The sequence below is a fragment of the Somniosus microcephalus genome, chromosome 3 (genome assembly GCF_052327205.1).
Source record: "Somniosus microcephalus isolate GS21.2 chromosome 3, FLI_Smic_1.0, whole genome shotgun sequence".
NCBI lineage: Eukaryota > Metazoa > Chordata > Chondrichthyes > Squaliformes > Somniosidae > Somniosus > Somniosus microcephalus.
The window spans coordinates 254,310,227-254,454,405 of NC_140989.1; the positions used below are offsets into that span (position 1 = coordinate 254,310,227).

At 46.7% G+C, this 144,179-nt stretch overlaps 1 protein-coding gene and 1 long non-coding RNA gene across 5 annotated transcripts; one reads left to right on the forward strand and one right to left on the reverse strand.

Annotated features, from left to right (window-relative positions):
* Positions 1-15,918: 15,918 nt before the first annotated feature.
* On the reverse strand, positions 15,919-119,411 carry LOC147121844 (tRNA-splicing endonuclease subunit Sen15-like). 4 transcript variants are annotated; one of them, XM_085982349.1, is made up of 4 exons: positions 119,316-119,411; positions 112,482-112,563; positions 81,893-82,028; positions 15,919-16,340 (listed from the first exon to the last, which is right to left on the reverse strand). In XM_085982349.1, exons 2-4 carry the CDS (start codon positions 112,552-112,554, stop codon positions 16,151-16,153), a joined length of 399 nt encoding a protein of 132 aa, XP_085838475.1. In that variant the 5' UTR covers positions 112,555-112,563; positions 119,316-119,411; the 3' UTR covers positions 15,919-16,150. The 4 variants fall into 4 exon arrangements, with proteins under 4 accessions (XP_085838475.1, XP_085838472.1, XP_085838473.1 ...); XM_085982346.1 differs by lacking the exon at positions 119,316-119,411 and adding an exon at positions 118,715-118,911; XM_085982347.1 differs by lacking the exons at positions 81,893-82,028; positions 119,316-119,411 and adding an exon at positions 118,715-119,173 and having other exon boundaries at positions 16,049-16,340.
* LOC147121845 (uncharacterized) lies at positions 118,934-119,563 on the forward strand. Its single transcript, XR_015077630.1, has 2 exons — positions 118,934-119,021; positions 119,324-119,563. It is a non-coding gene; the product is annotated as an uncharacterized LOC147121845 (long non-coding RNA).
* The last annotated feature ends 24,616 nt before the right edge of the window (positions 119,564-144,179 follow it).

The window sequence follows — 144,179 nt, forward strand, 5'->3', positions numbered from 1 at the left end:
TGCAAGTTCAGAGGGAGGTAGGTTGGAGTGAGTGAAGGGAGCAGAGATGCCAATGCCACGCCGACAGTTCGCAATGAAAGGAGAGGGCAAAAGGCCAGAGGAAGGAGTCCAGGTAGAGCGAGATTTCTGAAAATGGGAGAAAGGGTCAGCTGTGCGGTTGGGAGGAGGGGAAAGACACCTGGCCAAAGAAGTGGGCACGGAGTTCCCTGGAGTTGAGCCATCTGGAAATAGTGCCTGAAATTGGGAAGTTTGAACCCACCTTCATGTTTGGGGACCTTTGTGGAGGTTTGCGGCGGTGGTAACCACTAGCGCCACGAGTTCCTGCGCTCAGGTAGCGCCCTGGATCCAAACTTCGGTTCCAGCCCCTGCAGCATCGCCGGGCGACAACACTAACAGCTGCAGGAGGCGTTGTTAGGGAGGCCGGCCGCCTGCAGCGCTGGCCCTTCCCTTTAAGGGAGGGACGGAGCCTCCGTTCCCGACAACTCTGCTCTTGACACGGGGCAGTGCTGCACCACCACTGCCCCTCTTGCTGAACTTTAGCGCTCCAGGGGATGTGGTAGCGCTTGATTTAGCTCCACTTCCCGGAGCACTAAACGCGAAGTTCGCGTCGGATTCACTGGCGTAGCATCCGGCGCTTCTTTTTCGTTACCGCTAAAATTATCGACTCAATTCCTCCCCCTCAAGGTTTCACATAAATAAATCTTTAAAAGTGAGAGGTCAAGTTGATAAAGCTGCAAAAACAAAAGTAATTAGGTTTTACAAATAGGGCATCGAGTACAAAAGCAGGGGTCGTAATGCTGAAACTACACACATCATGAGTTGGGACACAGAATATGTATATGTCCAGGTTTAGTCACCCTACTGTTTTGATTTCTTTTTGGGTTCAATAAAGACTCATTTCTGAAAGAGAATGTTGTTTAATCTAAAGTCTTGTTCAAGGCTTTCTACAGCTTTTTACAGAACACACTATGCTGTGATGCAGCTAGAATCAAACTGAAAGTAAAACTTCTCTGGACTCTTTGTCTCTCACATGACCTCTGCTGGTCAGGCACAAGTAATCAAACACAGACAAATATCATCACTATTTGCTGATATCCTTACATCTCCCTTTCTTAAAACCAAAGTATTTTACTTTTAACTACCAACATTTAATGAACTTACATCATCATTATCATGATCAAGGTTTTTTACCCTTGCTTTGTGTGTTCACATGAAATATGTCAATACACTAGAACTTGAAGAAAGAATAAGATAACATTACTTCCTTCTTTAACAATAGTTCTTAAATTTGCTTAATGGGTCTCTCAGGAGGCTTCACGTGTCTTGAGGATTTTCTGATTGATTGTCCTTGAATCTGAGTTGTTGCCTCAGATGATTGGTTCTCAGCTGTGTGATCAGGTTGTTCACCAGTATCAGTCTCTTGACCTGCTGTGGCTGGTCCCATGAGAAGATCTCGACGATTTCTTCTCAGAACAGCACACTCATCTGTCTGAATGGTGTATGATCTTGGTTGAACTTCACTCAGGACAGTTCCCTTCTGAGTCCATGTGTTTGTTTTGTCTTTCAACCTTACTTGGTCACCAGTGTGGAGTTCAGGTAGGTTTTGTGTTCCTCTGTCATAGTAGTACTTTTGCTTTTCTTTCTGTTGTTCTTTGAACTTCCTCACTTTCTCCCCCTCTTTTGTTTTCAGGAGGTTCTCCGGGATGGGTAGGTTTGACCTTAGCCGACGTCCCATCAGGAGTTGGGCTGGTGACATACCACACTCGAGCGACGTTGTGCGGTATACAAGCATGCTTTGGTAGAAGTCAGTTCCACTGTCTTTTGCCTTGTACATCAGTCTTTTCACTGTCTGGACCGATTTTTCCACTAGTCCATTGGACTGTGGATAGTGAGGACTTGACGTTGTGTGGACAAAGTCCCACTCTTTGGCAAAGTGTCGGAAATTTGCATTGTTAAACTGGGGTCCGTTGTCTGTGAAGACCTCGCTTGCCACGCCATGTCTGGAGAATATGGCTTTCATACATCTTATCACAGCTTCTGCAGTGGTGGTGTACAGTCTACAAACCTCTGGATACAGGGAGTAATAGTCTGTGACGACAAGATAGTCCTTCCCTTGACATACGAATAGGTCAGCGCCTACCTTCTGGTAAGGTCTGTCTGGTGCTGGGTGTGGCTTTAGTGGTTCTACCGGATTGCTTGCTCGATATTTCAGGCATATTGTGCAGTTTGACACCTCATTTGTCACATCTTGGTTGATTCGTGGCCAGTACATCACCTCTCGTGCTCTTTTCTTACACTTTTCGATTCCCAGATGTCCTCCATGGATCTTTTTTAGCATCTCTCTTCTCAGACTCTTTGGGATAACTATTTTACTTCCTTTGTAGATGATGTCTTCGACCACTGATAGTTCCGCCCTGCAGTTCCAGTACTCTGCTATATCAGGTGAGCAGTCTTGCTTCATGTTGGGCCATCCATCCAAGATGCTTTTTCTCAGTCGTCTCATTGTTTCATCTTTGTTTGTCTCAGTCTTTATGAGCTCCATTTTTGCATCTGCTATGGGCAGTGCACTTGTGATCATGTCCACGTAGGTGTTCACTTTTTCATCCATTGTGGTGTTTGCGGGCTCACTTGGGTCAACAGCTCTGGACAATGTGTCTGCTGTATACATCAGCTTACCCGGTGTGTATGCAACATTCAGTGTATAGCGTTGCAGCCTGATCATCATCCTTTGTATTCTAAGCGGACAGCTATTTAGTGGCTTTTGGAACAATGCAATCAAGGGCTTATGGTCAGTCTCTACACTGATTGCTTGTCCTGCCACAAACTGGTGAAATCTTTCAGGCGTATGTGATGCTCAGCAGCTCCTTTTCTATTTGAGCATATCGCGTCTCCACGTCTGTCATTGAGCGCGATGCATATGCAATAGGTTGCCAGTAGTCATATTGTTGCAGAAGAACGGCACCGAGCCCAGTCTGTGATGCATCTGATGATATCTTGATGGGTCTCGCTGGGTCATAAAACCTCAGAACTGGTTCCTCTGTGAGCAGTTTCTTTAGATCGCTCCATGACTTCTCATGCTCATGATTCCATTCCCATTCTATGTTCTTTTCAGTTAGTCTTCTCAGTGGCGCTATTTTTTCTCAGAGGTTGGATATGAATTTACCCATGTAGTTGATCATTCCATTAAACCTCTGCACATCCTTTTTGCATTGTGGCCTTGGCATATTCTCAATGGCGGACACCTTTCTGGGATCTGGTCTGATGCCCTCACTGCTAAGGATACCTCCCACGAATGTCAGTTCTGTCACCCCGAGCTGGCATTTCTCTCTATTCAGCTTCAGGTTTGTTTTCCTTGTTGCTTCCAGCACTTTTTTCAGTCTCTCGTCATGCTCAGTTCTCGTGGTTCCCCATACTATGATGTCATCCATTGATGTATCAACTCCCTCCAGGTGCTCATAGATCATATGGATAGTCTTGTGATACACTTCAGGAGCTGAGGCAATGCCAAATTGTAACCTTAGGAATCTGTATCTGCCAAATGGAGTGTTGAACGTGCACAGTCTTGAACTTGCTTCGTCCAGCTTCATCTGCCAAAATCCTGAGGACGCATCTAACTTGCTGAAATATTTTGCATTTGCAAACTGTGCCATGATTTCCTCACGTGTAGGAAGCTTGAAGTGCTCTCTCTTTATTGCTCTGTTTAGATCTCTTGGATCCAGGCAAATTCTGAGCTTTCCATTCTTTTTGTCCACTACGACGAGGGAACTCACCCACTCAGTTGGCTCATCTATCTTCTGAATCACGTTCAGGCTTTCCATCCTGTCCAACTCTGCCTTCAGTTGCTTTTGAAGAGCAAACGGAACTTTTCTGCATGGATGTATGACCGGTGTCATACTTTTATCTACTCTGATCGTGTGTTCTCCTGGAATGCAGCCTAGACCCTTAAATAGGTCTTTGTACTCTTTCATGAGTTCATCATAGACTGTCTCTCCTTCGCTTTCCACAACGAGGACTCTCTTTACCAGGTTCAGTCTCTCACAGGCTTTTAACCCTAGTATGGCTTGCACATCCTTTGGCACCACGATTAATGCTAGCGTGTGCTCTCTGTCCTTGTGTGTTACTTTGACAATGCATTTTCCTTTCACTGGTATGTCAGTACCTGAGTATCCGGTCATTTTCACTTGTATTCCATGTAACTTTGGTCTGGGTCTAATTCTCTTAAAATCGGCCTCTGATATCACATTAACTTGTGCTCCAGTATCCAATTTAAATGGAATGTGTATGTCGTTCACTTTTAGTGTCAACATCCAGTCTCTTTCTTCTCTTTTGTTTTCAGACACAACATCTACACAGAATTCCTCTATGTCGCTTGCATCTACAGCATGGACCTTGCTTTGTTGCACTTGGTTCTTGCAGCAACGGGCATAATGGTTGTTCTTGTTGCAACTATAGCAAGTTTTACCATATGCTGGACACTTTCTTGGTGGATGCTGAGTACCGCATCGACTACATGACTTCCGATTGTCCCTTTCATTTTCGTTTGCTGGCCACGTCTCTTTGGTAAACGGTTTGTATCCGTGCTTTCTCACTGCATCCATGTTGCAGCTACTGTCACTGAACAGCTCCTTTGCCTGCAACTTCACAGTCTCTGTAACCCTACACAGTGCTATGGCTTTTCCCAGGTCTAGATCTTGCTCTCTTAGCAGCCTTTCCCTTAGATCATTATCTGGAATACCACACACCAGTCTCTTTTATCAGCGAGTCTGTGAGTCCCCCAAATTCACACGATTTGCTCTGGTTTCTCAGTTCAGTCACATACTGATCAATAGTCTCACCGATTTTCTGTGCACATGTGAAAAATTTGTGCCTCTCAAAGGTCACGTTGCGTTTAGGTATGCAGTAGGCCTCAAACTGTTCCATTATTTTATCTAGCTTCATTTTGTCTCCATCAACAGCAAATATGAAATTATTATATACCTCCAGCGCTGCATCACCCACTACATGTAAAAACACGGACGATTTCTGTTTATTACTTTTATCGTCAGCTCCGATTGCTGATAAATACAACCCTACACGTTGTTTGAATCTCCTCCAATTTTCAGCCACATTACCGGTCAATTGAAGCGTCGCCGGTGGGTGTAAACCTTCCATTTTTTCACTTCGTTAGCTATTCTCTGATGGTAAGCAACGATGTTCTCTTCTGGCTTGCTAATATGTGGAGAGCTGATTTCGCTTACTTGCCACAACTGCTTTCACTGTCCCATCAAGTTGCTAACTTCAGATTTTTTCTCTTTCAGCCACTTCTGACATCATGTTTTGATTTCTTTTTGGGTTCAATAAAGACTCATTTCTGAAAGAGAATGTTGTTTAATCTTCAAGACTTTCTACAGCTTTTTACAGAACACACTATGCTGTGATGCAGCTAGAATCAAACTGAAAGTAAAACTTCTCTGGACTCTTTGTCTCTCACATGACCTCTGCTGGTCAGGCACAAGTAATCAAACACAGACAAATATCATCACTATTTGCTGATATCCTTACACCTACTTTAGGAAAGGTGGTAAGGCCGTGGTGAAAAGACTGACGACGATGGTACCAGGAGTGAGAGGCCTTAGTGCAGAGGTCAGACTAGAGAAACTGGAGCTCTTTTCACGACAGCTGAGAAGGTCAAGATGAGATTGAATAGAAATGTGCAATTTATTTCCTGAGCCTTAAGCTTAAAGCCCATTTATTTACTATCATTTGTAATTATTTAAAATTATAGATGTAGACAGGCGTCAACTGCAGCTCAATGGTAGCACATCTCGCCTTTGAGTCAAAAGGATGTGCGTTCAAGAACCACTCCAGAGACTTGAGCCCATAATCTAGGCTGACACTCCAGTGTAGTGAGGGAGTGCTGCACTGTCGGAGGTGCCGTTAAACCAAAGCTATGTCTGTCTTCTCAGGTGGACGTTAAAGGTTCCATGGCAGTATTTTGAAGAAGAGCAGGGGAGTTCTCCCGTGTCCTGGTCAATATTTATTACTCAATCAGCATCACTAAAAAATCAGATTATCTTATGTGGGATCTCGCTCTGTGAAAATTGGCTTTTTTTAAAATTCGTTTATGGGATGTGGGCGCCACTGGCAAGGCCAGCATTTATTGCCCATCCCTAATTGCCTTTGAGAAGGTGGTGGTGAGCCGCCTTCTTGAACCACTGCAGTCCATGTGGTGAAGGCACTCCCACATTGCTGTTAGATAGGGAGTTCCAGGATTTTGACCCAGCAATGATGAAGGAATGACGATATAGTTCTAAGTCAGAATGGTGTGTGACTTGGAGGGGAACTTGGAGGTGGTGGTGTTGCCATACGCCTGCTGCCCTTGTCCTTCTAGGTGGAAGAGGTCGCGGGTTTGGGAGCTGCTGCCGAAGAAACCTTGGCGAGTTGCTGCAGTGTATATTGTAGATGGTACACACTGCAGCCACGGCACGCCGGTGGTGGAGGGAGTGAATGTTTAAGGTGGTGGATGGGATGCCAATCAAGTGGGCCGCTTTGTCCTGGATGTTGTCGAGCTTCTTGAGTGTTGTTGGAGCTGCACTCATCCAGGCAAGTGGAGAGTATTCCATCACACTCCTTACTTGTGCCTTGTAGATGGTGGAAAGGTTTTGGGGAGTCAGGAGGTGAGACACTCACCACAGAATACCTAGCCTCTGACCTGCTCTTGTTGCCATGGTATTTGATGTGGCTGGCCCAGTTAAGTTTCCAGTCAATGGTGACCCCCCAGGATGTTGATGGTGGGGGATTCAGCGATGGTAATGCCGTTGAATGTCATGGGGAGGTGGTTAGACTCTCGCTTGTTGGAGATAGTCATTGCCTGGCACTTCTGTGGCGCGAATGTTACTTGTCACATATCAGCCCAAGCCTGAACGTCGTCCAGGTCTTGTTGAATGCAGGCATGGACTGCTTCATTATCTGAGGAGTTGTGAATGGTGCTGAACACTGTGCAGTCAACTGCGAACATCCACATTTCTGACCTTATGTTGGAGGGAAGATCATTGATGAAGCAGCTGAAGATGGTTGGGCCTATGACACTGCCCTGAGGAACTCCTTCAGCAATGTCCTGCAGCTGTGATGATTGGCCTTCAACCATCACAACCCATCTTCCTTTGTGCTAGGTATGACTCCAGCCAGTGGAGCGTTTTCCCCCCGATTCCCATTGACTTCAGTTTTACTAGGGCTCCTTGATGCCAGACTCGGTCAAATGCTGCCTTGATATCAAGGGCAGTCACTCTCACCTCACCTCTGGAATTCAGCTCCTTTGTCCATGTTTGGACCAAGGCTGTAATGAGGTTGGGAGCTGAGTGGTCTTGGCGGAACCCAAACTGGGCATCAGTGAGCAGTTTATTGGTGAGTAAGTGCCGCTTGATAGCACTGTCGATGACATCTTCCATCACTTTGCTGATGATTGAGAGTAGACTGATGGAGCAGTAATTGGCCGGGTTGGATTTGTCCTGCATTTTGTGGACAGGACATACCTGGGTAGTTTTCCACATTGTCGGATAGATGCCAGTGTTGCAGCTGTACTGGAACAGTTGGCTAGAGGTGTGGCTAATTCTGGAGCACAAATCTTCAGCACGACAGCTGGGATGTTGTCAGGGCCCATAGCCTTTGCTATGTCCAGTGCGCTCAGCCATTTCTTGATATCACATGGAGTGAATCGAATTGGCTGAAGACTGGCTTCAGTGATGGTGAGGACCTCAGGAGTAGGCCGATATGGATCATCCATTCAGCACTTCTGGCTGAAGATTGTTGCAAATGCTTCAGCCTTGTCTTTTGCACACACATGCTGGGCTCCACCATCATTGAGGATGGGGATATTCTTGGAGCCTCCTCCTCCCATTAGTTGTTTAATGGTCCACCACCATTCACGACTGGATATGGCAGGACTGCAGAGCTTTGATCTGATCTGTTGATTGTGGGATTGCTTAGCCCTGTCTATAGCAAGCTGCTTCCACTTTTTAGCATATATGTAGTCCTGTGTTGCAGCTTCCCCAGGTTGGTACCTCATTTTTAGGTACGCCTGGCGCTGCTCCTGGCATGCTCTTCTACCCTCCTCATTGAACCAGGGTTGGTCCCCTGGCTTGATGGTAATAGTAGTGAGGGATATGCCCAGTTTAAAGCTGCTAGATCTGTTCTGAATCTATCCCATTTAGCACGGTGGTAGTGACACACAACACGATGGAGGGTGTCCTCAGTGTGAGGACGGGGCTTCGTCTCCACAATGACTGTGCGGTGGTCACTGCTACCAATTCTGTCATGGACAGATGCATCTGCGACAGGTAGATTGGTGAGTGTGGTGATAGTTACCCTCCGCCCCGGTAGGGGGCGACGGAGAGTAAACAGAGAAAGGAAAGGAATAAAGAAGCCTCGTGTTGATGGCTGAAGGAATACATCCCGTGTCTGTGTGTTGAGCACATTACATGGTGACAGAAGTGGCAAGTACCCGAAATACCTATGTTAAAGACGGTCCGCATCAATGGAACTAACTTTCCCGGTGAAACCAGTCAGCTCCCGGTGAGTGAAAGTTTACGATACGGGAGTAGCATAGTAGCTAGTTAAGCCAGGATGGAGATAAACAAGAGAGACTGAGAAAAAAAAGTGTTCTTACCCCACGTTGCTTACTATCATGGCCACTCAAAGTCCTGCATTCTTTCAGGTTTCTCCCCCCTCCGAATTTGATTTTACACGGCCGGAAGAGTGGCCGTTGTGGCTCAGCAGATTTGAACGCTTCAGACAGGCTTCAGGCCTTGATAAACAGTCACAGGAAAAACAGGTCAACACGCTATTATATTCCATGGGAGCGGAGGCTGAAGCGATCGTCCGGTGCAGGAATATTGCAGCTGATCAACTGAAAAGCTATGACACAATTAAAACGGAGTTGTCTAATCATTTCATCCCGTGGAGGAATTTGATATTCGAACATGCAAGATTCCATAGGCGCGTGCAGGAGAGAGGGGAATCGGGTGATAGCTTCATCAAAACGCTATATGAGCTCATAGAACACTGTGAATATGGAGCTATGCGGGACAAACTAATTCATGACAGATTGGTTGTTGGACTAAGGGATCTTAAACTCTCTGAAAAATTACAGATGGATCCAGACCTCACAGTTGACAAAGCAAAAACACAGGTTTTCCAAAGTGAAGCAATAAAGAAACAGCAATCAATGCTTCAGAAAGATAGTAATGAGGAGGAGGAGTCCATTGAAACCATAAGTGCCCCCCGACAATCAGCCCCCCAAAAACATTTTTCTACCAAATCAAGACAAACTGACTCACATGAATATGTACAGAGGTCTCGCACTGGAACTCAAACTGGAACACATTTCCAACCACAAAAGCGGAGTTGCAGATGGTGTGGCCGGAGTACACACAATAGACAAATCTGTCCAGCCAAAGATGTTAGCTGCAGGAATTGCCAGAAAAAGGGACATTTTGCTGCAGTTTGCCGATCCACACCTGCGGTTGCTGAAATATCAGAGGACGACGACAATGAGATAGCGTTCCTGGGGTCAATTGGAGATGGGCAGGACCAGCCGTGGACCATCACCCTAAGCCTGTGTGGTCACATGGCTGAATTCAAAATCGATACAGGGGCTGATGTCACTGTCATCCCGGAGTGCCTCTACAACGACCTAGGTCAAGAGGCTCTTCAGAGCACCACTAAGATTCTTCAGGGGCCTGGTCAAGTCCCGTTGAATGTCAGAGGAAAATTTTCAGCTACCCTGACCCATGGTCCATGGTCTACAAAACAGGACGTGTATGTGGTACGCGGTCTACGAACAGCGCTCCTCGGTCGCCCCGCCATCATTTCCCTGCGTCTGGTGTCCAGGTTGGACCCACAAGTAGCAGAGACAGTATCTACGGACCTCGAATGGGAGGTCAGACAACGGTTCCCCAGACTGTTTCAAGGCATTGGGCGACTGCAAGAGGAGTGTCACATTCGCCTCAAGCCGGATGCTAAACCTTTTGTTCTCTCTACACCTCGATGTGTCTCGCTCCCCCTTATGTCCAAAGTTAAGGAGGAACTCACCCACATGGAGCAACTGGGGATAATTGCAAGAGTTGAGGAACCCACAGCCTGGTGCTCCGGAATGGTTGTAGTCCCAAAACCCAACGAAAAAATCAGAATCTGCGTAGACCTAACAAAACTCAATGAAAGTGTCTGTAGAGAGCTGCATCTCTTACCCTGCGTAGAGCACACTCTGGGGCAGCTGAAAGATGCAAAGGTTTTTACAAAGCTTGACGCTCAATCTAGTTTCTGGCAAATATCCTTGTCAGAGGAGTCAAAACGTCTCACCATGTTCATCATGCCATTCGGACATTACTGTTTCCACAGACTGCCCTTTGGAATATCCTCCGCCCCTGAGCATTTCCAGCGCCGCATGTCCCGCCTCCTTGAGGGACTTGATGGTGTCTTATGCCAAATGGATGATGTGTTGGTGTTTGGCGCAACCCAAGAACAGCACAATCAGCGACTTTTTGCAATTCTCAGTAAACTACAGCAAGCTGGACTTACTCTTAACTCCAAATGTGAATTCGCCAAAACGTAGGTGAAATTTCTCGGCCAGGTCATCGATGGGACCGGTGTCAGAGCAGATCCTGACAAAGTCGAGGCCCTCGCACACGTGGCCGCACCAAGGAATGTATCTGAAATACGCCGCTTCATGGGCCTTGTCAATCACTTGGGCAAATACATACCCCATCTAGCCGATAAAACCAAGCCACTCCGGGATCTCCTCAACAGGCAGACCTCATGGTATTGGGGACCCCAGCAGTCCCAAGCTTTCACTGAGATAAAGACGGAGCTAACCACCCCGCCCGGCCTTGCACTGTATGACCCCAATGCACTCACTAAAGTGTCAGCTGATGCCTCATCATTTGGCTTGGGTGCAGTCCTTTTACAAGAGACCTGACACTGACTGGCGCCCTGTAGCCTATGCTTCACGAGCCCTTTCAAAAACAGAGTAGCGCTATGCGCAGATTGAAAAAGAGGCCCTGGCCATTACATGGGCGTGTGAGCGCTATAGAGACTTCCTAATAGGCATGACATTCCAGGTCGAAACAGATCACAAGCCCCTCCTTACACTATTGCGATCTAAAAACCTGGACGAGTTGTCCCCCCGCATTCAGCGCTTTCGGATGCGACTCATGCACTTTCACTTCACTATATCACATGTGCCATGGAAGAGCCTTGCAACTGCCGACGTCCTCTCCAGGGCTCCCTACCAGCCGCCGGTGGATGATTCCCCTGAGGTGCAGTGCATAGAGAATTATGTACACTCAATACTCACTGTACTGCCCATTACCGAGAAACGCCTGGCTGCACTTCGTCAAGAACAGGAAACGGATGAACTACTTCGTCAGGTCTTCGCATACTGCCGTGAGGGCTGGCCAGATCATGCGAAACTTGACAACACTCTTAGACCTTACGCGGCCGTTTCAGGTGACCTCACTATTGCACAAGGATTGCTGCTACAAGGGTGCCGGTTGGTCATTCCAGCATCAATGCAGAAAGACATTCTGGACAAACTGCATGATGGCCATCAAGGGATCACAAAATGCAGAGCACGAGCCAGGTGTTCTGTCTGGTGGCCTGGATTAAGCGGTCAACTACAATGTAAAGTACAACAATGCCCAAGCTGCACCCAAATGAGAAAACAACCACCAGAGCCATTGATTCCAGATGACACCCCTGAGGGCCCATGGCAGAAGGTTGGAGCTGATCTATTTCATTTGGATAACTCAACTTACCTGGTAATGTTTGACTACTTCTCTAAGTTCATTGAAATTATCAAGCTCCTCTCCACCACCTCACATGCAGTCATTGAATGTATGAAATCCTGCCTTGCCCACCTAGGGGTCCCCCTGCTGGTCCGAACAGATAATGGCCCCCAATTTGCCTCAGACACCTTTCGCTCATTTGCCGACAGCTGGGACTTCACCCATGTCACATCCAGTCCTCTGTATCCTCAAAGCAATGGGGCTGCTGAGCGCGCTGTCCAGACAGCCAAACAGCTTTTAAAAAAGTCACCTGACCCATACCGGGCACTCCTTGCATACCGCTCCACACCTCTTTCTAGCGGATTCAGCCCTGCTGAGTTGCTACAAGGCAGAAAACTTTGTACAACCGTGCCAACTATGCCATCACTCCTGACCCCAGGCTGGCCCGACCTCCAGAATTTTACAGACGAGGACAATCTAAACTAAGACAACAGACCAACTTTAACAGTCGCCACAGAGCTAAGCCCTTGCGTCCACTCCTTCCAGGTGACTATGTGTGGATATGTGACTCCCGCAAAAGAGGCATTGTGCAAGGACAGGCCAACACCCCAAGATCGTATCTGGTTGATATCCAGGGCCAGATAGTTCGCAGGAACCGCAGACACCTCGCACTTACCCAGCAGCCCCCAGACGCTGCTGATGAGCCTTCCATTCCCGATGACTTCAATGGGGATGCGGGTCCTGGAACTCCTCCACCCACAGGGGATACCCCACCTCCGTCTCCTCCACCCATAGGGGATACCCCACCTCCATCGGGTTCCAGACGATACCCTGAAAGGGTCCGCAATCCTCCTTCATATCTCCAGGACTTTGCAACATGAATAGCTTAAGAACCAAGACACCTCATTGGGTCAGAATAATACCCGAGGTACTTGGTGGAGGGTTCAGGCAGTCACCTTGTCCCTCCAAGCTTACTCTGCTTGCATTATTCGTGTTTCTCTAAAAACAAAACAAAAAGATACATTGTGCATTAGAGATGTTATGTTTGTTAGAGTTTGTTATTTATTAAGCACAGTAAAAAAGTAATGATTTGAAAGAAGGTCATTTGAAATGTTAATAGTAAAGGAATAGTATTCAAAGTCTCTTTAGAAAGGGAGATGTGGTGATAGTTACCCTCCGCCCCGGTAGGGGGCGACGGAGAGTAAACAGAGAAAGGAAAGGAATAAAGAAGCCTCGTGTTGATGGCTGAAGGAATACATCCCGTGTCCGTGTGTTGAGCACATTACAGTGAGGACGAGGTCAAGTAGGTTTTTCCCTCGTGTTGGTTCTCTCACCACCTGTCCCAGGCCCAGATTGGCAGTTATGTCCCCCACCCAGAGTACATTCTGTGCCCTTGCTACTCTCAGTGCTTCTTCCAAGTGGTGTTCAACGTGGATGAGTACTGATTCATCAGCTGAGGGAGGGTGGTAGGTGGTAATCAACAGGAGGCTTCCTTGCCCATGAGACTTCATGGGGTCCTGAATCAATGTTGAGAGACTCCCAGGGTCACTCCTTCCCGACTGTATACCACTGTTCCGCCACTTCTGGTGGGTCTGTCCTGCCGGTGGGATGGTGATGGAGGAGTTTGGGACATTGGCATGATTCTGTGAGTATGACTATGTAAGGCTGTTGCTTGACTAGATTGTGGGACGGCTCTCCCAATTTTGGCACAATTCCCCAGATGCTGGTGAGGAGGACTTGGCAGGGTTGACTAGGCTGGGTGTGCCATTGTCGCGTCCGTAGTCAGTGCCAGGTGGTCCGTCCAGTTTCATTCTTATTATTGTGTTTCGTAGTGGTTTGTTACAACTGAGTGGCTTGCTAAGCCATTTCAGAGGACAGTTGCTGTGGTTTTGGAGTCACATATAGGCCAGACCAAAACAGATTTCCTTCCCTAAAGGGTATTAGTGAACCAGATGGGTTTTCACAACAAGCCAATCGTTTCATTATTACCAATATTGATACTAGCTTTTTATTGCAGATTTAATTAACTGAATTTAAATTTGCCAGCTGCCGTGTCAAATCTCTGGATCTAGTCCAGGCCTTTGGATTACTAGCCCAGTGACATTACCACTACACTACCGTTCCTTATGCTGCCATGATTCCTACATTACAACAGTGACTGCACTGAAAAAGAAAGTACTTCATTGGCTATAAAGCACTTTGAGATGTCCTGAGGTATTTCTATAGCGTCTTTCACAAGTCCTTTTTCTTTTATATTTTGGAGGGAATGGCAAGTGGACAGAATTTTAAGATGTGAGCTATATTGTAAATGCTAATCTAATCTACATTGGGTACTGTGGGCTACATGTACACAGTGACACAGGGTAGTGTGGGCTACGTGTAGGCAGCAACTAAGGTAGGTAGGAACCAGTTTTTGAGTCAAGTGTTAAACTATGACTGGAACTTGGTTGCATAAAATTGAAACGGATGCACAGCATCTTGTAAAGCCAACTCTATACATTTCTATTGTATGCTATTTAACACCCAATCAAATCAGTCTTGTTATAATGGTGTAACTTTATACAACCGGAAATCAGATTCAGTTTATTTATTGCAGTATATTGTACTTTACATCCTTCATTGTTTTGACAGCAAGCATAATTAGTCCAGATGAATTACATTGACAGAACATCGCTGCCTGTTTGCATTTAGAAGTCAAGAATAAAAGCCTCACATGGGACAGCTTTTGCTTTTCACATATAAAAGTTCGTAAGGACGTAGTCCAAAGCCTCTGGATTCGCATGGTAATTCATCCCCTGCCCCCAAACACAAGCTCACTAGAGTTCGATAGCCAGTCAATAATTGCAGCATCAAAATGGCTTTTGTCGCCATATGGGTGGTTTTATTGGCCAACAGAAAGGCATTATTCCAGTGCCAATTTCTGTTTAGTCATTAATCCTTTTGTTTGTAGAAATGTGATCATCATTGTTGCAGTATACAGGTTAGCAAGCACCACTATACTGCCAGATCATTAAAGAGGAGTGAAAATCCCACTGGAAATCCTTGCCTCTAAACATCTAGGCTGATATCTGGTCAAGAAACTTACAGGGAACATTTACATCTTTCCACTAACTTGAGATTCTTTTAATCTAAAACATAGGGTTACAAAACACTGTGGAATACTGCCATCTCGTTCTGTCAGTAACAATGAGACTCTTGCATTCGAACTGTAGAAATATGGGAAATATTTTCTTGTAATGAAATTTACCAGTTTTATTAATTATAAGCCACAAAACCCACTATAAAAAGTTGCCCCGGTGTAAAAATCACACCAACTCCACGAAACAAAACTAGGTCAAGGCCCCATATTTAGAGGGCATTAAAAATGCATGTGACTTATACATTGGACCTTACAATATGTTTTTAAATTGTTATTTACCTTTCTATCCTTTACTCTCCCTGTTTCACACTCCATTTGGCCCAGGCAAGGATGACTGACAGGAAAGCTTCTTTCTACATCAATCAACTCAATCACAAATAGGTGCAACCCTAGTTTTTCTTTGGATTGTTTATAGATTAGTGCCTCGCCTCATTGCTCAAAAACCTAGCTGATTTGAATGGAAGTCAATCACTAGTTGTGCTTGTATCAGTGGCTCATCAATCTGCTTAAGACAGTCTTTTTTAATGTTGTGAATGATTATAGTGGTACAGACTGAGACTACTTCTACATTGGTTTATCTTCGCTATTCATAAGGCTTAGTGGAAGGCTGGCAGTGTATGACAAGGCATCCAGAGGACATCAGATCAGAACAGCAGAGCTCAAGTTTGTCAGCAGAACTGCATATATTGTCCCCTCAGCTGATGTTTGTGTTTTTTTCCCCCTGATGCTGCTGGTCCATGCTATAACATCGAGCCTCAGTGAGTACCAGCTTGTGAGGTCGGAGGTCATCAGTAGAGTCAAAATAGAGGACATGCTTCTAATATTGCACTAGGAAGTTTCCATGCAATTTCTGGTAGCAGAGAAAGGGAACTATAACCAAAACAATAATACAAAATACTCCTTTTTAAAAAAAAAGTACATAAATACAATTTATATATATATTTTAAATAGTCAACATTGTTATACAGCATAATGGACCTGAATGAAGGTGAAGTTTCTTAAAATGATTTTAAGTCAGAGTCTTGCAACTGTTTTATACTGAAGCCGATGAATACAACTAAGGTTAACACTGAAACAGCCAATACAGATCTATGCCACCATAATGAAAGCTACAGGCAAGAACATGAGACACCTGTAAATACAGGACATAAATGGTGATCACCCATTGAGTTTTATAGCAGAGATTTAACACATTTACATCTTTTGGAAAAATAACCTCCATCAGAATGAGATTTGACAAAATGAACATAGGTCATCTCTGAAACTTCCTCCGCCTCTTTCTACACAGTTTGCTGTCCACCTCTTCGACAACATCTGGTGGGTCTGGTACAACAAACCCATTGGTAAGTTGATAATACACTACTGTAGAGTCCGAGTCAACGACAGCCAGGATGAGCTCCTTTTCACTTTGGTTACAGATACACTCCATGATTCTTCTAATCCTAAAAAAAAATCAACAAATGTTAAGATACACTGGGATCTTCCAGGTTGCCTAATCTACGTGAGGAACTAGATTCGCACAATTGTGTTTTGACCGCATCTCCCAAACTCGCGACCTCTTCCACCTAGAAGGACAAGGGCAGCAGGCACATGGGAACACCACCACCTCCAAGTTCCCCTCCAAATCACACACCATCCTGACTTAGAAGTATATCGCCGTTCCTTCATCGTCGCTGGGTCAAAATCCTGGCACTCCCTACCTAACAGCACCGTGGGAGTACCTTCACCACACGGAGTGCAGTGGTTCAAGGCGGTGGCTCACCACCACCTTCTCAAGGGCAATTAGGGATGGGCAATAAATGCTGGCCTTGCCAACGACGCCCTCAGCCCATGAATGAATAAAAAAAATACAGAAAAGCCCTAGAGTGGTCATGCATTAGGATACTTTCATGTTGTTATGATTTCTTGGACCCAAATAGATAGCGGACAAACTCCGAACACACCTAAATAAGAGAAAGTCAAAACAGATAGCTTTGAATTATCCAAGGTCAAATTTTGTGAGGGATTCAGTGCTCATTCCTCAAAAGTACCATCGTCTACATTTGTATTTTTTTCATAAATCAAAAAACCATGGATTATTTTACAAACTAAAATTAACAAAAAAAAATTGTGACTGACCGATCACTCAGTTTAAATGAATAAGAGAAATAGAAATTTCTGCACAGGTTGAATAAGCTCCCACTGGTTTCAGAAAAGGAAAACCTATTTACATTGCTTAATAAGATCTGACTGTGCAACACCTTAATTGGAAGTGTATAGACACTGCATTAGAGAACGCTGCAAAAATGAGCTCCCTGGCACTGATTCCTCTGACAAAACTTACTGATGACGGACGTTTGCAAAAGGCATTTGCAAGAGAAAGTCATAAGAATGGCTGATGTGAAAAATTCAATGCCCACATTAAGATAAACTTGTTTAGATTAAGGTACAAGCTTTGAGCACAGTGGAGCAAGTTTTATTCTGCAACGGAACAGACCATATCTGAAGTGAAACTTCTTGATGCTGGCACTGAATGCCCATATTGGAAAAGTGTTCCATTTACCAGCATTTATTTCTAATCATGATGAGAAATTTTCTCCTCAAAATTACAAATCCGAAGGTATGTAATCCCAGATTAATCGCTTCCGTTATAAATTTTGGGTCTACAATAGATATTTTCTAGGGTTCAGCGTCACTGGTCACTCCCGCAAGCAGACCTTGCATCCCTATGATCTTTAGAGTAAATTTGCTGCCGAATATCTAGTTAGACAATAGTGTGATCCGTGGATTCTAACAATATGGCCTCTCGTGTGCACTTGACTCTCCGATCTTCCCGCACCATCAAGTACCTTCTCTTATCCTTCGGTAATGAGATTGATGAACATTCCAGTGAGATGATGCCAGTTGTAAACCAGTAGATGGGTTTATTTTACATTAAGTATATGAATGAACAGAATACAGTTTTTGGTAAAATTCAAACTTTGCCCTTTGATATGGGCCTAACTCGCTTTACAAGTCAACAATCTCTAAATTGACTGGCACTAACTTTAGAACATGAGACATCCATCTCATTCCTACCATTCCAGATTCAAAAATTAACCAAGACTGCCTTTTCCAGAGAGAGAGGGAGAGAGAGCGAGTACGAGAGAAAGAACGAAAGCAAGAAAGACAAAGAAAAAGAATGATCGTTGACCCCTTCCTCAGCTTTCTGCATAGAGGATTGGCTTGCTGAGCTGTCAATCAAACTCCTTGACTTGAATGAAAAACCTAGTCATCGGTCAGGGAGCTCTGGCAACTAACTGTTTAGCTCAGCCCCCTGCTGAGCGCCATGAATAAAAAGCATTCCAACATTAAAGCTGCAGATATCTCGAGGTTGTGTTGGACAAGCCCCATTGTATCAAACTGATTTGATATGTGAGAATCCAGATGACTGATTCATCTGGTATCCTAAAATTATTGTCCTGTACAACATCACAGATACATTGGGCCGTATTTTGCAACCCCTACAGGTACGTACGAGGTGCGAAGCGCATGTGCTAAAACCCGGAACTTGCGCTCTGTCAAGAAGCTTCTTGACAGATCATCTCCATCCCCGGGAAAAGGGCCTCCGCGGGTGGAGAGGTTGTTATTTGCCCAACTTCTGCCCGCTGAATGCCCGTGAAATTCCTACTCCTGGTAAAAGATAGAAAAATAAAATTATATCACTCAGTTATACATTAAAAACCCTGTCCAATAAGGTAAGTTTATTTTTAGCCCCGTTAAAATATATATTTTTTTCAAAAAATTAAATTTGTTTAAAATATTTAATTAAAAGGCATTTAAATATGTAATTTTAAAACATTTATTTCAAGTGTTCGTGTATTTTTTAAGTGATCCCCATTCACACTTAAGGGGATTCCGTACGCAACTCCCATAAGTACAGCAGCATGGTGGCATAGTGGTTAGCACTGTTGTCTCACAGCGCCAGAGACCCGGGTTCGAATCTGGCCTTGGGCGACTGTCTGTGTGGAGTTTGCACATTCTCCCCGTGTTTGCGTGGGTTTTCTCCGGGTGCTCTGGTTTCCTCCCACAGTCCAAAGATGTGTGGGTTAGGTTGATTGGCTATGATAAATTGACCCTTAGTGTTAGGGGGATTAAATACATGGGGTTACAGGGATAGGGTGGGATATGTGTTGGTACGGGGATTGGGTGGGATATGTGTCGATGCAGGCTCGATGGGCCGAAATGGCCTCTATCTGCACTGTGGGGTTTCTGTGATTCTGTGAAGTATGAATGGGGATTCCCTTCGTTTACTGGTTGGGCCGGCCCACGTGATCACAGGGGCGCTTGCGAGCCGCATGCGCCCCTGGGATACGTGGGCCTCTACCCGTGCGGACCCGGAGAGTCCCAGGAGCGCAATCCTCCGGGACCACCAGGTAAATTTTACAGGTCGGAGGCATCTGCCCGCGGGAAGCCTCCAATCGCAAATTTTGGGCCATTGCGTTTTCTCTGATGGTTAATCCTTTTGTGAACTGAATTTAACTTAACGGCATAGTATAAATTAAACCAAAATCCCTTCCTGGTCAAATAGGCAAAAATCTTAAAACAATACAGCTTGGAAAAGAAAATTCCAGACCCATGCTCTGGAATTCCCTCCCTGAACCTCTCCACTTCCTCCTACAAGATCCTCCTTAAAACCCACCTTTTTGACCAAGGTTTTGGTCATCCTCCTTTGGCTTGGTGTCCGTTTTTTCTTCAGATTATGTCTCCGAAAACCCTGTGGCACATTTCTCTATGTTAGGGTGCCAAATAAGTGCAAGTTGATGTTGATAAACATCCCAATGAGAAAATGGCTTAAATCTCCAACAAAACATTTGAGATGACCTTGTGACGACATTAAAACCACCTCAGCTATTTCACATATTTTGATTTTATCCTAGATCATTAGCATTTAAAATCAATTGAAACACACTATGCAAATGTGAAAAACAAAGCATGGTCAAACAGAGAATAGTGAATACAAGCAACCTAGGAAAAGTTAAGAGGAGCTGCGCAAATAGCGGAGGAGTGCTTCATCAAATGAAGACTACTAGCATCCAAGCAAAGAACAGTCCACTTGTACTACAACAACTACTACACCCACTACAACTAGCATTTATATAGCACCTTTAACGTAGTAAACCGTCCCAAGGTATAAATCAAAGAGCTCGTTGAAAGACCTGAAAAGGAGGAAACTATGATACAACAACTCAGATACAACAACTCAACAAGAGCTATTGCTATTTTTGGAAGAGATATGTATAATTGAAAATGGAAAGAAAGTAGCTATTCTATCAATGGTAGTACTGGATCCAATTTAAGTCATGTATTCATAGCAAACTACTTTTCGCTTAATCCGTGCAAACATGTGGAAGAGACCAAATGATTGAATCAAAAATCAGAAATTCATCATTATACCAAAAGGTTTCTCATGGAATGCAGTAATTACCAATTAGCTGGATTAGTCATGCAGAAAGTACTGCTAATTAGGATATTTGAAAAGAAGCAGTAACATTTTTTTGAAGGGTCTGCTTCATCATTTGGATTATATTTGGATTTTCAAAAGTCAGAGCATGTGCTGAAGGGTGACCCATGGTCTTTAAAATTCTGAAGGGGTTTGATATAGTAGAGATAGAGAATATGGGCAGGATTTTCATTGGGCCATGGAGGCGGGATTGGAGGCATGTGGGGAGTTAAAATCTCGAAATTGGGGGGCACGAACCCATCCTGCCCCCAACCCACCTCCATGCTAGTTTCAAAGGAGGCAGATACCCGACCTGCGCTGGGACAGCTTTCTGTTCTGGAGAGATCTCTAAATCAGCCTGAGAGGAAGGAATTAACTTAGTGTACAGATTGTCAGTGTTTGACAGCTTCAAAGAGCTGTCAAACGCTGATATTTCATCGGTCAAAAGCTCTTGACAGATGAAATGTCAATCTGTGACATCACCTGTTGCCGGGTGGCCCTTAATTGGCCTGCTGAGCCCACTGGGCAGGCTCAACAAGATCAATCAAGTGAAAATCGCATGGGTTGGCCACAACTTGATGGAGGCGGGACTACACACCTCCAGAATCAAAATCCAGCCCTATGTCTCCCACCACCCACCCTCCCCCTCCCCACACCAGCCATGTAATCTCCTGAGAGGCAAACAAAAAGGGCTAAGAAGGGAAAAAATACTCTTGAAAATTCCTCTTCCACCCCCTCATGCGATCGAAACCAGTCCAGGAGATCACATGGACCAAGTGATATCTGTCCCTCTCCTTCCCCACCACCCCCACCCCACCTCAAGGAAAAATTGCATTTTTGTAACTATCTGTGCAAGCATACATCCAGCATGCAAGAGTAGATTGTCTAAAATTAATCTATGGTCCCCACCACAAACTCCGCTCCCTAGCCACTGACTCCATCTCTCAGCCTGGTCACTGTCTGAGGCTGAACCAGACCATTCGCAACCTAGGTGTCCTATTGTGACCCCGAGATGAGCTTCCGACCACATATCTGCTCCATCACCAAGGCAGCCTACTTCAAACTCCGTAACATTGTCCATCTCCGCTCCTGCCTCAGCTCTTCTGGTGCTGAATCCCTCATCCATGCCTTTGTTACCTCTAGACTTGACTATTCCAATGCTCGCCTGGCCGGCCTCCCATCTTCACCCTCCATAAACTTGAGCTCATCCAAACCTCTGCTGCCCGCATCCTAACTCGCACCAAGTCCCGTTCACCCATCACCCCTGTGCTTGCTGAACTACATTGGCTCCTGGTCCTACAATACCTCGATTTAAAAATTCTGATCCTTGTTTTTAAAACCCTCCATGGCCTCGCCCCATCCTATCTTTATTACTGCCTCCAGCCCTACAACCCTCCGAGATCTCTGCGCTTCTCCAATTCTGGCCTCTGGCCTATCCCCGATTTTCATCGCTCCACCATTGGCCACCGTGCCTTCAGCTGCCTCTGCCTGGGCCCTAAGCACTGGAATTCCTTCCCTAAGCCTCTCTACCTCCTCATTTAAGATGCTCCTTAAAACCTACCTCTTTGACCATGTTTTCCTGTCCTCATATCTCTATGTGGATCGGTATCAAATTTTGTTTTTATGACATTCCTGAGAAGCACCTTGGGATGTTACTGTGTTAAAGGTGCTATATAAATGCAAGCTAATCTCCACTAACCACATTAGCACATGTCTCAACAGGAGCACCAAGCCTCAGCAAAATTACAATCAAAACAAATCTGACAATGTGGCCATAATAGCATAACTTTCCCCTCTACGGCTATGGCCTAGATACTAACATTGGCACAGAGTGAAAGGAGGTGGGTCGGCTTGTCCAGGGCCAGAGTAAGCTTTTTGTTTCCTCTGAATATCTCCAACAAGGGACACTACTGTAATGATTTAATACCAGTGCAAGGAGTGCCTTTCCTTCCAATTTCAGAGTTGAATTTTAAAAATTCAAGCTGCCTTACATAGATTTGTATAAAATGACAGTGTAAGCTGGCTTTTGAATCACAGCAAGTTTTCACTGTCTTCATTAGCCCATTTACTACATTTCACAGGACACCCAGTGAAATATTGTCCCAGATATTCCTGTCAAAATAATGGTGAGGCTAACAGTGCCTGCAACTTCAGATGAGAGGGGCAGATGGGAGATTAAACTCAAATATCAAAAAGTTGGTGTCCGAATTGCGCAAAAATGGCATCTCGCTGTTTGGCTCATCATTGACACGCATTGAATGGCCTGAAGTTGCTGTATTTGTGCAGTAGATACGAACTAAACTCGCCACAGAAAGTTAAGTCTTGTCCATTCCACTTGTCTGTACCTTTTTAACAACGTGATAAGTGTTTATTACTGCCGATCAACCTCTCTGACACTGAAAATTAACTATTAAAAGTCTGGCGTCTCATTCCTTCAGGTTTTAATTGTCGTTGGAGGTTTTAAAATGTCACGTATAAAATTAAAAATGTTTTTTTTTTACTTTTGCTTTCTGTCTCTTTTCTCTCTCTCTTAATCCAATCTTTCTTTCCCTCTCTTTATTTCTCTTCCTGATACCTGATTTGACATTGAATTCACCCACTCTAATTTACACTTTCTTCTCAGTTCTTGCGCTGTTAATTTCACAATCCTTCAATCTGATTGGTTAAGGAGATACACAGCTGCTTGTCCTGTTCGCTCAGGTTCAAAATGCCCTGTTTCCCTCATTGTGACGATATCAGCTCGCATTTTCAGCAACTTGGCACACAAAAATTTAAAAAACCTTAACGTGCAAGGGCAAGTCTAACTAATGGCAGACTGCGTTAGATGCCCAGCTACAGCAAAATTTGGCCCATTATAAACCCTTATAGTTAATAATGGAAATGCTGCATAAAGATGATCAAATTGGATCTAATTGGGTGTTATACAGCTATTGTTGGACAGCCACCCTCAATTCTGCTGAGCTCCAATTATTAATACGCCAGAACTTTGACATTTTAGAGATCAGAAATGGACAGCAAATCACCATCAAATGAACAATTGGTGGAAAAAAAAACGTTAAACTATTACTACAGCCAGCATTGTTACTGCAAAATACTACCTGGATTGGTAGGATGTGGAGTTACACCTTCGATTCCCTGCTCCTGATCTCAGCTTTAACCCCACTGCAGCTTCTGACACACGCCATCTGCTTCCAATGCCTTGCCTCGGTTGTCCAGCTCTGTGGGATTGCCCTCATTTTAACCTATACATCACATCCGAATGGCAGATTTCCCTGTACTTTTTAACCTCTGACCTAGCTGATTTTTGCACACAGCACGTCACATCTACTGTGTGAGAATAAAGCTTTGCCAAAGTGCTATATTTATCTACTGTTCTTCTTCCAATGCAATGCTATTCTTTCCAAACTGCAGAAAAAAATACCTGGCATACATTAATAGAAATAAATTAATACTCAAAGGATTAGTTAAAATAAATTAAATGACCTGCATTCATGCCTGTAATTTGTCCAAATTACTTAATATTTACATTCACAGATAACTAGGAAGAGATTTATGTTGTGTTGTACATGTACATGGATCTATGTATTGTGCATACATTTAAGAACATGAACAACAAGGAAGAGGTAGCTGCTCCGTACCGTCGCAAACACTGGAATATAAACTCAGGCTTCTCATTGATAGTGCCAGCTTTTGCCCAGCAATTCCACCATTTATTAGCTAACTAGCTGAAGTGCCCGGCGGGTGCCGAGGCTTTTTCGAGGGCATGTTGTTGTTGGAAGAGAGAGAGAGAGAGAGCGACTGGGGGGGTGGGGGCGGGGGGGGAAGGGAGGGCGGGGGGAAGGGAGGCTTTGTCGAGGGCATGTTGTTGGAAGAGAGAGAGAGAGAGCGACTGTGGGGGGGAGGGAGGCGGGGGGAGGGCGGGGGGGGGGAGGGAGGGGGCGGGGGGAGGGAGGGAGGGGGGAGGGGGAAGGGAAGGGGGAGGAGGGGGGGAAGGGAAGGGAGGGGGGAGGGGGGAAGGGAAGGGGGAGAGGGGGGAGGGAGGGGGGAGGGGGGGAAGGGGGGGAAGGGGGGAGGGGGAAGGGGGGGGAAGGGGGGGGAAAGGGAGTGGGGGAGGGGGGGAGGGGGGGGGAGGGGGGGGGGCGGTGGGGGGGTGGGAGGGGAGGGAGGGCGGGGGCCCCCCCACCGAGAGGGTCGCGCCCCCCCCACCGAGGGTCGCGGCCCCCCCCCGAGGGTCGCGGCCCCCCCGTGTGTCGCGCCCCCCCCCCCCCCGAGGTGAAGACCGCCGATTGCGGCTGTGCGAGACGGCCGGGGGGGCCGGTTGCCAGGGTGACGCTTGGCGGCCCCCCCCCGAGGGTCGTGGCTCCCCCGTGGGTCGCGCCCCCGCCCCCGAGGGTCGCGGCCCCCCCCCGAGGGTCGCGCCCCCCCCCCGAGGTGAAGACCGCCGATTGCGGCTGTGCGAGACGGCCGGGGGGCTTGATGCTCAGCAAGCCCCGCCCCCCGGCCGAGCCAGAGAGAGACGCCGCGTCTCAGCTCCTGCTGCGCGCGCACCCCAGTGGCGCTGGGCTGAGGCTTGGCCCTCCAGCCTTCGAGTGGGGCCGGGAGGTGCCTAGCTCAGGCGTGGGTGCGAAGGAGAAGCCGAGGCTTCGAGGCCTACCTGGAAAAACGGGGAAAGGTAGGAAAATTAATGAGATTAGATAAGTTAATTCGTTTCTAAATCATTTTTTTTTAAAACAATATGTGTTTTAAAAGCAACGTTTTTTTTAAAGACGCAGAAAGCGGGAAAAAGAAAGGAAAAGTTTGGAATCAAGATGGCGGCGACTCACCTCGGTTCAGAACGATAAGGCCCGGCCACACACGCACCGATTGGCCCGGCGGCACACACCAGCAACCCGGCGTACGATTGGTCGAGCTCGAGGTCACTCTGTCGCTAATGAGCGGACAATGAGATGCCAATGAGCGGAACGTTGAAGGTTTTTAGGATACCGCGGGCGCAATTTTAGCCCGGCCGAAACGTAAATACGCTTAAAACCGTCTCGGAAGCGTAAGCTTTCTTTGGAGGTAACGCGCGCGTAGGTACGCCCTGTAACTTTCGAGCGCATACCCGACAGACGCACACGCGATGACAGACAGAATGACAGACAGAAGTACCGATATATATATATACTAGCTGGGGAGCCCCGCGTTGCGAGGGCAATTTTGGGGCGCGAGGGCAATTTTGGGGCGTTTGGTCTCCCTGCCCCTGTGTGTCCCCCCTCTCCCTGTCATGTCCTCTCCCTGTCCTATCCCTCCCTCCCCTCTCTCCCTCCCCTCCCCTCTCTCCCTCCCTCCCCTCCCCTCCCTCCCCTCCCCTCTCTCCCTCCCCTCCCCTCTCTCCCTCCCCCCTCCCCTCTCTCCCTCCCTCCCCTCCCCTCCCCTCTCTCCCTCCCCTCCCCTGTCTCCCTCTCCCCCTCCCCTCCCCTGTCCCCCTCTCCCCCCTCCCCTCCCCTGTCTCCCTCTCCCCCCTCCCCTCCCTGTCTCCCTCTCCCCCCTCCCCTCCCCTGTCTCCCTCTCCCTCCCCCCCGCTCCCCCACTCCACCCCCACTCCCCCACTCCCCTCTGTCCCTCTCTCTGGCCCCTCCCCCTGCCTAGCGCCTGAGGTCCGGTGCCGTTGCTGAGGTCCCCCGCGTATCGCGCGGCTGATGGACGGCCGCTGCGGGCGGGCGGGCAGCGCATGCGCGGTGAGTGTGGGCGGCGCATGCGCGGTGAGTGCGGGCGGCGCATGCGCGGTGAGTGCGGGCGGCGCATGCGCGGTCAGTGCAAGCGGCCCGCGGGAGCCGGCAAGGCCGTTAGCGAGCGGGAAATTTCGGGCGGCGCGCCCGCGCTCCGTCCGCGACACCTGAGAGGGGGAAGTAGAGAGAGACAGAGAGGGAAGAGGAGAAGGGGAGAGAGGGAAGAGGAGAGAGGGAAGAGGAGAAGGAGAGAGAGGGAAGAGGAGAAGGAGAGAGAGAGAGGGAAGAAAGAGAGAGAGAGAGAGAAATTTTTTCAGCTTCAGGCCCCGAGTCCCCCCTGCGCGAGGGTGAGGAGGAGGGGGGGGTTGCTAAACACAATATAAAACTCAAATAAATTGTTAATGAATTGCCTAACATAATTGAAATATTTACCTTAGTTCCCTAACACACAGAAAGTGTGGGGGAAAAAATCGTGGAAAATCAAGATGGCGGCCACTCACCTCGGTTCAGAAGGATAAGGCCCGCCCACACACACCGAAGCGTAGGATTGGTCAATCGTCGAGTCACTCGACACTCAACTGTAGGAAGACCTCGACGTCACACGGTCGCTAATGAGATGCTAATGAGCGGAACGCTGAACGTTTTTGGGATACCGCGGGCGGGATTTTTGTCCGGCCGAAACGTAAATACGCCTATGACCGGTCCGGAATCGCAAGCTTTCTTTTGAGGCGACGCGCGCGTCGGTACGCTCTGTAACTTCCAAACGTATAGAGACCAGGCGGACAGACAGACAGACAGACAGACAGACAGACAGACAGACAGAAGAGCCGCTTTATATATATAGATATATAAGATACACAATTCCTGCTCTAGTAATTATAGGGAGTGACTGTTGCAGATCCTTTGCACAAATGTGGATTATTAGCTACAGGTTGTAAAATGACAAACAAAGGCAATCTGAAAGGATGGAGATTGATCAGGAACAAAGACAAGGTTTAAATGGTTGGCTTTTCACGTCGTAACTACAATTTGTTTCTATTTATGTATAATCTAGAAATTTAAAAGGTCATTGCAAATCCTCAGATGTTAGAAGCAATACTGTACTTTGTGTATGTAACTGTAAAAACTAAATTAAAGCAGTGTCTACCCAAAGTCAATTTCTTTGAAATGTAGACAATGTGTCCTCAGATGCTTTATTTAAAACTCCTGCAGAATTTGCAATTTTTAAGACTTAAGACACAGGATATGCCTGTGGTGACACTGAAACCAAGTATTAAGCCAAGAACATGGAGTTCAACTGCATCATCTCACCAGCAGAACCTCTGGCTGTGATCATCTTACATAGAACCTACAGCACAGAAACAAGTCATTCAGCCCAACTGGTCTATGCCAGTGTTTATACTCCACATGAGCCTCCTCCTGCACCAATTACCTCTTCCCACCCTGTCCCCATTTCGGTCTATACCCTTCTCCCTCATGTTAACTCAGCAGAGACCAAGGATTAAACCTTGGATCCACCTAACCTGTATGACTCAAAACCGCAGTAGGCATTAATCCACTGGGCCATCATGAGAGCAGTTAAAGATAGACAAACAGATCCTAGGGCACTACTCACAAAACTTTGAAGTTATGCTATTTTAAACTAGCATACAATATATAGTCAGAACCTCTGATTTATTGTTACTGAATTAGCAAAACTACATTTTATTGCAAAGTATTATGGGACTCGTCATTATTTCCAGGTTCTAATTAAGAGAGTTTGTCCATATTTTTGTGAAAATTGCAAATCAGTGACCTTGACTATTATATTTATTTAGTTACATACTTAATTTTAATGTCTTTTTTAAGCCCAGGTTACACAGAAAGATGTAGAGATGGTGTTCCAGGTAGATAAGAGGTGTGTAACAAGGACAGGGAAAGGGAGAGCATATGGTTTGTTGGTGTTGGGAGTGTGGTTTTGGAAGCACTGAAAGCTGGGTGCTGGAGTAGGGGAGTATTGCAGAGGTGGTCTCTGAATCAAGAGATGGGGTTATAGAGTAAAGAAGTGGTATGAGCAGAGTACTGGGTCTGCAAACATTTGGGCGGGGTGGATAAGTGTGGGAATACCGAGAGATCACAGAATCCTGGATTTAGGAGCAGGTGGACATAACAGATCTCATGCCACAGTTTGAAGAGGAGCAAGAAAGCTCTCCCAGTATCCTGGCCAACAATTCCAGCCCCCCCACCCCCACCCCTCACCACCAAAAAAAACAGATTAACTGGTCAGTTATCTCATTTACTATATGAAAAATGGCTACAGTTCAAAAAGTAATTTGTTGCATGCAACATTTTTTGCAATGTCCTGAAGTGTTGATAAGGCATTATATAAATGTAAATTATTTTTGTTAAAGAACAATGACAGTGGGCAAAAGCAATAAACATGGACCAGTAGGGAAATATGACTACCTTGTTACACCCTTGAGATTTTCACTTAAAAGACACCACAAGAGGGGTTTTAAATGAAAAACATTTGATGTAGGTCTAACTCAGGGAAAAGTGTGCATTATATATATTAAAAATAAGAGAGGAGAAAGATTGAATTCAACTTGAACCTGAACATGTACTCAGCCGAACCTGATCCAGCAAAATAAAACTCAGAGGTCCTTAGACTCACGATAATCAGAGAAGTGCTCTGAAACATTTCCATAATCAGCACTCCATGACACCTGCTGTACGCACTACAATGCATGGAGTCTCGTTATAGTTAGGAAGTTCTGGGAACTGGGAAGAGCATTATACCGTGAACCTCAGGGGGTGGGTAAAAAAACAAAGATCACAACTACAAAGAGGAGCCCCTTTGAGAAAACAGCATATCATTTAGGAACATCAAAAAAGGAAAAACTCATACAAAGTAGTGACTCACAGACAAACAATCTCACATTGAAGCTTCATAAGAGTTAGAGAGTTACAGAATGAATGGCTTTAAGATGTTTTACTGAAATGACCAGATTCAGTATCACAGAACAGATTTAAATATCAATTAAGAACACAGATGCAGTGCCTCTAACTAGAAACAGGTCACTCAGAACGCAAAGCCTCACTGTGTTCGGTGAAGCACAATGCTCAATTGTGAGCACATGTTGTGAAGGGGCTACCTTAGTCTGCAATTGAAACCAGGAGCTGGAAGTGGCTTGCACTGTGCAGTCAAACAGGCCATCTCCAGATCATAAACCTCTTAGTGAAATATTACCCGAAACTTCTTCTGATGCACAATGTCTTCATGCTTTCAACTGTAAATATTTGACAAATGGGATGTCATAGCTATTGCTTTCAATTTGCTGCGGTTTTGAAAATTGTAGAAATAAACCATGTTCAGACAGAATTGAGTGGTACACGTTTTGGAATGAATACACGGTACAAATATGTAGTCGGTGGGAAAATAAACATTTCACTTAAGAATTTAACATCAAAATGACTTATTAACAAGATGGGCACAAATAACAACTGGTTTTAGGCTTTCGATTTCTATTGACTTCAATTAAATTTGCTACCAATATAAAACTTGAATCTGGGTCAAATGAAAACTCAAAAGTTCTACTGGTTAGTTAATGAAACGAGCAATTTTTTATCTCATCGTTTCTGGTTTCCATTAACTATGATTCTGTATTTCATAGTAACAGGGTAATCCATTCTGTCCACTTCTTGCACCATTTCCAAGTTTCTATACTGCTCTATCCTCCTGACCGGATCATTAGAACTTTAAACATTGCAAGTTAGAAAAGATGACTCAACGTGGGCTATGATTAACCTCTCCATAAATTTCAGCAAAACACATGTAAAAGTGGGCGTCAATAGAAAAACCTAATATTTATCTGCATGCTCCGTTTAGCGAAAAATTAGTAAAAAGTTAGTTTTCAATATTCAGACCTTCAAGATCAATAATAAGGAATTTGTGCAGCATTCTGCATCTGCTGTCAAATCAAAAAAAGTATTTTACTCCAAGTCAGACTCAGCAGAAGTGAGTTTAACAAAGGAGAAGAATTTGAAGCATCACCACAGCAGAGTCAAAAGTGAATAGTACAGAGTTTTTTGGGGGTCAGAGAGCATAGCATTCATTAGTAGGTATCTCACAGGAAGACAGAGGGTATAGTGGGTACAATGTTAGACAGAAGGCCTACTGCACCAAAGGTAGCTACCTGAGCATAATAAGATGAACAAAGCATGAAGAGGCTCAGGTTCAGCAAGAAGGCACTGATGGAGATGTGTCAACTATTCCAATGAAGACCTGCAGGGACAGTCAAGCATCTGCAATGAACTACCAGTAGCAGTTGTGCATGTGTCTGAAGTGTGCCCTTAGTTGAAGAAATAGCACCAGTCGCTGGCTGTACAGTCAACTGGCAAGCTGCAAGGGATATAGAAGGCATGTAATATGTAATAAACTGATTCATCGGCATCAGTGCAAGGGATCCACTTTGGTGGACTCATTGCTTTCAGAAGCAGTGCCAAATGTGTAGGACTATGTGATGGGACAGAACTGATGCTGACATGAATCTCAACTGGCTGCTCCTGTGCTAATCTCTGCCTGCCATTGCTTGAGGGCATGTCCCCAAGGCCCACCGATCTTTGTACAGAACAATAGCATCTACAGTTCTCAGGCTCCCTCAGTCATGGTTGTCTGCATTTGTCCATCAAGAAAGTTAAAGCTGCCAAAGCCCAAAGCCTCTATAGCAGAAGTGGGAACATTCACGAAAGATGCTCCCACCATGCCTACTGTCTACGCATCTGGAGGTCTCTGCTCGAAGATGCCACTGAGTGTCAGCTGTGGCTCAGTTGGTAGCACTGTCGCCTCTTGATGTTAGAAAGTTGTGGGTTCAAATCCCACGCCAGAGATTTGAGCATAAAAACCTTTTTCTGCATTGGCATTAATTAAATTGCATTCTCGGAAATCGTACATTTTAAAAGAGGAAAGTACGGCCCTGCTTAGCAGCAAGACTGATTTAAAACGCACATAATGCAACACTTATTTCGCTCGGTAATAAAAATGCTTTTTTTAAATTTTTTTAAAAGTCTTTACTATGTATTTGCTGGACCTTAGAGACTAAGACCAACAGGGTTCAAATCACTGGTGTGAATACATTGATTGTCATTACCCAATCACAGCCAAAAATGATCCTCAAGACAGTATTGAGGTAGACAAGGTGCATCAGATGGGAGGGGAGGGTCATCAATTCTAATGGAACAAAGACGATTTACCTCAAATAATAAATCAGGACTATGAAGATATTTAGACCTACTCTTACTGGAATATTTTGCTTTTGTTTTAGTGTTTAATTCATTGTCACTTCTCTTCCAGAATGCCCACCTTGAAGAAGTTCTGCTCTTCTCTCCGATGGGATTTCTGTTTCTTTTACCTTGTTCACCTTCATTACTTTCTGTTCCCTGCTCGTGTTTGATCAGGTATCTACTAAGTCACTTTCACAACCACATCTCTTTGCTCAGCGGTGCAGTATTTTGCTCACTGGAATTCAACACGGTGAACTTGGCCTCCCAGTTTGTTTTGCTAACTCAATTAAGTCTTCACCTAACTCTGCTAGAAATTCCAAACATCAGAATCTAATCTAATTTTAAATAAAAATATTATGGTATTCCAAGAAGGGCAATTCCAAGATAGTCCCCCGCCCTGCAATGTACATCATGCTGAGATACAAGGGAGGCATGGGAAATGCTTTGAAGTGCCTTATAAGGTTTCATTATTTTAATGTCACCTTGAGCCAGAAGAGGCTTAAAAATATATGAATGGTAAATTAAAAATAACATGTTCATATTACATTTTAGCAACAGCACCTCCTTGATGAGGAGGCAAATACAATAGTGAATCAATGGACACGTATGGAGCTTCAGCATGTCTTACAATAGCGTCCTCCATTGAATTTTGCATGGCTAAAAACCACACAATCTAATAAGCTGTAAGTAAACGGGGGGAGAACGGAAGGGTGAGTTGCTGCATCTGATGAATCTGATACTCAGTACTAATTATCCGTGCGATTCTTACATAGCGTTTGCTCCGAACAGATTCCTATCTGATTAGGTTGGTTAAATTGATAATTATTACAATGATTTCACAGCAAAAAATATTCACACTCAATCAGATCACACGGGTTTTGTTACAAGCAGAGTCACCTCTCAAGTACAACAACTAAAATGCAGTGCAAGCTTTTTACCAACTGAAACAGTGGCTTAAATACAAAAGCGAGTGCAATCAACATGTACTCGATATTGTACAATGTATTTATAGTAAGGAACTAGAATTAAAAATATGACCTTTACCAGGCACTAGTGATGAGTCAGCAGTGGCAAAGATCCAAAGGCACAGATTCCAACAAATTAGACGTGCATCACCACGCTGAGTGTCCAATTTCCCTGTGCATGGGTGAGAAGATGCATTAGGAGAACAAACCTTTTATATTCCAATTGTGTACCCAAAGGTCAGGTTACTTAATGGATTAGTAATTGGATCTTCGGAGATCTAAAGATTTATTTCTAACAAATTTTTCACAAAACACTACTTTGAATCAATTTATCTGACACACATCTACCAAAAAGATAAAGGAAAATATATTTTTTAACAATACTCCCCCCCTATCTACTGGAAAGTCGGTCTGGGTTTTAAAAAGAGGGGGTATTCCACTATGGAACTAAACATCCCAGGGGAGATTTTTCACTTCTGTGCTGCCAAACCTATAATTTTCCACCTATTAAAAAAACGGACAGAAAAATCACAGGCTGGGGAGTGCAGCAGCATAAAATCACTGCCACATTTTTAGCAAATTTGGCGGAGGGGTGAAGAGAGAGAGAGAAAAGTGATACACTGGTCAGCATAACAACTAGACACAATTCTCATGAAATTGACCCTTATAGATACAGTAGAAAATCACAAGGGAATTTATCGCAAAGGTGAACTCCCGACCCTTTCCACGGACTGATGCATGATTTAGGATCATGGCTCAGCGACTGTGTTCGAACCTCTGCACACCTAGTAAGAGGGCAAGGTGCCAACACTATCCAAGAAAGAAGTGTGTGGGCAGGAGGAAGTTTTACGACTGACATTCTGTATGGACCTTCTGGACCAATAGAGAATGCGCAGGTGCAACTCCAGCAGCTCGTGCCCCTGACATAAACCTTAAGGTATGACTGAAGTGGCAGCAACGTCTGTGGTGTTGACCCGGGAGGAATTTTAATCTTAAAAAAAAAACAGGTGGGTTGGGGTCGTGTGGGAAATTACAGTGTTAAAAATCAGAATCCAATCCACCCACTTCTGGTTTTAACAGAGGCGGGGCGGGTTGCCAACCCGCTCCCGGGAGGCGAGTTGTCTATTTAAATATTAAAATGGCCCGGATTTTCCGATCAGAGGCTTCCTGCGTGCGGATGCCTCTGATCGGGAAAATCTACGAACTTACCTGCTGGCTCTGTAGGTCCCGAGACTGCCAATCCTGGGCCTCTTCTGGTGCGTGGGCACAGAGGCCCAGGTATCCCAGGGGCGCAGGCGGTTCACAAGCGTCCCTGGGATCACGTGGGCCATAGGGAACCAATCAAAGAAGGGAATTCCCGTGCACACTTTTGACAGGTCTCTCTGCATAGATCTGTCAAAAGTGTGAATGGGGATCACTTAAAAAAGTTAAACATTAAATATATTTTTTTTTAAATCATGGCCTAGAAATTCAGTATAGCCAGTTTTGGGGCGGTAAAGTCAGGCGGGCGCTAAAGTTTGCGCCCGGCGCAAAGTCGAGGGCACTTCGCCGATATTCAGTAGCTTCGCCCTAAGAGGTTGCTGGAGCGCTAAAACTGGCGATGCACGACTATCTTTAGGCGCTAAGCCAGCGGTGCTGAGGGATAGCGCCGAGGCCGGGCGCAGCGCAGGTGCGGTCATTTCTTGATTGACAGCAGACACCGTGGCGCCGGCCAGCTCTTAAAGGGGGAAGGGTCGACTTGGTCTGCTGCAACGGCCTGCACACTGCAGCCTTCCAGCTAGGCCTGAACACTGCTGGTGAGCAGAAGGAGCCGTGGCAACGGTACAGAAGGCCCGTGAGCGTGCCCTGTGCTTCTCAGCCCATGACTTGAAGGTGATGGTGACGGCCTTGGAGAAGAGACAGCACATCTTGTTCCCGGACACTGGCAGGAAGCCTCCCACCAGCGTCTATAGGAAAGCCTGGAGGGAGGTCGCCCACAGGGTGTCGGCCACCGGCGATGCCCCCAGGGACAATGTCCAATGCCGGAAGAAGTTTAATGACCTGACCAGGATTGTCAGGGTGAGTACCCTTTCCAGTCTCCTCCTCATCCTTGCATGTACACCTGACATGATGGGCAAAGGGACCTGAAAGCCCTAATGGCCAGCCCTCAGCCAGCAGCTATGGGACAGTCATGTACATCAATTGCACATTCTGCACTTTACACCATGGGAGGCAGTGCACACCACATCAGGGCTACACACTGGCCAAGCTATTCCGCCATGGGAGGCAGTGCACACCACATCAGGGCTACACACTGGCCAAGCTATTCCACCATGGGAGGCAGTGCACACCACATCAGGGCTACACACCGTACTTACAGGCCGTCCTTTCTCTTGCAGGCAAAACTTGCAAACAACCGAAGGCACCAGGAGGAGACCGGGGGAGGCCGCCCCCAGATCCAGGAGCTCACTCCCCTGGAGGAGCGCGTGAGTCGCCTCATGGGAGCCCGGGTGATTGGGCCCGTCGCCTGTGGAGATGCCGACCCTCTTCTGGGCCACAATGGTAAGGACATCACCTTTTGGACCTCTCTCGTCGCACTTGCACATCCGATCTACCTCCTTTGCCACTTTCCGACCAATGCGCTGAATGCCACCAGTCATGCCTCCCTCGCTGACGCCCTCTCCTCACTCTAAAGCTACTCTTGTGCCTTCCTGCTTTCAGCTGGTGACGAGGAGCTCCCTGAAGCTGCCAGTGACAGCCCCTCCGAAGAGGAGGAGGAGGAGGAAGAGGAAGGCGGACCATCAGGGCAGCACTCAGGTCCGGCTGCAGATGCCGAAGTAGTGGACACGTCTTCCCTGGAGGAGAGCCTGGAGGAAGTGTCGGAGGGGAGTGGAGCTGCTGGGACCAGTGGCGTCCAGCAACCCAGGAGGGCTGCGGTTGGTCCGCGGCCTTCCCCCCAGAGGGGGGAAGGATCGGAGGGGAGTGCAGTTGCTGGGCCCAGTCGCCACCGGCAACGTGGCAAGGGTCGGCCAGCTTGGCCCCCTGCTCCCCAGCGGGCGAGTCCGGACTCTAGTCCGGACACGTTCAACTCAGAGGAGGCGCGCCACCTCGATCAAATGGCCCAGGATTCGGATCGCCGGCACACCGAGCTGATGGGGGTAGTGGCACGGATGCTTGAGGCGATCGAGTCCCTGGCTAGTAGTGTGCGCGAGTTCGGGGCCTCACATGCCGCGAGTGGCCGGCTGATCAGTGATGCCGTCCAGACAATGGCTGCTCTGTTGCGGTCGCAGACCAGAGCAACAGGGGCACTCACTGCTGCCACACGCGCTGCGTCAGCCAGGCATCGCCTGGACACCCGCCATGCTGCAGCAGCACAGCGGGCTGCCCTTCGGCAGATTGGTGCGCATGCTGCAGTGCGGGCCCGGGCGAGTGCCACATCACCAGCCAGTGCCTCCCATCCGCCAGATTGCACACATTCCTCCAGCCGTCACCGCCACTCCCCCAGTGGAGCCTCAACGGCAAGCGGCTGCGAATGATGTTGGCCAGGCACAGCTGCGCCAATCACCAGCCGGCCCCTCGAGGGCCAAACCCCGTCTAGGCCGCCCCCCAAGGGCATCTGCCGGAAGGACATCTGACCCTCAGGAGCCTTCCCCCAGCCTCGCAGCAGCCACTGGGCAGAGCTTGCAGAGGAGCAGCAGGCCGGGCAGGGGCCCCAAAAGGCTCGACAAGGTCTCGGCCTTGCGGCCCAATAAGTAGATGGTGTGGCCAAGTGTTATTTTATATGGCGATGCCTATGTTTCTTTTGGGGATGGTTGTTTTGTTTCTGGGGATGTTTTTTGGGTTAAGGCCGAGGATGAAGGCCATTTTTGTCCAAATGTTCAGTTATTCCTCCCCAGGTTGTGGGAGTGAGTCATTTGATGTACTGTTTTTTGGGGCCGTTGAATGTTTCTGGGTTTCACGTGGGAAGGGGTTTCATTTGTCTAAAATAAAGATTTCTCTTTATTCAGAGAGTGTCCATGTTTGTTGTTGTAAGTGTTTGTTGCCTTCGCCGGCTGAGGGCTTGCGGAGCGGCTGCGTTCATGTTCCTTTATGGCCACAAGGCATTCCCTGACAGGGGGCTTAGAAGTGACGTTCAATAAGCCGCCGACGGACGGCCCTTGGACCTTCTCGCTCCCTCCTGGGATGGTACTCCTCCTCCTCCTGCTCCTCCTCCTCCTGCTCCTCCTGCTCCTCCTCCTGAGGTGGTGGTCCAACGTGAGGTGGCAGTGCCTGAGTCCTGCGGAGAGCCAGGTTGTGCAGCATACAGCAAACAACGACGAATTGGGAGACTCGGTCCGGCGAATACTGCAGAGATCCGCCGGAACGATCCAGGCAGCGGAACCGCTGCTCGAGGACGCCAATTGTTTGCTCGATTATGTTCCTGCTCGCTTGATGACTCTCGTTTTATGCCTCTTCAGCAGGGGTCCTGGGCGCGCGGAGCGAGGTCATGAGCCAGGTACACAAAGGATAGCCTTTGTCCCCGAGAAGCCATCCTCTTGGGGGAGGCTGTGCCTCGAACATGTCACGCACAGTTGTCTGCCGCAGGATAAAGGCATCGTGGCTGCTGCCTGGAAAGTGGGCATTGACAGCTAGGATGCGCTGCTTGTGGTCACACACCAGCTGCACATTGAGGGAATGGTAGCCCTTCTGGTTGCGGTAATCCTCGGCATGCTCCACAGGTGCCCGCAAAGCCACATGCATACAGTCAATGGCGCCCTGCACCAAGGGGAAGGCCGCGAATCTTGCAAATCCCAGTGCACGCTGATGCTGCCTCTCCAGGGCCATGGGGAAGGAGATGAATTGGCATCTCCTTCTGAAAAGGGCATCGGTCACCTGGCGGATGCAGCAATGCACGGTGAACTGGGATATGTTAGCAATGTCCCCAGCAGCGGATTGGAAGGAGCCGGTGGCATAGAAGTTCAAGGCCACCGTCACCTTCGCGTCCACCGACAGAGACGTCCTGCTCCTGAGCTTTGGACGCAGATCTCTGCGAAGCAGATGGCAGATCTCTGCAACCACCTCCTTCGGAATCTCAGCCTTTTTACACATCGCGCGCCACTCATGTTGAGGTAGGAGCGCTGCTGGCGGTATGCCCTGACTGGGTAAGGCCTATGTTGCCCCCTCTGCGTCTAGCCAGGGCTGCCCCTCTCACCCCGCGTCTGCGAGCCCTACGGACATGACGCTGAAACTCAGCGTTGGCACCCCATGCAGCCCCCATAATATGCTGCCAAACAGTCAAATATCCAAGAGGCCACTTGCAACGCTCTGGCCTGAAGCCAAAAATACCTGAGCTAGTGTTGGCCCAAACCAGAAAGCTCTCTTCCTTGGTCTCTCTCCAGAAATCCGTTGCACAAGAGTGTTTGCCGCAAAATGGCTGCCCTTTATAGTGCAGGGTAAGTGCCCTTTAATTTGCGCTCCCCGGGGCCCGCGTCGGCTCTGTTGCATTCCACTAAACAAGCGTTCGGGCCGCCGGCCGCACAATGGGGCGGTCCCACTGAAGTTCTGGATCGGGGCGCGCAAAGGGCGTTGCACGAGGATATGATGTCATTTTCTGCGCGCGCAGGTGAGCGCGCGCTAAGACTTTGCGCCGGCGCTAAATGTCTACTTAATTTGGGGCGAGGCGCAGATCGCGCTGCGCCCGGACGCTACACGCATAGCGCCCGAAATTCACTTCTCTTAAGGCGCTAACGGCTGGCGCAACCAACTGAATTTCTAGGCCCATGTATTTAAAATTAATTAAATTAAATGTTTTAAACAAAAATCAAATTTTTGGAAAAAAAAATTAAAGTTTTTTTTACGGGGCTAAAAATAAACTTACCTTTTTTAAAAAAGTATTTTTAAATTATAAATGAGTGAGAATTGTTTTTTTACTTTTTCAAACTTATGCTGGTAAAAGCAGGCCTTACGCTTTTACCAGTTGTAAGATTTTTAAAGGTTTTCAGTGGGCGGAGGTTCTGCAGAAAGTAGAACTCTCCACCCGCAGAGGCCCTTCTCCAGGGCAGGCGGATGATCTGTCAAGAGAATGCTTAACAGATCGGCAGTGCCGGTTTTCAGCACATGCGCTTCGCATGCCTGAAACCGGCACTTGCAAGGCCCCTATGGGTGAGTACACAGCTCATACACACCCGTGGGGGTCGGTAAATCCGGCCCAATAAGAACATAAGAAATAGGAGCAGGAGTAGGCCATTCGGCCATTCGAGCCTGCTCCAACATTCAATGAGATCATGGCTGATCTTCTGCCTCAACTCCATTCACCGGCCCTATCACCATATCCCCATGCCTTTACTAGTCAGAAAGCTATCGACTTCTGTTTTGAATATACCCAATGACTAAGCCTCCACAGCCTTCTGGGGTAGAGAATTCCAAAGATTCACCACCCTCTGTGTGAAGAAATTACTTCTCATCTCAGTCCTGAATGGCCTACCCTTTATCCTCAGGCTGTGGCCCCTGGTTCCAGACTCCCCAGCCAAGGGAAACATTCTCCCAGCATCCACCCTATCAAGCCCTGTAATAATTTTGTATGCTTCAATGAGATCCCCTCTCATTCTTCTGAATTTAAGAGAATACAGGCCGAGTTTACTCAATCTCTTCTCATACGACAGTCCCGCCATCCCAGGAATCAATCTTGTGAACCTTCGTTGCACTCCCTCTATGGCAAGTATATCCTTCCTTAGGTAAGGAGACCAAAATTGTACACAGTACTCCAGGTGTGGTCTCACCAAGGCCCTATATAATTGGAGTAAGACTTCTTTACTCCTGTACTCAAATCCTCTTGTAATGAAGGCCAGCATACCATTTGCCTTCCTAATGGCTTGCTGCACCTGCACATTCACTTTCAGTGACTCATGTACCAGGTCCCTTTGAGCAGCTGCATTCCCCAATCTTTCACCATTTAGGAAATACTCTGCCTTTCTGTTTTTTCTACCAAAGTGGATAACTTTACATCTATCCACATTATATTCCATCTGCCATGTTTTCGTCCACTCACTGAGCCTGTCGAGATCCCCTTGAAGCCTCTTTACATCATCTTCACAACTGACACTGCCACCTAGCTTTGTATCATCAGCAAATTTGGAAATGTTACATTTAGTCCCCTCATCCAAATCATTGGTATAGATTGTGAATAGCTGGGGCCCAAGCATCGATCCTTGCGGTACCCCACTAGTCACAGCCTGTCATCCTGAAAAAGACCCGTTTATCCCTACTCTTTGTTTTCTGTCTGTTAACCAATTCTCAATCCATGCTAGTATATTAACCCCAATTCCATGTGCCCTAATTTTGTTCACCAACCTCTTGTGTGGGACCTTACCGAAGGCCTTCTGAAAATCCAAATACACCACATCTACCAGTTCCCCTTTGTCTACTCCACTAGTTACATCCTCAAAGAACTCCAATATGTTTGTTAAACAGGATTTCCCTTTCATAAATCCATGTGGACTCTGCCCAATCTTACTATTAGTTTCTAAGTGCCCAGTTATTGCATCCTTTATAATAGATTCCTGCATTTTCCCAACTACTGACGTGAAGCGAACAGGTCTGTCGTTCCCGTTTTCTCTCCCCCTCCTTTCTTAAATAGCGGGATTACATTTGCTATCCTCCAATCTGCAGGAACCGTTCCAGAATCTATAGAATTTTGGAAGATGACAACCAATGCGTCCACTATCCCAATGGCCACCTCTTTCAATACCCTAGGATGTAGGTCATCCGGCCCTTGGGATTTATCGACTTTTAGTCCCATTAATTTTGCTAGTACTGTTTTTTTACTAATAATAATTTCTTTAAGTTCCTCATTCTCGCCACACCCTTGGTTTTCTTGTATTTCTGGGAGTTTTTTTGTGTCTTCCTCTGTGAAGACAGAAACAAAGTATTTATTTAATTTCTCTGCCATTTTCTCATTCCCCATTATAAATTCTCCCATCTCTGACTGTAAAGGACCCACATTTACCTTCGCCAGTCTTTTCCTTTTCACATACCTATAGAAGCTTTTACAATCCGTTTTTATATTTTTCGCTAGTTTGTGCTCATATTCCATTTTCCCTTTCTTTATCAATTTCTTGGTCCCCCTTTGCTGATTTCTAAAAAGATCCCTGATATACCTATCAATTCATCCAATGAAAAGCGACGAGTTAAGAAAGTAACTATAGGTTTTTATTGGCTAAATAACAGAGCCCACCCTCGTGGGTGATCGGATCCAACAAGGAGGAATACCAGCCAGTCGACCACCTTTATACCTGGGCAAGTAGGCGGAGCCATGGGGCGGAGTCAGCAGTGGTCAGCCCAGGTATAACAGCGTGACAAGAGGCGACCTTGTGTAGTGATACAACAGTGTAAACAGTGATAACCATAGTGTAACGATATAAACAGTGATAACCATAGTGTAACGATAGTGAACGATAAAAGTGGTTTACCACATTCACCCCTTGTTTAGATTTGAGTCCGGCGGGGTGAAGTGTACTACCAGTTCGGGTATGTCAGTCTGTCCGGAGGCCTCGTAAGCCTTTCTGATTGTCGCAGCAGCGGCGGCGGTGATGCAGTATCCGATGTTAATGCTGGTGTCTGCGTGGTCGGCGAAGGCTCGTGGGGTTCCGGCGTGCCGTCTACCTGGGCTGGATTTGGGGGGGTGGTGGGGGGTAACGGTGGTGTCTCAGGGATGCCCGAGGGTGCGAGGTCTCGTAAGGAGACTGTGTCCTCCCGCCCGTCTGGGTATGCCACATAGGCGTACTGGGGGTTGGCGTGCAGGAGGTCCACCCTCTCGACCAGGGGGTCCATTTTATGGGCCCTCACGTGCTTTCGCAGCAAGACGGGCCCCGGAGAAGTCAGCCAAGTTGGTAGCGTGGTTCCCGTAGTCGACTTCCTGGGGAAAACAAACATTCGTTCATGGGGGGTGGCGTTAATGGCAGTGCAAAGCAGTGACCGGATGGAATGCAGCGCTGCCGGGAGGACTTCCTGCCAGCGAGAGGTTGGGAGGCCCTTAGACTTTAAGGCTAAGAGAACGGCCTTCCAGACAGTCGCGTTCTCTCTTTCCACCTGGCCGTTCCCTCGGGGGTTGTAGCTGGTGGTCCTGCTTGCAGCAATACCTCTCGCTAGTAGGAACTGGCGAAGTTCCTCGCTCATGAAGGATGAGCCCCGGTCGCTATGTATATAGTTCGGGAACCCGAACAAGGCGAAGAGGTCGTTCAGGCATTTGATGACCGTGGTACTGGTCATGTCTGGGCAGGGGAAGGCAAAGGGGAAACGGGAGTACTCATCAATAATGTTGAGGAAGTACACATTACGGTCAGAGGACGGGAGGGGCCCCTTAAAATCGATGCTCAAGCGCTCGAAGGGGCGGGTGGCCTTGATCAGGCTTGCTCTGTCTGGCCTAAAGAAATGCGGTTTGCATTCGGCACAGGTTTGGCAGTTCCTGGTCATGGTCCTGACCTCCTCGATGGAGTAGGGCAGGTTGCGGGCCTTAATGAAGTGGTAAAGTCTGGTGACCCTGGGGTGGCAGAGGTCGTTGTGGAGGGTCTGCAGTCTATCAATTTGCACGTTGGCGCATGTACTTCGTGATAGAGCATCTGGGGGTTCGTTCAGTTTACCAGGCCGGTACAAGATATCATAATCATAGGTGGAGAGCTCGATTCTCCACCTCAAGATCTTGTCATTCTTGATTTTGCCCCTCAGCTTGTTATTAAACATAAAAGCGACCGAACGCTGGTCGGTGAGGAGGGTAAATCGTTTGCCTGCCAGGTAATGCCTCCAGCGTCGTACAGCCTCCACGATCGCCTGGGCCTCCTTCTCGACCGAAGAGTGTCGGATCTCAGGGCCCTGGAGGGTCCTTGAGAAGAAGGCCACAGGTCTCCCCTCCTGGTTAAGGGTTGCGGCTAGGGCGAAGTCGGATGCATCGCTCTCCACTTGGAAAGGGATAGACTCATCCACCGCATGCATTGTGGCCTTAGCAACGTCTCCCTTAATGAGGGAGAAGGCTGCGCAAGCTTCTGCCGTCAGGGGGAAGGAGGTGGACTTCATGAGGGGTCTGGCTTTGTCCGCATAATTGGGCACCCATTGGGCATAGTAGGCGAAGAGCCCCAGGGTTCTCTTCAGCGCCTTTGGACAGTGGGGGAGGGGAAGCTCCATGAGGGGGCGCATTCTTTCGGGGTCGGGGCTGATGACTCCGTTCTCTACTACGCAGCCGAGGATGGCAAGGCGCGAGGTGTTAAACACACATTTCTCCTTATTGTAGGTGAGGTTCAGCCGTTGGGCCGTACGGAGGAATCTCTCCAGATTAACATCATGGTCCTGCCGGTCGCGGCCGCAGATGGTGACGTTATCTAGATAGGGGAACGTGGCGTGCAACCCGTTCTGGTCAACCATCCGGTCCATCTCCCTTTGGAAGACCGAAACCCCGTTGGTGACGCCGAAGGGAACCCTAAGGAAGTGGTAGAGGCGGCCATTCGCCTCGAAGGCAGTGTACTGGCGGTCCTCAGGGCGGATAGGGAGTTGGTGGTAGGCCGACTTAATGTCGATGGTAGAGAATACTCGGTACTGTGCAATCTGATTGACCATATCAGATATGCGGGGAAGGGGGTATGCGTCCAGCTGGGTGTACCGGTTTATGGTTTGGCTGTAGTCGATGACTAGGCGGTTTTTATCGCCGGTCTTAACGACTACGACCTGGGCACGCCAGGGGCTGTTGCTCCTCTCGATGATGCCCTCCTTCAGGAGACGCTGCACCTCAGAGCTAATAAAAGCTCTGTCCCCGGCGCTGTACCGCCTGCTCTTGGTAGCGACGGGTTTACAGTCGCGGGTGAGGTTGGCGAACAGGGAGGGGGGCGGGACCCTGAGGGTGGATAGGCCGCAGGTGGTACGCGGTGGGCGGTTTAAAGGCTGCTGGTTGTCGACTGTGAGTGGGGGGAGGGGTCCACCGTATGCCAAAGTGACACTTTGAAGGTGGGATTGGAAGTCCAGCCCTAGTAGGACGGCAGCGCAGAGTTGGGGCAGGACGAGAAGTTTAAAATTTTTATACTCCGTGCCCCTAACCGACAGGGTCACAACACAGTAGCCGCTGATGTCTGTAGAATGGGACCTCGACGCCATCGAGATCCGGTTGCGCGTTGGCCGGACAGTGAGGGAGTAGTGGCTCACCGTGTCTGGATGGATGAAACTCTCCGTGCTTCCGCTGTCGAACAGGCAGGTCGTGGCGTGGCCGTTTACTTTGATGTCCATCATGGACTTGGACAGGTGGTGCGGGCGAGCTTGGTCAAGTGTGACGGAGGCTAGTGTATGGCTGAGCGAGCTGCTGTAGTCTGCGGGTGAGGCGGTGGTCGGGTCTGGAGACAAGGTGGCGGTCGAGTGTGGTGAACAAAATGGCGGTGCCCACGACGTTGAATAAAATGGCGGAGAAGATGGCCGCCCCCACAACTCACATGAGGCACTGCCGGTGTCGGTGGCCTTGATCAAAGATGGCCACCCCCACGACTCACACGAGGGGATACTGGCATCTGTGGCCTTGATGAAAGATGGCCGCCCCCACAACTCGCATGAGGCACTGCTGGCATCTGCGGCTTTCCCCCTGCAGGCCTTCGCGAAGTGGCCTTTCTTGTGGCAGTCGGAGCAGGTCGCGTTTCTTGCAGGGCAGCGCGCCCTTGGGTGTTTCGCCTGGCCACAGAAGAAGCAGCCGGCGGCCCGATCGCGGGGCTCCGATGTCGCAGCCGGTACCGGGGGTGGCGGTCCCGATCGGTTCCGGGACGCCGACGCTGAGGTAGGTCCCAGAGGCGGCGGTGCGAGGGGTATTGCGGCCGGGGTCGGGCCCGAGTCCCAGGGTCGCGCAGCACAGTACCTGGAGTACGCCTCGAGGTCCCGATGGGCCACTTCCAGAGAGCGAGCGAGGGCTGCAGTTGTGTTCAGGTCGAGGTCCTTTGATTCGAGCAGTCTTTGCCGTGAGTAGTCGGACCGAAGGCCTTTCACGAAGGCATCGCGGATATTCCCTTCAGTATTTTCTGCAGCCGTTACAGCTTTAAAGTCACAGTCCCTGCCGAGTGTTTGTAGCGCCCGTAAAAATTCATCTACAGACTCTCCTGGCTGTTGCGAGCGAGATCTTAGGAGATGTCTGGCATACATAGAATTTACAGGGCTCCGGTACTGCTCTTTCAGCAGTTTGAGGGCGTCTTCGTATGTAGCAAGGTCCCGGATGAATGCAAATACTTTAGGGCTCACCTGGGCGGTCAGAACTCTTAGTTTGGATCCCAGAGGCACGCCGGATTCTCCCAGGTAGGATTCGAAACAGCTCAGCCAGTGTTCGAAGTCGAGGGCTGAGTTCGCTGCCTGTGGGTTTAGATCCAGGTACGGCGGTCGGAGGGCTCGCAGCCAGGCCGGCTGCTGTGGCTGTTGTAGCTGGCCGTTTGGCTGGTCGTTTGGCTGCTCCGATCCACTCATTTCAAAATTTAGCCAATAAAATTGATATACCTATCAATTCATCCAATGAAAAGCGACGAGTTAAGAAAGTAACTATAGGTTTTTATTGGCTAAATAACAGAGCCCACCCTCGTGGGTGATCGGATCCAACAAGGAGGAATACCAGCCAGTCGACCATCTTTATACCTGGGCAAGTAGGCGGAGCCATGGGGGCGGAGTCAGCAGTGGTCAGCCCAGGTATAACAGCGTGACAAGAGGCGACCTTGTGTAGTGATACAACAGTGTAAACAGTGATAACCATAGTGTAACGATATAAACAGTGATAACCATAGTGTAACGATAGTGAACGATAAAAGTGGTTTACCACAATCCCAATCCTCAGGCTGACTGCTTTTTCTGGCAACTTTATAAGCTTCCTCCTTTGACTTAATACTAGCTTTAATTTCTTTTGTTAGCCATGGTTGGATCACTTTTCCTTTTGGGTTTTTATGCCCTAGAAGTAATATATGTTTGTTGCAAATTATGCATTATTTCCTTGAATGTTAGCCATTGTATGTCCACCTTCATACCTTTTAGTGTAGTCTCCCAATCTACCATGGTCAACTTGTCCCTCATACCCTTGTAGTTTCCTCCGTTTAGATTGAAGACCTTAGTTTCAGATTCGACTACATCACTCTCAAACTTAATGTAAAATTCAATCATATTATGGTCACTTGTCCCTAAAGGCCCCTTTACCACAAGATTATTTATTCGCCCTTTCTCATTACACAGTACCAGATCCAGAATAGCCTGTTCCCTGGTTGGTTCCTCCACATACTGATCCATGAAACCATCTTGCATGCATTCCAAGAATTCGTCCTCCACACCATTAGTGGTAATTTGATTTGCCCAGTCAATATGTAGATTAAAGTCCCCCATGATTACCGTATTGCCCTTGTTACATGCACTTCTAATTTCTTGATTGATACTGTGCCCTATATTACCCACTACTGTTTGCTGCCCTATACACAACTCCCACCAATGTTTTCCACCCTTTGCTGTTTCTTAGCTCCACCCAAACTGATTCCAGTTCTACATCATGATCTGCCGAGCCAAAATCTTTTATCTCTACCATACCGATCTCGTCCCTTATTAACAGCGCTACGCCACCTCCTTTTCCTTTTTGTCTGACCTTCCTAAATGCTACAAAAGGCTCCCGAGACCCAGGTAAGCCCTCAGAGCGTCGGCGGGTGTTTCAGCAGCAGAGCGGGGCTACAAAAGGTTCCCGAGACCCAGGTAAGGCTTCAGAGCGTCGGCGGGTGTTTCAGTGGCAGAGCGGGGCTACAAAAGGCTCCAGAGACCCAGGTAAGGCTTACCAGTCTCCGAACTCGGAACACAGAGGGAAGGAGAGAGGTAAAAAGAAATCGAAGTGTGACGTCACCAGAAAGCAGGTAAGTGATTGGTTGGTGAGTATTTGTCTCTTTTTAAGCTTAAACTCTGGTTTATAGTTTCTAAGGTGCGATATTCATCATCTAGAATCGGGGCAGTGGGTATTTAAAAATAATATTAATAAATTTAATTAATTACATAGAATGGGAGATCAGGTGATGTGTTGCTGCTGCAATATGTGGGAGCTGGTGGACACCATTGATGTTCACAGTGATCATATTTGCAGTAAGTTTTGGCTGCTTGAGGAATTCCGGCTCCGTGTTGATGAGCTGGAGTCCGAGCTTCAAACACTGAGACATATCAGGGAGGGGGAGAGTTACCTGGACTCTGTGTTCCAGGAAGTAGTCATACCAATTAGATTAATTAATTCAGATGTAGTCCGTGGCCAGGGACAGGATGGTGTGACTAGAAGTGAGGCAGGTACGGGGATCCAGGAGGTAGTGTTGGAGGAGCCGCAGCCCTTGCTCTTGTCCAACAGGTTTGAGGCTCTTTCTCCCTGTGAGGATGTGAACGGGGACTGCGGGGAGGATGAGCAACCTGGCCACAGCACCGTGGAGCGGGGGGCCATTCAAGTGGGGGGAGTTAAAAGAAATGTTGTAGTGGTAGGGGATAGTATCATTAGGGGGATAGATAGGGTTCTTTGCAGTCGAGAGCGAGAGTCCCGAAGGCTGTGTTGCCTGCCCGGTGCCAGGGTTAAGGACATCTTCTCTGGGCTGGAGAGAAACTTGGAGTGGGAGGGGGAGGATCCAGTTGTCGTGGTCCATGTTGGTACCAACGACATATATAGGACAAGGAAAGAGGTTCTGCTGAGGGAGTTTGAGCAGCTAGGGGCCAAATTAAAAAGCAGAACCACAAGGGTAATTATCTCTGGATTACTACCCGAGACACGTGCAAATTTGGCTAGGGTAAATAAAATTAGAGTGTTAAATTCGTGGCTCAAAGACTGGTGTGGGAGAAATGGGTTTTGCTTCTTGGGACACTGGCATCAGTACTGGGACAGGAGAGAGCTGTTCCGTTGGGACAGACTTCACTTGGCCAGTGCTGGGACTAGAGTCCTGGCGAATCGAATAACTAGGGCTGTAGCGAGGACTTTAAACTAATTAGTGGGGGGGACGTTTTAAGAGAGCGAAAAATAAAAATGACAGCGGAGAAGGCAATAGAGCAAGGTAGCAGTGGGGGAATTAAAAACCAGAGCGTGTCAGGAAGGGACAGAATGTATAATGGTAAAGTAGTAAAGGGGGTAAAAGCAGGAATAAATTGTCAGAAAACCTATTTGAAGGTTCTTTATCTGAATGCACGCAGCATTCGTAACAAAATAGACGAGTTGACGGTACAAATAACTACACATGGGTATGATCTGGTGGCCATTACGGAAACATGGCTGCAAGATGATCATGACTGGGAACTAAACATACAAGGGTATTTGACAATTAGGAAGGACAGACAGGAAGGAAAGGGAGGTGGGGTTGCTATGTTAATAAAGGATGGAATCACTGCAATAGTCAGAAATGATATTGGGTCAAAGGATCAGGATAGTGAAACAGTTTGGGTGGAGATAAGGAATAATAAGGGGAAAAAGTCACTAGTGGGCGTAGTCTATAGGCCTCCTAACAGTTGCAACTCTGTTGGTCAGTGTATAAATCAGGAAATAGTTGGGGCTTGTAATAAGGGAACAGTTATAATCATGGGGGATTTTAACTGTCATATTGACTGGACTAATCAAATTGGGCATGGCAGCCTTGAGGAAGAGTTCATAGAGTGTGTTAGGGATGGGTTCCTTGAGCAGTATGTAACTGAACCAACCAGGGGGCAGGCAATCTTAGATCTGGTCCTGTGTAATGAGACAGGATTAATAAACAATGTCCTAGTAAAGGATCCCCTTGGAATGAGTGACCATAATATGGTTGAATTCAAAATTCAGTTTGAGGGTGAGAGTTGGATCTCAAACCAGCGTACTGAGCTTAAATAAAGGAGACTATGAAGGTATGAGAGTAGAATTGACTAAAGTGGACTGGGAAAACAGATTAAAGTGTAAGATGGTACAAGAGCAGTGGTCTACATTCAAGGAGATATTTCACATCTTTCAAGATAAATATATTCCACCGAGGAAAAAGGGGAGTAAAAGAAAAGACAGCCATCCGTGGCTTAGTAAAGGATAGTATCCGACTGAAAACAAGGGCATATAAAGTAGCCAAATCTAGTGGGAGGATAGAAGATTGGGAAGCATTTAAAAGCCAGCAAACAATAACTAAAAGATTAATTAAGAAAGGGAAGATAGATTATGAAAGTAAACTAGCAAAAAATATAAAAACAGATAGCAAGAGTTTCTACAGCTATATAAAAAGAAAAAGGGTGGCTAAAGTGAACGTTGGTCCCTTAGAGGATGGGACTGGGAAACTAGTGGTGGGGAACATGGAGGTGGCAAAGACGCTGAACAAATATTTTGTCTCAGTCTTTACAGTAGAGGACACTAAAAATATCCCAACACTGGACAAACAGGGGGCAATGGGCGGGGAGGAGCTAAACACGATTAAAATCACTAAGGAGACGGTACTCGGTAAAATAATGGGACTTAAGGCGGATAAATCCCCTGGACCTGATGGCCTACATCCTAGGGTCTTGAGAGAAGTGGCGGTAGGGATTGTGGATATATTGGTGATTATTTTCCAAAACTCCCTGGACTCAGGAAAGGTCCCGGCAGATTGGAAAACTGCTAATGTAACACCCTTATTTAAGAAGGGAAGTAGACAAAAAGCCGGAAACTATAGACCAGTTAGCCTAACATCTGTGGTTGGCAAAATGTTGGAGTCCATTATTAAGGAAACAGTAACAGCGCATTTGACTAAACATAATTTAATAGGACAGAGTCAGCATGGTTTTATGAAGGGGAAGTCATGTTTGACGAATTTGCTCGAATTCTTTGAGGACGTAACATACAGGGTGGATAAAGGGGAACCAGTGGATGTCGTGTATTTGGACTTCCAAAAGACATTTGACAAGGTTCCACACAAAAGATTACTGATCAAGATAAAAAATCACAGGATTGGGGGTAATATACTGGCATGGGTGGAAGATTGGCTATCTAACAGAAAACAAAGAGTTGGGATAAATGGTTCGTTCTCGGGTTGGCAATCAGTAACCAGTGGTGTTCCGCAGGGGTCAGTGCTGGGACCCCAACTCTTTACAATCTATATTAACGATTTGGAGGAAGGGACCGAGTGCAACATATCCAAGTTTGCCGACGATACAAAGATGGGAGGGAAAGCAGTGAGTGAGGAGGACATAAAAAACCTGCAAAAGGACATAGACAGGCTAAGTGAGTGGGCAGAGATTTGGCAGATGCAATATAATGTTGGAAAGTGTGAGGTTATGCACTTTGGCAGAAAAAATCAAAGAGCAAGTTATTATCTAAATGGAGAGAAACTGCAAAGTGCTACAGTACAAAGGGATCTGGGGGTCCTGGTGCATGAAACACAAAAAGTTAGTATGCAGGTGCAGCAGGTGATCAGGAAGGCCAATGGAATCTTGGCTTTTATTGCAAGGGGGATGGAGTATAAAAACAGGGAAGTCTTGCTTCAGTTATACAGGGTATTGGTGAGGCCACACCTGGAATATTGCGTGCAGTTTTGGTTTCCATATTTAAGAAAAGATATACTTGCTCTCGAGGCGGTTCAGAGAAGGTTCACTTGGTTGATTCCGGAGATGAGGGGATTGACGTATGAGGAAAGGTTGAGTTGGTTGGGACTCTACTTATTGGAGTTCAGAAGAATGAGAGGCGATCTTATCGAAACACATAAGATTGTGAGGGGGCTTGATCGGGTGGATGCGGTGAGGATGTTTCCACTGATGGGTGAGACTAGAAGTAGGGGGCATAATCTTAGAATAAGGGGCTGCCCTTTCAAAACTAAGATGAGGAGAAACTTCTTCACTCAGAGGGTAGTAAATCTATGGAATTTGCTACCCCAGAGAGCTGTGGAAGCTGCAACATTAAATAAATTTAAAATGGAGATAGACAGTTTCCTAGCAGATAAGGGAATTAGGGGTTACGGGGAGAGGGCAGGGAAGTGGACGTGAGTCTAGATTCGGATCAGCCATGATCCTATTGAATGGCGGAGCAGGCCCGAGGGGCCGTATGGCCTACTCCTGCTCCTACTTCTTATGTTCTTATGTTGAGTACCCTGGAACATTCAGTTCCTAGCTTTGGTTACCCTGCAACCATGGGGTAGATTTTGTCAAACCTGTCGGGAAGAAGGCAGGACTTCCCCTTTCGGGTTTTTGATCAGCCTACTTTGACGTCCGGCCAATCCGCGCAATTTTCCCTTGATTGACCTTGTTGAGCCTGCCCAGCGGGCTCAGCAGGCCAATTAAGGGCCACCCGGCAACAGGTGACGTCACAGACTGAAATTTAATCTGTCAAGATTTCATGACAGATGAAATATCAGTGTCTCACAGCTGTTTGAAGCTGTGAAACACTGACAGTCTGATTTCTAAGATGAGTCCTTCTGCGCAGACTCATTTAGAAATCTCAGCAGCACTAAAAGCTGAAGGCTGTCACTTTTGACAGATCGCAGCCATTCAGCTTTCAGTTCCGGCTGAGTGATGCGCTCCCGATGGCTACAGGAAGAAAGGCTGTAAAGGTAAGTACAGGTAAGTAAAAGTTCTTTACACACTTTAGACACACCAAACACACTTACCTTTGCACTCATGCACCCATCACTCACCTGAGCGCCGATATCGCGACCCCTCCAACTCATTCAGCCCGACGGCCCGCCTCGCTAACCTGGCGTGGTTTGGAGCTGTCGGGAAACCCACACAAAACCCCTCAAAATGGGGATTAGGCTAAAAACCGCCTGTTAACAGGCAGTTAATTGGCACTAATCCCTTCCCGCTTGGTTTCGGTGGGTCCCAGTGCGGGGCGGGTACCCGCCGCCCCTGAAACTTACGTGGGGCGGGGTTTTGGGCGGAATGATCTCGGGACCCCCAAATTCGGGATTTCCCCCCCCCCCCCCCACACACCTGAAACCCCGCCTCACAGCTCCCTGAAAATCTAGCCCCATGTCTGTGTAATGGCAATTACATTATACCCATTTACTTCTATTAGTGCCATTAATTCATCCACCTTGTTGCGAATGCTATGTGCATTTAGATAAAGTGCCTTCAACTTTGCCTGTTTAATATTTTTCTGCACTTTGACCCTCTTTACTGTTGGCCTTTGTTTCTGCTCCCTGCTAGTTTTGCTGACTACTTTTCTAACTTGCACTTCCGGCTTTGTTTCTCTCCATTCTGGGCCCACACTTAGGTTCCCAGCCCCCTGACAAACTAGTTTAAATCCTTCTCAACAGCACTAGCAAACCCCCCTGCGAGGATATTGGTCTGCTTTAACCTCCATTTTGAATTTAACTTTAGCTGGTCGGGTTTTGCACGCCTCTTGAAACCCGCCAGCTAATGCAAGGTGAGGACTGCTGGATCCAGGAGGCAAGTGCCTTTACACTTACACTTTACAGGCCCTGCCATTAAATTCAAGTTCTCCCGGGTTCCCCGACCACTTCAGAGTCCCCCCTCCCCAGCTCCCAACCCACCTTCCCCATTAAAATTCAGCCCCCAGTCACTTGTGATATTTTAACAGGATGCACCAGACTACAGAGCAGGCTAGCTATTCCATCAGCCGTTACAGCTTTAGTTCAACCCAGTCCACAGAATCCAATAAACACTGTAGTTGTTGAACATATCAAATAGAAACAGGTTCCCTTGCAGATTTCCACTTTGCCAGCTTTATTATCTATTTTCTTTGGCATAGCTCAGACGTGATTGCCAGGTCAAGTAGCTGGATGTCTGTAAATGAACAGACTGAGGTATCTTTGTAGTGTTGATTTAATCCAGCATAGACTGCATTCTGCAGTCCAAAATGCATTAGATGTGTAATACAGTCTCATACGGGAATGAAATCACAGTCTCTAGAGTAGAATTAATGTCAGTATGAATTTGAAAGCACTGCAGAATAAATCAAACCAACTACTCAGCTATTTACTGGCAACTGCGTTTTTTTCAAAATGAAGACCAATATCATAGTGATGTCAACATGCAACCAATCACAACACTGGTATCTGCTGTCCCATTTGCACACGTGCTGTGTGCTAATACTCCCAAATGTCCCATATCCGGTTTGCTGCTGAACTCCAGCATAAATGGGATTAAAGTGATTTTTGCCAATGAGTAATTTCAGATATCCGATTCCGCAACGTTAAAAAGAAAATCAGCAGCTTGCTGGCTTTTAAGTAACAGTGTTAATCTCTTCACCAATCAATCTTTCATTTAGTTTCTCTTTCACACTGAGCCGGATCCTTTCTGGCTTATTTCAGCGCTTTGCTATCCCAATTACCAGCTTCTGGCTCATATCAATGGCCCAGTTATTTTTATACCTTTTTAGGATTTCAGTTCCTCTAGTTAGCATTTGAGTAACAAAATTAGAGGAAGATAAAGGATGCAGCAGCAGCCAAATGTCAAACTTCCATTCCATGATCATTTATCATAATCATCTTTGTATCAGCAAACCAAGTCTTACTTCAAAAAGATTGAAGTATCTCTTCTCAGGTTCATTTCACAGAGCTTCACAAAAATGTTGTGGACTTATTTCTAACATTAGCACATGGACAGGCCCATATTATATTTCTATCCACATGGGGTGGTGAGGGGGTTGGGAGAAAGAACATGTACACAAATTTAATTGGACAGCAATTAACTGGTCAGCTGCAGTTACTTGAGGTTTGTTGCATTTTTCAAATACCACAGAATGTCTCATTTAGCTGCAAAATTAAATAATGGATCGAGTGCAAAATTAAACTTGCTGCGTAATGTTTGCATAGCAATGAGAAATATTTTTAACACGAGTGTAAAGAAGCAGTTCGGCCATGGAAAACTAGTATCTACTGAACCCTGCTGCTGCTCCTCCTTGTGTGAAGTGCCTGAAGCACCTCTTCAGCCTTGTTCAGCCACAGGTTCAGCATAATCCTGAGAAGGAGCTTGCTGAATATAAAACCGTCACGGGTCACATTCCAACAATACGTACCCAATATCTGACTAGTAAAGCCGAATGGCAGCCATTCCCCAAGAGAATATACTGCAACAATCAACTCTTGTGCTCCAAGTTCTCATAGTGCTGTATTCATTGAGTCAAATATCGAGTGCAGTCGAAGCATGAATTGTTCAACTTAAAATCCTCTAAATGCTGTGTGTAGTGTATGTGCTTTAAGTCAGAACTACTTTTTACAGCTCCTGTATACTGTAGTACCGGCAGTAACCACACCGGTATATAAGCTGTGCGCATGCCTCTGTACTCCAGTCTAGAGATGACCCTCCTCCGGTAAAGACCTGTTGTTTGTTTAAGTACAGCATCCGTGTAATTCTTTATCCACTGAACCACGGATCTAACAGTGGCGACGAGTGTTGATGCGAATCTACCTGCAACATTAAACAAAAAAATAGTCGAGTCCAGGAACACGGGCGTCGATCGCGAGCAACCGCCCAGCAGTCAGGCAGAGATCCAACTTCGCTGGGGAGGCTGTGGAGAGCTGGGCTTGGTTCCCCAGCCACAACGAGCAGTAAGAGACTGATGACAGGTCCTGAGCAGACCCTTCCCGAGCAGCGGCGGCTGGAGCCGACCGACGGCAGAGAGAGAGAGCCGGGCAGCGTCGACGGGGTAAGAAAAAGGGTGAAGAGAGCAGGGCGCAGCCGGGGGTTGATAACCGAGCGGCGTCGTGGAAAAATACTGCAAAACCGGAGAGAGGGTAAGAAACAGCCGGGTTCTAGACTGAGCGGCGTCGACAAATATCAAGAGAAGAACGCGCAGAGCACAGCCAGGGATCACGGGCTGATCAGGGTCCGCAGGGCGAAGCAAGGGGAGACGCCATTGAGCCGCGGAGAAGCAGGGAGAGCGCGGGAGACGCCATTGAGCCGCGGAGCAGCAGGGAGAGCGCGGGAGGCGCCATTGAGCCGCGGAGAAGAAGGAAGAGTGCGGGAGACGCCATTTTGCGAAGCCGCAGCGGAGAAGACAGGCGAGCGCGGGAAGGAAGGAAAGCACTGGAGACGCCATTTTGTGCCAGCGGAGAAGAAGGGGAAGCGCGGGAGGCGCCATTGGTGATAGTTAACGCACAACGAAGGATGCCGAAGAGTGGTAGTATCTCTACGTTCGACAATGAAGTCGAAGATTGGGCGACATATGTGGAACGTATTGAGGTGTACTGCAGGGCGAATGAAGTGCCAGATGCTAATAAAGCACTGGTTCTGTTAAATTCCATGGGTGCAAAAACTTATGGGTTACTGCGAAATCTAATAACCCCAGAGAAGCCAGTAAACAAGAATTTTGAAAGCATAGTAGAAATCCTACAGGACCACTTAAACCCCACACTGCTGCTGATAGCAGAACGATTTAAGTTCCATAAAAGGAACCAACACAAAGACGAAAGCAATGCTGAGTACCTAACGGAACTGCGCAAGCTATCGAAATACTGCCAGTTTGGAGCGGGACTAGCAGACACGTTAAGGGACAAGTTTGTGTGTGGGCTACAAAGTGAAGGAACCCAGAAACGGCTTCTATCAGAAAAGGACCTTACGCTGGACAAAGCTTTCAGTATGGCAGTATCACACGAAGCAGCCGCAAGGGGCGCTGCAGAGATACAACGGAGACCGCAAGAATACGGCACCAACGAAATGACCTATGGAACAGGGAAGTGCTATCGCTGCGGCAGAGCAACACATGACCAGAAAGATTGTTGGTTCAAGGACCAAGTGTGCAGACAGTGTGGGGAAAGCAGGACACATAGCAAGGGTCTGCAGGTCTGGGAAGAAAACCAACAGTAAGAAATCTCCACAGGAGAAGTACAAAAAGGTACACCAGGTGATGGACAGTGGTTCAGACGAACAGAAAAGTGACACAGGCTCCGGAAGCAAGGAGCTGGGTTGTCTGAAACTACATAATGTAACCGAAATAGAGGATCACCAGACTATCTGGGTTACACTCAAGATAGACGGAGTCCAATGGAAATGGAATTGGACACAGGGTCTGCTCTAACAGTCATAAATCAAAGAGACTACAAGCGGCTATTTTCACACATACCCTTGAAAGCTACAGAGATTGTCTTGAAGATGTATACGGGGCAAAAAGTCTACCCCAAAGGAAAAATAAGGGTGAAAGTGACATATAAAGGTCAGGAAATACCTAAAATGGATATATATGTATTGCCAAATGGAGGACCACCACTGCTAGGATGTGAGTGGATCCGGAAGATACATTTAGATTGGCATTCCATACAGACACTGAAGGTGGAGGCCAAAAAGGATGACGACGTCACACCTGGACGACTGTCAAAAATGCTAACTGACGCAAAAGAAGCGTTCCAGGAGGGACTAGGAACACTAAAAGGAATAACAGCAACAATTAAAATAGAGGATAATGCAAGCCCAAAGTTTCTGAAGGCCAGACCAGTGCCTTATGCGATCAGACCAGCGGTTGAAGCAGAGCTGGAAAGGTTGGAACGTTCAGGAGTACTGTCCAAAGTGGACTGGAGCGAGTGGGCTACACCCATTGTCCCTGTAATGAAGAGGTCGTTGAGTAATACGCCTGGGGAACCAAAGAAGATCCGCATCTGTGGGGATTTTAAGGTGATAGTGAACCCAGTCCTTCACACGGTGCAATATCCGCTTCCACGAATTGAGGATATTTTCGCCTCGCTATCTGGTGGTAAACGCTTCACCAAAATTGATCTAGCCCAGTCATACTTGCAGATGGAGGTAGAAGAAGCTTCAAAACATTACCTTACGATCAACACCCATAAAGGTCTCTATCAATACAACCGGCTGGTGTTTGGAGTAGCCTCGGCTCCAGCTATCTGGCAAAGGGTGATGGATCAGGTCCTGCAAGGGATTCCAGGGACCCAGTGTTATTTGGACGACATCTTGGTCATGGGCAAAAATGACGGTGATCAGCTCGCTAGCTTGGAGAAGGTGCTCGCCAGATTAAAGGAATATGGGCTACGAGCTAATCGCCACAAGTGCGAGTTTTTCCAGAAACAGATCTCGTATTGCAGCCACGTCATCGATGAAGAGGGGTTACATAAGTCCCCTGACAAGATTGAGGCAGTAGTCAAGGCTCCAGCACCGGAAAATGTGTCACAACTGAGGTCATTCCTCGGGCTAGTAAACTATTACCACAAGTTCTTACCAAATTTGTCTACGGTACTACACCCGCTGAACACCCTACTGCAAACAGGGGTACCATGGAAGTGGGATGACGAACGTAGATGAGCTTTCCAGAAGTGTAAAGAATTGATCACATCAAAAGAGGTGTTGGCCCATTTCAACTCAGCACTACCAATTTGTTTGGCATGTGATGCATCACCCTACGGCATTGGAGTGGTGCTGTTGCACAAATTCCCAGACGGGTTGGAGAGGCCAGTGGCCTTTGCGTCTCGGTCACTAACCTCAGCCGAGCGCAATTACGCCCAGATTGACAGGGAGGCCCTCAGCCTAGTATGGGGAGTAAAAAAATTCAACCATTATCTGCATGGGCAGAAGTTCACCTTGCTGACTGACCACCAACCACTTGTCTCCATCTTTAATCCTAAGAAGGGCGTGCCAGTAATGACTGCACAGCGGTTACAAAGATGGTCCCTGTTTCTAGGGGCAAATCAATATGAAATAGAATATAAAGGCACGAAACAGCATGGGAACGCTGATGGGCTATCACGCCTGCCACTGCCTACGGTGGAGGAAGCACCAGCAGTGGACCCTATCGAGATATTTTATTCGTCGATAATTGAACGATTGCCAGTAACAAACGCGGATATAGATAATGAGACCCGCAATGATCCGACGCTGTCACGGGTATATGAATTGACGGTGAGGGGATGGCCAACACATGGCGACTCACTGTTGCCAGCATTCTCATCCAGAAGAGAACAGCTGTCAGTATGCCAGGGGACAGTGATGTGTGGATCCAGAGTGGTGATTCCACCCAAGTTAAGGGAGAGAGTGCTAAATGAGCTACATGAAGGTCATCTGGGGGGAGTGAAAATGAAAAGCCTTGCTAGGGCTTATGTGTGGTGGCCGGGAATCGATCAACAAATCGAAGACTTAACTAAGAGCTGCTTAGGATGCCAGAAGGTCCAAAATGCACCACCACATGCCCCTCTACACCCATGGGAGTGGCCCTCCTCTCCATGGCAACGGGTGCACATTGATTTTGCTGGTCCATTCATGGACTCAATGTTCTTAATAGCAGTGGATGCTCATTCAAAGTGGCCTGAGGTGATAAAGATGTCTTCAACCACTACAGAGAAAACGATTGCAGTCCTACGGACCATATTTGCCAGAAACGGTTTGCCAGAGCAGATCTGCTCTGATAATGGACCACAGTTTGTGTCCGACGAGTTCCAAAAATTCATGAAAAGGAATGGGGTAAGGCATTACACATCCGCCCCGTATCATCCAGCCACCAATGGATTGGCTGAGAAGTTCGTACAAACCTTTAAGAAGGCGATAAAGGCCATGTGCGACGAGGAAATTCCACTACAGCATAAGATGGACAATTTCTTATTAGCCTACCGAAACGCGACACATGCAGTTACCAACCAGACCCCGGCCATGATGTTCTTTAACCGAAGGTTGAGATCTCGTCTGGATTTGCTCAGACCAAATGTGCGAAGAAATGTTGAGGACAAACAATTCCAGCACATCAACGAGAAGCCAACAAGGAGCTTCAATGTAGGGCAACCAGTCTTGGCCCGTGACTATCGAACAGAGAAGTGGCAACCCGGAACGATATGTACAAGGCAGGGGCCATTAATGTACACAGTGGATGTTGGGGATGAACCCGACATACCGGTAGCATCTACTTCAGACCCAGTAGCAGTGGAACCCGATGAACTACCCGATGAAAAGGGGTCAGAATCGCCTCTGCACCAAGAACAAGAACCTCCGGAAAGGCGCTATCCCGAAAGGGTCAGGAAGCCGCCCCAAAGACTGAATCTATAGATGGACTTTTTGTTATTGAATGTAAATGTAAAAATGTAATCGTTATTTGAATATTAAGGGGGTATTATTAATCTAAAAAGGGAGGAATTGTAGTGTATGTGCTTTAAGTCAGAACTACTTTTTACAGCTCCTGTATACTGTAATACCGGCAGTAACCACACCGGTATATAAGCTGTGCGCATGCCTCTGTACTCCAGTCTAGAGATGACCCTCCTCCAGTAAAGACCTGTTGTTTGTTTAAGTACAGCATCCGTGTAATTCTTTATCCACTGAACCACGGATCTAACACTGTGCACTGAATACCTGGCCAGTATTAGATAATACAATTAGTCAGGTAAAAGTAAAAAAGAGTTACTCAGGAAGCTTGCAATAATGATTTAAGAAATCTAGGACTAAAAATTAAACACGAGAAGGGATATTATGCTGTTCAGATAGATTTTTTTTTAATTCTAAAGTGGTAAAAATAATCAGACTACTGAACTTAAAGATTCCACCAAAGTAACCAGTTACTTTTCTACGTGTTTGAGAAAGTCAGCAATCAAGGTAAAATAATTCTGTATTAGGGCTGTTAAAATTTACAAGCTAAACGTGGACCTCCCCTCCCGCTCCCCATGGCTGCATTGTCCTCTTGTCTCTTATTTGCTCGTTATAGAGGCAGACAGACAAGAAACAAAAGCAGTTCTGTATTTTAGCACAAACACAGGTGGTTAAATAATGTGTTGGGATAAATGAGAATGTACAAACTTGTTGATGTCTTTTATTAGTCTAGATGAAGCCCGCTAGGTTTTCTCAATGATTGACCTTCATTTTTTTTTAAATTCGTTCATGGGATGTGAGCATCGCTGGCGAGGCCAGCATTTATTACCCATCCCTAGTTGCCTTTGAGAAGGTGGTGGTGAGCCACCTTCTTGAATCACTGCAGTCTACGTGGTGAAGGTACTTCCATAGATTTTGACCCAGTGATGATGAAGGAACGGCGATATACTTCCAAGTCAGGATGGTGTGTGACTTGGAGGGGAACTTGGAGGTGGTGGTGCTCGCATGCGCCTGCTGCCCTTGTCCTTCTAGGTGTTAGAGGTCGCAGGTTTGGGAGATGCTGCCAAAGAAGCCTTGGCGAGTTGCTGCAGTGCATATTGTAGATGGTACACACTGCAGCCACGGTATGCCGGTGGTGGAGGGAGTGACTGTTTAAGGTGGTGGATGGGGTGCCAATCAAGCGGGCTGCTTTGTCTTGGATGGTGTCGAGCTTCTTGAGTGTTGTTGGAGCTGCATTCATGCAGGCAAGTGGAAACTATTCCATCACACTCCTGACTTGTGCCTTGCAAATGGTGGAAAGGCTTTGGGGAGTCAGGAGGTGAGACACTCGCCGCAGAATACCCAGCCTCTGACCTGCTCTTGTTGCCACAGTATTTATGTGGCTGGTCCAGTTAAGTTTCTAGTCAATGGTGACCCCCCAGGATATTGATGGTGGGGGATTCGGCGATGGTAATGCCGTTGAATGTCAAGGGGCGGTGGTTAGACGCTCGCTTGTTGGAGATTGTCATTGCCTGGCACTTGGGTGGCGCGAATGTTACCTGCCACTTATCAGCCCAAGCCTGAATGTCATCTAGGTCTTGCTGCATGCGGGCATGGACTGCTTCATTATCTGTGGAGTTGCGAATGGCACTGAACACTATGCAGTCATCAGCGAACATCCCCACTTCTGACCTTATGATGGAGGGAAGGCCATTGATAAAGCAGCTGAAGATGGTTGGGCCTACAAACTGCCCTGAGGAACTCCTACAATAATGACATGGAAACAAATACAAATTGACAGCAGGTCACGGTTTATCCCGACAATTCGGGAAACGCTCCAGCTCAGATCAGCAAATAATTATGGTAACCGATTGCATATTAATTGCCATGCCACACTGCATTAAACAAACTGAAACCACGGAAACAGACGTAGTTAAGTTACTGGACAGGCTGGACGTCCAATTTGAACAAATGTAATTCCATTGATGGTTCAACTAGAGGGGGGGAAAGCCGATTTCACCAAATTTTCACTTTCCTGCTGTGTCCCCATACAGGAAAATATAGTGCTGTTAGGTAAATAGGACATCCTTATTTTAAAAGTACCATAAATATGTGAACATTACTAAATTAATCAAGCATTAAAGTAAAGTAGCAGTCACCATTACTACTGTACACAAAGATTTCCAACGTGGCATCCCCATTTTGCAGCATAGTCAACTCAATGCCACTCCAAGTCATTACCAAATCAAGAAAAGAAATTAAACAAAAATGGAACAAATATTTAAAAAACCCTGCACTTGCAAACGTTATTATTCTCAAATTGTTGGAATGTTGCATCATCACAGGTCCATGAGTGGTCACTAGGAGGCCTGTGACTGGAAGGGAGGGGGCAGGATGAAGCTGTCATTACACCTTTCGAACCAGACCTTCCATAGTTAGATATACAAGAGGGTGGACTGTTCTCAATAGAACAATCCAATCTGGAGACAGTTCTACAATTTTATTGAAAATATTTAGTCAACAAAGGAAACATGAGGATTGCAGGTTATGAGGTCATAAGGGCTACAAGTCTGCAAAATAACTTTCCAGCATGCAATACATAAGGTAGATAGAATTCTGTTTACAAACTGTACTACATATTACTGCTCAGGAGTTGCAGCTATGGTATCAATCCTCAGTCCAACAGTGGCAACGTCACAAGGGCCTGCTTTCAGCAGTTAGGTTTACCACAGACCCCAGGAAGACACTGAAATAACAGAATGTTAAAAACGTCCCCACCTCAGAATGTTCCTATTCCCTCAAAGGTGAAGAAAAATGGCCGTCAAATTAAACAGTTCTTGAAACTTAAGGCAGATGGCTAAAACGCTGTAAAAAAAAGACAGCCTTCCTAACTTTGTGCTGACTGAAAAGCGCCTAAATCCACACAAATACACTGTCCGGGTCTAAATCCACATAAATAGCAGCGCACAATGGAACAAACCCATTTACATTCGAAACAAGCACCCTCACTATCAGTAGCTCACAAAATCACAAAGAAAAAAGTAAATAATTTTTTTAAGCTTTGTTTAAATGTAAATTGGCAATAACTTCAGAGGAACTGGCTTGGAGTTATTGAGTCTGATAATAAGTAAAAACTAAAATCATCAGTGGAGGATAAGTACTAGAGGCACCTCAGCTTAAACTGTGTGCGTTACTTGAGCTCACTCACATTGAGTTCAATAGCTACTCCAATGAAGTCAATAGCAACAAATGATGGAAACAAAAAAAACTTTAAAAAATGTGTATGTCTTTATTCAGAGTGGTGAGAATGTGAAACTCACTACCACATGGAGTGGTTGAAGCAAATAGCATAGATGCATTTAAGGGGAAGCTAGATAAGTACATGAGGGAGAAGGGAATAGAAGGATATGCTGGTGAGGTTAAAGGTGGGAGGAGGTTCGTGTAGAGCATAAACACCAGCATAGACCAGTTGGGCTGAATGGCCTGTTTGTCTGCTGTTCAAAAAAAAGCGCTGGCCTAATGAGTAAATGCACAATGTGTGGAATTAAACCGCACAGACCACCATGACCCTGACTTGTATTTGTATAGCACTGTTGACGCAAAAGGTCCCCGGTTCAATCCCCAGTTAGTGTCGCTTAGGGCAACAGTTGGGGTGCTACAATTAGTCTCAACACCCTAGAGTGGGGAAGAAATAAAAATCAGTCAGGGATCTTGCTATCCAGTGACGGTTGCTGGATAGCATGCCCATTTGCCTCTGGTACCATGCCCAAGTAGTTATCCTTAATCTATGGACTCAGATAGCACATTAAGCGCATCTGTAGACTTAGCTGCGAGGTCCTCCACAGTTGAAGAGCCCATCACCCACTGAATTGTATCTGGGCAAGAGTCAAGGACTCCAGGAGAGGATGGAAGAAAATTGGAAGAGAAATGAATAACGCGTCGGTTAACAATTGGTAATAGTTCCATTTTTGTTTAAACGGTAGCTAGTGCTGAGACTTAACAATAAGCCTTCTGATTTTAGAATGAACCCACCCCTCCCATTAGGGTTAAACTCAATAAAACAGGGAAGCGTCATCATCAGCATATCGCCAGCCGAACAACCAGTTCACCCATTTGATGCAGGGAGCACCATCTTCTCTCTATATCGATGAACATCCTTCTACAATTGTTTTGCTCTCAAACAAATTCACCCAATATTTTTGGATCTGTTAAGTGCCCGGCACCCTGACACTGTATCCCAGCAAAGACTGAATGTCTTTACGAGGAGGGGAAGCGACAACATTGAAAACAATCATTTTTGGTTTGAGGAAACTATTTTACAAGGTGAAAGAGATAGATGGGGTGGGGGGGTGGAGAGAAATCAGAAAATATCAGAAAATTTTCCATCTTTGAGGTAAAGTCAGACTGTTGCATAAAGTAACAACTGTCTGTTTTTGCCTCAGTAATCACTTCAGCGACATTCCTTACCTCTTCAATCCAATAGAGCTTCACGTTTCTGGGCTGGCTTTAACCATTCTATTAGAATTCCTGGCACTGGTTGCAGATTTTGAAACCAGAACTTGGCATAAACCTGAATTTAAAAAGCATCGAGGCAGAAAGACCGAACTTGCATTTATGTAGCGTATCCTTAAGTCATCCCAAAACACTGTACAGCAAATCAATTACTTATTCTTTGAAGTGCAGTCAGAATGGTGTCATAGCATTTTCTAGGTCCCTCTGAACAGGTAGTTGGGGCTTCGGTTTAATGCCTGATCCTGAAAGGTGGCACCTCCAGCAATGCACGGTCACGTCAGTCTAACTCGGGTCCTAAGATGGGCTTTCTGACTCCAAGTTAAGCGATACCAACTGAGCTCAAATATACTCAAAGCCAAAAGTGGAAGCAGTAAAATCTTTTACTGCACTCCCCCCCTCCCTCCGCTCATACACCCTTCAAATGAAGGGCACAGGAAAGCGGTGAGACAACATGAAAATCTCTTAAGGGACGCGCATCCCCATATCAGATTGCTCAACTTATTCATATAGGAAGATATCAAAGAACAGCTATACTAGTGATGAGACTTGACTACTGGTTTCCCCCTTTAAATTAGTCGCTTGATAAATCACTTTTACCTACAAAACAGGTGTGATTTATGACTTTTATTTCTATGGATGAAAGGTAGTAATGTACAATCCCTACAGGCAGCTACTAAGTTCTGCCTTTGTCCAATTTTACAAGTACTGTATTCATTCACCAGGAATTGAAACAGAATTTTTTTTTTTTTTTTTAAAGGCACACTTTTCTTGCATGCTACAGTTCATGGATGCCGAGTCATATCAAAAACACACACACACCCCCACCCCAATGAAGCTCTCCTCCCCCCCACCCCCTCAAAGCCAACATCCTCTCCGCTGTTCCACTGATGACAAACTATGCCTCTCTCTCCCCTGCACAAATTTGGCCTTCTCCTTTCCTCTGCTAAGAGCAAATTTACCCCTACTCCCCCACTGAACTGAAGTTTGTCACTATGCCTGCCCCTCTCGACCTCCCCATCTCATGAGCAGTAACTCCCCTCCACCCAGGTAGAAGCCAACTCCACACCCCCCCCCAACCCACTGAGAAACAACTGGTGCTTCTTCCAACCCCTTATCCAGAAGCAACTCAGCACCACCCCCCCATCTCGAGCCAAAATATTACCCTCTAACATTTCCCCCTTCACCCCCACGAGAAGTAAAACCGTTCCTTCCCATTCCGCACACGGATGGAATTGAGCGATGACCTAGTGCCTCTTCCCCTTATTGAAAGGAGAACTGGCCCCAGCCCAGTGCCACCCTGTCAACACTGCCCCCTCTTCTTCCTCAACCTTTTCGCCCCCCCCCATTTTGGTCTCCCTCTCTCATGCCCTTGAAGAAACGGAACCTGGTTCAGTGCCACCTGTGCTTTCATTGCTCTCTATTGTTCCATCTCCTCCTGCTCTGTCCCATTCCTCTTCTCGCCTGCCTCCCCTCTACCTGATCCAGTTATCCCACCACTTTCTAACCTGCTTGACCCAGACACTGGGCAGGGTCTTGACTCCCTGCGTGCAACCCCACAGGATATCAGCATATTATATTTTATTTTATATATAGTACAAAAACGTCCTTCCACAGTAGTCTAACCCCTCTAGATATTAAAGCCAATTAAATATCTACAGGACAGTTCGTAAGGGAAAGTACTGAAGCAAAAGTTGAAATCAGAATACTGTACTCTGAAGGGAAAGGAGGGTCAGAAGAAGCACGATGCTGGCTCACATACCATCAAACTGAGGGATGTTACATTTATTTTACTAGAAAAACTATCCTAAATAAAGATAGCTTTCTGGTGCCAGCCTTGCATTGCCAGACTCTTAAAGCAGGTTATGAATTCCTCCAAGAATGTACCCCATTTGACGGCCCAATTTTGTGGTGCATCACTGCAAAAACTAGCTAATCTGATGAAAAGATTGTGGTATCACTAAATCAAATTGCTGTTTCACACATCAGTAATATTATTTAAGTGAGGATTGCTACTTCTAGGCACATATCCAATTTAAATTAGTAACCTGTTGGTTCTTTGGGGAAGGAGAAGAAATGTCCATTTAGCCAGAGGTCCTGGAAAGAGTTAATCGCACATACAGACTTCTCAAATGACAGAAATAGCACTCCTCCAGAAAGAGTCTTTGCTGCCTCATTAGTCTGATTGTTTTGAAAATAAATAATGGTAAGGGAACATAACCTTTATCAAAGTGAATACATATAAAAATACAATGTACAAAGCATTAAATGACCCAGCATTTTCTTAAGGAAGCAATCTGTGTATTCAATGTTTAGCCTGAATGACTAGTTTCCAGAACCAAATCAAAACTCTCCCCATGCCCCTCTCCCCGCAAATTGCCATTACTCCATATAAACTGGTACACGGTAGAGTGCCATGTTCCATTATTTCACAAATGATAGAATAAACCCCACAGGGTTCCCACAGAGCAGTGGATTGCCCAAGCCCTGTAATTATTGGTAGCTTGCAAATCTACACCAGATATGGAATGAAACTAGTTCTCGTGGCGACACAAAGTATGCGATCATAAGACCTTGCTTGACAAGGGATCCCAATTCTCAGTCAGACTGCGAGACAGAGCGCTGCGCCACCAGAGTGCCCAATCTCAGAGAGACCGACCGAAATAGAGAGAGAAATATAGAGAGAGAGAGAAATATATAGAAAGAGACAAAAATATATAGAAAGAGAGAATAGGAAGAGAGTGAAAGAGAGAGTGAAAAAGAGAGAGAGGGAGAGAAAGAGAGCCGTTATGCCCAGCTCTTGCTGACTTATTACGTAATATAATTGACTAGGGCTGTGGTGAGTTCTGCAATGCAGACTGTCCCTCCTGCTTAACTAGAGGAGGAAGCATGGCAGCAGGTGGTAGCAATGAAAAACTGTGCAGTACCTGCTCCCCGTGAAGAACTGCTCAGAATGCAGCAAGTGGCCTTGGGCAAATGATACTCTTCTGAATGAGGCTTTAACAGCAATCAAGTGCGCATGAGCTAAAAATCAGACAGTTGAACAGAAAATGACACTGTTTCTTTCTTCAAAAATTGTACGAATGCCCATTGTTGGTCCTATGAAATATGTAGCACTGTGAGCAATTGACACCAAAAAAGTGATAAACAATGCTATTTTGTCACGATATTTAACACAGATTTCAAGTACAACCTGTCCGGTGGAAGATTTTTTTTCTAATTGGGGAAAATAATTAGGTTTTTTAAATATATTTTCATAAAGCCTTCACAACATTACTTCATCATCTACAGAATATTCCAGTTAATCTAAAAACAGCCAGCAAGTTCACAATCAGTAAGTGTAATGTAGTGACATTATTATTGAGTAAGTCTGAGATCCTCACTGACTAGGCTAAAACAAGACTTGCTGGTTATACAATATATAACATTTAATTGGACAGCATAGTTGGGGAGGATTCTTTTAACCGGCACCTAAATAACCGGAAATCTCTGTTAACCTGCAAAATTCAGGAGTAGGTTCAGGTAAGTTTTACTTCATATTAGTGGCAGTTCCTGGATCTGTGGCTGTGTAACTGGGGTTCGTGCACTTGTTGCTAAGCAACAGGGATGCTTGGTCTGTGGCTGGAGTTCCTGCACATGTTGCTAAGCAACAGGGAAGCCTGGATTTGTTGCTGTGTACAGAGCTCTCGTACCTTTTAACTACACCTCTCTGTAATCCGGACTTTTTGATAAACCGGCACCATGCCGGTCCCGTTGGTGCCGGATAATAAAGAGTTTCCTGTACAAGTATTGGAATTGGAATTTTTGAAATCTATAAATTTATCACCAGTTATTTTTACCACTTGTAAACCTTTTGAATGTTTTAGGACTCATACTTAAATTAGCAGTGGAAATTTTGTAATCAACTAAATTCACAAACATAAAATTTCAGTAATCAAGGGCTAAGCCTTTCAGAACTCCATTTTCTCTGGTGAAAACTGCTTGTTCACATTTCTCTTAGACACCAATGCTACTTCTTAGTGTTACACAAGCTCTCTCACAACACCAAAATGTCCTGTGGGTACATCAAGAATTTCTGTATGCCGGCGAGGCAAAAGGACAAGAGCCTGGTAGCTTAAAATAACTAATTTACTGCCCCCACCCCCGCCATGTCATGAAAATTCAGATACCCTTTACCAAAGTGCATTTAACAAAGTCTGTATTACATAGCATTACATAGAATATACAGCACAGAAACAGCCCATTCAACCCAACCAGTCCGACTCGACTCGAGCCTCCTCCCGTCTTTCCTCATCTAACTCTATCAGCATAACCCTCTATTCCCTTCTCCCTCATATGCTTATCTAGCCTCTCCTTAAATTCATCTATACTATTCGCCTCAACCACTCCCTGTGGTAGCGAGTTCCACATTTTTACCACTCTCTGGGTAAAGATGTTTCTTCTGAATTCCCTATTTGATTTCTTGGTGACTACCTCATGTATCTGTAGTCTTTCATTTTCATACAAAATTAGGAATTAATGCTATAGAGCTGTGAGAAGACACAGATTGTTGAGATAGAGATTGGCTGACTCAGACACAGAGGGCTCGAATTTCCAAGCCCAGTGGAGGCGGGTTTGGAGGCAGGAGTGGGGGGAAATTGCAGAATTGGGAGGCACGAACCCTTCCCGCCCCCCAACCCGCCTCCATGCCTGTTTCCCAGGAGGCGGGTACCCGACCTGTGCTGGGAGCTGCCTCCCCGAGGCAGGAAGGGGATTAGTGCCAATTAACTGCCTGTTAACAGGTAGTTAACAGGCAGTTTTTGGCCTAATCCCGATTTTTAGCCCTGAAGTGTGGGCTGCCCGACGGCTCCAAACCACGGCAAGTTAGCGAGGTGGACCGTCGGACTGAAGGGCTTGGAGGGTTCGAGATGTCCGGTGTTCAGGTGAGTGATGGGTGCATGAGTGCAGAGGTAAGTGTGTTTGGTGTGTGTAAAGTGTTTAAAGAAGTTTTACTTACCTTTACTTACTAATGCAGGCTTCCTTCCTTCAGGTCTCGGGAGTCCCTCATCTCACTGGCACAGAAAGCAGAATGGCCGCAAGCTGTTAAAAGTTGCAGCATTCTGCTTTCTGTTCTGGAGAGATTTCTAACTGAGTCTGTGGAGAAGGGCTCAAGTTAGAAGTCAGATTGTCAGTGTTTTGACAGCTTCACAAAGCTGTCAAACGCTGATATTTCATCTGTCAAAAGCTCTTGACAGATGAAATGTCAATCCCTGATGTCACCTGTAACCGGGTGTCCCTTAATTGGCCTGCTGAGCCCGCTGGGTGGGCTCAACAAGGTCAATCAAGGGAAAATCGCGTGGGTTGGTCACAAATCGATGGAGGTGGGACTACAACCCAAAAAGTGGGAGTCCCGCCTCCATCACGTCCTCGTTGACAAAATCCAGCCCAGAGTGTAAACAGCCAGTAAAAGCAACTGTGCAACAGAAAAATTGAGAGATTGGAAATATCTTAATATATTTTGTCACAAGAAATTTATGTTTTCTGAATGTCCACATGCATTATTTTGTTTTAGTGTTACAAATTCTGCGTTAGATACTTCCTCAGATTCAGTGGTGCTGGTCACTCCCATAAGCTATCCTCATGTCTTACATTCAGAGCTGTGCCTGCACTTCCCAGTAGTTAATTGCACCAGAGTGTAACCTGGGGAAGAGAAAAAGATTGGTGAAGTCAAGTGTAGGTCCCTTGCAGTCAGAATCGGGGGAATTTATAATGGGGAACAAAGAAATGGCAGACTGTAATGAAATCTGTTTGTCTTGCCTGTATCCATTTTGCACTCATGTATATTACCCTCCCCCACACGGTGTATAGTTTCACTTCCTCTTTCCTGACTAACCTGGAAGGTTCCAGGTCTTGGCTCTTGGCTCCGCCCCTGACTTCTCTTACTTAATGATCTCAGGATCTGTATGACTCATTCCTGTGAGCCAGTCGGTGTGTTGAGATGTTAGCTCTGATCTTAGTGATTAAAAGCCAACTTGTTAAAGTCTATAACTTCTAGCTTTGTGGTTATTGAAGGCACATCAATTTTAATCACTAAAGAATACTAGGATGGATCGACTCCTAAAACCAGAGCATCTGGACTTGGATCCACATTCTGCTGAAGCATCAAATCAATTTGGACACTGGCTCAAATGCTTCGAACTCTTCGCGAGGGCCTCATCCGCTAGCGAGGTAGATAAACTGAGTCTACTGACTACTCGCGTTAGTCATCGGATTTATTCGTTCATCCGGGACGCCACCTCTTACACGGAGGCCATCACTATCCTGAAGGCCCAATACCAGAGGCCAGTAAACGAAGTGTACGCCAGACATCTGCTGGCTACACGCAGGCAGCGACCTGAGGAATCAATGGACGATTTCTTACAAGGCCTAAAGGACTTGGTTCGGGACTGTAACTGCAAGGCCGTAACGGCCAACGTGTACTCTGACGAATTGGTCCGCGATTCCTTCATCACGGGCCTCAAATCAAATTATATCCGGCAGAGACTGCTGGAGAAGGAGGTCCTGGACTTAAAAAAGGCAGTGGCCACTGCGCAATCGCTGGACGTGGCCCAGAAAAACTCTGACTCTTATTCTTCTGGCCATGCGGCCCTCACCACCTCGTGCGCGCCGAGCGGGCCGCCATCTTGGAATCAGCCCTCTTCCCCATCCAGGTCTCAGACCAGCTCTACACCGTCGGAGTCCCCACACAGAAGTTCACCCAGGAGTCCTACTACAGCGGCAATGTCTCGAGGCCCGAAATGCTACTTCTGCGGCCAAGCACCCCAGACAACAATGCCCAGCGAAGGACGCTACATGCTTCAAATGTAAGAAAAAGGGGCATTTTAGCAAAGTCTGCAGGGGGAGTCCGATTTCCAACTCCGTCACCGCCTCGTGCGTGCCGTGCGGGCCGCCATCTTTTCCCGACTCAATGGCCGCCCAGGGCCCAACAGTGGCTTCGATCACGGTGGATCAATCCAGGCCACACCCGTTGACAAAATCCATGATGGACATACAGGTAAACGGGAATTTAACGAAATGTTTAATTGACTGTGGGAGTACCGAGAGTTTTATCCACCCTAGCCTGGTATGGCGGCACTCATTAACGGTAACCCCTACACGGAGCAGAATTGCTATGGCTGCTAAGCCCCACACTTCGGACATTTTGGGCTACTGTGTGGTAACACTGACTGTAAAAGGCACGGACTACAAGGATTTTAAACTCCTCGTGATGCCAGAACTCTGTGTTAATGTAATCTTGGGCCTGGACTTCCAGTGCCACCACGAAAGTGTCACGTTAACATATGGCGGGTCCCAGCCGCCACTCACAGTCTGTGGCCTATCAACCTTAAACATCAGCCCGCCCTCTTTATTCGCTAATCTCGCTCCGAACTGTAGGCCCATAGCGACCAAAAGTAGACGGTACAGTCTGGAAGACAGACACTTTATCAAGGCAGAAGTGGACAGACTCCTGCGGGAAGGCATTATTGAATGCAGTACCAGTCCGTGGCGTGCCCAAGTAGTCATAGTTAAAAATAGCGAAAAGAAACGGATGGTAATTGACTACAGCCAGACTGTTAATATTTATACCCAGCTGGACGCCTACCCTTTACCCCGCATATCAGAAATGGTCAACCAGATTGCGCAATACCGAGTCTTCTCGACTATCGGCCTCAAATCCGCGTATCACCAGCTCCCCATTAGAACGGAGCCCATACACCGCCTTTGAGGCGAACGGACGCCTCTACCATTTTCTCAGAGTGCCCTTCGGGGTAACAAATGGGGTCTCGGTCTTCCAATGTGAGATGGACCGCATGGTTGACGAGAATAAACTACAAGCTACCTACCCCTATCTGGACAATGTCACTATCTGCGGGCACAACCAGCAACACCACGATCTAAATCTTGCGAGATTTTTAAAAACTGCCCTAAAGCTGAATCTAACCGACAACGAAGACAAATGTGTCTTCAACACAACCCGTCTCTGTATCCTCGGCTGTGTGGTGGAAGATGGGGTAATTGGACCGGACCCTGACCGATTACGCCCCCTAAAGGAACTGCCCCTGCCACACAATCCCAAAGCTTTAAAAAGGTGCCTGGGATTTTTTTCGTATTATGCCCAATGGGTGCCCAATTACTCTGATAAGGCCCGACCCCTCATTAAATCGACGTCCTTCCCACTATCAGCCGAAGCTCGGGAGGCTTTCACCAGTACTAAACAGGACATTGAAAGGGCTGCAGTGTGTGCAGTGGACGAATGCATTCCCTTTCAAGTCGAAAGCGATGCGTCAGACTTTGCCTTAGCTGCGACCCTCAATCAGGCTGGGAGACCTGTGGCCTTCTTCTCCCGAACCCTTCAGGGACCTGAAATCAGGCACTCTTCTGTCGAGAAGGAGGCACAGGCTATAGTGGAGGCAGTGCGGCACTGGAGACACTACCTAGCCGGCAAACGTTTCACCCTGCTCACCGACCAGCGGTCGGTGGCTTTCATGTTTAATAACAAAGGGGGAAAATCAAGAATGACAAAATACTCAGGTGGAGGATCGAACTATCCACGTTCGACTATGATATTATGTACAGGCCGGGAGCCCTTAATGAACCCCCAGACGCCCTATCGCGGGGAATGTGTGCCAGCATTCATACGGACAAATTACAGGGTCTCCACAACGACCTCTGTCACCCAGGGGTCACCCGACTATACCATTTTATAAAGTCCCGCAATCTGCCCCACTCCATCGAGGAGGTCAGGGCAATGACCAGAGCCTGCCGCATCTGTGCGGAATGCAAGCCTCGTTTCTACAGGCCTGACCGTGCACACCTTATCAAAGCCACACGGCCATTCGAGCGCCTAAGTCTGGACTTCAAGAGACCCCTTCCCTCTGCCGACCGTAACGTATACTTCCTCAATATCATCGATGAGTATTCCCGCTTCCCCTTCGCCATTCCCTGCCCAGACATGGCCAGTGCCACGGTCATCAAGTGTCTCGGTAATCTATTCTGCATGTTTGGCATGCCGAACTACATACACAGCGATAGGGGGACGTCATTCATGAGTGACGAGCTGCGCCAGTTCTTGCTCTCGAAGGGGATAGCCACTAGCAGAACCACTAGCTACAACCCCCGGGGTAATGGGCAAGTGGAAAGGGAGAATGCTACCGTTTGGAAGGCTGTCACGTTAGCCTTAAAGTCAAAAGGCCTTCCGACCTCCCGCTGGCAGGAAGTCCTCCCAGACGTGCTCCACTCCATAAGGTCTCTGTTATGTACAGCCACTAACGCTACCCCTCACGAAAAGATGTTCGTTTTCCCCCGGAAATCCACCTCGGGCATATCTCTACCCGCGTGGCTGACGTCTCCGGGGACAGTACTATTGCGGAAGCACGTGAGAGGCCATAAAACGGACCCCCTTGTGGAAAAGGTACAGCTCCTCCATGCAAACCCTCAGTACGCCTATATCGAATACTCTGACGGGCGAGAGGACACTGTTTCCATAAAAGACCTCGCTCCCTCGGGGAGCGGAGAGAACGATGAGAGACTACCCGAGGAAGACCTACACCAAAAAGAGACAGGACGCCCAGAGGTATCAATACCCAACTTTAACCTGGAGGACACTGCAGATAACCTGGAAGACACTGCGGAGGCCCGGACAGCGGAGGAACCAGAATCCACTCCCCTAGAGGCACCCCAACCGGCTTTGCGCCGATCACTGAGAACCGCAAAGCCTCCTGACAGACTCACTTATACCAACTTTTAAGAAACATCACCCCGATGGACTAAATCTAAAGAAGGGGTGAATGTAATGAAATCTGTTTGTCTTGCCTGTATCCGTTTTGCACTCATGTATATTACCCTCCCCCACACGGTGTATAGTTTCACTTCCTCTTTCCTGACTAACCTGGAAGGTTCCAGGTCTTGGCTCTTGGCTCCGCCCCTGACTTCTCTTACTTAAAGATCTCAGGATCTGTATGACTCATTCCTGTGAGCCAGTCGGTGTGTTGAGATGTTAGCTCTGATCTTAGTGATTAAAAGCCAACTTGTTAAAGTCTATAACTTCTAGCTTTGTGGTTATTGAAGGCACATCACAGACCAACTAAATACATATTTTGGTTCTGTCTTCACAAAGGAGGACACAAATAACCTCCCAGAGATGCCAGGGAACATAGGGTCCGATGAAAGGGTGGAACTGAAAGAAATCAGTATTTGTAGGGAAATGGTGTTAGGAAAATTGATGGGACTGAAGGTCGATGTGGTAAACCACTTGTATCGTTCACTATCGTTACACTATAGTTATCACTGTTATATCGTTACTCTATGGTTATCACTGTTCACACTGTTGTATCACTATACGAGGTCGCCTCTTGTCACGCTGCTATACCTGGGCTGACCACTGCTGACTCCGCCCATGACTCCACCTACCTGCCCAGGTATAAAGGTAGTCGACTGGCTGGCATTCCTCCTTGTTGTATCCGATCACCCACGAGGGTGGGCTCTGTTATTTAGCCAATAAAAACCTATAGTTACTTTCTTAACTCGTCGCTTTTCATTGGATGAATTGATAGGTATATCAATTTTATTGGCTAAATTTTAAAATGTCGACAACTGAGCAGTCAAACGACCAGCCGAGCGACCAGCCAGACGCCCAGCTACAACAGCCACAGCAGCCGGCCTGGCTGCGAGCCCTCAGACCACCGTACCTGGATCTAAACCCACAGGCAGCAAACTCAGCCCTCGACTTCGAACACTGGCTGAGCTGCTTCGAAGCCTACCTGGGAGAATCCGGCGTGCCTCAGAAATCCATGCTAAGAGTTCTGAACGCCCAAGTGAGCCCTAAAGTATTCGCACTCATCCGGGACCTTAAAACATACGAGGATGCCATCAACCGGCTGAAAAGACAGTACCAAACCCCGGTAAATTCCATGTATGCCAGACACCTCCTAAGATCCCGCCCGCAACAGCCAGGAGAGCCCGTGGAGGAATTTTTACGGGTGCTACAAGCACTCGGCAGAGACTGTAACTTTAAAGCGGTAACGGCGGCAGAAAATACTGAAGACAATGTCCGCGATGCCTTCGTGAAAGGCCTGCGGTCCGACTACTCACGGCAAAGACTACTGGAAGCAAGGGACCTCGACCTGGACAAAGCTGCAGCCCTCGCTCTCTCTCTAGAGGTGGCCCATCGGGACCTTGAGGCATACTCAAGGTACTGTAACTCGCGACCCTGGGACTTGGGACCGACCCCGACCGCGATACCCCCCGCAGCAACCCCCCTGGGACCTACCTCAGCGTCGGCGTCCCGGACCCGATCGAGACCGCCACCCCCGGTACCGGCTCCGACATCGGACCCCCGCGATCGGGCCGCCGGCTGCTTCTTCTGCGGCCAGGCGAAACACCCGAGGTCGCGCTGCCCAGCCAGGAACTCTACCTGCTCAAACTGCAGGAAGAAAGGCCACTTCACTAAGGCCTGCAGAGGTGGATCATCAGAGGCCAGCAGTGCCTCATGCGAGCTGTGGGGGCGGCCATCTTCCTTCAAGGCAACAGAGGCTAGCATCCCCGCATGTGAGTCATGGGGGTGGCCATCTTTGATACAGGCAACCGACACCAGCAGTGCCTCATGTGAGTTATGGGGGCAGCCATCTTCTCCGCCATTTTGTCCAACCTCGTGGGAGACGCCATTTTACCCACCACGCCCGACCGCCACCATGCCTCTAGACCTGACTACCGCCTCAACTGCAGACTACAACAACTCGCTCAGCTATACACTAGCCTCCGTCACACTGGACCAGGCCCGCCCGCATCACCTGTCCAAGTTGATGATGGACATCAAAGTAAATGGCCACGCCACGACCTGCCTGTTCGACAGCGGCAGCACGGAGAGCTTCATCCACCCAGACACGGTGAGCCACTACTCCCTCCCTGTCCTGCCAACGCGCAACCGGATCTCGATGGCATCGAGGTCACACGCCACAGACATCAGCGGCTACTGTGTTGTGACCCTGTCGGTTAAGGGTACGGAGTATAAAAGTTTTAAACTCCTCGTCCTGCCCCAGCTATACGCTGCCGTCCTACTAGGCCTAGACTTCCAATCCCACCTCCAAAGCGTCACGCTAGCATACGGCGGACCCCTCCCCCCACTCACAGTCAACAACCAGCAGATTTTAAACCGCCCACCGCGTAACACCTGCGGCCTATCCACCCTCAAGGTCCCGCCACCTTCCCTGTTCGCTAACCTCACCCGCGACTGCAAACCCGTCGCTACCAAGAGCAGACGGTACAGCGCCGGGGACAGAGCTTTCATTAGCTCTGAGGTGCAGCGTCTCCTGAAGGAGGGCATCATCGAGGGGAGCACCAGCCCCTGGCGTGCCCAGGTCGTGGTCGTTAAGACCAGCAATAAAAACCGCCTGGTCATCGACTACAGCCAGACCATAAACAGGTACACCCAGCTGGACGCATACCCCCTTCCCCGCATATCTGATATGGTCAATCAGATTGCGCAGTACCGGGTATTCTCCACCATCGACCTTAAGTCGGCCTATCACCAACTCCCTATCCGCCCTGAGGACCGCCAGTATACAGCCTTTGAGGCGAACGGCCGCCTCTACCACTTCCTTAGGGTTCCCTTCGGCGTCACCAACGGGGTTTCGGTCTTCCAAAGGGAGATGGACCGGATGGTTGACCAGAACGGGCTGCACGCCACGTTCCCCTATCTAGATAACGTCACCATCTGCGGCCGCGACCGGCAGGACCACGATGTTAATCTGGAGAGATTCCTCCGTACGGCCCAACGGCTGAACCTCACCTACAATAAGGATAAATGTGTGTTTAACACCTCGCGCCTTGCCATCCTCGGCTGTGTAGTAGAGAACGGAGTCATCGGCCCCGACCCCGAAAGAATGCGCCCCCTCATGGAGCTACCCCTCCCCCACTGTCCAAAGGCACTGAAGAGAACCCTGGGGCTCTTCGCCTTCTATGCCCAATGGGTGCCCAATTATGCAGACAAAGCCAGACCCCTCATGAAGTCCACATCCTTCCCCCTTACGGAGGAAGCGTGCGCAGCCTTCTCCCTCATTAAGGGAGACATTGCCAAGGCCACTATGCACGCAGTGGATGAGTCCATCCCCTTCCAAGTCGAGAGCGATGCATCCGACTTCGCCCTAGCCGCCACCCTTAACCAGGAGGGGAGACCGGTGGCCTTCTTCTCAAGGACCCTACAGGGCCCTGAGATCCGACACTCGTCGGTCGAGAAGGAGGCCCAGGCGATTGTGGAGGCGGTACGACGCTGGAGGCATTACCTGGCAGGCAAACGATTTACCCTCCTTACCGACCAACGTTCGGTCGCTTTTATGTTTAATAACAAGCTGAGGGGCAAAATCAAGAATGATAAGATCTTGAGGTGGAGAATCGAGCTCTCCACCTACGATTATGATATCTTGTACCGGCCAGGTAAGCTGAACGAACCCCCCGATGCTCTGTCACGAATTACATGCGCCAGCGCGCAAAGTGATAGACTTCAGACCCTCCACAACGACCTCTGCCACCCCGGGGTCACCAGACTTTACCACTTCATCAAGGCCCGCAACCTGCCCTACTCCATCGAGGAGGTCAGGACCATGACCAGGAACTGCCAGACCTGTGCCGAGTGCAAACCGCACTTCTTTAGGCCGGACAGAGCAAGCCTGATCAAGGCCACCCGCCCCTTCGAGCGCCTGAGCATCGACTTTAAGGGGCCCCTCCCGTCCTCTGACCGTAATGTGTACTTCCTCAACATTGTTGATGAGTACTCCCGTTTCCCCTTTGCCTTCCCCTGCCCAGACATGACCAGTACCACGGTCATTAAATGCCTGAACGACCTCTTCGCCTTGTTCGGGTTCCCAAACTATATACATACTGACCGGGGCTCCTCCTTCATGAGCGAGGAACTCCGTCAGTTCCTACTAGCGAGAGGTATTGCTGCAAGCAGGACCACCAGCTACAACCCCGAGGGAACGGCCAGGTAGAAAGAGAAAACGCGACGGTATGGAAGGCCGTCCTCTTAGCCTTAAAGTCTAAGGGCCTCTCAACCTCCCGCTGGCAGGAAGTCCTCCCGGCAGCGCTGCATTCCACCCGGTCACTACTCTGCACTGCCATCAACGCCACCCCCCATGAACGAATGTTTGCCTTCCCCAGGAAGTCGACTACGGGAACCACGCTACCAACCTGGCTGACCTCTCCGGGGCCCGTCTTGCTGCGAAAGCACGTGAGGGCCCATAAAACGGACCCCCTGGTCGAGAGGGTGGACCTCCTGCACACCAACCCCCAGTACGCCTATGTGGCATACCCAGACGGGCGGGAGGACACAGTTTCCTTACGAGACCTCGCACCCTCGGGCACTCCGGAGACACCACCTTCACCCCCCCCCATCACCCCCCCAATTCCAGACCAGGTAGACGGCATGCCGGAACCCCACGAGCCTTCGCCGACCACGCAGACACCAGCATTAACACCGGATAATGCAACACCGCCGCTGCGATGATCAGGAAGGCTTACGAGGCCTCCGGACCGACTGACATACCAGAACTGGTAGTACACTTCACCCCGCCGGACTCAAATCTAAACAAGGGGTGAATGTGGTAAACCACTTGTATCGTTCACTATCGTTACACTATAGTTATCACTGTTATATCGTTACTCTATGGTTATCACTGTTCACACTGTTGTATCACTATACGAGGTCGCCTCTTGTCACGCTGCTATACCTGGGCTGACCACTGCTGACTCCGCCCATGACTCCACCTACCTGCCCAGGTATAAAGGTAGTCGACTGGCTGGCATTCCTCCTTGTTGTATCCGATCACCCATGAGGGTGGGCTCTGTTATTTAGCCAATAAAAACCTATAGTTACTTTCTTAACTCGTCGCTTTTCATTGGATGAATTGATAGGTATATCAGTCGATACATCCCCAGGGCCTGATAATCTACATCCCAGGGTACTTAAGGAAGTGGCCCTAGAAATAGTAGATGCATTGCTGGTCATCTTCCAGAATTCGATAGACTCTGGAACGGTACCCATGGATTGGCGAATAGCTAATGTTACCCCACTATTCAAAAAAGGTGGTAGAGAAAAGGCGGGGAATTATAGACCGGTAAGCTTGACATCGGCAGTGGGGAAAATGCTAGAGTCCATTATAAAAGATGTAATAGCAGAGCACTTGGAAAGCAGTGACTGGATCGGACAAAGTCAACATGGATTTATAAAAGGTAAATCATGCTTGACTAGTCTACTGGAATTTTTTGAGGATGTAACTGGTAAAATAGATAAGGGAGAACCAGTGGATGTGGTGCATTTGGGCTTTCAGAAGGCTTTCGATAAGGTCCCGCATAAGAGATTAGCATGCAAAATTAAGGCACATGGGATTGGGGGCAAGGTATTGACTTGGATAGAGAACTGGTTGGCGGACAGAAAGCAAAGAGTTGGAATAAACGGGTCGTTTTCCGAGTGGCAGGCAGTGACTAGTGGGGTACCGCAAGGATCGGTCCTAGGACCCCAGCTGTTCACAATATATATTAATGATCTGGACGAGGGAATTGGATGTAATATCTCCAAATTTGCAGGCGACACAAAGCTGGGGGGGAGGGTATGCTGTGAGGAGGATGTCATGAAACTCCAGCACGATTTGGACAGGTTGGGTGATTGGGCAGAAACATGGCAAATGCACTATAATGTGGATAAATGTGAGGTTATCCACTTTGGTGGCAAAAACAGGAAGGCAGATTATTATTTGAATGGTAATAGTTTGGGAGAAGGGGAAGTGCAAAGAGACCTGGGTGTTCTTGTACACCAGTCGCTGAAGGTAAGCATGCAGGTGCAGCAGGCGGTTAAGAAGGCAAATGGTATGTTGGCCTTCGTAGCAAGAGGGTTCGAGTACAAGAACAAGGATGTCTTGCTACAGTTGTACAGGGCCTTGGTGAGACCACACATTGAGTATTGTGTGCAGTTTTGATCACCTTACCTGAGGAAGGACGTTCTTGCCATGGAAGGAGTGCAGCGAAGATTCACCAGGCTGATACCTGGGATGGCAGGAATGACATATGAGGAGAGATTGGGTCGATTGGGCTTATACTCACTGGAGTTTAGAAGATTGAGAGGGGATCTCATCGAAACCTATAAAATTCTGTCAGGCCTGGACAGACTAGATGCAGGAAGGATGTTTCTGATGGCCGGGGAGTCCAGAACGGTGGCATAGTGGTTAGCACTGTTGCCTCACAGCGCCAGGGACCCGGGTTCGAATCCGGCCTCGGGTGACTGTCTGTGTGGAGTTTGCACATTCTCCCCGTGTTTGCGTGGGTTTCCTCCGGGTGCTCCGGTTTCCTCCCACAGTCCAAAGATGTGCAGGTTAGGTTGATTGGCTATGATAAATTGACCCTTAGTGTTAGGGGGATTAAATACGTGGGGTTACGGGGATAGGGTGGGATATGTGTTGGTGTAGGGGTTACGGGGATTGGGTGGGATATGTGTCGGTGCAGGCTCGATGGGCCGAAATGGCCTCTATCTGCACTGTGGGGTTTCTGTGATTTCTGTGAGAACCAGGGGTCATAGTCAAAGGATAAGGGGTAAGCCATTTAGGACTGAAATGAGGAGGAATTTCTTCACCCAGAGAGTGGTGAACCTGTGGAATTCTCTGCCACAGAGGGCGGTGGAGGCCAGTTCATTAAGTATATTCAAGAAAGAGTTGGATATATTTCTTAAGGCTAAAGGGATCAAGGGATATGGGGAGAAGGCAGGGACCGGGTACTGAATTTGGATGATCAGCCATGATCTCATTGAATGGCGGAGAAGGCTCGAAGGGCCGAATGGCCTACTCCTGCTCCTATCTTCTATGTATCTATGTATCTATGTATGTAACAGCAGCACTCCTTCGTGATCTGAATTGAACACTATCATAAACATTTTAATCAAACTCATCTGGCGGGAAACCCATGGGACCGGGTGGAACGCCGGTTTTACACTCTGCCCAATATTATTCTCCATTGACTTCAGTGGAGAGTAAAATCCGGCGCGGAGTAAAAACAGCGTTGCACCTGAACCAGTCAGTTTTCCGATGGGTGAGTTAGGTTAAAATTGCCCCATGTCTTTCACGGGCAGTTCTTCAGCCTGTAGGTGTACTGAAAACACACTAGAAAGGCAAGGTCAGATACAAATCGTTAAGCTGCTTTATTTCACAGAAAGCAAGTGAATGTACAAAGTGATTATTATAACCAAAACTCATTTTCTTACTTCACTTCAAGCCCCTCCTCATGAGCAACAAAGAATAAATCATGCCACACCATCCACGTTAGTGGGCTAATTTAACTTCTCCTGGTCAGCCTCCCGGTTCTGACCAGTTGAGTGAGTTTTCCCTCGCTAGCCCACTCTTTTCCTGGAACCTAGACTTTGTCCATGGTGGGTTTTTTTTTATGTCCTCCGAGTCAACAGGAAGTCAGGAGGCTCGTCTTCCAACCCCACCCATGTCCAGGACAGATAAACTGCCCATTAAACTGGCATCACCCTCGCAAGAGCGGGATTTCTGGCAGACAAGCCCCACTGAGGTAAAGCAAAGATTACAACATACCATGTGTGAACTCATGCTGAAATCGTCCCAATTCGTTAACATCTTATCAATTTTCTTGACCTGCTAAAGATAACTATTTCAATGGCTGGCCCATTCTCCTTATCATTCAAATGCCCCAGTCTTTTCCTCTGTTTCTAAAAAAAAACTGCTGGCATTTTGTACATTAGAATCTTAGAATTTTGGATTTGACTTCATATTAAAACTCAAACTAAGAATCCGTCACAAGTAGAATAGAAAGCACGACACTTGTATTATTATTCTGTATTCAGAGTTAACACTGAATTACAGCATTAAAACAGCAGACGCTTCAACACAAGACTAGTCTACTCCTCAATTAAAAGCCTATTACTCAAATTATCTCGTAATTTAATTTGAGCACTAAATTCTCACTTTGCTGTTATTTATGATGCTTAATTCAATTTTTAAGTGCAAAAAACACTTCACATTATCAAGAGTAGACTGTAGTTTGAAGTACCCAAAACCCGACATCACGTTTTCAGAACTTAATACTATCCTGGAGCGTTTTTTCCCTATCCATAATGGAAGGACAAGAAAGGTAGACAAAGTTTGGGTGTTCAGTTTAAATTCCACTTCAAAATTAGGTATTTTGGCATTTGCACTGAAACTGCCATTTCACCCTTGCCGTTTTCTCTCTCTCTCTCCCTCATGAAGGCACTGGCTCATGCTAAGAAACAATTCCACAGATGCTGTCAAAACTTCAGTACTGTACCTGTCCCAACTGGCCATTGCACACGTGATCCATGACTGAATGTCACCAAGCTCTTTGACTGTGACGAGTAGCACAGCCAAGCCAAATACTGCCTTCACTTGACACCTGCAAGTGTGAAATTTCCAACAATTCAACGGATAGCAATCAGGAGCAGCAACCCCAGCTGATTTCCTCCTCACCCCGCTCTAGCCCAGGGAGGGGAACACGGGGGCCGATTGTAGCACTTTCACCAGCGGACGAGGGCTCAAACCTGGGGCTTTCTTGATCTGTGAGGCTCATGAACACACCAAAATGTGCATTCACTAACTCAACCATCAGGGAAGCTGCTGTTAGCTCTGATTTTGACTATTTTCAGCTATTAGTCCCTCACTCTTTCATTATTCCTTTGATAATGTGCTGACAGTACAGCAGTTTCATATCTGAACACCACAAACCCCGCCCCCACCCCCCCCCCCCGTCTCTGCACCTGCTTAATATCTGTTACATCTCCAGCTTTTTCCAGTTCTGATGAAGGGTCCCAGACCTGAAACATTAACTCTGTTTCTCTCTCCACGGATGCTGCCTGGCCTGCTGAGTATTTCCAGCATTTTCTGTTGTTATTTCAGATTTCCAGCATCCGCAGTATTTTGCAATTATAAGGAAAACTGATGTTTTGCCAGATATACAAGAAACCCACAAACTTTTGTACTGTACACCAAAACTCAAATTAGTAAGTAAGTGCGGAGCTGTATTCTGCTTACTTTGCATAAATGTTCTGCATGTATATAATTATACAAATATCAAAACACACAGTAATCTGGAATGGTTCTCCCCCCCCCCACCCCATCTCCATCAAATTCACAGGGAAATGCACGAATAGCCCTGGCTTCAGAGCAAGCCCTCACCTTTCGTGACTCAGTGACATATGAACAGGCACTGGCACCACCACTTCCACTTCCTCCTGCTCTCCTGGACAACCCTGTAGATAGACCAACTGAAGCTCTTCTGATCCTTTGTACGTCACATCCTTCCAGTTCCTGGCTTCAAAAGCACAAGAAACTAGTTAGCTTAAAAACAAAAACAGGAATCACCTGTTCCTCACAATAAAACCTTTTAATAAAGGGAAATACAAAAACAATAATGTTCTACTTTTTGCATATGATGCCAGCATCAAAGCCAGCTGCAAGATAAAGCTCCCTCTAATCTGCTTTAACATTGAGCCTCAAGTCCAGCCTTGAAAAAGCTCAATTTTACTTTAGCACTTATATCATTTCCATTTCAAACATCAGCCACACTGCATCCCCAAAGGAGAACATCAGTTTAGTGCAAATTATGGACAGTTTTGTGCTCACCAAAGATTGCATTATCAGAAGGAGGGAATATCTGTCAGGGGTGAATTCAGAAACCCAATCATTAAGAGGTAGATGGCTACAAAATTTAAGGTTTAAAATGCAAATTCAAAAGCCAACTTAATGCAATACTAAAATGTTACATGTTTAACAAAGCTCATTTCAAAACTCAACTTGTTATTTAATGCAGGTGCTCAGTACAACAGAGTTCACCCATTGCCAAATCAAGATATTCATAGAGGAACAGGAGCAGGCCATTCAGCCCCGAGACCTTGCTCCACCATTCAATTAGATCAGGGCTGATCAGTACATCAATTCCATTTACACTCCTTAGCTCCATATCCCTTGATACCCTTACCTTACAAAAATCGATCGATTTCAGTCTTGAAAGCTTCAATTGACCCAGCATTCACAGCTTTTGGGGGAGAGAATTCCAGATTTCTACTACCCTTGTGTGTGAAAAAGTGCTTCCTGATTTCTCTCCTAAATGGCCTGGCTCTAATTTTAAGATCATGCCCCCTCGTTCTTGATTCCCCCCTCCCCCCCAACCAGAGGAAATCGTTTCTCTGTATCTACAGGATTGGGAACTAAATATTCCTGGATACAAGGGCCCTGATTTTCTGGCTGCCTTTTTCTGGTGGCTTTTCATACGGCCGGGGGCCGAAAATCGGCGAAAAAGTGGGTCGGGACCCCCCCGCCTGATTCCCCGCCCCTTCCGACTTTCGGACTGCCGTTTCCACGCGCCCCGCTTCAGTCCCAGCCGCCGCTGGCGGGACTGGTCGTCGGAGCACTAACAAGCAATTATCTGCTTGTTGAAGTGGATTTTCCCGTGCCGTTGCGACTTTGGGGCTTTCCCCACCTGAAACCCGCCTGCGGGGAACCCTGCTGCTGAGAGCTGGCATGAAAACAGCTGGCTTGCTTGCTTGCAGCAGCAGGTCGCTGAGGGCTGAAGAGATTTAAATAGGCAGCATTTGCAGGCTGCAGGACCTTGCTGATCAAGGCTTGGGGGAACTTTTTGAAGCCTTAGGAGCAGCTGCAGAAAGTTGGAGCCTCACACACTTCTCCAGTGTGAGCTCCTGGGAAGCCCCTCTCACCACCCTAACTCAGCGCCCCCTCAACGGAGGCATCTGCCAGAAGCATGGGAGGCCTTTGGGACGTTCCCTTCCTGGCATTAGAGGATCTCCAACAGCAGAGGCAGCAGCAGCAGAACCAGGAACAGCAGGATGAGCACCAGGAGCACCAGGCTGCTGCTCACTCACCTGAAGCTGCACAGGCCAGAAGGGGCCAGCGCTTGGAAGTGGCTTGAGAGCACCTTGCTGCGCTTTAGGGGGCCAGTGGGACCCGTTTCTGCACTAGCAGTCCTACTCAGGACTTCCATGAACATCTGGTTTCTCTGTTCAACAGATGGCCAACGCTCCTCAAGAGATGTCATTCTCTTATGAGCACTCACCATGCTTTCCGTACCCTGGCGAGTTATCTCCTGCATGGAGGTTGCCAACCTTTCCTTGGTGATGCGTTCATGCGCCAATGACTCCACAAAGGCTCTGCTCATGGTCGCTATGGACTCCTCCATTTGCTCAGCACTCGCAGCGACCCTGGAGACAAAACCTGCCAGAGACTCCTGCATCTGTGCATGGAGATCCATAATAATAATCATAATAATCAATTTTATTGTCATTGTTAGTGCACAAGTGCAGTACAACGAAATGTAGGCTTGCGGCTCCCGAGAGTGTACATTTAGGTTAAGACATTTAAACATTCAACATTCATTTGGCTTGTAATACATTAACATAAACATAACCATAATAAAGTGCATTGGCAGATGTGCAGGCTTTAGAGTTTATTTGTGGAGTTCAGTAGGATGACAGCCCTGGGAAAGAAGCTGTTCCTAAATCTGGTCGTTCGGGTGCGAATGCATCTGTAGCGTCTCCCAGATGGCAGGAGGGTGAACAGACTGTGGCTGGGGTGGGTAGGGTCTTTGATGATGGTCCGTGACCTCCGTAAACAGCGTTTCTGGTATATATGCTCTATGGTCGGTAGCCGGGTGCCGGTAATGCGTTGGGCAGTTTTGACTACCCACTGCAGGGCTTTCCGGTCATAGTAGCTACAGCTGCCATACCATACTGTGATACAGTTCGCCAGGATGCTCTCTATTGTGCAGCGGTAAAAGTTAGAGAGGATCAGGGGTGACAGGTTACATCCCTTCAGCCTCCTTAGGAAATATAGGCGCTGCTGGGCCTTCTTCACCAGAGAGGAGGTATTGAGGGACCAGGAGAGGTCTTCCGTGATGTTCCATCACCTCTTCTCTTGCGGATGGACCCAAAGGCAGAGGGTCGTCATGCAGCACAGCTGAGCTGTGATGGCAGAGTCCTGCGCCCTCCGACGAGGACTCTCCACTGCTGTCCCTGTCTCCAGAATCTGCTGAGGCTCACTTGTGAGCTGTGAAACACCAGGTGACAACTCTACTCTATGCCCCGAAGGTCCCCCCGAGGTGTGAGTGTCTGTGCTGGTGCTGGGTGCGCTTACTTCTGCTGACGCTGCGCCCTCAGAGGTTGGAGCTTCCTCTGAGGAGTCTGGCTGCACAGCCTCTTCCTCCTCCACAGTGAGGATGGGGGCTCTGGATGGTACTGTGGGGGAGTAAAGGAAGGAGATAGAGATGTAATGCCAAGGTTCTTCTGGTGACTCCCAGCGAGTTGGCATCTGCTGACACCTGCATCCATGCAGCATTGGTCTCAGTGGGAGGCCTCTTCCTCCCTGACCTAGGGAAGAGGACCTCCCTGTGGGCCCTAACCCCATCCAATAATGCCTGCAGTGAAGCCTCGTCGAATTTGAAGGCAGCTCGGCCTCTGCCGCTGGCAGCAGCTGGTGCAGGCTCCTCTGCCATTGTGCAAGAGTGGTTGAGAAGCCTGCAGAGGTGGAGAAGCTTGCTGGACACTTTGAAAGCACCACGAATGATGACATCATAGTGTGGGGATTTCTGACTCGAATTGGACAATTAGCAAGGCTTCCCACATGCTGGGAACTAATTGGCCACTTGAGGGAAAATTGCGTGGAGCTGGCTGACACTTTTTTATGTGTGTCAGAAACCCCACATTTGGGGAAATCCGACCATTCCCCACACAAGCCGAAAATCGGGGCCAAGGTGTTCAGGAAAGATAGGGAAGGAACAAAAATGAGGTGGGGTGGGAGTATTGATTAAGGAGAATATTACAATGCTGGAGAGAGAGGATGTCCTGGAGGGGTCAAGGACAGAATCTACTTGGTTAGAGTTAAGAAACAACAGAGGTGCCATTACACTGCTAGGTGTATTCTATAGGCCACCAACTAGTGAGAAGGATATAGAGGAGCAGATTTGCAGGGAAATTATAGAGAGGTGCAAGAACTATAGAGTAGTGATAATGGGGGACTTCAACTATCCTAATATAGACTGGGATAGTAATAGTGTAAAGGGCAAAGAGGGGGAAGAATTTCTGAAGTGTGTTCAGGAGAACTTTCTTGATCAGTACGTTTACGGCCCAAAGAGGAAGGAGGCATTGCTGGATCTGGTCCTGGGGAATGAAGTGGGTCAAATGGAGCAAGTGTCAGTAGGGGAACATTTAGGGAACAGTGATCATAGTACCATACGGTTTAGATTTGCTATGGAAAAGTACAGGGTGCAATCTAGAGTAAAAATACTTAATTGGAGAAAGGCCAATTTCAGTGGGTTGAGAATGGATCTGGCCCGGGTAAATTGGAATCAAAGATTGGCAGGCAAAACTGTAATCAAACAATGGGCTGCCTTTAAAGAGGAGATGGTTCGGGTACAGTCGAGGTACATTCCCACAAGGGGGAAAGTCGGGCAACCAAAGTCAGAACTCCCTGGATGACAAAAGAAATAGAGAGTAAGATGAAGCAGAAAAAGGGGGGCGTCAGGTTGCGAATACAAGTGAGAACCAGGCTGAATATAAAAAGTTCAGAGGGGAAATTAAAAAGGAAATAAGAGAGGCAGAGAGTAGGAGAATAAATTGGCAGCTAACATAAAATGGAATCCAAAAGTCTTCCACAGGCATATAAATAGTAAATGGGTAGCAAGAGTAGGGGTGGGGCCGATTAGGGACCAAAATGGAGACCTACACATGGAGGCAGAGGGCATGGCTGAGGTACTAAATGAGTACTTTGCATCTGTCTTTACAAGATGCTGCCAAAGTCACAGTGAAAGAGGAGTTAGTTGAGATACTGGATGGGATAAAAATTGATAAAAAGGAGGTACAGGTAGAATACCTTTATCCGGACTTCCGAAAACCGAAACCCTCTAAAAACCTTCGGTTTTTTCGTTCAGCGTAAGTCGTGCGTACGACTTACGCTGAATGAAAAAACCGAAGGTTTTTAGAGGGTTCCGGTTGCGGAAGTTCGGATAAAGGGTAAGTCGTGCGCACGACCCCCCGCTGACCCCCCCGCCAGCCCTGTCAACCGCCGACCCCGCCAGCCCCGACAACCGCCAGCCCCGACAACCGCCGACCCCCCCGCGGACCCCGCCGGCCCCGACAACCGCCGACCCCGCCAGCCGCCGATCCGCCGCGGACCCGCCGGCCCCGACAACCGCCGACCCCGCCAGCCCCGACAACCGCCGACCCCCCCGCGGACCCCGCCAGCCCCGACAACCGCCGACCCCGCCAGCCGCCGACCCCCCCGCCCCCGACAACCGCCGACCCCGCCAGCCCTGACAACCGCCGACCCCCCCGCGGACCCCGCCGGCCCCGACAACCGCCGACCCCGCCAGCCCCGACAACCGCTGACCCCCCTGCGGACCCCGCCAGCCCCGACAACCGCCGACCCCCCCGCGGACCCCGCCAGCCGCCGACCCCCCCGCGGACCCCACCAGCCCCGACAACCGCCGACCCCCCCGCGGACCCCGCCAGCCGCCGACCCCCCCGCGGACCCCGCCAGCCCCGACAACCGCCGACCCCCCCCGCGGACCCCGCCAGCCCCGACAACCGCCGACCCCCCCGTGGACCCCGCCAGCCCTGACAACCGCCGACCCCCCCCGCCGGCCCCGACCCCCGCCGACCCCGACTGACTTACGCTGAGCGTCAGCGTAAGTCGTGCGCACGACCCCCCGCCGACCCCCCCGCGGACCCCCGCCGACCCACCTTCCGAAATCCGAAATTCTCCTTTATCCGAAACTCGGCTGGTCCCGAGGTTTTCGGATAAAGGATAGTCTACCTGTACTAGGAAGGCTGGCTGTATTAAAGTAGATAAGTCATCAGGACCAGATGGGATACATCCCAAGATACTGAGGGAAATAAAAATGGAAATTGCGGCAGTACTGGCCATAATCTTCCAATCCTCCTTAGATACGGGGGGTGGTAAGAACATAAGAACATAAGAAATAGGAGCAGGTGTAGGCCAATTGGCCCCTCGAGCCTGCTCCGCCATTCAATAAGATCATGGCTGATCTGATCCTAACCGCCAATCCACTATGACAGGACTATCTCCTGAATCTAACAGAATTAGGCACACGAAACAGGAGCAGGATCAGGCTACACGGCCCCTGGGCCCGGTCCGCTACCCACAGGGCCATGACCGATCCGCACCTAAACTCATGTCCAAATTCCTGCCCGCTCCCCGTAACCCTTAATTCCCTTTTCTTCCAGGAAACTGTCTATTTCTGTTTTAAATTTATGTAATGATGTAGCTTCGACAGCTTTTTGGGGCAGCATATTCCATGGACCTACCACCCTCTGAATGAAGTAGTTCCTCCTCATCTCAGTTTTGAAAGAGCAGCCCCTTATTCTAAGACTATGCCCCCTAGTTCTAGTTTCACTCATCATCTGGAACATCCTCCCCGCATCCACCCGATCCAACCCCTTCACAATCTTATATGTTTCAATAAGATCGCCTCTCATTCTTCTGAACTCCAATGAGTAGAGTCCCAATCTACTCAACCTCTCCTCATATGTCCATCCCCTCATCCCCGGGATTAACCGAGTGAACCTTCTTTGTACTGACTCGAGAGCAAGTATGTCTTTTCTTAAGTATGGACACCAAAACTGTATGCAGTATTCCAGGTGCGGTCTCACCAATACCTTGTACAACTGAAGCAATACCTCCCTATTTTTATATTCTATCCCCCTAGCAATGAAAGCCAACATTCCATTGGCCTTCTTAATCACTTGCTGCACCTGCATACTAACCTTTTGAGTTTCGTGCACCAGGACCCCCAGATCCCTTTGTACTTCAGTACTTTCCAGTTTCTTGCCATTAAGATTATAACTTGCTCTACGATTTTTCCTGCCAAAGTGCATAACCTCACACTTTCCAGTATTGTATTCCATCTGCCAAGTCTCTGCCCACTTACTTAGCCTGTCTATGTCCCCTTGCAGGTTTTTTATGTCCTCCTCTCTCACTACTTTCCCTCCCATCTTAGTATCATCTGCAAACTTTGATATGTTACACTCGGTCCCCTCCTCCAAATCGTTAATATAGATTGTAAAGAGTTGGGGACCCAGCACTGACCCCTGCGGAACACCACTGGTTACTGATTGCCAGTCTGAGAATGAACCATTTATCCCAACTCTCTGCCTTCTGTTAGATAGCCAATCCGCTATCCATGCCAGAATATTACCCCCAATCCCGTGATTTTTTATCTTAAGCAATAATCTTTTGTGTGGCACCTTGTCAAATGCTTTTTGGAAGTCTAAATACACTACGTCCACTGGTTCACCTTTATCCACCCTGTATGTTACTTCCTCAAAGAACTCCAGCAAATTTGTCAAACATGACTTCCCCTTCATAAAACCATGCTGACTTTGTCTTATTAAACTGTGATTATCCAAATGTCCTGTTACTGTCTCCTTAATAATGGACTCCAAAATTTTACCTGCCAGAGGACTGGAGCATTGCAAAAGTTACACCCTTTTTCAAAAAAGGGTGCAAGGATAAACTCAGCAACTACAGGCCAGTCAGTTTAACCTCGGTAGTCGGAAAGCTTTCAGAAATGATAATCCGGGACAAAATTAACAGTCACTTGAACAAGTGTGGATTAATTAAGGAAAGCCAGCATGGATTTGTTAAAGGCAAATCGTGTTTAACTAACTTGATTGAGCTTTTTGATGAGGTAACAGAGAGGGTTGATGAGGGTAATGCGGTTGACGTGGTGTACATAATAGGCTTGCCAGCAAAGATGAAGTCCGTGGAATAAAAGGGACAGTGGCAGCATGGATACTGTAGTGTACGTACCTTGAAGAAGGAACTATATTCTGCCGCCCCTGTATACTGCAGTACCAGTAGTGACCACCCCTGTATATAAGCCTGTGTAGTAACTTTGTATAGTAGTTCCAGTTTTGTCTCCATTCAGTAAACACCTGTTATAACCAACTTCTGCAGTCCGTGTCTCAATTACACACGGACGTTACATTGGCGACGAACAGATCCGAACTTACCTACAGTTCTGCACTACCTCACGGGGATCCATCCCTGAAGCGAAGTTGTTAGAGGTCGAGGCCAGAAGGAAGAAATCCAAAAAGAAAAAAAAACAAACAGAAGAAACGGGCGTCGACCATGGGCAACTGCCCTCTGATTCATCGAATTCGAAGATTTGCAGGAGAGGCTGTTGAGAGCTGGGCTTGGTTCTCCAGTCTATGGTGTTCCAGCTAATCGGGCTGGTGGCAGGTAGTACACTGATCCTTCCTGGGCTGCGGCGGGCTACAGCTCGATCGGGTGGCTTTTCAATGGGGCCGATCAGCGTTGTCGGGAAGAGGAGAGAGAGAGAGAGGGTGGAGCACACAGGGCGCGGCCGGTGCTACGAAGCCGGGCAGCGTACAGACCCGAGAAGAGGGAGGAAAGTGTCCCATAGGGTCTGCTCTGACGACGGGAACAGTAATTAAAATAAAAGAAATTAGAAGCGCAGAAAGCCGCGAGGACCTGCAGTTTGCCACGGGGACTGCGGAGAGCGGCGTTGGCAGCAGCGCGGGGGGAAGTGTGCGAAGACCACAGGGCGTCTCCATCAAGGCATAAAAACGCCAGCAACAGCGCTGGCAGCAGCGGAAAAGACAGAAAGCGCGGGAGGCGCCATCTTAATCCAGCGGGGAAGAAGGCAAAGTGCAGGAGGCGCCATTTTGTTCAATCGGGGAAGAAGGCAAAGCGCGGGAGGCGCCATCTTAGATTTCCAAGATGCCGAAGACTGGCAATATCACTGCCTTCGATAATGCAATAGAAGACTGGACCACGTATGTGGAAAGAGTCGAAGTATATTGCAAGGCAAATGAAGTAGCCGATGAGAAAAAGGCATCGGTACTACTAAACTTAATGGGCGCAAGAACGTACGGCCTATTGCGGAACCTGATCACTCCAGTCAAACCGATGGAGAAGAGTTTTAACGAAATTGTTCATATCCTACAGGAACACCTAAATCCTACACCGCTGCTGATAGCAGAAAGATTTAAATTCCACAAGAGAAATCAGCATAAAGATGAGAGCAATGCTGATTACCTTACGGAACTACGCAAGCTATCAAAGCACTGCCAGTTCGGAGCAGGACTGGCAGATACCCTACGGGACAAATTTGTCTGTGGACTCCTGAGTGAAGGAACCCAGAAGAGGTTACTCTCGGAGAAAAAGCTGACGCTAGATAAGGCTTTCAGCGTGGCAGTATCGTACGAAGCAGCAGCAAGGGGAGCTGCGGAAATACAGCAAAAGCCACAGGAATACGGCACCCATGAAATGACACGGGGATTTGAAAAATGTTATCGCTGCGGCACAACAACCCATGACCAGAAGGACTGCTGGTCTAAGGACAAAACATGCAGGCAATGCGGAAAGATGGGACACATTGCACGAGTTTGCAGGTCCGGGAAGAAGACTGACAACAAAAAGACTACTAAGGAAAAGTACAGGAAAGTACAAAAGATGACGGACAGTAGTTCCGAAAACCAGAAGAGCGATAGTGAATCCGGGAACAAGAGACTAAGTTGTCTCAAACTACACAACGTAATCACAAAAGAGGATCACCAAACCATTTGGGTCACCCTCACGATAGCAGGGTCCCAAGTCAAAATGGAATTGGATACAGGATCAGCCCTGACCGTCATGAATCGACGAGACTACGAGCGGCTATTCTCACACATACCCTTGAAAGACACATCCATTGTCTTGAAGACATATACGGGGCAGAAAGTATACCCCAGAGGGAAAATAGGGCTGCCTGTCGAATACAACGGCAAGGAAATACAGAAATTATATCTGTACATCCTGCAAGATGGTGGACCACCGTTATTGGGACGTGAATGGATCAGAAAGATAAGTTTAGACTGGCACTCCATTCAGGCACTGACTGTGGCTGGTAAAAAGGATGACGACGTCACACCTGGACGATTGTCAAAAATCTTGGCTAATGCTAAAGAGGTGTTTCAACAAGAACTGGGAACTCTTAAAGGCGTAACCGCCTCGATAAAAATAGAAGAGAATGCAATTCCCAAGTTTTTCAAAGCAAGACCGGTACCGTATGCAATTCGCCCAGCCGTCAAGGCAGAGCTGGAGAATCTGGAGAATGCAGGCATGTTAACTAAGGTAGACTGGAGCGAGTGGGCGACACCCATCGTTCCGGTCATGAAGAAAACGTTAAACAATAAGCCTGAGGAGCCAAGGAAGGTTCGCATCTGTGGGGACTTCAAGGTGACTGTGAACCCAGTCCTTCACACAGTACAGTATCCTCTTCCGAGGATAGAAGATATTTTCGCCTCACTATCTGGAGGGAAACGTTTTACCAAAATTGACCTAGCGCAAGCATATTTGCAGATGGAGGTTGAAGAATCCTCTGGGAAATATCTCACGATAAAACACTCACAAAGGTCTTTACCAGTATAATCGACTGGTATTCGGAGTTGCATCAGCTCCGGCTATATGGCAAAGAGCGATGGAACAAGTCCTGCAAGGGATTCCGGGGACTCAGTGTTACTTGGACGACATCCTAGTGACAGGTGAAAATGACAGTGAACACCTTGCCAACCTAGAGCAGGTGCTCACTAGACTAAGAGAACATGGGCTACGAGCCAATCGCCCCAAGTGCGAGTTTTTTAAGAAACAAATATCGTATTGTGGCCACGTGATTGATGAAGAGGGGTTACATAAGTCCCCTGACAAAATTGAAGCGGTAGTTAAGGCTCCAGCGCCTGAAAATGTGTCGCAACTGAGGTCATTCCTCGGATTGGTGAATTACTACCATAAGTTTTTGCCGAATTTGTCCACAATCCTGCACCCACTGAACGCCCTGCTACAAACTGGAGTAGCATGGAAATGGAGCGATGAATGTAAGCGGGCCTTTCAGAATTGTAAAGGCCTGATCACTTCAAGAGAAGTATTGGCTCACTACAACCCATCACTACCGATAAGACTGGCGTGTGATGCGTCTCCCTACGGCGTTGGAGCGGTACTGTCACATAAATCCCTTGATGGTTCAGAGGCCGATAGCTTTTGCGTCACGCTCGTTAACTGCAGCCGAGCGTAACTACACCCAGATTGACAGAGAGGCCCTCAGCCTGGTGTGGGGGGGTGAAGAAGTTCAATCACTGCCTGCACGGACAGAAATTTACTCTACTAACTGATCATCAACCTGTTGTCTCCATTTTCAACCCTAAGAAGGGCGTCCCGATAATGACAGCACAACGGCTACAGAGGTGGTCCCTTTTCCTAGGGGCACACCAATATGACATCGAGTACAAAGGAACTAAACAGCATGGGAATGCTGATGGATTGTCGCGCCTACCGTTGCCGACGGTGGAAGAAGCACCTGCAGTGGATCCTGTGGACATATTCCACTCGACCATAGTCGAATGTCTACCTGTGACGAATGCAAACATAGAAAAGGAAACACGAAATGACCCAACACTCTCCAGGGTCTATGATTTAACGGTGAAGGGATGGCCAGCACATGGCGAACCACTGTTGCCAGCATTCTCGCCGAGAAGAGAACAGCTGTCAGTGTGCCGAGGAACCTTGATGTGTGGATCCAGAGTAGTAATTCCACCCAAATTGAAGGATAGAGTGCTCAATGAGCTTCATGAGGGTCATCTGGGAGGGGTAAAAATGAAGAACTTAGCCAGAGCGTTTGTGTGGTCGCCGGGAATCGATAGAGAAATCGAAGAGATGACCAAGAGCTGTACAGGATGCCAGAAGGTCCAAAACGCCCCACCACAAGCCCCTCTACATCCATGGGAGTGGCCCTCATCTCCATGGCAAAGGGTACACATTGATTTTGCTGGTCCATTTATGGACTCGATGTTTTTAATTGCGGTGGATGCACATTCAAAGTGGCCAGAGGTAATAAAAATGTCCTCAACCACCACAGAAAAAACTATCACAGTCTTACAAACCATATTCACCAGAAATGGGCTGCCTGAACAGATTTGCTCCAACAATGGACCACAGTTTGTGTCTGAAGAGTTCCGGAGGTTCTTAAAGAACAATGGTGTTAAGCATTACACATCCGCCCCATATCATCCAGCCACCAATGGATTGGCTGAGAGGTTCGTTCAAACATTCAAGAAGGCTATCAAGGCAATGTGTAATGAAGACATACCCCTACAACACAAGGTGGACAACTTCTTTTTTGCCTACCGGAATGCGACACATGCGGTTACCAACCAAACTCCAGCCATGATGTTCTTCAATCGAAGACTAAGATGCCGCTTGGATTTGGTTAAGCCAAACATCAGAAGAGATGTGGAGAACAGGCAGTTTCAGAATATGAATAATAATAATAATAATAATAATCTTTATTGTCATTGTTAGTGCACAAGTGCAGTACAACGAAATGTAGGCTTGCGGCTCCCGAGAGAAAGGCCAACCAGGAGTTTCAAGATAGGGCAACCAGTTTTGGCCCGGGACTACCGCACAGAGAAATGGCAGCCAGGAACGATTTGCACACGGCAAGGACCTCTAATGTATACCGTGGACGTTGGAGAGAGCATTGTAAGACGCCATGCTGACCAGATTCTAGAGTCACTGGAAAACGTCAAATCTACACCACGATCCTATACACCTGGTGATGAAACCGAAGTACCAATTGCATCTACCTCAGAATCGGTGATATTGGAAGCAGACGAACCAAACAACGAAGTTGATCCCGAATCAACTTTGCCAGAAGAACCTGATACCCCAAAGAGGCGTTATCCGGACAGAATCAGGAAGCCTCCTCTAAGACTGAATTTATAATTGATTAACTTCAGCTAATGTATATAGCAACTGTAATTGTAAATATGTTATTTAATTATTAATCGAATGTTATGTACTGTTTAGCTAAAAGGGGAGGAATTGTAGTGTATGTACCTTGAAGAAGGAACTATATTCTGCAGCCCCTGTATACTGCAGTACCAGTAGTGACCACCCCTGTATATAAGCCTGTGTAGTAACTTTGTATAGTAATTCCAGTTTTGTCTCCATTCAGTAAACACCTGTTATAACCAACTTCTGCAGTCAGTGTCTCAATTACACACGGACGTTACAGATACGAAATTGGCTAAGTGACAGGAAACAGAGCGTGGTGGTGAACGGTTGTTTATTGGAGTGGAGGAAGGTACACGGTGGTATTCCCCAGGGGTTGGTACTAGGACCACTGCTTTTCTTGGTATATATTGACTTGGACTTGGGTGTATAGGGAACAATTTCAAAATTTGTCGGTGACACAAAACTAGGAAGTATAGTGAACAGTGAGGAGGATGGTGATAGACTTCAAGAGGACATAGACAGGCTGGTGGAATGGGCGGACAGGTGGCAGATTAAATTTAACACAGAAAAGTGCTAAGCGTTACGTTTTGTAGGAAGAACGAGGAGAGACAATATAAAGTAAAGGGTACAATTCTTAAGGGGGTGCATGAACAGAGAGACCGGGGGTTATTTGTGCACAAATCGTTGAAGGTGGCAGGGCAGGTTGAGAAAGCAGTTAAAAAGGCATACGGGATCCTGGGCTTCATAAATAGAGGCATAGAGTACAAAAACAAGGAAGTTATGATGAACCTTTAAAAACACTGGTTCGGCCTCAACTGGAGTATTGTGTCCAATTCTGGGCACTGCACATTAGGAAGGATGTGAAGGCCTTAGAGGGTGCAGAAAAGATTTACAAAAATGGTTCCAGGGATGAGCAACTTCAGTTACGTGGATAGACTGGAGAAGCTGGCGTTGTTCTCCTTAGAGCAGAGAAGCTTGAGAGGAGACTTGATAGAGGTGTTCAAAATCATGAGGGGTCTAGACAGAGTAGATAGAGAGAAACTGTTCCCATTGGCGGAAGGGTCGAGAACCAGAGGACACAGATTTAAGGTGATTGGCAGAAGAACCAAAGGCGACATGAGGAAAATCTTTTTTACACAGCGAGCGATTAGGATCTGGAATGCACTGCCTGAAAGGGAGGTGGAGGCAGATTCAATCGTGGCTTTCAAAAGGGAATTAGATAAGTACCTGAAGGAAAAAAATTTGCTGGGCTACAGGAAAGGGCAGGGGAGTGGGACTAGCTGAATGCTCTTGCAGAGAGCTGGCACAGGCTCGACGGGCAATTGGCCTCCTTCTGTGCTGTAACCATTCTATGATTTTTTTCAAATCCTTTTAACATTTGAAACATCTCGATCAGATCACTCAACCTTTGAAAGTCAACGGCATACAAGCCAAGTTTATGCAGCCTGTCCGCATAATTAATCTCGCTATCATTCTGGTGAATCTGCACTGTACCCCGCCACAGTCAATATATCCTTCCCGAGGTGCGGTACCCAAAACTGAATGCAGTACTCAAGATTGTGTCTAACCAAGTCTCTATATAAGCAGCCAGATTTGGTGCTTTATTTTTCTGTTGTGTTGTAAATAACTTTTAAATGCACCTCTGTTAGTAGAACCAAATACAATGTCGTTTTGGATCTCCTACTTTCAGGATTTATGAAGTAATTTGATTATGAGTGGGCTAAAAGGGGAACATTTTGATGCTGCACCATTACAAAACCCGCAACAAATGCATGGGATCATTTGCACTTTGGAGTTTCTGGCGTTTCCGGTTACAACTCTTTCTGTAACGTCAGTAGGATCGCACAGCAAGCAATACTAAAATGTAAAAACAGCAAATTCATAACAGCCATTATGAACCTATAGCTGTGAGCATTATCGCGTGGTATTAAGGCCTTCTATTCTAGCATGCTGCGTCACCCTGGGCAAACATGGCCCTTGCTACGCTAAAACCCAAAGATAAACACACATCTTTTCAATTCCCATTCGATTTCAATGTTACGTTCAAACATTTTTCATGAAGGTTACATTGGTTAGGAAAATGGACAATTTCAGCACTCTGCAATGAGCATTCAAGATCTAGCAGATTCTAACGCGCAAGAACAGAAAGATTGTGATGTCATAAAAATTACATCAAACACACAAGAGATAATAACGTAGCTGTCGGAATGCTTTTTTTGTCATTCAGAATGTGCAGTGTTAAATGCTTTCTGCTTCCAACAATACTGAAGAATGTCACACAACTGTGATCTCTGGAGCCCTGTTGTTTCAGCCTAATAGTAGCGAGGAGACAGCACTGCAAATTATTCAAAAACAATTCAGCATTAAAAGCAATTCTTTTCAAAGAGTCATTTGCTAATTGTTCCTGAATTGCTTGAGCTATTACCAAGAGGTTCTGTGCAACAGGCGACTGACATTGTTAACAATAAAATGCCAACATGTGTTGCGATGACCAGGACTCAATTAGAAAGAATAAAGCTGCATCTCCTTTCCCCCCCACCCAAGCTAAACTGAACACCTTAAGGGATCATCATGGGTGCAATTTCTCCCTCGATGGAATGGGGAAGCAAACAGAAAATAACTGCGCCGTGTTTCCAACAAAGGAGCAGAGATGGATGGTTATAACAGCACAACAGATATTTGCTGTATGCCTCTGCGACTGATCATCACAATATGTTTACAGATGAGGGAGGCCATTCGGCCCATCTATATTCATCCTTCCCTAACTGTCCTACGCTTCCCCCATTCTTGCATCTAGGTGTTTCTTGAATGATTCTAGAGTTTTCATCTCCAGCACTCTGCCCAAAAGTCCATTCAGAGTATTGATCACTCTCTGTGTGAAGAACTTCCCGATATCAGTTCCTAAAGTTGGAATCCTTGGCCTACTCCCACTGCTTATTTTGAAATAGTCTAGATTAACAGTATTATACACCTCCATAAAATTACCTCTCTCATGCCTCCTTTGCAGGCTGAAAAGCCCAGTCTTCCCTCAAGAAAAAGACTTGCATTTATACACCAGTCACAACCTCAGGGCGTCCCAAAGTGCTTTACAGCCAATGAAGTGCTTTTGTAGTGTAGTCACTGTTGTAATGTAGGAAACGTGGCACCCAATTTGTGCACAGCAAAGTCCCAAAAGCATTGAAGTAAATGACCAGGTAATCTGTTTTAGTGATGTTGGTTGAGGGATAAATATTGAGCAGGACACTGGGAGAACTCTCCTGCTTTTCTTCGAACAGTGCCGTGGGATCTTTTACGCCCACCTAAGGGGGAAGACGGGGCCTCGGTTCAACGTCTCATTCGAAAGACAGCACCTCCGACAGTGCAGCACTCCCTCAAAAGCTGCACAAAAGTCAGACCTTGGAAAGTAAGGAAAAGCCTCGTGGCTGTTCTCTGTGCTGCCTCCAGTGTTTGGATGTCTCCCCAGAACGGGGCAACAGTATTCGAGGCAAGATCTGACAGAAGCGCTGTACAGTTTGACCACGACTTCCTCTCACTCTACTGTTTAGACTCGGTAGTTCAACATTCTACTGACTCTGCTGACTGCTGATATCCATTGGTTGGATAGGTTGAGCTTTGAGTCTACCAGGACTCCTAGGTCTCTTTCAACCTGATCAGTTCAAGCAATCTTCAGCACAGAATTTAAGAAGTACATTATACATTTTGTACTCGCATGTTAAATGCACTGATGCGGTTCAGTGTAACTGGCTTCAAAAAAAGTGAGGCATACAAGGCAATCCCTGGTGAATGGCTCTTTCATACTGACCAGCATTTGCATTTAAACCCAGCAGTTTCAATCTGCAAAACTCAGCAGGGAAAGATTCAAGACAAACAGATCACATCTGACTTTCACAGAAATGCTACCGTTTGGATACCTGATGCGCTCCAAAAGTGCTGCTGCGCTGTGTAACTGTATTCCATCCGCACTGAAAATGCTGAGTTATCGTAAAACAATTTCTGAGCTCTATGGAGTAACCTTTCAACAGGCGATACTTAAAAAATTGTGTGTTTCATTTTCAAATGCACCACTGTGTAAAATACATTCTACACGCAACACATGTCGGCAATTAGGGAATACTTTTACACCTGTTATTCCCTACACTGTTAGCTTAAATGTTAAAAATGTTGTTTCTTTGTTTAATCTCGTCTGCCTCCCACCAATGGTTTAGTTGGAACAGGACCAAGCACGCCAGCAAGGTCCCAGTTTCCATCCTAGTTCTATGATCAGTAACCCAATCTCAGCAGGGCATTATTAGGGGTGTTACAATTGGCCTCAGTCTAAAACTTGGTAGTGGGAGTGGGGGGAAATTCAGCCAGGGTAACTCAGATGAAATCGCTTTGTCTCTGTCCTCTCCTGTTTTTGGTCACCCCTCCTAATATCTCCTGTGGCTCAGCGTCCATTTATTTCTGACTGCACCTCAGTGAAGCATGTTCTGATGTTTTTCTATGTTTAAAGCTACCACACAAATGCAAGTTGTTGTCGTTGTAAAAGGTGTGAATTATAAACCAAATTTTATATGCGGTGTATGTGCCTTTAAGAGCAATTGTGGTGTATGTGCCTTTAAGAGCCCCAGGTGTGCGTAATGCCGGTAATTGCCACTTGGGCTATATAAGCCTGTGTATTGTGTATATCCTTTAGAACCCCCCCCAGACTTGCTTAGTAAATACCTATGAACCAACTCCTGTCTTCAGTGTCTTTATCTACACACGGACACTACAGTGGCGACGAAGTGGAAACGGACTTACCTGCAATTCGGCAGCACCTCAAGGACATCGATTCCTCCAGCGTCCAGAAGACTCAAGGAAGTAAGAGAAACTGTGGTTTCACCAGCTGGCCAAGCTGGTGGCAGGTACTGCGCTAATCCTTCCTGGGTGTCAGGCTGGGGCTCCAGCGGCGGGCTCTACAGCTGAGACAGGCAGCGAAATTGGAGGCAAGCAATAACGGACTGGGAGGGTGCACTCGGGAGACGGCGGGCGCGGCAAGCAGGTCAGCGTTCAGACCTCCGTCGGGAACGAGTCTCCAACAGTAAACTTAAAAAAAAAACATAAAGAGAACGGGAACCGCAGTAAACAGCGTTGTTATCAGCAGCAGTGGCGGGAAAGCGCGGGAAGCGCCATATCTTGCTACAGAAAAAAAAAAAGCGCGGGAAGCGCCATATCTTTTTTGAAATGCCTAAGTCTGGCAATATTGATGCTTTTGATAGCGAAACAGAGCCTAACTTTGGCAATATTGATGTTTTTGATAACAAGATAGAGGATTGGACCACATATGTAGAAAGAGTGGAGGTGTTTTGCACCGCAAATGGAATAGAAGATGAAAAAAAAGCTTCAGTGCTTCTGGATCTAATGGGCGCAAAAACATACAAGCTGTTACGCAACTTAATCACTCCAGCCGAACCGATGGACAAGAATTTTGATGAGATTGTTGATACCCTACACTGCCAATTCGAGGCAGGACTGGCAGATTCTCTGCAAGACAAATTCATCTGCGATCCCCTAAGTGTAGAAACACAAAAAAAGGTATCTTCTGGAAAAGATTTAACACTGGACAAGGATTTCAGTGCAATAGGAGCTGCAAAGATACAGCAAAGGCCACAGGATTTCGGCACCCATGAAATGACACGGGGTTTCGAGAGATGTTATCGCTGCGGCAGATCCAACCATGACCAGAGGGATTGCTGGTTCAAAGAAAAAGCATGCAGGCGATGCGGAAAGATGGGACACATTCCACGTGTATGCCGATCTGAAAATAAAAAATCCACTAACGGGAAAAGAATCAATAATGAAAAGCACAGAAAGGTACAAATGATGACGGACAGTAGCTCCAAAGACCAGAAGAGCGATAGCGACTCCGGGAACAAGAGACTAAGCTCTCTCAAATTACATAATGTAATTGCCAATGAAGATTACCAGACCATTTGGGTTACCCTCACAATAGCAGGGTCCCCAGTTAAAATGGAGCTAGATACAGGATCGGCTCTAACCGTAATAAATCGACGAGATTACGAGAGGCTATTTTCGCATATACCTCTAAAAGACACATCCATTATCTTAAAAACATATACGGGGCAGAAAGTATACCCCAAAGGAAAAATAAGGGTGCCTGTGGTATACAACGGCAAAGAAATACAAAAGTTGCATTTATACATTCTACAAGATGGTGGTCCACCGTTGTTGGGACGTGAATGGATAAGGAAGATACGTTTAGACTGGCACTCCATTCAGGCACTGACAGTGACCAATAAGGAAACAAACAATGATGACATCATACCTGAACGATTAAAAGACATCTTGGCCAACGCCAAAGAAGTGTTTCAAGAGAAACTAGGAACCTTGAAAGGCATCACCGCCTCAATAAAAGTGGACGATACAGCAATTCCAAAATTTTTTAAGGCAAGACCGGTGCCATACGCAATACGTCCGGCAGTCGAGGCAGAGCTGGAGAATTTGGAAAAGGCAGGCGTATTATCCAAAATAGATTGGAGCGAATGGGCAACACCCATCGTTCCAGTCATGAAAAAAGCATTGAAAAATAACTCTGAGGAACAGAGAAAAATTCGCATCTGTGGGGACTTTAAGGTGACTGTAAACCCGGTCCTTCACACGGTACAGTATCCTCTTCCGAGGATAGAAGATATTTTCGCCTCACTATCCGGAGGGAAACGTTTCACAAAAATTGACTTGGCACAGGCATATCTACAGATGGAGGTTGAGGAGACCTCTAAAAAGTATCTCACAATAAACACACACAAAGGCCTGTACCAGTACAATCGACTGGTTTTTGGAGTAGCATCAGCTCCAGCTATCTGGCAAAGAGCTATGGAGCAAGTCCTGCAAGGGATTCCGGGGACTCAATGCTACCTAGACGACATCCTTATAACAGGAGAAAACGACAACGAGCACCTTGCCAATTTGGAGCAGGTGCTCACTAGGCTGAAAGAACGGGGCCTACGAGCAAATCGCCCCAAGTGCGAATTTTTCCAAAATCAGATATCATATTGTGGCCACATAATTAATAAGGAAGGGTTGCATAAGTCACCTGAAAAAATTGAAGCAGTTATAAAAGCCCCAGCACCTGAAAATGTTTCACAATTAAGGTCATTCCTGGGATTAATAAATTACTATCATAAATTTTTACCGAACTTATCAACTATTCTACACCCTCTTAATGATCTTCTACAGACAGGAGTGATTTGGAAATGGAACGAAGACTGTAAACGTGCCTTTCATAAATGTAAAGACTTAATCACATCCGAGAAAGTTTTGGCTCATTACAACCCATCACTACCAATCAGACTGGCGTGCGATGCATCCCCTTACGGCATAGGAGCAGTATTATCCCATAAATTCCCTGATGGCTCAGAACGGCTGATAGCTTTTGCGTCACGCTCATTAAACTCAGCTGAGCGTAACTGTGCCCAAATAGACAGGGAAGCACTCAGCCTGGTATGGGGAGTGAAGAAATTCAACCATTACCTACACGGACAAAAATTTACCTTGCTGACTGACCATCAACCCCTCATCTCCATATTCAACCCTAAAAAAGGTGTTCCCATTATGACAGCACAAAGATTACAGAGGTGGTCCCTTTTTCTAGGGGCACACCAATACAACATTGAATACAAAGGGTCAAAACAGCATGGGAATGCTGACGGTTTATCGCGCCTACCGTTGCCAACGATAGAAGAGGCACCTACAGTAGACCCAGTAGAGATATTCCACTCTACCATAGTGGAATGTCTACCGGTGACAAATTCTGCCATTGAAAGGGAGACAAGAAATGACCCTACTCTCTCACGGGTCTACGATTTAACAGTGAAGGGATGGCCAGCACATGGCGAACCACTGTTGCCAGCATTCTCGCAAAGAAGAGAACAACTGTCAGTGTGCCGAGGAACCTTAATGTGTGGATCCAGAGTGGTGATTCCACCCAAACTCCAGGATAAAGTACTAAAGGAGCTTCACGAGGGGCATCTGGGTGGAGTGAAAATGAAGAACCTAGCTAGAGTGTTTGTATGGTGGCCAGGTATCGATGGAGACATCGAAGACATGACCAAGAGCTGCCTAGGATGCCAGAAGGTCCAAAATGCTCCACCACAGGCCCCTCTACATCCATGGGAGTGGCCCTCATCTCCCTGGCAAAGGGTGCACATCGACTTTGCTGGTCCATTTATGGACTCAATGTTCTTAATCGCAGTTGATGCACACTCCAAGTGGCCAGAGGTAATAAAGATGTCCTCCACCACCACGGAAAAAACCATCACAGTATTAAGGACCATATTTGCCAGGAATGGTCTGCCGGAACAGATATGTTCTGATAATGGACCGCAATTTGTGTCCGAAGAATTCAGAAAGTTCTTAAAGAACAATGGGGTAAAGCACTACACGTCCGCCCCATACCATCCCGCCACCAATGGATTGGCTGAAAGGTTTGTCCAGACCTTCAAGAAGGCCATAAAGGCCATAAAGGCCATGGGTAATGAAGACATAAAACTTCAGCACAAGGTGGATAACTTCTTATTTGCATATAGGAATGCAACACACATGGTTCCCAACCAAACTCCCGCCATGATGTTCTACAATAGAAACCTAAGATGCTGGCTGGATTTGGTCAAGCCCAACATCCGAAGGGACGTAGAGAACCGGCAGTTTCAGGGCATGAATGAAAGGCCAACTAGGGCCTTCCAGATAGGCCAACCGGTTTTGGCCCGGGACTACCGTACCGAGAAATGGCAGCCTGGAACTGTCTGCACATGACTAGGACCACTGATGTATACCGTGGACATCGGAGAAAGCATAATAAGGCGCCATGCTGACCAAATCATCAAGTCATCCGAAAAGGGACAACCTACACCACCACTCTATATACATCTAACGATGAAGTAGAGATACCCATATCTACCTCCGATCCGGTGATACTGGAACCCGATGAACCCGACACTGGCATTCAAGCCGAATCAGCATTGCCAGAAGAACCTACTACACCACCAGAATCTACTACACCCCCGAGGCGTTATCCGGACCGAGTCAGGAAGCCTCCTGAGAGACTAACTTATAATTAATTAATACAGCAATGTATATTATTTTGCATATAACATGTAATTAATAATTACTTAAAAATATGATGTACTGGTTAACTAAAAGGGGAGGAATTGTGGTGTATGTGCCTTTAAGAGCAATTGTGGTGTGTGTGCCTTTAAGAGCCCCAGGTGTGCGTAATGCCGGTAATTGCCACTTGGGCTATATAAGCCTGTGTATTGTGTATATCCTTTAGAAACCCCCCCCAGACTTGCTTAGTAAATACCTATGAACCAACTCCTGTCTTCAGTGTCTTTATCTACACACGGACACTACATTATAGTACAAGTAATTGTCAACATGAACACTGCCCTTTAATTGTTTTCATTACCCGTACTTCTCCTTAGGATTAAAAAAAAAGTTTGTTTCCCTTTTTAAAACATTTCATGTTAACTGCAGTTAGGCATACAAGGCAATCCCTGGTGAATGGCTCTTTCATACTGACCAGCATTTGCATTTAAGCCCAGCAGTTTCAATCTGCAAAACTCAGCAGGGAAAGGTTCAAGACAAACAGATCACATCTGACTTTCACAGAAATGCTACCATTTGGATACCTGATGCACTCCAAAAGTGCACCCTCCAGCCACTCAAAAGGTCAGATACAGCGACAGCTATAACAATGAATACTCCACCACAGAACATATAAACTAATGCAAAGAGCTGATTTAATAAAAAACAGATGTGCATTAATTTGAAGTTACAATATTCGCTTTTACTGTGAACACCGCTTGACAGTACTATTCCTTTAAAGAAGAGCTTTTGGTAGACAAGGTGTGAAATAATCGAAACAGTTACAACTTAACGTTCCAGGTGCGTAGCTCCATGCAACAGGAAGATATACAGTATTGGGAATTCAGGATTGGAGATCAGTGTACCCAATTCACGGCTTGCACAATTTTCTGTGCATTGAACTGAATAGCCCCGAACCCCCTCCCTGTCACTTGCCACTTCAATTCCCCATCTCACTGCCATTATGACCTCTCTGTATTTGGCTTTCTACACTATTCCAATGAAGCTCAACGCAAGCTCCAGGAACTGCGCGCTTATCTTTCCATTTGCAACCCTCTAATCTTAATATTGACGAATAACTTCTGGTCTTTGTTGTGTATGTACCTTTAAGAGAATAACTGGTCTCAGACTGCAGTACCGGCAGTGACCACCCCTGTATAAAAGGCGCTATTGAGCCTCTGTGTTTTTAGTTTCACTATTGACTTCCACCAGTAAAGACTTACTTTGTTCACTCCTGCTGTCCGTGTCTCAATTATTCACGGACGTAACACTGGCGACGAGTAAGAAACGAACTTACCTGCAACTCGGCAGCACCTCAGACGACGTTATTGAAGGTCGAAGCCAGAAGAAAGAAAAAATAAATAAAATCCAAAGAAACTCGAGAAACGGGCGTCGACCGTGGGCAACCGCCCTCCAAATCGTCGGATTGGAAACTTGCAGGAGAGACTGTCCAGAGCCAGGCTTGGTTCCTCGGTCTGTGGTTTCCCAGCTAATCGGGCTGGTGGCAGGTAGTGCACTGATCCTTCCTGGGCTGCGGCGGGCTGAAGCTCGATCGGGTGGCTTTTCAACGGGGCCGGGCAGCGAGTCGGGAAGCAAAGAGAGAGAGAGAGGGTGGAGCACACAGGGCGCGGCCGGTGCTTCGGAGCCGGGCAGCGTTCGGACCTAAGAAGAGGGAGGGGAGTGTCCCAGAGGGTCCGCTCCATGACGGGAAAATAATAAAAGAAAAAAAAATCAATATTAAACGCGCAAGAAACCGTGGAAAGCAGCGCTAACAACAGCGGGGAAGAAGGCAAAGCGCGGGAGGCGCCATTTTGTTAAATTGGGGAAGAAGGCAAAGCGCGGGAGGCGCCATTTTAGATTTGCAAGATGCCGAAGACTGGCTGTATCACTGCTTTTGATAATACAATAGAGGACTGGACCACGTATGTGGAAAGAGTCGAGGTATATTTCGAGGCAAACGAAATAGCCGAGGGGAAAAAGGCATCGATATTGCTAAACTTAATGGGCGCTAGAATGTACGGCCTATTGCGGGACCTGATTACTCCAGCCAAACCGAAGGCGAATAGTTTTAACGAAATTGTTGCTGTCCTACAGGAACACTTAAACCCTGCACCGCTGTTGATAGCAGAAATATTTAAATTCCACAGGAGAACTCAGCACAAAGATGAGAGCAATGCTGAGTATCTTACGGAACTACGCAAGCTATCAAAGCACTGCCAGTTCAGAGCAGGACTGGCAGATACCCTACGGGACAAATTTGTCTGTGGACTCCTGAGTGAAGGAACACAGAAGAAGTTACTCTCAGAGAAAGAGCTGACGCTAGATAAGGCTCTCAGCGTGGCAGTATCGTATGAAGCAGCAGCCAGGGGAGCTGCAGAAATTCAACAAAAACCACAGGAATACGGCACCCACGAAATGACACGGGGATTTGCAAAATGTTATCGCTGCGGCAGAACTAACCATGACCAGAAGGACTGCTGGTCCAAAGACAAAATATGCAGGCAATGCGGGAAGATGGGACACATTGCACGAGTTTGCAGGTCTGGGAAGAAGACCAGCGACAACAAAAAGGCTACTAAGGAACCGTACAAGAAAGTACAAAAGATGACAGACAGTAGTTCCGAAGACCAGATGAGCGACAGTGAATCCGGGAACAGGAGACTAAGCTGTCTCAAACTTCACAATGTAATCGCAAAAGAGGATCACCAAACCATTTGGGTCACCCTCACGATAGCAGGGTCCCAAGTTAAAATGGAATTGGATACAGGATCAGCGCTAACCGTCATGAATCGACGAGACTACGAGCGGCTATTTTCACACATACCCTTGAGAGAGACATCCATCATCTTGACGACGTATACGGGGCAAAAAGTATACCCCAGAGGAAAAATAAGGGTGCCTGTCGAATACAACGGCAAGAAAATACGGAAATTGTATCTCTACATACTGCCAAATGGTGGACCACCGTTATTGGGACGGGAATGGATCAGGAAGATAAACTTAGATTGGCACTCCATTCATGCAATGACGGTGGATGGTAAAAAAGATGAAGACGTCACTCCTGGACGATTGTCAACAATCTTAGCTAACGCCAAAGAGGTATTTCAACAAGAACTGGGCACGCTTAAAGGCGTAACCGCCTCGATAAAAATAGAAGAGAATGCAGTTCCCAAGTTTTTCAAAGCAAGACCAGTACCATATGCAATTCGCCCAGCCATCGAGGCAGAGCTGGAGAATCTGGAGAAGGCGGGCGTGTTGTCCAAGCTCGACTGGAGTGAGTGGGCGACACCCATCGTTCCTGTCATGAAGAAAACGTTAAGCAATAAGTCCGGGGAGCCAAGGAAGATTCGCATCTGTGGGGATTTCAAGGTGACGGTGAACCCGGTCCTTCACACAGTACAATATCCTCTTCCAAGGATAGAAGACATATTTGCCTCACTGTCTGGAGGAAGCGTTTTACAAAAATTGACCTAGCACAAGCATATTTGCAGATGGAGGTGGAGGAGTCCTCTAGGAAGTATCTCACGATAAACACTCACAAAGGTCTTTACCAGTATCATCGATTGGTATTCGGAGTAGCATCGGCTCCGGCGATATGGCAAAGAGCGATGGAACAAGTCCTGCAAGGGATTTCGGGGACTCAGTGTTACTTGGACGACATCCTTGTAACAGGTGAAGATGACAGTGAACACCTTAACAACCTAGAACAGATGCTCACTAGACTACGGGAGCATGGGCTGTGAGCCAACCGCCCCAAGTGCGAATTTTTTAAGAAACAGATATCGTATTGTGGCCACGTGACTGATGAAGAGGGGTTACATAAGTCCCCTGACAAAATTGAAGCGGTTGTTAAGGCCCCAGCACCTGAAAATGTGTCGCAACTGAGGTCATTCCTCGGATTGGTGAATTACTATCATAAGTTTTTGCCGAATTTGTCCACAATTCTGCACCCACTGAACGCCCTGCTACGAACGGGGGTAGCATGGAAATGGAGCGATGATTGTAAGCGTGCTTTTCAGAAGAGTAAGGACTTAAACACTTCAAGGGAAGTATTGGCTCACTACAACCCAGCACTGCCAATCAGGCTGGCGTGTGATGCGTCTCCCTACGGCATTGGGGCGGTACTGTCACATAAATTCCTTGATGGTTTAGAGAGGCTGATAGCTTTTGCGTCACGCTCGTTAACTTCTGCCGAGCGTAACTACGCCCAGATTGAGAGAGAGGCCCTCAGCCTAGTGTGGGGGGTGAAGAAGTTCAATCACTACCTGCACGGTCAAAAATTTACTCTACTAACCGATCATCAACCTCTTGTCTTCATTTTCAACCCTCAGAAGGGCGTACCGATAATGACAGCACAACGGCTGCAGAGATGGTCCCTTTTCCTAGGGGCACACCAATATGACATCGAGTACAAAGGAACTAAACAGCATGGAAATGCTGATGGATTGTCACGTCTACCGTTGCCGACGGTGGAAGAAGACGACCTTGCAGTGGATCCAATGGAGTTATTCCACTCGACCATAGTCGAATGTCTCCCTGTGACAAATGCAAACATAGAAAAGGAAACACGGAATGACCCGACACTATCAAGGGTCTATGATTTAGCGGTGAAGGGATGGCCAGCACATGGCGAACCACTGCTGCCAGCATTCTCGCCGAGAAGAGAACAGCTGTCCGTGTGCAGAGGAACCTTGATGTGTGGATCCAGAGTAGTAATTCCACCTAAGTTGACGGATAGAGTGCTCAATGAGCTTCATGAGGGTCATCTGGGTGGGGTAAAAATGAAGAGCTTAGCCAGAACGTTTGTGTGGTGGCCGGGAATCGATAGAGAAATTGAAGAGATGACCAAGAGCTGTGCAGGATGCCAGAAGGTCCAAAACGCCCCACCACAAGCTCCTCTGCATCCATGGGAGTGGCCCTCATCTCCATGGCAAAGGGGGCACATTGATTTTGCTGGTCCCTTCATAGGCTCGATGTTTTTAATTGCGGTGGATGCACATTCAAAGTGGCCAGAGGTAATAAAAATGCCCTCAACCACCACGGAAAAAACTATCACAGTTTTACGAACCATATTCGCCAGGAATGGGCTGCCTGAACAGATTTGCTCTGACAATGGACCACAGTTTGTGTCTGAAAAGTTCCGGAGGTTCTTAAAGAACAATGGTGTTAAGCATTACACATCTGCCCCATATCATCCAGCCACTAATGGATTGGCCGAGAGGTTTGTCCAAACATTCAAGAAGGCTATCAAGGCAATGTGTAATGAAGATATACCCCTACAACACAAGGTGGACAACTTCTTGTTTGCCTACCGGAATGTGACACATGCGGTTACCAACCAAACTCCAGCCATGATGTTCTTCAATCGAAGACTAAGATGCCGCTTGGATTTGGTTAAGCCAAACATCCGAAGAGATGTGGAGAACAGGCAGTTTCAGAATATGAATGAAAGGCCGACCAGGAGTTTTAAGATAGGTCAACCAGTTTTGGCCCGGGACTACCGCACTGAGAAATGGCAGCCAGGAACGATTTGTACACGACAAGGACCTCTCATGTATACCGTGGACGTTGGGGAGAGCATTGTAAGACGCCATGCTGACCAGATTCTAGAGTCACGGGAAAACGTCAACTCCACACCACGATCTGATACACCTGGTAATGAAATCGACATTCCAATTGCAGCTACCGCAGAACCGGTAATATTGGAAGCAGATGAACCAAACAACGACATTGATCCCGACTCAACATTGCCAGAAGAACCTGATACCCCAAAGAGGCGTTATCCAGACAGAATCAGGAAGCCTCTTCAAAGACTGAACTTATAATTGCTTAAACTTAACCAATGTATCTAGCAACAGTAATTGTGATTGTAATTAGTTATCATTTAGTTGTTAAATGAATGTTATGTACTGTTTATCTAAAAGGGGAGGAATTGTTGTGTATGTACCTTTAAGAGAATAACTGGTCTCAGACTGCAGTACCGGCAGTGACCACCCCTGTATAAAAGGCGCTATTGAGCATCTGTGTTTTTAGTTTCACTATTGACTTCCACCAGTAAAGACTTACTTTGTTCACTCCTGCTGTCCGTGTCTCAATTATTCACGGACGTAACAGTCTTAACAATAGCTCCCACTTTCTGTTCAGCAGGTTGGATGTGTCAGTATATCCAAAATGATGGGGGAAATGGCAGGACAGGTTGGTGCTTGGGGTAGGAACCCTCCATTGGAACACAATGCTGGTCTGCACCCTTGGTGTCAGCCGTGGCTCAGTTGGTATCATTCTTGCCTCCGAGTCAGAAGGTTGTGGGTTCAAATCCCACTCCAAGAGACTTGAGCACAAAAATCTAGGCTGACACTCCAGTGCAGTGCTGAGGGAGTGCTGCACTGTCAGAGGTGCCGTCTTTTGGATGAGATGTTAAACCGAGGCCCTGTCTGCCCTCTCAGGTGGACGTAAAAGATCCCATGGGGCTATTTTGAAGAAGAGCAGGGGAGTTCTCCCCGGTGTCCTGGCCAATATGTACCCCCCCCCAATCAACATCACAAAAACAGATTACAGTATCTGGTCATTATCACATTGCTGTTTGTGGGGCCTTGTTGTGGGCAAATTGGCTGGCGCATTTCCATTACAACAGTGACTCTTCAAAAAGTACGTAATTGGTTGTAAAGCACTTTGAGACATCCTGTGGCCGTGAAAGGCGCTATATAAATGCAAGTCTTTCTTTCTTTGGCGTCAGCCTGCTTGTTTTTTTTTCTTCTCCAATTTACCAGTTTTTCACGCTTCCATTACTACCTGCCTCATCCCCCCACGTTCCGAGTTAGTCACACATTCTCGGTCTCCTAAATATCTTTAATTTCTCTCATTATGCCTCCTAGTATTTCAGGCTAATGTAATTTCTGTCATTTAATCATCACCTGTTTTCCAGTCATGCACTTTACAGGTCATTCTATTTCTTCTTTCGTGTGTATGTATGTATGTTCACTTCCTTTGCCTTCGTTTTGTTCCTTTGTAAATGTTGTTCAGCAGTAATATCTTCCGGTTCTGATTAAGGGTTTCAGGTTTGCAGCATTTGTAGTACTTTTGCTTTTTGTGCAACTCCCAATTGTAAAGCAAAGAATGTGGATAGCAGCCATATTGTCAAATCTGTGGGTTCGAAAACGTGCTACCAAAAAAAGCACCTTGTGAAACACAAAAACCATCCTGCTTAAATCACAGGGACTTAGCTAGAATTTGTAGAAGTCGTAAAGGAGCACGCCTCTATAGCTCCCCAAACAAATATGTAAACCATCAACAAATTTACAGAACATTTTTTATACATGCCACATAGTACAATAATCATTTAAAATCATGGATTTTTAAATATGATCCACCTCCCTTTCCCCCACCATTGGCACCTGTGCATTCAGCCATCTAGGCCCCACGCTCTGGAATTCCCTCCCTAAAGCTCTCCACATCTCCATTCACTCTCCGCCTTCAAGGCCATTCTTAAAACCTAACTCTTTGACCAAACTTTTGGTCACCCCGCCTAATATCTTTTTTTATTCGCTCCTGGGTCGTGGGCGTCACTGGCAAGGCCAGCATTTATTACCCATCCCTAATTGTCCTTGAGAAGGTGGTGGTGAGCCACCTTCTTGAACCGCTGCAGTCGTGTGGTGAAGGTACTCCCACAGTGCTGTTAGGGAGGGAGTTCCAGGATTTTGACCCAGCGACGATGAAGGAACGGTGATATATTTCCAAGTCAGGATGGTGTGTAACTTGGAGGGGAACTTGCAGGTGGTGGCGTTCCCATGCACCTGCTGCCCTTGTCCTTCTAGGTGGTAGAGGTCGCGGGTTTGGGAGGTGCTGTCAAAGAAGCCCTGGCGAGTTGCTGCAGTGCTTCTTGTAGATGGTACACACTGCAGCCACGGGGAGTCAGGAGATGAGACACTCACCGCAGAATGCTCGGCCTCTGACCTGCTCTTGTAGTCACAGTATTTATGTAGTTTCTGGTCAATGGTGACCCCCCCAGGATGTTGACTCGGCATCCACTGTGTCCGATTATGCTTCTCTGAGGCACCTCGGGATGATTTTCTTCATTAAAGACACTTAATGAATGTAAGTTGTTGTTGTTCTGTTTAATTTCTGCGCCGTTCCCCAGCAAAATAACTGGGTGGTACGATGGGTCAGATTAAGGTCTTATCACCAGGAGCTCAAATCCAGGCCAAACCGATGAAGCAAAGGTCCCTGTCTGACAGGTGCAAGGCTCCCAATGAAGTGAGAGTGGGTCGTATCAATCCTGGTCCCAGTGACTACATGGCAACAGCACAGAACTGTGCATAATGTGGTAGTAATTAACAACCTCACTCAGAAAAGTCTAATAGCTGGTGTGAGAAAGGGAAATAAAAATTACAGGTGCAGATGGACATGCTCTTCTGAAGGTAAGGATACAATGCATTGTTGAGAGCAAGAGTAGAGGAAGTTTCACCCTGCACCTCACCTTAACGGGGGAAATTCTTATTAACACCACGTTTACATTCCTGGACTGAATACAATAAAAAGCTTGTCGGCCAGTAGACATTGGTCCCTCAACTCCAGCCTCCAACCTCTTCCTTTCCATCGCAATCTTTCTCGCCTCTATTTTATTGTTACCCCTGCAGTCAGTGTTGCTCTAAACTTTCCACTCACACCCCTTACAGTCGAATGGTGCACCAACACTCACTGCCTAAACTCGTGTAAAGAATGGCTTGTCAGAGGCCAGAAGTGCTCAATGAGTCTGGGAGAGCCAGTCAGGGAGAGTAAATTACCTTGAAAAATACCTGAAAAGTTACAAGATTCGTTATCTTACCTTCCAGAAGGTCAAGGAACACCAGAAATGCAGTATATACTTGTGCACTCTCTGCAACATCTAAAGCCATCATCTCTGTATACTGAAAATAAAAAAACATTAATTAAAATGATAGCACTTAAATCCAGCTTGCATCACCTTTTTTCTTTATTATATATATTTGGGAGAATCTAGAACTAGGGGTCACTGTTTAAAAATAAAGGGTCACCCATTTAAGACAGAGATGAGGAGAATTTTTTTCTCACAGAGGGTCGTGAGTCTTTGGAACTCTCTTCCTCAGAGGGCGGTGGAAGCAGAGTCTTTGAATATTTTTAAGGCAGAGGTAGATAGATTCTTGGTAAGCAAGGGAGTGAAAGGTTATCGGGGTAGGCGAGAATGTGGAGTAATCAGATCAGCCATGATCTTATTGAATGGCGGAGCAGGCTCGAGGGGCCGAGTGGCCTACTCCTGCTCCTAATTCATATGTATGTTCATATATGTAAAGTAAAAGGAAGAGCAGAAGCATAAACATACAAAAAGGACAGATACATCAAGCACACCATCTCCTGGGACGGGGATTTTTTTTAAAAAGTGGAAAAAACCTAAGGTCGATTTTGGAAAAACTTGCAAATTCCTCTCCAACTCCATAAGGCAATTGTGCAAATCCCTAGGAGACCACAGTAACCCATGAATCCTTCTAATCCCACCTAATATAACTGGAAATGTACTCTTCCTTCAGGAAATTGTCCAGCTCCCTTTTGAAGGGCTACAGGGAATCTATACTCACTGCAAGCTTTGATAATCTGTTCCAGAGGGTGACAATTCTCTGTGAAAAGAAATACTTCCTAAAGACCAACCCAAGTCTTTATACAAAGGTTTGATGCAAAGTCCCCAATCCAACCATTCCTATCCATCTCAAATAACCTACCTAACTGGACAGACTCTAAGCCCATTGTCATTTTAAGCATCTTAATCACATCCCCTCAAAGCCTGTGCTTCTGTAACAAAAGTACCTCGGATCTCCTATACTGATACCCCAAGGCTGGGTACCACTTTGGTTGCTCTCACCTGTACCTTCTCCAGGGCCTCTATACCCACCAGGCAGTCCATTCCAGATTATAACAATTTGCTGTGTAAAAAACAATGGTAAAAACAAAAAACCAATCCCCTCATCTCCCCTCTGGTACTGTTGCCAATTACCTTAAAGCTGTGTCCTTTTTGATACATACACATGTGTGGGGACCAAAACTACACTCAATGCAGGACCTGAGCTTAATGTCTCAGACATTGAACTCCAGTTCCAACAACACTGCACTCCTTCCACAGTGCAAATGGAGTGTTAGCCGAGATATTTTTAGATCAAACCCACCACCTTTCGACCCAACCACAAGCGTGCTGCCAACTGAGCCAAGCTGGCACACACTGCCACTCCATAGCCACTTACACTGATCCAGCACTGTATTACTGATGGGGAAACATTTGCAGGGCTATGGAGAAAAGAGCAGGGGAGTGGGACTAATTGGATCGCTCTTTCAAAGAGCCGGCACGAGCACAATGGGCCAAATGGCCTCCTTCTGTGCTGTATTACTGATTTGAATTCCATGCTACTAGTGACAGCACGAGGGATTAATAACACAAAATTCATACAGAAAATGGCCAGTCTGTCTCATGCACATTCAGTGTGAAACCCAGACAGGTTTCCTCTCACAGGTTCTGAAGAGAGAAATGCATATGCATTACTGAGTCAGTGGCTGGATGCTGTTGAAACAAATGATGGTTTTAATATGCTAATGTTAATTAAATGCAGAGACACTGGGTTCCACCTGTTTTCTTATATCTTTGTTAGCTTTCCAATGATTACTGTTATTTTTAAACTGGGGACAGATTTCCTCTGTAATTGATTAAGAATGGCAGCCGAGTGTAAGACGCTCGGAGGTCAATGTGTTTTTTTGTTCTGACACGTCATTCAGATCAGCTGGCACATGTCAAAAAATCAAACCACAGAGATGGTGAGTCTTTGATTGACAGCTGTATCTGGGGTGAAGACTTGTGTCGGCCGTGAGTGTGGACCAGATAAATGTTCCTTTTGATGGCCGATTGTGGATTTTTATGGGACTTTCCGCATCCAGTCAATCTACAGCCAACAGAGGAAGTGAGCCAGATGGTCTTCATGGTTGTGTCGTGCCACAAAAAGTCTGAGCAACTGTTTTCTAATTACGTTGAAAGATAGCGCCGCAGGGAGCATTTTTTATATGCATATCAAAAAGGACACAGATTTAAGGTAATTGGCCAAAGAACCAGAGGGGAGATGAGGAGAATTTGTTTTTGTTTTTTTAAACACAAGTTGTTGTGCTCTGGAATGCACTGCCTGAAAGGGTGGTGGACACAGATTCAACAGTAACTTCCAAAAGGGAATTGGATAAAATACTTGATGGGGAAACATTTGCAGGGCTATGGGGAAAAGAGCAGGGGAGTGGGACTAATTGGATCGCTCTTTCTGTGCTGTATGATTCTATGTATCATGAGGGATGCATACACTGTTTTACAATGACTACTCTTCTGCATTAAATAAACTACCCATTAGTTTATAAAGTGTAGATAAATTCAGCTACACAAGATGAGGAGAGTTGTGAGGCAACACGTGCTACAGTCCAGTGAGCTGGCATGCAGCGGCTGATGGAGCAGGAAACATTAAGTAGGGAAGTGTCAGAGAAGCCGAGAGTGCACACAGGGACCTAGGGAGCAGTGAGGCACGTTCCCCTATCTAGATAACGTCACCATCTGCGGCCGCGACCGGCAGGACCACGATGTTAATCTGGAGAGATTCCTCCGTACGGCCCAACGGCTGAACCTCACCTACAATAAGGAGAAATGTGTGTTTAACACCTCGCGCCTTGCCATCCTTGGCTGTGTAGTAGAGAACGGACTCATCGGCCCCGACCCCGAAAGAATGCGCCCCCTCATGGAGCTACCCCTCCCCCACTGCCCTAAGGCACTTAAGAGAACCCTGGGGCTCTTCGCCTACTATGCCCAATGGGTGCCCAATTATGCGGACAAAGCCAGACCCCTCATGAAGTCCACATCCTTCCCCCTTACGGAGGAAGCGTGCGCAGCCTTCTCCCTCATTAAGGGAGACATTGCCAAGGCCACTATGCACGCAGTGGATGAGTCCATCCCCTTCCAAGTCGAGAGCGATGCATCCGACTTCGCCCTAGCCGCCACCCTTAACCAGGAGGGGAGACCGGTGGCCTTCTTCTCAAGGACCCTACAGGGCCCTGAGATCCGACACTCGTCGGTCGAGAAGGAGGCCCAGGCGATTGTGGAGGCGGTACGACGCTGGAGGCACTACCTGGCAGGCAAACGATTTACCCTCCTTACCGACCAACGTTCGGTCGCTTTTATGTTTAATAACAAGCTGAGGGGCAAAATCAAGAATGACAAGATCTTGAGGTGGAGAATCGAGCTCTCCACCTACGATTATGATATCTTGTACCGGCCAGGTAAGCTGAACGAACCCCCCGATGCTCTGTCACGAATTACATGCGCCAGCGCGCAAAGTGATAGACTTCAGACCCTCCACAACGACCTCTGCCACCCCGGGGTCACCAGACTTTACCACTTCATTAAGGCCCGCAACCTGCCCTACTCCATCGAGGAGGTCAGGACCATAACCAGGAACTGCCAGACCTGTGCCGAGTGCAAACCGCACTTCTTTAGGCCGGACAGAGCAAGCCTGATCAAGGCCACCCGCCCCTTCGAGCGCCTGAGCATCGACTTTAAGGGGCCCCTCCCGTCCTCTGACCGTAATGTGTACTTCCTCAACATTGTTGATGAGTACTCCCGTTTCCCCTTTGCCTTCCCCTGCCCAGACATGACCAGTACCACGGTCATTAAATGCCTGAACGACCTCTTCGCCTTGTTCGGGTTCCCAAACTATATACATAGTGACCGGGGCTCCTCTTTCATGAGCGAGGAACTCCGTCAGTTCCTACTAGCGAGAGGTATTGCAGCAAGTAGGACCACCAGCTACAACCCCCGAGGGAACGGCCAGGTGGAAAGAGAGAACGCGACGGTATGGAAGGCCGTCCTCTTAGCCTTAAAGTCTAAGGGCCTCCCAACCTCCCGCTGGCAGGAAGTCCTCCCGACAGCGCTGCACTCCATCCGGTCACTACTTTGCACTGCCGTTAACGCCACCCCCCATGAACGAATGTTTGTTTTCCCCAGGAAGTCGACTACGGGAACCACTCTACCAACCTGGCTGACCTCTCCGGGGCCCGTCTTGCTGCGAAAGCACGTGAGGGCCCATAAAACAGACCCCCTGGTCGAGAGGGTGAACCTCCTGCACGCCAACCCCCAGTACGCCTACGTGGCTTACCCGGACGGGCGGGAGGACACTGTCTCCTTACGAGACCTCGCACCCTCGGGCACTCCAGAGACACCACCTTTACCCCCCCCCACCACCCCCCCAATTCCAGCCCAGGTAGACGGCATGCCGGAACCCCACGAGCCTTCGCCGACCACGCAGACACCAGCACTAACACCGGATAATGCAGCACCGCCGCTGCGACGATCGGAGAGGCTTATGAGGCCTCCGGACAGACTGACATACCAGAACTGGTAGTACACTTCACCCCGCCGGACTCAAATCTAAACAAGGGGTGAATGTGGTAAACCACTTTTATCGTTACACTATAGTTATCACTGTTGTATTGTTATCACCGTTATCACTGTTGTATCATGATACGAGGTCGCCTCTTGTCGCGCTGTTATACCTGGGCTGACCACCTCCGACTCCGCCCATGGCTCCACCTACCTGCCCAGGTATAAAGGTAGTCGACTGGCTGGTATTCCTCCTTGTTGGACCCGATCACCCACGAGGGTGGGCTCTGTTATTTAGTCAATAAAAACCTTTAGTTACGTTCCTAACTCGTCGCCTTTTATTGGACGAATTGATAGGTATATCAATAACAAAAACAGATAATCTGGTCATTATCACATTGCTGTTTTTGGGAGCTCACTGTGTGCAAATTGACTGCCGCGTTTCCTACATTACAACAGTGACAACACTTCAAAAGTACTTCATTGGCTGTAATGCGCTTTGGGACGTCCGGTGGTCATGAAAGGCGCTATAGAAATACAAGTCTTTCTTTCTTTTACTTCTTTTGTAGATATGTGTGAAAATTACTAAAATATAAAGAGGACACTTACACCTGATTTTTAAAACAGAAGTTCCTATCCCCACAACTTCTCTCATAAATAGGGATATTAACGACTTGTTATTGAGCATTAGCCATGGCTCAGTGGGTAGCAGGTTATGGGTTCAAGACCCAACTCCAGAGACTTGAGCACAAAAATCTAGGCTGACACTGCTGCAATACTGAGGGAGCACTGCACTGTTGGAGGTGCCGTCCTTTGGATGATACGTTGCACCGAGGCCCCGTCTGCCCTCTCAGGTGGCCGTAAAAGATCCCATGGCATTATTTTAAAGAAAAACAGGACGTTCTCCCCAGTGTCCTGGCCAATATTTATCCCTCAACCAACATCACTAAAAAACAGATTATCTGGTCATTATCACATTGCGCTTTTGGGGATCTTGCGGTGTGTGACTTGGCTGCCGCATTTTCTACATTACAACAGTGACAGCCTGGATTTGGTGCTGAGGTCTCACAACCTTCTGACTCAGAGATGGGAGTGCTACCCACTTAACCCTGGCTGACACCTTCCGAGCACATCTGCTTCTATTTGAACTTCATTGGAGAGGCAGTAGGTCCACTATCGTAATGTCAACTGCACAGGTTGGGCGCACACTCGCCTCTGAGTCAGAAGGTTGTAGGTTCAAGTCCCACTCCAGGGACTTGAGCACAGAATCTAGACTGACACTCCAGTGCAGTGCTGCACTGTCGGAGGTGCAGTTTTTCAGATGAGACGTTAAATCGAGGCCCCGTCTGCTCTCTCAGGTCAACGTAAAAATCCTATTTCGAAGAAGAGCAGGGGAGTTATCCCTGGTCTCCTGGCCAATATTTATCCCTCAGCCAACATCACTAATCATCTGGCTATCTGGTCATTGCTGTTTGTGGGAGCTTGCTGTGCACAAATTATCTGCTGTGTTTCTTAGATTTCCAGTGACAACACTTCAAAAAGTACTTGTCTGCCAAGTGTTTTGGGACGTCCTGAGGTTGTGACCAGAGGGGGGGGCGGATTTCTGTAGGCAGGTGGTGCCGAGTCCCAGCCCCCTCAACCCCTTGCCCCTGTACCTTGGGGTGATGCAGAACCCCCTCGGGCCGTTCCTGTCCCGTCGCTGCCCCATCAGCCTCCGGCTCCTCGCGCTCTCCCCCCGGCTCCATCACCGAGTGCACCCTGACTTCACTCCAAAGTGTCACAGCAATCCCGGCACGGGGGAGGAACGCGCTGCCGCTCAACAATGGTTCCGCCGCCAAGGACAATTCAACAACGTGTTGCTGCGCAGAGTGAAACGACCCTTCAGTCTTTGAACTCTCCCCTCGCCACACGCACTCTTTCTTGAGCGTGCTTTCTTTCTGCAGCGGGTTTCGTCCATTTGGAGTGAGATTTGTTTTGTTTTTTGCCCGTGTGTTTCCTACTCTGAAAGGTCCTGGTTTGCACATTCATTTTAATCTTAACCTCAGTTCTAAACTCCCCCAGCTGTGGACAACGCTTGTGTGTAAAACGTTACCGTGAAAATATGTAACAGATTTCCTATTATTAACCCTTTCAATGCTTTTGCAATTTTCACCAAGAGACACATTATCATTAATGATTTCACCTAAAATTGAATATTGAGTGCTGTGGCAAAACCACTAAGTGACTTACATAATTGTCTGTAACCAATGTTATTACCTTTCAAGTTGGCTCTGGTTAAACAGAGCTAGATCGACAACATCGCGATCTGACATGATGACGTCATCACGTGGGTCACGTGACATCCCCTTCGGCGGGAAACGTCATGACGTCATGACGTCAGAGGTAGAGGGCGGGACCAGCCAGTCCTCGTGTGGATTGAAAGAGAAAAGACCTGTTTTGAGCTTCTCCTGTAGTTTCTTGTTTTGTAAAGTTCTTAGACAATAAATTCAGTTTGTTAACTTCCAGTAAGTTATAGATTCTTTGTTAGGGGTGCAGAGACTCCTACATTGGTGACCCCGATTCCTCGCGATCGTTTTTTGCTGTGAACGCCGAACACAGGCCAGTGATGGAGGCCAACACAGTGGCCTTGAAGCTCCCCCAATTCTGGGAACAACAGGCAGCCTCTTGGTTTGTGCAAGCCGAGGCGCAATTTGAGCTCCGCAACATCGTTCAGGATCAGACCAGATATCTCCACGTGGTCTCCGCCCTCGAGAGCTCGACGGCGTTGAGAATCATCAGCCTGCTGGAGAGTCCTCCGACTGCTGACAAGTATGTCGCCATCAAGACACGATTGCTGCAGGTATTTGGTCTCACCAAAGCGGAGCGCGCTCGCCGTTTACTGGCTCTACCAGGGTTAGGAGACTCCAAACCCTCGGAAATGATGAGTCATATGCTGACTCTCCTGGGGTCCGAGCCCCAGTGCTTTCTGTTTCACGAACTGTTCCTTACTCAACTTCCTGAGCAAGTACAGGCGTCCCTCGCCCGAGCAGAAACCGCAGACTGCGTTGCGCTCGCCGAAGAGGCGGATAAGATTTACGCGGTCCGGCAACAATACTGCGCCCTCGCACAACGCCCCGCCACGAAGAGCCCGGCCCCGGCTCCGACAAAGGCGCCTCCGACGACCGGTTTCTGCTACTACCACGCTCGTTTCGGCCCGAAGGCCCGCTGCTGCCGCTCGCCGTGCACTTTCGTTACCAGACCGTCGAATAGACCGCCGCGAGTCATGCACGCCGGTCCCGGTACTTCCCCCACGGACGTGATGGCGATCGGTGCTTCCGGGAATCTTACCTACGTAACCGACTCCATCTCCGGCCGTCATTTTCTATGCGACACGGGGGCGCAATGCAGCATACTGCCCGCCTCGGTCATAGACCTTCGCTCCGACAGCCGTGGCCCCCCTATGCAAGCGGCCAACGGGGGTTCGATCCGCACTTGCGGGAAGCGCCTCGTCCGAGTATGTTTCGGTGGACAGTTTTTCAGCTGGAATTTCATCACCGCTCAAATCTCACAGGCCCTGTTGGGTGCTGACTTTTTAGGCGCCAACGGCCTGTTGGTGGACGTGAAAAATCGACGCCTCGTTCGCGCCGCAATGCTCGACGATATTTCGGGGACGCGCAGCACGGCTGCGTCACACACGATTTCATGTGCGCAGCCGCAGCCCAACGATTTCGCCCGGCTCCTCAAGGATTTCCCCGAGTTGACAAAGCCCAACTTTTCGGCTCCGACCGTCAAGCATAGGGTGGAGCACCATATTTCGACTACCGGCTCGCCCGTTTACGCCAGGGCGCGACATTTAGAGCCCAGTAAGCTAGCGGCAGCAAAGGCGGAGTTCGCCATGATGGAAAAAATGGGGATCATCCGTCGGTCCAGTAGCCCCTGGTCCTCCCCGCTCCACATCGTCCCCAAGCCCGGTGGGGGATGGCGGCCCTGTGGGGATTATCGCCGCCTCAATGACATAATGACGCCCGACCGCTACCCCATTCCCCATGTACAGGACTTCTCGGCACATTTGGCCGGGACGTCCATCTTCTCCAAAATCGACCTCGTCCGTGGTTACCATCAGGTGCCGGTGCACCCTCAGGATGTCGAAAAGACAGCGGTAATTACCCCCTTTGGACTCTTTGAATTCCTGCGAATGCCCTTTGGGCTTAAGAACGCGGCACAGGCGTTTCAGCGCCTCATGGATTCAGTCCTGCGGGACCTTGACTTTCTGTTTGTTTATTTGGACGATATTCTGGTTGCCAGCACCTCCAAGGAGGAACACCTCGAGCACCTTCGGGTCCTTTTCAGACGGCTTCAGCAGCACGGCCTCATCGTTAACTCGGACAAATGCCATTTCGGCCTATCGCAACTGGATTTCCTGGGCCACCGCATAACCCCCACGGGGGCAATGCCACTTCGGGTCAAGGTGGAAGCAATTGCGGCGTTCCCAAAACCGAAATCCGTGAAAGCTTTACAGGAGTTCCTGGGGATGGTAAACTTCTATCAGCGTTTCATCCCCAGGGCTGCACAGCTCATGCGTCCTCTATATGAGGCCCTCAGAGGCTCGACGGGAAAGGACCCTGTGGTATGGTCACAGGACATGGATCGTGCTTTCGAGGAGACGAAAACCGCACTCGCCAATGCGACCATGTTAGCACACCCCCTGCCGGGAGCCACCATCGCTCTCACGACGGATGCGTCCGACTACGCGGTGGGGGCCGTCCAGTAGCAGTGGGTCGACGGCGCGTGGCAACCCCTGGCCTTTTTTAGCCGCCAGCTACAACGCCTTCATCTGTGCTGAGTTACAAAGTATTTACAGCACAGAAACAGGCCATTCAGCCCAACAGGTCCATCCCAGTGTTTATGCTCCACACAAGTCCCCTCTCACCCCTCTTCATTTAACTCTATCAACATATCCTTCTATTCCTTGCTCCATCATGTGCTTATCTACCTTCCCCTTCATCTCAACTACTCCCTGTGGGACCTTCTGGTTTAGAGGGCCTGGGTTGCAATTTTCAGCACGCAGTGTTTGACAAGCCTGGTCTTATTTGTTATCAAATACTGAAATTATTTGATTAATTTATACTCAGCGTTGGCTCAATGGTAGCACTCTTGCCTCTGAGACAGAAGGCTGTGTGTTCAAGCCCCATTCCAGTGATTTGAGCATATAAACCAGGCTACCATTTCAGTAAAGTACTGAGGAAGTGCTGTACTGTTGAAGGTGTTGTCTTTCATGTGAGATGTTAAACTGAGGCCCTGCCTGTCCTCTCAGGTGGATGTAAAAGATGCTATGGCACTATTCAAAGAAGAGCAGGGGAGGTCTCGCCAGTGTCCCTGTGGTAGCGAGTTCCACATTCTAACCACTCCCTGGGTAAAGACTTTTCTCCTGAATTCCCTATTGAATTTATTAGTGACTGTCTTATATTTATGGCCCCTAGTTCTGGACTTGCCTGCAAGTGGAAACATCTTCCCTACATCTACCCCATCAAACTCTAGCTAGGAGTACTTATCTTATCCATTTAACATCTACTGGATTGGGTTTTTATAATAATCCAGCAGCTTTCATGTTTTTATTTTTTACTGTAGCAGTTTACAAATAACCAGATTTATTGAATTCAATTGCACAAGTTTCCATGGGCAGGGAGGGAGGGGGTGGCAGTTGATCTCACAGCCTCTGGGTTAGTAGCCCAATACCATAACCCCTAGATGCTGAGAGGTTGTTTCCCCTGGCTGGAGAGTTTAGAAATAGGGAGCATAGTCTCAGGATAAGGGGTCAGCCATTTAAGACTGAGATAAGGAGGAATTTCTTCACTTAGAGGGTTGTGAATCTTTGGAATTCTCCATGCCAAAGGGCTGTGGATACTGAGTCGTTGAGTATATTCAAGGCTGAGATAGATGGATTTTTGGACTCTAGTGGAATCAAGGGATATGGGGATCAGCCGGGAAAGTGGAGTTGTGGTTGAAGATCAGCCATGATCTTATTGAATGGCGGAGCAGGCTCGAAGGGCCGTATGGCCTACTCCTGCTCCTAATTGTTATGTTCTTAAGTTCTTAGCCCTTTGCGAATGGGGTGAGGCCTATGATGGCCTCTACGATCACACATCCTGCTGACCTTACTGTCTGACTCATTTATGGCCACTTAGTTGAGATATTAGAAAAGTGGCCAGTACCATGGAACCTGACTGTAGCAAGAGTCTTTGAGAGAGGAGAGAAAAGTTGGAAGATTAGAGAAGAAAGTTGAGGAGCCTTTAATACTTGCATGGGGTGTGCAGTATATATTTATCGAAACCATCTGGTCTTTGTTGACAATGTTTTTGCTTCTCTCAGCACGTCAGAAGTTGCATAAACAACAATATAATGAGCCATAATTTGCTGTGGCTGGGCATCTAATGACGCCTGCTGTTAGTTAGACTTGCCCTTGCACATTTAGGTTTTTAAATTTTTGTGTGGCAAGTTGCTGAAAATGCGAGCTGATAAAGTCACAGTGAGGGAAACAGGGCATCTGGGACCCGAGCGAACAGGACAAGCAACTGTGTATCTCCTTAACCAATCAGATTGAAGGATTGTGAAATTAACAGCGCAAGGACTGAGAAGGAAGTGTAAGTTAGAGTGGGTGAATTCAATGTCAAATCAGGTACAAAAAGAGAAAAAAGGGGGAATTTTAACCCCAAAAAACAAATGGATTGGGGTCGGGTGGGAGGTTAAAGAGGTCCCTTGAGGCCTCCAATCTCCAACCCCCCCCCGGACTCCGATCTCCAGCCCCCGGCCCCCGATCCCACCTCCGGCCTTCCAACCTTCCCCATTCAGCTCCTGATCCCCTCTCTGGCCTTCCGACCTGCCCCCTCCAGCCCCCGAACACCATCCAACCTGCGCCCCTCCACCCCCCCCAATCACCTTCCAACCTGCCCACCACTGGGCCCCGATCAACTTCCGACCTCCCCCCTCCAGCCCCGATCACCCTCCAGCCCCGATCACCCTCCAGCCCCGATCACACTCCAGCCCCGATCACACTCCAGCCCCGATCACCCGACAGCCTTCTGACCTGCCCTCCTCCGGCCCTGAACACCTTCTGACCTGCCCCTCTCCTCTCCGGCCCCCGATCATCTACTGATCTTCCCCCTCTCGGGCCCCCGATCACCCTCCGGCCTTCGATTTCCCCACCCCCACCCAATCCCTCCCTCCCTCCTCTCTGTGGCCTGGTGCCACAGGCCTCCCTGCGCAATAGCAAGCCAGCCAGCAGTTCTCAGCCTCCGCTCCCGTTACCCGCCCCCAAATTAAAATTCTGGCCAAAGAGAGGGAAAGAAAGATTGGATTAAGAAAGAAGGAAAAAGAGGCAGAAAGAAAAAGTAAAAAAAATTAAAATTCTACACTTTTAAAATCTCCAACAACATTTAAAACCCAAAGGACTGAGACTCCTCAGTTGTAATAGTGAATTTTCAGTGCCAGAGAGGTTGACTGACGGTAATAAACACATCACATCATCAATTTCATGCCGCTCAATGTATTTCAATGGTGAGGCAGACAGCGAGATGCAGTTTTCGGGAAGCTACCGAGGAGCAGCTTAAGTTGGACAGCAATGTCCGGATTTCCACGTATAACCGTGCATCTGCCCTCACATTTGCGCTTAAATAACGTTGAACACTATTAGCCTCATCATTATTTTGACAGAAAATTATGGGCCAATGTGTTTTTAAGTGAATAAAAAAACACAGCATTTGAAGCTGGACATTTCAACAAGATGTTGAAGCAAACAGATTTCTACAAATCTTGTTAGGTAGAAATAACTGATCCTTGGCTGGTAGTTCATAGAATTTGTTTTTACAAATGCAAAAATCACAACCATTGTTTGAAGTGGTAAACACTGAAGGGGCGAATATCCTCTCAATGGAAAATGGGTGAATCATGTGATCTCTGCAGTAAAAAAAATGCCAAGAAAACTACATTCTCAATTTGCATGGTCCCATGATTTTGTTAGCAGACTGTTGTTGTTTTTGTATCACGGTGGAAGGATTCACAGGCTGACAGGCTGCAATGTGAACACTTCTTCGATGAACGTAACCACCTTTTTATACCAGCTGATACAGTGTTTATCCGATACGGTAGGTTTATTTTACCGGCTTCCACAACCCACCAGATGCAATTATCCCACTGGATATCAACACAGAATTTGACCAGATCATCTGTTTTAGTGATGTTGATTGAGGCATAGATTTTGGCCAGGACACCAGGGAGAACTTCCTTGCTCTTCTTCAAAATATTGCCATGGAATCTTTTACGTCCACCTGAGAGGGCAGACGGGGCCTCGGTTTAACTTCTCATCCAAAAAATGGCACCTCCAACAGTGCAGAGCTCCCTCAGTACTACACTGGAGTGTTAGCCTAGATTTTGTGCTCAAGTCTCTGGAGTGGGGGCTACGAAACCACAACTTTCTGACTCAGAGGCAAGACTGATACCCACTGAGCCACAGCTGACACATCATTATACAGGCAAGCTGTATGGTTGTGGTGGTTGATAGTCAATCATCTCAGCCTCAGGACATCGCTGCAGGAGTTCCTCAGGGCAGTGTCCTAGGCCCAACCATCTTCAGCTGCTTCATCAATGACCTTCCCTCCGACATAAGGTCAGAAATGGGGATGTTTGCTGATAACTGCACAGTGTTCAGTACCATTCACAACTCCTCAGATAATGAAGCAGATCATGCCCACATGCAACAAGACCTGGATGACGTTCAGTCTTGGGCTGATAAGTGGTAAGTAACATTTGCGCCACAGAAGTGCCAGGCAATGACTATCTTTAACAATCGAGAGTCTAACCACCGCCCCTTGACATTCAATGGCATTACCATTGCCAAATCCCCCACCATCAACATCCTGGGGGTTACCATTGACCAGAAACTTAACTGGACCAGCCACATAAATACTGTGGCAACAAGAACAGGTCAGAGGCTAGGTATTCTGCAGTGAGTGTCTCACCTCCTGACTCCCCAAAGCCTTTCCACCATCTACAAGGCACAAGTCAGGAGTGTGATGGAATACTCTCCACTTGCCTGGATGAGTGCAGCTCCAACAACACTCATGAAGCTCAACACCATCCAAGACAAAGCAGCCCGCTTGATTGGCACCCCATCCACCTTAAACATTCACTCCCTCCACCACCAGCGTACCGTGGCTGCAGTGTGTACCATCTACAAGATGCACTGCAGCAACTCGCCAAGGCTTCTTCGGCAGCACCTCCCAAACCCACGACCTCTTCCACTTAGAAGGACAAGGGCAGCAGGTGCATGGAAACACCACCACCTCCAAATTCCCCTCCAAGTCACACACCATCCTGACTTAGAAGTATATTGCCAATCCTTCATCATCGCTGGGTCAAAATCCTGGAACCCTCTAACAACACTGTGGGAGTACCTTCACCACACGGACTGCAGCGGTTCAAGAAGGTGGCTCACCACCACCTTCTCAAGGGCAATTAGGGATGGGCAATAAATGCTGGCCTTGCCAGCGATGCTCACATCCCACAAACGAATAAAAAAAAACGCTTCAGATGGTCACGAAAAACTGACAGCCCTCACAGGCCCTCCTACTTCTCCGTTCCCCAATGGGTTTGGCCACATAGCTCCCTTGGAGCTCCAGTGCTTCCTCCTCAGGTAGGGTAACAGATCTTGTGTTGGGAGGATCGCCACCTGTGGCTTTAGACCTCTGAGTGTTCTGAGCCATCTTTTCCTGTAAGAGAGAAGAAAAGAGAAGACATGATTATAGCATTGAAGGCTGGGCAGAGTCTCTTGTTATAATATTTTGACACATAAGGCTATATCAAGGGCCAACAGCAGAAAAAGGCAGCTGTAATCAGTTTAGGAGACTTGCTCATGCATGGCACTCTGTGATGGATGGAGAATTTTGCAGCTAACCAGTGAAATAGTCAAGGGAGCAGGGGTCAGTGGTTGAGAGTGCAGTCCTAGAGCACCTTGAAGGTGATGAATGAATATCACACATATAAACAGAAGAAAGGAGAAAATTGAAAAAATATTTTTTTAATATTTCAAAATATTCAACCAAATTATAACATTTTTGAGCAATTTGATACAATAGGTACTCCATGGCAAAATCTAAGTGACATATGTTTGAGCATTTGTGCAATAAAATGCCTCACCCAGATTTATATTTATTCACGAGAGCATTATTTGTTTTTTGCCCTTATTTTTCTCTTGCTAGGTTATGGTTCCACAGGCACTGGCACTTTGGCCCAGAAATTCGGGTCGGGGGCTTCCCGCTGGTGCAAGCCCCCGACCTACACTTACATATCGCGCTGACATTTGAAGACTGGGCCTGCTTGGATTTCCTGTCTGTGGCCTGGTTCAGCTCCCGGCACGCTGTGCGTGCGTGATCCAGCGGCGTACTTAGTGCGATGAGCCGGCTGGGATCACGTGAGCACTGGGCAACCAATGGGAGTTTACAAAAGTCCATTCATGAGTTAGACATAAGACCTGTCAAACTCATGAAAAGTACGGGGGCCCAAAACACTACTTAAACTTTAAATAAAAGTTTAAAAAACATTCCAATAATTAAATTAACTATTAATAACTTTAAAAAACTAATTTAAACAATTATTCAAATTTCTGCCAAAAATTTTTTTTCAAGAAATCGGGTCCAAAAATTAACTTACCTTACTGTAAATTCTTTAAAAATAATAAACCTGTGGAAATTTTTTTTTAACTTTAATTATTAGACCACTTACCTTATAAAACTAAGTCCTTACGTCTGCTTTTTACATTCGTAAAAAGTGGAGGCCTTCATGCACAGACAAACCTGTAAAAAAAAACAAAGTTCAACACATACGCGCTGCCTCAAACATCGCTAGGGAACCGCCTCTTAACCCCTTGGTTCAGAGGAGAGAAAATGCCGGTTTTCCGTGCATGCGCTGTGCATGCTGAAATCCGGCACTTCCAACGGGCCCACGCGTGAGTACCCCGTCCGTACTCACGCGTTGGGCCATCTCTAAGTGCTTCAAATGTGAATCTAAGTCAGTGTGTGTCAGCAGGTTACATGACTATTGAGGGCAGCATCGCGGAGCTCAATCTTGTTCTTAACCAAAGTGCATACACACACACACACACGTTCCAATAGGAGTCTTTGGACAGTGATCAGGAGTGGGAACTATTTCCCAAATGCTGTCGTGGCTGTGATCAGCTAACTCACCACAAACTGGAAATTCCTGGTCTGTTTGCCTCAGTACCATACTGGGACATGAATTGAGCAATGAATCCCACCAGAGGAGCTCATAAAATACTTGACTAAAAGATCATTGTAGTGGATCTTTTAAACTCCCTATTCAGATGGCCCAGTATTTACTTATCTCTAGCCAGATTAAATTGTTAACGGCTAAGGTTGAAATAAAACATGGAAACTGTTACATAAAACTGATTGAACGAAGATGAAGAGCTGGTTAAGGACAGGGTTGAAGCTTGTGCAGATGTGGGTGATGACTATGCGTCTGTTTGGTTGGAAGCATGAGAACGTCACCTTTGGAATGCACTTGGTCATAGATGAATAATGTAGATTGTAATGTTGAATTAATATACAGGAAACTCTTTTTTATCCGGTACCGACGGGACCGGCATGGTGCCGGTTGATCAAAAAGTCCGGATTACAGAGAGGTATACTTACCAAGGTACAAGAGCCCCGTATACGGCCACAGGTGCAGGAGCCCCGGTTACACGGCACTTGTGCAGGAGTCCTGGTTACACGGCCACAGATCCAGGAGTCCCTGTTGCACGGCCACAGGTGCAGGAACCCCGGTTACACGGCCACAGATCCAGGAACCCCGGTTACACGGCTACTAATATATAGTAAAACTTACCTGAACCTACTCCTGAATTTTGCCGGTTAAGAGAGATTTCCGGATATTTAGGTGCCGGTTATTACTCAATTACCATCTGAGAAACGTGTGTTTACTTGTGGTTATTCGCCTCCCATGGGAGAGTAATGCTGTCATTGCACTCCAAAATAATACTTAGAGCAGCATAAATCCAGTGTGAAATCCTAGGATAAAGACATCAAAACACACTATACATCAGCTGCACCGCCTTCATTGAGACCCACTCAAATATCCTTACCTAAGGAAAGATATTCCTTACCTAAGGAAGGATATGCTTGCCATAGAGGGAGTGCAACGAAGGTTCACGAGATTGATTCCTGGGATGGCGGGACTGTCGTCTGAGAAGAGATTGAGTAAACTAGGCCTGTATTCTCTTGAATTCAGAAGAATCAGAGGGGATCTCATTGAAGCATGCAAAATTATTATAGGGCTTGATAGGGTGGATGCTGGGAGAATGTTTCCCTTGGCTGGGGAGTGTGGAACCAGGGGCCACAGCCTCAGGATAAAGGGTAGGCCATTCAGGACTGAGATGAAAAGAAATTTCTTCACACAAAGGGTGGTGAATCTTTGGAATTCTCTACCCCAGAGGGCTGTGGAGGCTTAGTCATTGGGTATATTCAAAACGGAAGTCGATAGATTTCTGACTAGTAAGTGCATCAAGGGACATGGCGATAAGGCCGGTGAATGGAATTGAGACAGAAGATCAGCCATGATCTCATTGAATGGCGGAGCAGGCTCGAAGGGCCGAATGGCTTACTCATGCTCCTATTTGTTATGTTCTTAAAGAGGTGGGGGCTGAGTATTCGCAGGCTATTCAACATAGAGGATGTCATGGCCAGTCTGATTCTGCCCTGATTATTTTCCTAGGGGGTTGGCTGATTGTTCTGTATTTATGGACTGAGCTATTTTATGTTTGTGTTCTTATAATCATAGCAAAGCAAATCACCCAATGGCTCAATAGGTAGTGGCGGGAATTTGAATGATACCAATTGTCAAAGTTTCGACTGTTCAATAAGACTCTGTGAAACAAAGTGATCGTCAAAGGCAGACTTTATTTAACTACTTGCTAGCAAGGGGAGCTTCACGTAGGCAAAGGCTATCGTGACTTCTCCGAATACATGGACAAAAACACCTCTTTTTATACACAAAGATCAAAACCTTTATCACATGGTATGGTATTGAGAGACACAATTAATAACATTAAGAAAGAGATGAGTAAGGAATGTTTAAGGTCAACAAGAAGATAACTAAAGGGTCAGCAGAGCCTCAGTGTCTTAAGATAAGGTTAGTCAATAGATAATCAAAAAGTCATGATGCAGGAATACCTTTAGATAAAGTTAATTAATTTTATACAATGGAGACGGTTTGTCTCTCACTTTGGTTCTGGACATTCATACGAATGTTTACAGAACATGTCCTTCGGTTATCATGCTTTTTGTTCTGCTAAGCTTATCTTGTTTATGGAACTGTCTAGCCTGCAAGCTACAAAGGAGTCACATCCTCTTCCTTAAACTGCTTCCTAATATGGTCTTGCTTGTTTCCCTTTATGCTATACTGTGCGAAGTCATTTTGATCTGCTGAAAGTTCCAGACTCCATTTTTATTCAAGAGTGTATGTGTGCTTATTTTATACTAATGTGTGGATATATATTTCTATGCTGATGCACTTCTACATTCCCCCATTTTGTCCTACCTAGGACAATATAGCCCACATTAATTCTTTCAGTCCCTTTTGTCAGTCCTCGTGCCAAATTTAAATTTTGGCCTAAGGATACCGACTTCATTTCCGCTTTGACCATCCCCGGGATAATACCTGTATTGATGGCTGACCTTATCTAAGATCGTCTCTCCTCTCTTGTCTATCCTAATTGTTAAAATCGTATTTTGTCCAACCGTATCATCTCTTCACGAAAGGGATTGTCCTGATCTCCCTCCATAAGCGGAAAGCATCGCCAGCCCATAGCGACTTACTGGTTTTATTAAACACCTTGGTCCATTCTAATAAAAACGTTCCCTGATTGATCAGACCAGGAATAGGTGGTTGCCACGTGACTGTTTGATTGCAAAAACTCTCTCCTACTCTCCTTCCATCCTTCCTCCCTACCTCGATCTCCTTTTTAAGACATAATGAACCTTGTGGTCTGCCAACTCCTGAGGTGTTAGTTAAGGAGAGGAAGGGAGGCGTTCGAGTATGGTTATAATTGGGTTGATACCATCCCTGGAAGGTGGTCAGATTATAACCTGCTGATCTCCACTGAATCATATCCATGGTTCTGTCTGGGTTGCCTGAACTATTTCGCCTTATGATCCATTCTGCTGTTTCGGAAATATTAAAGGGAATAGATCTTAGTGGGATTCCTCCTGTGGTGTGAATGGGTGGGTATATGGACACAGACCCAGCAACTAGATCTACCACTATCCTTAGCATGCTCGTAAGCCATATACAGAAAAGTGTTAACATGTAATTCTCGTTTCTTTCGGGGTTCTTCAATATATCTCTGACAGTTTACGTGTACCATCTCAATGAGCACATACAGCGTAAACAATAATTTCATCGTCTCAAGTCTTTTTTTTAAATGTCCCCGTCTGGTGCTTTCTTGCAATGGGATGCGTGTATCCAGGTCGGTCTTTCCTTGATTTTAACAGCTGTGTTCATTGTCAGGAGTACTTGGTATGGCCCTTCAAAGCGTGGTTGTAGTCCGTTCTTTCTTTTGAAGACCTTTATGTATACGTTATCTCCTGGTTCCAAGTTATGGCACCTTCCTTCCGCTGGTTCCGTTTGCGCCTCTTTTACCTGTTGGTGAAAGCTGGAAATACATCTAGTTAATGCAGTACAATAGTTTAACATGTTCTCATCCATTTTATGGATGTCCATTTGCTTAACCGTAAGTGGCGCTGAAAATGGCAGTCTTAGGGGTCGTCCTATAACAATCTCATGTGGCGATAGTCGGTTGTCCTGTTAGTTGCTGCTCGCATTATCATCAATGCTAGGGGTAATAGTTCGACCCATTTAAGTCCAGTTTCATTGCAAAGTTTAGAAAGTTTATTCTTCAGTACCCCGTTGTACCTTTCTTCTAATCCTGCAGATTGCGGGTGGTGTAGAAGTGCATCAGCATAGAAATATATATCCACATAAAATTAGTATAAAATAAGCACACATACTCTCTTATATTAAAATGGAGTCTGGAACTGTTTCAACAGGCCAAAATGGCTTCACACAGTATAACATAAGGGGAAACGGGCAGGCCCATATTAGGAAGCGGTTTAAGGAAGAGGATGTGACTCCTTTGTAGCTTGCAGGCTAAGCAGTTCCAGTAAACAAGATAAGCCTAGTAGAACAAAAGCATGATAACCGAAGGACATGTACTGTAAACATTCGTATGAATGTCCAGAACCAAAGTGAGAGACAAACCGTCTCCATTGTATAAAATTAATTAACTTTATCTAAAGGTATTCCTGCATCATGACTTTTGATTATCTATTGACTAACCTTATCTTAAGACACTGAGGCTCTGCTGACCCTTTAGTCATCTTCTTGTTGACCTTAAACATTCCTTACTCATCTCTTTCTTAATGTTATTAATTGTGTCTCAATACTATACCATGTGATAAAAGGTTTTGATTTTTGTGTATAAAAAGAGGTGTTTTTGTCCATGTATTCGGAGAAGTCACGATAGCCTTTGCCTACGTGAAGCTCCCCTTGCTAGCAAGTAGATTAAATAAAGTCTGCCTTTGACGATCACTTTGTTTCACAGAGTCTTATTGAACAGTCGAAACTTCGACAGTTTCTTGGAGGTCCCACCGAGATCGCTTGCTGCCTTTCGGTAAGTCACGGACGAGGACACCATACTTTGCTAACGACAAATCCTGAATGGCCATAAGTGAGGTTTTCTCACAGAAAAAGAAAAGGATTTCTCTTTAGATACATAGTAGGTGTAGTCTGTCACTTCCGACAGGAGCACTGCAATCTGTTAAGACTCATGTGTGTTTGGAACTTGAGTTAACTTGTGTAACCTTTTGCTTCTTTTATCTTGACATTAAAAGGAGGAGGATACTGCCGGTTCAGGTTTCAAAACTATCGGACAAAGGGAGACAGCAGAAAGGTCGCGACCAGGTTGAGTTCCGGAATATATGTGAGTGTACTGTGAAGGGATTAGCCTGAAGGATATACACAGAAAGAAAGAAATAAGTGTACCAGAGGGCCTGTGAAGAGACTAGCTCGAAGGATAGGCAGAGAGTGCACAGTAACGTAATCTGTGAAGGGATTACCTAGTAATCCCGAAGGATAGATTGGTAGTTAGAATAAGGATAAGCATAGCATAAGGATTCAGGAATAGAACACAACTGTTTTGTAAGATAACGCTTATATGTTATATGCATATGTAAAATTGTAAAGATGAAAAAAAAACTGTTAGTGACTGAGTTGATCGACTAGGACAAGGAAGTGCCTGTCTCAAACGCGCAGCCTTAGACCGGTTGTTAAGAGGGGAAATCCCCCACGCGAAGGTCAGGACCCTGAAGTGGGCGGAGAGGCATAAAGGCACTTAGGATCGTGATACTCAGTCATTAGTTGTTAAAAGCTTGTAAAATAAGGCCTCGATCTGTAGAGCGTACCACGCAGATCGAGAAAACTGTCGGATTGTAATTTAGCTTTTGTAGAAAGCCTGCATAACTGTACTTATGTTATTTTATGTCTGAGTTCTTTTGTGTACCTGTTTGGACCTTCAAGTTATTCCTTAGTATTTTCTTGATTGTTATTATTGTATGTTATTGTTCATCGCTCTCAGCACTTTGGTCAGCCTGTAGGGGTCGTAAGAGGGTTGAGGGTAAAACTTGCGACCCAGAACAAGTGCAGCTAGTGGAAATTGAAAACTAACTAGGATGGGAGCTGCACAAAGCAAGGTCCCCGAAAGGGGAACCCCAGCTTTCCATATTTTTCAAAATTGTGGCCGATCATCCACAAATGATTTACCTAAATGGTCTAATTGGACCAAGAATGACAAATACCCATTCCCTATAGACGGAACCTTTAATTTAGACAGAATAACATGTCTAGAGAATTGCCTCGTAACTAGAGACCCGCAGAGAAAAGGAAAAAAAAAGGAAGTAAATTGGTCAGCCTTCTCAGATTGGAAAAAGGAAGCAGAGAGGCGACGTGAACGAAGTATAGAAGTTAGTAAACATAATAAAAAGAGGGATGAGATTAATCAGGAACAGAATAAACAACAAAAAGTTAAACAAATCAGGGTTGGCAGGGTCCACAAAATTTATCCGGAAACAGAAATACCCAAGCCCAGGTTCACACTCGTCCACAGACTAATTGGACAACTAGCAATCCCTGGGGAAATCAAAGTGGCCCAAACGAAGAGTTTGGACAAAATCCAAATTGTTCAGCATGACGTTACTTAGAGCCCACCCCAGACATTGCCCAGGAACAACAGGCTGTGGTACAATTGCCTGCAGTATCATTAAATTCTAAAGAAGAGCCATTTATAAATTTAAATATGAATGGAACACAAGTTCCATTTTTTGGTAGACACTGGAGCAACTAATTCGGTCTTGACTAAACAATATGCAGTAGGAGCATCTTGTATCAATCAAAGTGTCAAGTGTGTAGGACTTTCAGGAACAACCCAGACTATGGTATGGCCCACTCCATTGGATGTACAGATGAAAGACTTTCATGAACAACATGCATTCTTATTATCTGAAGACGTTCCCATCAACTTATTAGGAAGAGATTTGTTGTGTAAAATGAAAGCAGTGATATCATGTATGGAAAAAGGACTGAAGGTATATGTTCCAACTGACAGATGTGGGATGTACCCATTGCAGGTCCACAATTCTCCTATTTTGTATTGTTGGACTAATCATGATGACAACCTCAGTAAACAATTACTGATGGCTGTGGGAGCATTGCAGTATGCCACAAGATCAGTATCAGAATACCAGAAGCAGTTTAATTTGGGACATTGGCATGATAAATTGCATTGTATAGCCTATTATGACAAAACGGGAGAAGATCTAGAAGTGGCAATTAATTACAAGCCCTTTCTGCATCAGAAATATTCACTTAAGATCCGAAGAATTTTAATTGGGCAAGAAGGAATAGCGTCACCAATCTTGTTGACCCAAACAGCATGGGAATTATTCAGGGTAAAAGACTCTAAGCCACACTGTACACTAGCAGTGGCGTATGAATTCAAATCTTCTGATCTAGGACAGATGGTCCTACGCCTATCAAAAGCTGCAGTTCAACAGGAGTGGAGAATAAGTCAGGGTTGGTTCAAGACCTAAGAGCAGTTAACGAGTCTGTTGTCCCTGCCTACCCGGTGGTCCCAAACCCAGCCACCATCCTGACCAGTATACCTCCTAATTCAAGGTATTATACGGTCATTGATCTCTGCTCAGCCTTCTTCAGCATTCCTATTCACCAAGATTCCCAGTTCCTGTTTGCCTTCACGTTCAAAGGAACCCAATACACATGGACCAGGCTGCCACAAGGCTATACAGAAAGCTCAACTCTCTTTTCGCAGTGCCTCAAACATGATTTACAGAACATTGTCTTAACCGATGGGTTAACCCTCATACAGTAAGTAGACGACCTGCTAATTGCATCACCTACCCAAGAGGCATTGTGAATCAGTGACTCAGCTTATCACTAAGCCTCGTATAGACATTGTAGAAACTCCTCTGGACAATAGCGATTTTATATTTTATGTGGATGGATCAGCCCTCAGAGACGAAAAGGGCTCGCCAAAAAGTGCATATGCCATTTCCGATGATCATTCAATTATCCAAGTATGCTGACTACCATCTTTCTTTTCAGCACAACAAGCAGAACTGTTTGCCGTTACAAGAGCATGTATTTTAGCTACAGGAAAATCAGTGAATATTTATATTGACTCTCGGTATGCATTTGGAGTCACTCATAATTATGGTCAAATTTGGAAACTTAGAGGATTCCTGACTTCATTAGGATCTACAGTTAAAAATGCTGAACAAATTGATAACCTTTTAAAGGCTCTCCAGTGTCCTACAAAAATTGCTGTTATTAAATGCAAAGCATATATAGGCAATCAAGACCAGGCTTCTTTGGGCAATGATAGGGCAGATCGAGCAGCTAAGGCTGCTGCTCTTTCTGATACAGGGTCACAAGTGTCTGCATATGTTCTTGGAAATCAAGATCCAGACAATCCCCCACCCACAATTGATGACGTTTTGGCCTATCAATTACAGGCCAGTCCGGACGAAGTGTTAGCTTGGGTGAATGATTCTTGTTTTAAAACACCTGAAGGAGTATGGGTCTACCATGACGGCCGCATGGTGGCTTCCAAGTCAATACTCCCATGGATTGCCTGATGTGTCCACATGTTAACATGCAGGCAAAGGGGGGATGGCAGATTATATCACACAAACTTGGTACTCACCAGGAATTATGACAATTACAAAACAAATTAGTGAACAATGCATTACCTGCCAAACAATGAACCCAGGTAAAACGGAAAAGGTACAGGCTGCCTCCCACCCAAATCCAACAGGACCCTTTGTACATTTACAGATGGATTTTATTGAATTACCGGTATGTTTAGGATTTAAGTATGTATTAGTTATTGTAGATGTGTTTTCACGATGGATTGAAGCCTTTCCATGTAAAAAAAAAATGATGCAGTTACTGTTGCAAAATGTTTGTTAAAAGAAATTGTACCACGATTTGGTATACCTGCACAACTTTCAAGTGACAATGGACTTCTACTGCAGCTATCATCCACAGTCAGCGGGACTGGTAGAAAAATATAATGGTATGCTGAAGAATAAACTTTCTAAACTTTGCAATGAAACTGGACTTAAATGGGTCGAACTATTACCCCTAGCATTGATGATAATGCGAGCAGCAACTAACAGGACAACCGGACTATCGCCACATGAGATTGTTATGGGACGACCCCTAAGACTGCCATTTTCAGCGCCACTTACGGTTAAGCAAATGGACATCCATAAAATGGATGAGAACATGTTAAATTATTGTATTGCATTAACGAGATGTATTTCCAGCTTTCACCAGCAGGTTAAAGAGGCGCAAACAAAACCAGCGGAAGGAAGGTGCCATAACTTGGAACCAGGAGATAACGTATACGTAAAGGTCTTCAAAAGAAAGAACGGACTACAACCACGCTTTGAAGGGCCATACCAAGTACTCCTGACAACGAACACAGCTGTTAAAAACAAGGAAAGACCGACCTGGATACACGCATCCCATTGCAAGGAAGCACCAGACGGGGACATTTAAAAAAAAAGACTTGAGACGATGAAATTATTGTTTACGCTGTATGTGCTCATTGAGATGGTATACGTAAACTGTCAGAGATATATTGAAGAACCCCGAAAGAAACGAGAATTACATGTTAACACTTTTCTGTATATGGCTTACGAGCATGCTAAGGATAGTGGTAGATCTAGTTGCTGGGTCTGTGCCCATATACCCATTCACAACACAGGAGGAATCCCACTAAGATCTATTCCCTTTAATATTTCCGAAACAGCAGAATGGATCATAAGGCGAAATAGTTCAGGCAACCCAGACAGAACCATGACTATGATTCAGTGGAGATCAGCAGGTTATAATCTGACCACCTTCCAGGGATGGTATCAACCCAATTATAACCATACTCGAGCACCCCCTTCCTCTCCTTAACTAACACCTCAGGAGTTGGCAGACCGCAAGGGTCGTTATGCCTTAAAAAGGAGGTCAAGGTAGGGAGGAAGGTTGGACAGAGAATAGGAAAGAGTTCTTGCAATCAAACAGTCACGTGGCAACCACCTATTCCTGGTCTGACCAAGCAGGGAACGTTTTTACTAGAATGGACCAAGGTGTTTAATCAAACCAGTAAGTTGCTATGGGCTGGCGATGCTTTCCGCTTATGGAGGGAGATCAGGACAATCCCTTTCGTGAAGAGATGATACGGTTGGACAAAATACGATTTTAACAATTAGGATAGACGAGAGGAGAGACGATCTTAGATAAGGTCAGCCATCAATACAGGTATTATCCCGGGGATGGTCAAAACAGAAATGAAGCCGGTATCCTTAGGCCAAAATTTAAATTTGGCACGAGGACCGACAAAAGGGACTGAAAGAATTAATGTGGGCTATATTGTCCTAGGTAGGACAAAATGGGGGAATGTAGGAGTGCATCAGCATAGAAATATATATCCACATAAAATTAGTATAAAATAAGCACACATACTCTCTTATATTAAAATGGAGTCTGGAACTGTTTCAACAGGCCAAAATGGCTTCACACAGTATAACATAAGGGGAAACGGGCAGGCCCATATTAGGAAGCGGTTTAAGGAAGAGGATGTGACTCCTTTGTAGCTTGCAGGCTAAGCAGTTCCAGTAAACAAGATAAGCCTAGTAGAACAAAAGCATGATAACCGAAGGACATGTACTGTAAACATTCGTATGAATGTCCAGAACCAAAGTGAGAGACAAACCGTCTCCACTGTATAAAATTAATTAACTTTATCTAAAGGTATTCCTGCATCATGACTTTTGATTATCTATTGACTAACCTTATCTTAAGACACTGAGGCTCTGCTGACCCTTTAGTCATCTTCTTGTTGACCTTAAACATTCCTTACTCATCTCTTTCTTAATGTTATTAATTGTGTCTCAATACCATACCATGTGATAAAAGGTTTTGATTTTTGTGTATAAAAAGAGGTGTTTTTGTCCATGTATTCGGAGAAGTCATGATAGCCTTTGCCTACGTGAAGCTCCCCTTGCTAGCAAGTAGATTAAATAAAGTCTGCCTTTGACGATCACTTTGTTTCACAGAGTCTTATTGAACAGTCGAAACTTCGACAGTGGTAGCTGCAGTGAAAATGTTGGTTGACCTGTAAAGCTTTACATAATTCCTTTATAATGGTTCCAGTAAAGTGTGATCCGTTGTCGCATGAAAGTTGCGTAGGTATTCCAAACCTTGGTATAACTTCTTTCAGTAAGCATTTCGCAACCGTTACGGCATCATTTTTCCTACATGGAAAAGCTTCCACCCATCTTGAAAACATATCTACGATTACTAATACATATTTGAATCCGAGACATACAGGTAGTTCAATAAAATCCATTTGCAAATTTTCAAAAGGGCCTGCTGGATTTGGGTGGGAGGCAGCCTGTACTTTCTCTGTCTTGCCTGGATTCATTTCCTGGCAAGTGGTGCACCTTTCACTAATTTGCTTTACAACTGTCGTAATTCCTGGTGCATACCATGTTTGATTAATATAGTCTGCCATCCCCCCTTTGCCCGCATGCGTGAACATGTGAACGCATCGGGCAATCCATGGAATTAAAGATTTAGGAGCCACCATACGGCCATCCTGGTGAACCCATACCCCTTCGGGTGTTTTAAAACAGGAATCATTCACCCAAGCTAACACTTCGTCCGGACTGGCCTGTAATTAATAGGCCAAAACGTCATCAATTGTGGGTGGGGGATTGTCTGGATCTTGATTTCTAAGAACATATGCAGACACTTGTGACCCTGTATCAGCAAGAGCAGCAGCCTTAGCTGCTTGATCCGCCCTATCATTGCCCAAAGAAGCCTGGTCTTGATTGCCTGTATGTGCTTTGCATTTAATAACAGCAATTTTTGTAGGACACTGGAGAGCCTTTAAAAGGTTATCAATTTGTTCAGCATTTTTAACTGTAGATCCTGATGAAGTCAGGAATCCTCTAAGTTTCCAAATTTGACCATAATTATGAGTGACTCCAAATGCATACCGAGAGTCAATATAAATATTCACTGATTTTCCTGTAGCTAAAATATATGCTCTTGTAACGGCAAACAGTTCTGCTTGTTGTGCTGAAAAGAAAGATGGTAGTCAGCATACTTGGATAATTGAATGATCATCGGAAATGGCATATGCACTTTTTGACGAACCCTTTTCGTCTCTGAGGGCTGATCCATCCACATAAAATATAAAATCGCTATTGTCCAGAGGAGTTTCTACAATGTCTATACGAGGCTTAGTGATAAGCTGAGTCACTGATTCACAATGCCTCTTGGGTAGGTGATGCAATTAGCAGGTCGTCTACTTACTGTATGAGGGTTAACCCATCGGTTAAGACAATGTTCTGTAAATCATGTTTGAGGCACTGCGAAAAGAGAGTTGAGCTTTCTGTATAGCCTTGTGGCAGCCTGGTCCATGTGTATTGGGTTCCTTTGAACGTGAAGGCAAACAGGAACTGGGAATCTTGGTGAATAGGAATGCTGAAGAAGGCTGAGCAGAGATCAATGACCGTATAATACCTTGAATTAGGAGGTATACTGGTCAGGATGGTGGCTGGGTTTGGGCCCACCGGGTAGGCAGGGACAACAGACTCGTTAACTGCTCTTAGGTCTTGAACCAACCCTGACTTATTCTCCACTCCTGTTTAACTGCAGCTTTTGATAGGCGTAGGACCATCTACCCAAGATCAGAAGATTTGAATTCATGCGCCACTGCTAGTGTACAGTGTGGCTTAGAGTCTTTTACCCTGAATAATTCCCATGCTGTTTGGGTCAACAAGATTGGTGACGCTATTCCTTCTTGCCCAATTAAAATTCTTCGGATTTTAAGTGAATATTTCTGATGCAGAAAGGGCTTGTAATTAATTGCCACTTCTAGATCTTCTCCCGTTTTGTCATAATAGGCTATACAGTGCAATTTATCATGCCAATGTCCCAAATTAAACTGCTTCTGGTATTCTGATACTGATCTTGTGGCATACTGCAATGCTCCCACAGCCATCAGTAATTGTTTACTGAGGTTGTCATCATGATTAGTCCAACAATACAAAATAGGAGAATTGTGGACCTGCAATGGGTACATCCCACATCTGTCAGTTGGAACATATACCTTCAGTCCTTTTTCCATACATGATATCACTCTTTCATTTTACACAACAAATCTCTTCCTAATAAGTTGATGGGAACGTCTTCAGATAATAAGAATGCATGCTGTTCATGAAAGTCTTTCATCTGTACATCCAATGGAGTGGGCCATACCATAGTCTGAGTTGTTCCTGAAAGTCCTACACACTTGACACTCTGATTGGTACAAGGTGCTCCTACTGCATATTGTTTAGTCAAGACCGAATTAGTTGCTCCAGTGTCTACCAAAAAATGGAACTTGTGTTCCATTCATATTTAAATTTATAAATGGCTCTTCTTTAGAATTTAATGATACTGCAGGCAATTGTACCACAGCCTGTTGTTCCTGGGCAATGTCTGGGGTGGGCTCTAAGTAACGTCATGCTGAACAATTTGGATTTTGTCCAAACTCTTCGTTTGGGCCACTTTGATTTCCCCAGGGATTGCTAGTTGTCCAGTTAGTCTGTGGACGAGTGTGAACCTGGGCTTGGGTATTTCTGTTTCCGGATAAATTTTGTGGACCCTGCCAACCCTGATTTGTTTAGCTTTTTGTTGTTTATTCTGTTCCTGATTAATCTCATCCCTCTTTTTATTATGTTTACTAACTTCTATACTTCGTTCGCGTCGCCTCTCTGCTTCCTTTTTCCAATCTGAGAAGGCTGACCAATTTACTTTTTTTTTTCTCTGCGGGTCTCTAGTTACGAGGCAATCCTCTAGACATGTTATTCTGTCTAAATTAAAGGTTCCGTCTATAGGGAATGGGTATTTGTCATTCTTGGTCCATTTAGACCATTTAGGTAAATCAATTGTGGATGATCGGCCACAATTTTGAAAAATATGGAAAGCTGGGGTTCCCCTTTCGGGGACCTTGCTTTGTGCAGCTCCCATCCTAGTTAGTTCTCAATTTCCACTAGCTGCACTTGTTCTGGGTTGCAAGTTTTACCCTCAACCCTCTTACGACCCCTACAGGATGACCAAATTGCTGACAGCGATGAACAATAACATACAATAATAACAATCAAGAAAATACTAAGGAATAACTTGAAGGTCCAAACAGGTACACAAAAGAACTCAGACATGAAATAACATAGGTACAGTTATGCAGGCTTTCTACAAAAGCTAAATTACAATCCGACAGTTTTCTCGATCTGCGTGGTACGCTCTACAGATCGAGGCCTTATTTTACAAGCTTTTAACGACTAATGACTGAGTATCACGATCCTAAGTGCCCTTATGCCTCTCCGCCCACTTTAGGGTCCTGACCTTCGCGTGGGGGATTTCCCCTCTTAACAACTGGTCTAAGGCTGCGCGTTTGAGACAGGCACTTCCTTGTCCTAGTCGATCAACTCGGTCACCAACAGTTTTTTTAAAATCTTTACAATTTTACATATGCATATAACATATAAGCGTTATCTTACAAAACAGTTGTGTTCTATTTCTGAATCCTTATGCTATGCTTATCCTTATTCTAACTACCAATCTATCCTTCGGGATTACTAGGTAGTCCCTTCACAGATTTACGTCACTGTGCACTCTCTGCCTATCCTTCGAGCTAGTCTCTTCACAGGTCTTCTGGTACCCTTTCTGCGTCTATCCTTCAGGCTAATCCCTTCACAGTACACTCACATATATTCCGGAACTCAACCTGGTCGCGACCTTTCTGCTGTCTCCCTTTGTCCGATAGTTTTGAAACCTGAACCGGCAGTATCCTCCTCCTTTTAATGTCAAGATAAAAGAAGCAAAAGGTTACACAAGTTAACTCAAGTCCCAAACACACATGAGCCTTAACAGATCGCAGTGCTCCTGTCGGAAGTAACAGACTACACCAACTATGTATCTAAAGAGAAATCCTTTTCTGTGAGAAAACCTCACTTATGGCCATTCAGGATTTGTCGTTAGCAAAGTATGGTGCCCTCGTCCGTGACTTACCGAAAGGCAGCAAGCGATCTCGGTGGAACCTCCAAGAAATTGTCGAAGTTTCGACTGTTCAATAAGACCCTGTGAAACAAAGTGATCGTCAAAGGCAGACTTTATTTAACTACTTGCTAGCAAGGGGAGCTTCACGTAGGCAAAGGCTATCGTGACTTCTCCGAATACATGGACAAAAACACCTCTTTTTATACACAAAGATCAAAACCTTTTATCACATGGTATGGTATTGAGAGACACAATTAATAACATTAAGAAAGAGATGAGTAAGGAATGTTTAAGGTCAACAAGAAGATGACTAAAGGGTCAGCAGAGCCTTGGTGTCTTAAGATAAGGTTAGTCAATAGATAATCAAAAAGTCATGATGCAGGAATACCTTTAGATAAAGTTAATTAATTTTATACAATGGAGACGGTTTGTCTCTCACTTTGGTTCTGGACATTCATACGAATGTTTACAGTACATGTCCTTTGGTTATCATGCTTTTTGTTCTGCTAAGCTTATCTTGTTTATGGAACTGTCTAGCCTGCAAGCTACAAAGGAGTCACATCCTCTTCCTTAAACCGCTTCCTAATATGGTCTTGCTTGTTTCCCTTTATGCTATACTGTGCAAAGTCATTTTGATCTGCTGAAAGTTCCAGACTCCATTTTTATTTAAGAGTGTATGTGTGCTTATTTTATACTAATGTGTGGATATGTATTTCTATGCTGATGCACTTCTACACAATCAGAAAACTTCCAGGGTCGGTTTCGGGTCAGCAGTGAGTTAGCCGCTCTCAGCTCCCTTGGGTTAGGGATGGAAGAAAATCACTCAGGGTTTCTGCTCATAGTCGCTATCTAGCGATTCATTTACATAAACGATTTGGGCTCGGGAATCGGAAGTACAATTTCAAAATTTGTGGTTGACACCAAATTGGGGGGTATAGTTAACACAGAGGAAGACTGCAAAAAAATACAGGAAGACATTAATAAACTCGCAGAATGGGCATGTAATTGGCAAATGAACTTCAATATAGACAAGTATGAGGTATAACATTTTGGTAGGAAGAATAAGGAGGCCAGATACTTCTTGGAAAATAAGTGTCTAAATGGAGTATCACTCATTACATTCGCATCATTATTGATTTCACTGAAAGTCTTCGCGTGATTTCGAGCTAGTTCGCTGGCTTGGCATATTTTCACCGCATTTTCCAAATTTAGTTCGGTTTCTCTCAACAGACGTTCCCTGACTTTTTTATCATGAATACCAAACACAATCTGGTCACGAATCATGGATGCTTTGAGCTCAGAGAAATTACATGTCTGTGCTTTCAGTTTCAGATCAGTTATAAAGCTATCAAAAGTCTCATTTTGTTGCTGTGTCCGAGAACGGAAGATGTA

What these genes read in the sequence shown, in the direction of transcription:
- LOC147121844 (XM_085982347.1), bottom strand. Translation starts at nt 119,083, where the DNA reads ATGTGCAAACCAGGACCTTTCAGAGTAGGAAACACACGGGCAAAAAAC. An exon ending in GGGTTCTGCATCACCCCAAG is followed by an intron (nt 112,564 to 118,714) that starts GTACAGGGGCAA and finishes TTTTATTTTCAG; the next exon opens with TATACAGAGATGATGGCTTT. An exon ending in GTTCCTTGACCTTCTGGAAG is followed by an intron (nt 16,341 to 112,481) that starts GTAAGATAACGA and finishes ATTTTTTTTTAG; the next exon opens with GATTAGAAGAATCATGGAGT.